The sequence below is a fragment of the Heptranchias perlo genome, chromosome 29 (genome assembly GCF_035084215.1).
Source record: "Heptranchias perlo isolate sHepPer1 chromosome 29, sHepPer1.hap1, whole genome shotgun sequence".
Classification (NCBI taxonomy): Eukaryota; Metazoa; Chordata; class Chondrichthyes; order Hexanchiformes; family Hexanchidae; genus Heptranchias; species Heptranchias perlo.
The window spans coordinates 24,342,151-24,486,329 of record NC_090353.1 but is presented as its reverse complement, the minus strand read 5'-3'; the positions used below and the strand labels follow the sequence as shown (position 1 = coordinate 24,486,329).

Sequence of the window (144,179 nt, the reverse complement as noted above, 5' to 3'; positions counted from 1 at the left end):
GTTCCATTTGGGTGCTGTGTACTCCAGGTGACCGCTTCATCTCCATACCCAGTCCACGCTGCCCAACTCAAACTACCCGACTGCTACACAGCTGTGTACTGAGAAAATACTGATTGTAATCAATTGCCTTTTCCCCTTGTTGGGTAGCTCAAGATGTGAAAAGTACACACACACTAGCAAACCTGCACAACCTTTTTTAAGACGTACAAATATTTTTTCAGTTCCCCTTTTTAAATCCCTAGTCCTTAACTTTATTAGCATCTGAAATGTAGCTGATTTTAATGATTGTGGTAAAGTTTGGATGGTGATCTTCATTCACCTTCATCTGTGCACCAATTGATCACTACTGTGCACAATTCTGATCTCCATATTATAAAAAGGAAATAGGGACATTGGAGAAGGTGCAAGAAAGATTCACAAGGACAATACCAGAACTGAGTGGTTATAACTACCAAAGAAGATTGAACACGCTAGGGTTCTTCTGGCTGAGGGGTGACCTGATAGAGGCCCTTAAGATTATAAAGGGGTTTGATAGGGTGGATGTCGAGATGATGGGGGATAAATTGGGTAGGGGCTGTCTTCACGCTCTGGTAGCGTGATGTGCTATTACCCCATGCCCAATGACCCCTATGCGGGCAGGACACAAGTTTCGGCCCACCCAAGGACTCGCCTGCAATCAGCGTTCCATTCCAGGCCTTGCACGTGGAATCTATGCAATTTGCACTTTCCACCACCAGGGGAGCTCAATCTCTTAAAGGGAGGATGTTTCTCAGCTATCTCTTAAAGGTAGCTGCTACCTGTTATTTGCTGAAAATAACAGTCCACTGTCTGAACGGAGATCAGACATTGCACACGTAAAACACAGATGCAGGTCCCATCCCTAAGTTTATACACTGGTGAGTTATGTTAAAACATTGAATAAAGGTTCCGCATTACTAAATCCCACATCCTCTAATCTGCATGCCACATCTCAACAATCTGCCGATCTTAGTTGAACCGGGCCTATGAGAGTGCATGAACCAAGTTTCTCTGCTGAAGCACTAGAGACCTTGGTGCAAGAGGTGGACAGAAGGAGGGACATCCTATATCGGTGGTGGCGGCGGCCGTGCACGAGGCCCACCCGATATATAGCCCACCGGCAGAGGGGGCTGCAGTCAATGCCAGGCGCACAGCATCATGACCATGGCTGCGGTGCAGGCAATCGCGCCTTGCTTCGACTTGAGTGGTCAAGGTGAGCGAGGTCAACTGTCAAGTGGCGTCTCCTACCAACTGCACCATGCACTACACCCCCCCCCGCCCCCCCCCATCACCCACATACCAACGAGCTCACTCTTTCCATCAGTACTCAACTCCTCCAACCAGATGCTGCCTCTCATCCTTACACATTACCACTGTTTTAAGCCACCCACCCACAACTCACAGGCCACACACACTGGCAGCTATTCAACCATGACAGGTACATCACCCAGACACACATACCACTTTCAGGAGAAGGTGGCGCATATCAGGAGGCAGCAAGTTGCAGTAGCATTTAGCTCCTTGAGCCTGTTCCACCATTCAATGAGATCATGGTGGACCTGTGACCTAACTCCATATACCTGCCTTAGGCCCGTATCCCTTAATACCCTTGGTTCACAGAAATCTATCGATGCTGTAGAAGCTGTCCTTTTATATTATGATATGGATTTTACACCTTCTGTAAATATTGTACATCTATTGTATTACAATCAGTAAATTCTTCAAAAGAAACTCTTAAATTTGTCGTGTGTGTCTATGTATGTTTGTATATAGATGATCTGGACTTGGCTGTAGGAACACACTCCAAATTTGCTGATGTAAAAGTAGTAGATTTGGCTAACTGGTGAGGAGGGGAATGGCAAACAGGTTGCAGGTGCAGTTAATTCTGGAGAAGTGTTGGTTAATACATTTTGGGAGGAAAAATCAGGAATCGCCGTATCCATTTAATGGAAAGACACTGTGTGGAAAAACTGAGACCAAGAGGTTCAAATAAATAATCCCTGAAAGTCTTAAGAGCAGGGAATGCTTAGCTGTAGGGAGTGGTTAAGGCAGAAACCATTGCATTTTTAAAGGGTAGTTGGATAAATATTTTGAAGCAAACAAAGATACAAGGCATGGGGAGAGATCCAGGCAGTGGGATTGGTTTTAGATTGCTCCAGCAAAGAACTGGTAAAGGCATGATGGGGCTGAATGGAGGCATTATTCCAGTTCTGATAAGCTCGCATCATTTAGGATGGACTGTGATCTTATAGTACAGATGACTTTGGTTAGATATTGCCTTTGGCATAATAAGAAATAGGAGTAGGCCATATGGCCCCTTGAGCCTGCTCTGCCATTCAGTCGGATCATGGCTGATCTTCTACCTCAACTCCACTCTTCTGCCTGATTTCCCTAGAGTCCAAATATCTATATCTATCAGCCTTGAATATACTCAACAACACAGCCCTCTGGGGGAGAGAATTTCAAAGATTCACAACCCTCTGAGTGAAGAAATTCCTCCTCATCTCAGTCTTAAATGGCTGACCCCTTATCCTGCAACTTTGCCCTCTAGTTCTAGATTCTCCAGCCGGGGGAAACAACCTTTCATCATCTACCCTGCCAAGCTCCCTCAGAATCTTATGTTTCAATGAGATCGCCTCTCATTCTTCTAAACTCGAGAGTATAGGCCCATTCTACTCAACCTCTCCTCTTAGGACAACCCTCTCATCCCAGGAATCAATCTAGTGAAGCTCCGTTGCACTGTCTCTAAAGCAAGTATATCCTTCCTTAGATAAGGAGACCAAAACTGTATGCAGTACTCCAGATGAGGTCTCAACAAAGACCACACAATGCCGTGTATTTCATCTCTGCTTAATGTCTGCTGTCTGCCTCCTTGGTGAAATTGAGCTCATTTACTGGCTCTCTCTCGCCTATACTGTCATTTTATTTCTTTTAATTGGCTTGGACCTGATGTGTCTCTTTTAATTACCATTCTGTTCCACTTTAAAAAAAAAAAATTCTCAAGATATATGCAACACTGACATGGTGCATTTATTGCCCATCTGTAGTTGACCTGAGAAGGTGGTGATGGGTCTTCTCTTTGAACAACTGCAGTCGTTGTGGTGATGTTGCTTGGTATGGAATTCCAGGAAAATGACCCATCGATCATAAAGGAATGTGATGGGTGTCCAAGTCAGGATGGTATGTGACTTGGGGGAAATGTTCATGCATGCACTTTGATCATATTTGTAGCAGTTTTAGGATGCCACAGGTGATATCAGCAACCTCAGCTAATCTGCACTCTATGCTTGTGATAAACATAGAAAGCTATGTAATAAGGACCTTTACTGTCTTTAGTTTATAATTCTGTGTGGAATGTATTCATGAGCAGATTTACCCTGCAATTTAACCAGTTGAAAATAATTGTTCTTCATGTCCCCAGGAAGAATAATACTGGCCTGTTGAATTCTCTAATCTAGGTGAATGCTGTTGGGCAAATGTTTTGGAATGTGCATCATTAGTTGGACTTCTTTATAGGAAATAGCAATTATCGGTTTGCTAGGCAGTGAAATTATCTTTCTCGCAGATACAATGAGTCACTTAATTGGATTGTGTTGCATTGTCACAATATGAAATGAAAAGAGTTGAAGAAAATTAATTTTAGTGTTGAATACCACTTATTCTTTGGACGCCTCATCCTCTCAAAAGGAACATTTACAGAATAGGAAAAAATTGGGTAACCAGAAAGCTAGCAGTGTATCAAAACTATTGGGTGTTTACTTAATAAAATACTTGCCCCAATGGAAGAAAACTGCAAATGTTGAAAATACAGTGCAGGTCGGTCAGTATCTATGAAGAGAATGGTAATAGTTAATGTTTCAGGTACACACATTTCTTCCATTCTAACTAAGATTATACACCTGATATGTTAACTTATCCTTCTGATCTGGTTCTTTCTGGCATTTTCTGTTTTTGTATTCGCTGTTCCTTAGTGACAAAGCACAAGGGTCAGCTATCAAATGTATGTTTCTACAATTTGTTACCTTGTTTTTACAAAGCAACTTTGTTTGTTTATCTACTATGGCATTTGTGGTAACGCCGTAGTAGCTGTTTAACTGGTTCAAAGAAGTAAGTATTTTCCCTCATTAGACATCGAAATTTCCCTCTGCACAAAATGTCTGATTTCTAAATGTGATTATATCTTGCACAGCCTCCAGTGAAAGAAGGGAAATTACACGGGGACTTCCTGAAACATTTCATGTCCAACATCAGCTATTCAGTATATAGTTGAAGTAGATATAGTGTGATCATCTGTTGCAAGTTCCTTCAGGAAGCGGTGGCTGATGTAACCCAGGCAATGCTTGAACGCTACCTAGTGAGTAGCTCATTAGCAGCTTGGGCATATACCAGGGAACAGGCCAGCAGCCTGTCCTTTATATTGGAAAATATGAGGGGGCGTTGGGTGGTGGTGGGCCTTGGCAGGGTTTTTAAATTGGGTGAGGAGTAAAGGGATGAGAACTTTGTTCTGGTTTCAGATAGGCTAAGTAGGATTTATTAGATTCCATACGTGCTGTTTTTGCAATCGCAACTTGTCATTTGCCAATCTCTTCTATTTTCCTCCTTTTCCTGCCCCCCCCCCCCCACCTTATTGTCCTAATTTGCATGGTTTGAATTTATCTTTTATATGCTTTTCTTGAAACTGGTAGAATCATGTTTCCTATTGTAATAGACTCTGACATCGACTTTGAGACTTCTGAACAGCCGTATCTGTAAGGAGCACCTCTGCACAATATGGTGCTACAGCAACAGCCCCAAACACCTTGGCTGTTTTATGAAAATGGGAATCTCCCCAGGTCTGAAAAGACTGTCTTATACAGCGTTACGATAATGCCACTATTGGCGATCGGACCTAAAATGCTGGTTTTCAAAGATTTTGGTGTTGGAAATGACCCCTGCCCTGTGCACCCTCTGGAATCTCCGTCGGGGACAAAGTGTCATCTGCCAAAAGGAAACTGTTACTACAGAAAAGGCTTATTAGAATATATGGTGACAGAAATTAGTGTAAGTTTTTAAAAATGAAGGAAGTGGAATATAGAATTCTCTACTGTGCCCACAGTGCATGATTTCCCTAACCCTAAGTGGGCAGAAATGTTATTGTGGACATTGTGGGATTGCTTGTGGATAACTCAACCTATAACCTAACACGGTTTCTGTAATGTCTGCAAGCTAGAAATTTTTGCCATTTAAAAGTTGTGTATTGCCCAGGACTTGAACCTGGTTGATGTTCAGCTGTCATTAGCACTTTCAAAGGGCCGGCACAAGCATGATGGACTGAATGGCCGCCTACTGTGCTGTATCATTCTACGATTAGTGGGCGGATCTTGTTTCTGTGGAACTTTCCAATTGAAAGCAGACGAATGTTGATTTTAAAATTGAGCCCGCCTTATTTGGGTTCCTTCAGAATTTCTTGGCTTATGCTCGAAAGTTAGGCATCTAGAAATCCATCTGTTCTTTCTGTTCTTTAACCTGACCACGTGACAACAGTTACCTCGCACAAACAACATGTCTCATCTTGTACATAGACTCCAATAGCATGTTTATTCTACCTGGTGATCTACTTTTGGAGGATTTATGAAGGTGTTCTTGACTCTTAGTTTGTCTGTCAGTCTTGAACAATCAAACTTCAAATCTGATTTAAATGGATCTTACTTTAATGGCAGATTTAAGATAAAACGCCTTCAAAAGTAGAGTTGCGATCTTTTGCCAAATCGAACACACACAATCTGCCCCATTGTGTTTGAGATTTGTTTTATTGACCATGGAAATTTATTGAAACTTTAATGAAGAAAAAGCTTGGGTTTGCATAGTGGCCTTCACACCCTCATGTCCCATAACCTCAATACCTAAAGCTTTCGTGTCATGAGATCCTCACTTTAAATGGGAGGGTAGGCTATTACTTCTAAAATCATACTGTATGTTAGAAATTTGTGCATAGGCTGCACAAAAACTAGTCTCTGATAACTATTTATTTAAGGAACAGTTCTTCTAGTATTTTGTCAAGATACTAATGCTGTAGAAGCTGCCCTACTTTATATTATGGTATGGATTTCACAACACACCACCTATAAATTATATATGTACATCTATTTTATTACAATCTGTCAATTCTCCAAAAGAAACTCTTAAATTTGTGTGGGTATGTACATGGATGATCTGGACTTGGCTATGGGAACACAATCTCCAAATTTGCTGACTACATAAAAGTAGTAGGTTTGCCTAACTAGCGGGGAGGGGAATGGGCATACAGGCTGCAGGTGCAATGTATTTTGGAAAAGTGTTGGGTAATACATTTTGGGAGGGGAAAAATCAGGAATTGCAGTATCCATTTAATGGAAAGGCACTGGTGTGTGGAAAAACCAAGACCAAGAGGTTCAAATAAATCCCTGAAAGTGTTTTTAAGAGCATGGAATGCTTAGCTGTAGGGAGTGGTTAAGGTAGAAACCGTTGCATCTTATAAAGGATAGTTTGATTAAATATTTGAAGCAAAAAAAAATACAAGGAATGGGGAGAGATCCAGGCAGTGGGATTGGTTTTATCTTGCTCCAGGCAAGATGAGGCTGAATGGAGGAATTATTCCAGTTCTGATGAGATTGCATCATTTAGGATGGTCTGTGATCTTATAATACAGATGACTTTGGTTAGATATTGCCTTTTGGCATAATGCTGTGTATTTCATCTCTGCTTATTGTCTGCTGTCTGCCTCCTTGGTGAAATTGAGCTCGTTTACTGCCTTTGTCTCTCTTCCCTATACTGTTGTTTTATTTCTTTTAATTGGCTTCCCATGCCTTTGATCTGATGTGTCTCTCTTAATTGCCATTCTCTTCCACTTTGTAAAAAAAAAAATTCTCAAGATATGTACAACACTGACATGGTGCATTTATTGCCCACCCGTAGTTGACCTGAGAAGGTGGTGATGGGTCTTCTCCTTGAACCACTGCAGTCCTTGTGGTGATGATGCTCGGTATGGAATTCCAGGAAAATGACCCATCGACCATAAAGGAATGGTGTCGGATGTCCAAGTCAGGATGGTATGTGACTTGGGGGTAATGTTCATGCATGTACTTTGATCATATTTGTAGCAGTTTTAGGATGCTACAGGGGACATCAGCAACCTTGGCTAATCTGCACTCTATGCTTGTGTTAAACGGAGAAAGCTACTTAATAAGGACCTTTACAATTGATAATGCCATTACTGTCTTTAATTTATAATTCTGTGTGGAATGTATTCATGAGCAGATTTACCCTGCAATTTAACCAGTTGAAAATAATTTGTGGTTGTGACCCCAGGAAGAATAAGCTGTGCATAATACTGGCCTGTTGAAATATCTAATCTTGGTGAATGCTTTTGGGCAAATGTTTTGGAATGTGCAGCATGTGTTGGACTTTTTTTAAGGACGTGACAATTACCGGTTTGCTAGGCAGTGAAATTTATCTCTCTCTCGGAAACGCTGAGTCATTTGTGTTGCATTGTCACAATATGATATGAAAAGAGTTGAAGAAAATTAATTTTAGTGTTGAGTACCACTCATTCTTCGGGCACCTCATCCATCTATCTATCTATCTATCTATCTATCTATCTATCTACTCCACGAGTGCTAATATATTGCCCTTCACCCCTTCCTGTTCTGCTTAATCATTACTGGTTTCCCCCTCCCCCCAGTACCTTGCTTCCTTCTACTTGCAATTAAATGGGCATTTACAGAGCCATAGGGATTAGTGTCATGAATTATGTCATGTCAGGTCTTCCCTCTAATGAGCAATAGCTGGAACCAAACAGTAAATGTCTGTCCAAAAAGACTGGATAGTATATCTGAACACACTATCTACAGAGATGGGGAAGAGAATCATGCTCCTGGAACAGCACAGATGTATATTTTAAGGGTGTGCCTATACTGTATTTGTAGTTCAGGTAAAATGGAATTCAACATTCATAGCCATGATTTTAGCTAAACTCCAGTAATGTACTCTTGAAGTTGCCCCATTATAAGGATTATTTTAACCTTCTCTTTTATTTTAACAGGGAGCATCTGTGTCATCCTATCCTTTCCGTTCATTTTTAACCCTCCCGTGGGCAGCGGTGAAGGCATTCCGCAGTGGGTTGAGCTCATTTACTTCATTCCATTCATTGTTATATTCCAGTTTGGGTGGGCTGCGATACAGATCTCCCACCTGTCCTTGATACCGGAGCTCGTCACCAATAACCATGAGAGGGTTGAACTCACCGCTTTTAGGTAAAGGTGTCTTGCTTGCTTGTACGACTTGCATCGTCAGAATTCTCATGTGAACAATAGTCCAAGGTAGCCACATTCACTGATAGCCCAATCCTACTTTGGATGCTGACTACAAAGTTACAGTTGGAAATGAGTGAGCTATTCTTGTTTACCAGGCAGTTGCAGTAGAAGTGAAAAGATGAGAACACAGTTTTTTTACTAGTTGGCATTTACCAGAAATCAAAGCAGGGTGGCCCACACATCCTTGTGTAAGACTCCATAGATCTGATTGCAAATTCTTCTGTTCCTATCTCAGGAGCTCTGGGAAGGTTGCACCATGACGGGTGCCGATCAATTGGACAGCCTTCCCATAGCTGCTATGAGATGGATCTATGGGGGAACATTAGAGTTATGTATGATTCTATGAGGAGAGTATTCTGAATGGGAACTTGTCCCTGAGCTGCAAATTTGAATTGGCTCTGTGACACATTTTTTGGACTTCAATACTTTTAGGGATAATTTATTCACCACTTTGAAAAATCTTTTTAATGGAAATTGTAGATTATGGCCAGTCACCACCTAGAGGGAAGAGCAAGCTGCAGGGTGTGATGGTGGTGTTAATGATGTACTGCCTCCATGAAGAAGTGTTCAGCAATTCACTTTTTATTTTGTTTTGTAGAAAAGGACATATATTCTGTCCTTTATGTAATTTATTTTTATTTATTTATATAGTTGAATACCAAAACATATGACCATTTAGGAAATAGAGGGGTTTCTCTGCAGTACAAGCTTATGGAGCTATAGTGCCACCATTGCTGAGGGGGTGTAATTACAGTGACAAGTTTACATAGCAATTTCTATTATAAATGTGGACGTCGGAATTTATAATTGGAGGGGGGGCGTTGACAGGAAGTGTGTGCCGACATAAGATTTTTAATATATCACGGGTGACTTTCAAAGTGATTTCAGTGTGCTGTATGTTGGTTTTGGAATTAGCATTGTGGTTTTTTTCTTAAATGTATACAGCACACCAGACTTTTTGATAGTTTGTCTTTCCAAATTGTTGTAATTTAGGGTTTGAGTAATTCTGACAGCTTATCGAATGGGAATATTAAGACTTACAACCACCCCATTATCCCCCTGACTGCCCTCCCAAAGCTCTCCATCTATATTGCATGCTATCAGCTGCAAAATCTCTTAATGTTGGGGAGAAGAGGATGAGTGTGCCTGATGTAGACAGTTGACTGGTATGACTGCAAACTGCTCATTTAGATACAAGAAAATAACTTGATCTGTATGCAAATTAAGTGTTCTAGTATTTATCTCTTGCTGGCAAACCACTTCAGGTTTCTTTACAGCAGGAAATCTGAAATAATTTTACATGCCCTTCCAAAAGGCTTTTGATAAAGTGCCGCATAATAGGCTTGTTATCAAAGTTGAAGCCCATGGAATAAAAGGGGCAGTGGCAGCATGGATACGAAATTGGCTAAGTAACAGGAAACAATACTAGTGAACAGTTGTCTTTCAGACTGGAGAGAGGTGTACAGTGGTGTTCCCCAGGGGTCGGTACTAGGACCATTGTGCTATGTATATATATGACTTAGGTGTACAGGACACAATTTCAAAATTTGCAGATGACACAAAACTCACGGTGTAGTGAACAATGAGGAGGATAGCGATAGACTTCGAGGACGTAGGCTGGTGGCATGGGCAGACACGTGGCAGATGAAATTTAATGCAGAAGTGTGAAGTGATACATTTTGGTAAGAAGAATGAGGAGAGGCAATATAAACTAAAGGGTATAATTCTAAAAGGGGTGCAGGAACAGAGATCTGGGGGTATATGTGCACAAATTGTTGAAGGTGGCAGGGCAGGTTAAGAAAGCATACGGGATCCTGGGCTTTCAGTAAAGGCACAGAGTACAAAAGCAAGGAAGTCATGATGAATCTTTATAAAACACTGGTTTGGCTGCAACTGGAGTATTGTGAGCAGTTCTGGGCACCTCACTTTAGGAAGGGTGAAGGCCTTAGAGAGGGTGCAGAAGAGATTTACTAGAATGATTCCAGGGATGAGGGACTTCAGTTATGTGGATAGACTGGAGAAGCTGGGGTTGTTTTCCTTTAGAGCAGAGGAAGTTGAGAGGAGATTTGATAGAGGTATTCAAAATCATGAAGGGTGTAGACAGAAGATAGAGGAAAAACTGTTCCCATTGGCGGAAGGGTCAAGAACCAGAGGACATAGATTTAAGGTGATTGGCAAAAGAACCAAAGGTGACATGAGAAAAAACTTTTTTTTTTACACAGTGAGTGGTTATGATCTGGCATGCACTGCCTGAGGGGGTGGTGGAGGCAGATTCAATCGTGGCCTTCAAAAGGGAATTTGATAAGTACTTGAAGGGGGAGAAAATTTGCAGGGCTATGGGGGATAGGGCGGGGGAGTGGGACTAGCTGGATTGCTGTTGCATGGAGCTGGCACTGACTCAATGGGCCGAATGGCCTCCTTCTGTGCTGTATCCATTCTATGATTTGGCAAATTTTGCAGAAGGAATTTTTTTTAAAGTTAGCTGTTATGAGTGTGCCTTTTAACCATTTTAGAACTAAAATGCATTCAACTTGGAACCTGTGTTTCTTTATTTCACTCTGCTTGAATAATTTCCACAAGAAGCTTCTTGACACTTTTTAGTCATTTCTTGTGAACACTGCTCACATTTTAAGTTTGCTTTACTGCAGAAGTGCTCCTGGAATGTTCTGATAAAAGGCTGTGCAGGAGGACAATTCAAGTCTTTACTCTGTAATGACCCTCTAATCTGTAGCAGTTATTTTTGTTTCCCTCCCCAGGTATGCTTTTACTGTTGTAGCCAATATTGCCGTATATGGGATTGCGTGGCTGCTGTTTCACTTTCAAGCTAGACAGTCAGAGGATCCAGACACCAATAACAATCTTGGCAGACAGGACATTCCGCTGTTCAGGGTGAGCAACCAATTAAATTGTCCTGCTTTCTCTGTCAACTAACTGTTGACCAGCTTATCACCCCTTTCTCTTCTCCCCACCCCACCCCATCTTTTCAGGTTTTCTCCCCTTCTTCCAAAGACATTGACTCAACAGCAACTTGCATTTATATAGCACCTTTTTTAATGTAGGAAAACATCCCTAGGCACTTCATAGCATTATCAGTCAAAATTTGACACTGAGCCCCACAAGGAGATATTAGGACAGGTGAGCAAAAGTTTGGTCAAAGAGGTAGGTTTTGAGGAGTGTCTTAAAGGAGGAGAGAGAGGCGGAGAGGTTTAGGGAGGGAATTCCATGGCTTAGGGCCTAAACAACTGAAGGCATGGCCAATGGAGGGGCGAAGGAAATCTGGCATCCGCAAGGAATGGAGAGTTCTCTGAGGGTTGTAGAGCTTGCAGAGATCGGGCGGCGAGGCCATGGAGTGATTTGAACACGAGGACTCCACTGGGATATGTTTCCACAAACTGCTACTGCCTTCTGATCAATTCTCCAATTGTGCAATTTTGAAGTGTTGGTTCCTGCTTTGTGGCTTATGGGTGTTGAGGGCAATTGTGATAACCCTACTGCTGTTCTGATCTCTATGGCATCGTGTTAGATCAAGTGATGCATTTGGACAGTCTTCTCCCCCTCAGTGTCTGCAAAACTTTTTTTTAAAAAAAAAGTCTTCCTCTTTCTATAATTTTATCACCAAGAAGTACATGCAAGTTATAAATCATATTTTCAGACTTTGAGTGGAAAAAGCTGCAGTGTTTTCAAAGTCAGGGTTAGTGGCAGTCTACTGGAAACTTTGTGATATCTAAGAGAAATTTCGCCCACTCCCAGTAACCATATGTTTTGAATAATTAGCAGAAGGAAGCAGTAATATTAAGAGTAAATAGGCAGACTGTTGCTATGAGTGGATTTGATCAGTGAAAATAGCCTTTCTAAGTGTAGCAGCAAACACTGTTAGAGGATAAAATGGTCGATATTAGCCTGAGTGCTAAACTGCTCAACACCTTTTAATTCATGATGTGGAGATGCTGGTGATGGACTGGGGTGTACAAATGTAAGGAATCTTACACCACCAGGTTATAGTCCAACAGTTAATTCAGACATTAAGACTGACATTTTGTTTTGATTTGTGCTGGCAGTTTGTTCCCAAACTGAATTTGTTTCTGATATCAGTGTTATAAATTGCTTTACTTTTTACAGCACTTAAATTTCTTGGGAGGGGGAATTCCGTATTCTCTGGGCTGGTCATTTTTATTTAGAATTACAAGGCTCAAGATACAAATTAGGAAGGCCATTTGTCTTGCCTTAGCTCATCTGTCAAGATCAAACCTATAGTCTTTACCCCCTTCCCCCATCAATTTCTGTCTCTTAAATGATCCCAAGGTTCCAGATTTACATTCCTGTTTCAAGACTGAAAAGGCCAAGACGAAATCCGAATATTGTTTCTACATGCTTCCTGCCACGAGAAAAACCCTAGTAGTGGAGAGCTTCAGGAACCATGGGTCCAAAGTCACCTCTTTCCTCCCGTTCCTCCATCCTAATCACTAAAAATCTAACTCTGATTTGCTGACAAAACACATTACAAAGGTTGTTTTAAAGCCACTGATCAACCTAATCATGTCATTAGTGACCAGTTCAAATGTCTGATGTTTCTCAGGCTGATACAGGAAGTGCAACGTGTTAATGATCTGACTCGATAATCCAAGCATCAAAATTAGTTTTTGTTTTGTGATCATGGTATGAGACCATCAGTGCTTTGAAAATGGAACGTACTCCTATTCCATGCACCTGGCGATGTCTGACCTGGGACTGCTCATAGTATAGTTACATATAAGACAAAGACGGCCTCTAGCTCTACCTCAGCACTAGGCTCAAACTTCAACTTCGGAAGAGCAAAACCCTGCTGCATCAGTGTGGTCTTTTCTATTTCTGACACCAGTTCTCCTGTGGCTTTTCTGAGATTAATTAGTGCTGTGTTGGGGATAGTTTTGCACAGTGGCCCCAGCTCACTCGGAACTTGCGCTGAGACTGCCAAACTCAATTAACACCCAACCAGGAAACGAGAGACTTTCATGTCGCCAATTTAGCCTGGATATAAACAAGTTGCCTGAGATGAAAGACAAGCATCTAACCCAATGTCTTTCACCCCCCCCCCCCCCACCCCACAAATCTCCAGAGAAGTGATTTTTCAGGTCATTAGTGGTCCGAACAGTAAGAAGGGGTGAACCAGCACCTTGAAATGTGTTGTGATTCAAAAAAAATTGCTCTCAATTTGGTAGACTTCAAATGGGGATGTTTGCAATTTCTGTGTTTTCCGTAGAAAATCTAACTGTCTGCCTCATTACTAGTCATGATTAATTTCAGCCCAACCTCATTCTCAAAATACACAATCTTTTCTTTTTAAAAACCCTCTTCAGTCCTATAAATATTTCTGCTCAATAATCTCCTCCTACACTATGCAGTAATGGTGAATGCTGAGGACCTAGTCAGTGGATTAAGGCTGAGAGGAATTGCTGAGCCTAGTGCTGTGAGGGAATTCAACAAACACAAAAGCAGCCATTAACCACACTCATAAATTCAGCTTCCTCACAACATCAAGCTCAGTAACCTCTACGTTAAAATAAAAAATTCAAAAGTAAAAAGATGCAAAAAAGACCACAATTTATTTAAATTAGGTTTTGATGTTAAAACTCCAATATTAAATTTCCAAGTTTGGAAATTTTAAATTTGTTTCTTCTCCTCACACCCCTCCTCCTCTTTCTTTTCTCTCTTCCCCCCCCCCCCCCCCTCACCCCCAAGCAGGCACCTTTCCCCCATATTCCCTTTTCCACCTGGAGGATAAAGTAGGATTGCTACAGATCTTCCATATAAATGGCGATTGATGGAATCAGGGATCAAACTGATCAAGAGGATGGGTATCCATTTTTTTGAATTTTCAAATATAGTGGATTTAACTATCATTTAACAACATTTTTACTAAACTTTATTTTGACCCTTCACTTGCTATCTGTGGATTTCTGTTTCCTGTTCCTTTGGAATTTTTCAGTGGACAGTAGGTTAAGATGCTGTTGGCTGAAAAATTGTTTTTTATATATAATTGTTTGCAGACCCTGGCTCTTGTTGTTGTTGGAATTGGCTCGGTCTCTTCAGTGCTGTTCCATATTGGAACACAGGAGAAGCTAAGAAATGAAGAAGGACACATTATCACTGAACGGACAGCACTCATCGAAGATTCAGAGAAATGCCCCAGCCAGCCGTTGCTGCAGTGGAAACATTGGCTGAAGGAATTGTCTTTCTATCATGTAAGTTATCCTGTGGTGTTGCAGACTGCTTTTCCTTGGAGAGGCGAGGGATATAATAGCATGGATTAAAAAGTTGATTGATGGACAGGAAACTAAAGGATTAGGGTTAATGGATGTCTCTTAGATTGGAGAAGGGTTGAAAGTGCTGACCCCAGAGGTTAGTGCTAGAATTACATTGGATCTTCAGCACAGAAACCAGCTGTTGAACCCAACTGGTCTATGCCAGTGTGTATATTCCACATGAGCCTCCTGCCACTCTGATTACTTCTTCCCACCCTGCCCCCATAACTCTCTACCCTTCTCTCTCATGTATGCATCAAGCCTCCTCTTAAAGCGTCAATGCTATCTGCTTCGACCACTCCATGTGGCCGGAAGTTCCACATTTTCACCAGCATTGCGCCTTTTTAAGAAAAAATTGGATAAATATTTAAAGAGGAGGATGATATGGGGCAGTGGGATTGTTCTAGCAACAGGCCTCCTTTTGTGCTGTAAACTTCCATTGTTCTACATCGCTTATGCTGATGGTGTTTTTATTTTAATTGCGGGTCATGTATCTTGGTTATTGAGCTGTGGTTCAATGTTTAAGTATGAATTTTTATTTTTTGCTAATTCTAGTACAGTAAAAAGCTGAGTATACAAGGATCTAAAAGTTGAGATTTTGTCTCCTTCAGAAGAACAAATTGGTCAGATTCAGGAAGATTTCAGTACTGAATTTCAAGAAAAATCTGCTCACAGCTAGGGTGACATTTAATGTCCAGAATGAAGCCACTGCCTATTGGGAAGGGTTACATAAATCAAGTTAATTTTGATTGGACAGAACAATTCAAATAATTGACGTTCATATTTAAATAGTGAATAATGGGCTGTTCAGTACATAGTTTCATTGAGCAGCAGCTGCAGAAAGTCTGTCAGGAACTGGAGTTTAAATCCAGTGCACGGAGTGTGTGTCATACTCCCAAGGTACTGAATCAAAATGGCCAACTCCCAGAACCCTGCAGAGGACGGTTCCCTGAAGAGTGTTCTCCCCAGTTCACGGAGTTTCTGATCTAAGTATCTTGACTTGGGATAATGCTGGGTGAGGGCCAACATGAAATGAGTCCTCCCCTCTGGTGCCACCAGACAGATTGACACTTTGCACAGAACTACACAATGTCTGCGCAGCTTAAAGTGATTGAAGTGTTATAAATCCAAGCCCTAAACACTTTGTGTTGCCCATGTTTGAAGACTGCATCAGCAGTGAAGCTCTTCCAAGAATATAGAAACAGGAGTAGGCCCCTCGAGCCTGTCCCACCATTTAGTTGGATCATGGCTGATCTGTACCTTAACTCCATTTATCGGCCTTTGCTCCATGTCCCTTGGTATCGTTGCCTCACAAAAACTTGTCCACCTGCGTCTTGAAAAATTTCAATTGTCCCAGCATCCACTTTGGGTTATGGTTTATTTTCATGTTGGCAGAATGAAAAATTGGAGCTGACTAGTCTTTAAACTTCACTAAAAAGAAGCATAAGGACATTTTTGCAACAACTTTTTTGGAATGGATCTGTTACATTTTGTTAGGGGGGAGGCAGAGAAAGGGGGGAGGCAGAGAAAGGGTTAGGTTTTCTCGTTTTCCAAAAATTGGCAGAATTTTCCAGTCAATTCAACTCCAGCACCAGTGCAAATCTATATGCTGGACTTGAACAAAGTCCTCCTGTATGGTATCTGTATGCTTGCCCTGCAATATCCTTCCTTTTAACCCAGTAAAACGCATTCAGCTTTGTGCAATTCCCTAAACCAAATATAGTTTTGGAAATCACTGCAACTGGCCACTGTTACCACCAAAACTTTGCACAATCAAAAAACATTTCCATGTAATAAAATCAAAGTTTTGTACAATCGGCTGGTGGTGATGTCAATTCAATGAATAAAAATGTCTGCTTGCAGATACTAATCTGTAATTTGTGAAGGATTCAAAACTTTTCTAAATCGCACAGGTGTCCCCCCTTGTCATTTGATGAGAATCTGTTTTAATTATGTGGGCAGAATCTTCACCATTTGGGATCACAGATCAGGCCTCATCCACTTGCACTCTATGGAGCAGCACCAGGATAATCTCAACTTTTGTTAGGACAATCCAGCTGTGTACTTTTTTTAAACAAACTGGGCTGTGGTGTTAGATTATACCTGGATTGCTAATAGCTTGGCCTTAGTTTATTACGGTGAATAAGTGATGTATTAATCAATCTCCTGCAGTTCTATTTTTAAAGGGTGAGATACACACAAACAATTGTGGAATTTCCCTTCCTCATTGGCAACAAGCAGCTCAAAATTCCATGTTGGCAACAGACTGAATACTTTATCACCAAACCTCTCCATTCTTTCCACAGTGCCATTTAATTTTTTTCACGTTCCAGGGTTCTTGATCTACATGCCCTAGTCATACGATAATTTGTACTTGACTCTACTGATGTTTGAAAATCTCTCATTTTTTTTTTGTCTCTGTCATGAGTGAAAATGTGTCTGAATTATTCCATACACCATGGCAATGGATCCCAAAGTATCTTATTTTTGAGCTATTGTTTGGCACCCAGGTTGCCTGCCGGCTATCCAGTATTTTTTTTAACTGGACTCTTCTTTTGACAGGTGGCCTTTTTGTATATGTGCACTCGGCTGATAATCAACCTCTCGCAGACTTACATTGCCATGTACATAAGCTACACTCTGAAGCTACCAAAGGTATGTGCTGGTGAAAAAATGCAACTGTTTATCAGTGCCTGATTACTTGAAAAATGTCCTGAACAGATGGTTTCTCTCTAGCATCTGTGATGTGTGAAGTAGCATTTGTTTAGCTGATCAAAATAGCAGGAATTTAATGTTGATGACTGAGTGGCCTGGATGCATGTGTTGGTAGACGTCACATGACTCTGTATTTGAGACAGCACAGGCTGTTTAAATCAGTGCAGCAGGAAGTTCTTGTGGTGTCCCAGCCAATATCCCTCCCTCAACCAATCACACCCAAAACAGCTTTAGCTAGTCATTTATCTCATTTGCAGTTTGTGGGACCTTGCTGAGTGTGAAATAACTATGTTGGCCTATGTAACAGTCACTGCATTTTAGAGGAACTCATTCTATGTGAAACACTTTAAAACCTTTCAGAGAGCTGTGATGAGACACAATATAAGTGCATATCTTTAATCTTTTAAGTGTTGAGGCCAATCTGTCACAACTGTGATTTTAAAAAATTGGGAGATGGACAGTACTTTGCCAACCTTCGACCAAGTTCTAACCCCTCAGTAAAGTGTCAATTCCAGTGTTAAACATATTTATATTTTTGACTTGTTTAAGGTAGCCGAGTGGAGTGACACCAATTGATATTTGGTGCCACCCTGTGGCCAAAGAAAGGTGCTACGCTTACGTAAAAGTCTGCGTTCCCTCTGGGCCTTCCCACATCGTCACTTGATGGCGCTCCTGCAAGGCCCAACTTTGATCATGGTATAAGTGGGGAGTTGCAGAGAAAAACATGTGCCCGACAATACTTCAAGGCTTCAGAACCATGTTAAATAGTTGATAAATGTATAAAATCTTGGTTATCGTCATTAATGTTCACTTCCTAGCATCTTCCTCCAGTGGAAGATGGAGGGACATGATGAGACTTCGGACTTGTGCACCTTAACCATTGCCAGTGTTTCCAGTAGACCTGGTGCACTTTGACCATTGCCAGTGTTTCTCGCAGAACTGCAGGTGCACTTTGACCATTGCTAGTGTTTCCAGTAGATCTACTGGCCTCAAAGGACCATTTCTTTGCAGTATATTAAATGTTGGTCTTACTGAATGCACAGACCATTTAAAGTTCTCCTCTTTTTGACAGAACTACATTGCCACGATTCCTCTAGTGATGTACGTCAGTGGGTTTCTGTCCTCATTCCTCATGAAACCAGTGAATAAATATATCGGTAGGAATGTGAGTACTGTTAGGTTTGGAAATGATTAGAAATGTGAATATCTTCCTCCCAAAGATTGGATTTATTTGAAGTGTTCATGTCATGTAGACTGTTAGATCTTTCCCACAAGTGAAATAGTTACTCAGTTTTTAATGCCTTGTTTTCCACAAATTTGTATTCATTTATTTGGATGTCATAGTGTATACATATCAAGAATTTCTGTTGCATGATTTTTAAAATATATACTTTTGGAAATTACTTCATTGCAAGTTTAAACTTCTCAATGTACTTTGGAAAGAATGTTGAACTGGTCAGAAATTGGATTGTGAAACACCTGGATGAGCTTTTAAAAGTCTCCACAGAATTTTACAGCACAGAAGAGACCACTTGGCCCATTACACCAATGCCAAGTGCTAGCCACAAAATACCTTTCTTCCTACCCCTTTTTAAATATTTATCCATTTCTCTTTTTAATGTGGATTCTGCTTTCACAGCTATTTCTTGTAGGGCATTCAATTTTCTAGCAATCCTCTGTATAAAAATAAATAGATTTTCTCCTAACCACACCCATTTTTCTTTTGATAAATTTATACCCTCTAGTTACCAACTCGCCAAGTCATGGAGTTTAAAGAAAAAATGCAGTACTTTCATGGCTTAGTGTTTGAAATTTGTAACTTCGAGGCTTGAATGCTCTTGTGAATTTAAAGCTAAATTGATCCTGGCCTATTATCTTAAAAAGCAGCTAATTATCTCTGGAGTGAGTACATCAGTTGCTAACATGACCAAGTAGAGAGTATTAAATGGCTCTCTGCTAATTGCCCCAGTTTTAAAACACATGATCCTCGATGCTGCATCCAATTTTTTAAAATGTGCCATGTGATAAATGTCAACTTCCACGAGTTAGATGACTATAACTAATGAGTCATTTTGTTCGCGGAACCTGTAGAAAAAAAGTACATGATGACATCATGCACAAGCCACATGATATTGAGTCAGCTCCTAAATATATTTAAAATTATTTAGGGTTAACAGAGAGAATTATCACCAGCACAAAAGTGTCCACGTCCTTCAGCTTTGGCACATTTGATTCTATTCCATAAAATAACTTGAGTAGATGCAGTTTGGAAGATCAACCCTATAAAACACAATTGAATTGTTCCAGATTGGCAATATGGAAATGGGCCTAAAGAGGAACTCTAAGCTGTTTGCCAATAAAGCATAAATTTATTGCACCTAATTGTTTATTCAGAAACTGATCCCTCGGCCAAGTGCTCTCAGCCATGAGTAAAGCAGTCGGAAAGGAGTTCTTTGTTATCGATGTGTTCTACAGTTGACCATAATGCTCTGCTGAATTATTGTTGCACAATTTTTTTTAAAACTATTTTTTACTTGAGGTAAAGTTCTGTCGAGAACTGATGTGAGCAGCAGCAGTGAGTTTCTGTAAGGGACTTGTATATTTCATGAGTTGATAATCTTATGAGGCTCTCGAACTTCATTCCCTGTAGGCCTCAGATTCAAACTTCTTTGAATCTTGGTCTGGTTCAGATTTCGTGTGACCCAATAGATATTTATGAAACTATATATCTTTGCCCTTCACAACGTATAATAGTTCAGGAACTTTACAGAAGGTCATCTGGCATACTAAGAGAAAGATGGATGTTTCTAGTTTCTGGCATTTATAGCTTTTCCTTTTCTCTTGCTCCACAATTGTTTGGATCAGTTCAGCTTAACCTGATGTGATCCAAGAAGGAAAGAGGCATAAAGAGATTTAGGAACAGGAGATTAGGACTACTGCTCATGTGGAGGATCAACACCAACATGGATTGGTTGGGTCAAACCGCCTGTTTCTGTGTGATTGTTTAGATAAAGTTGTGGAGAGGACAACTTCCTGTTTGAGCTTGTCTTTCCAGCTGAGAGTGAATCTGGGGATGTGTCCATTTATAAATTTTGCTGTCTTCTGTCCCTTCTAGCAACTGGGAACTTAACATTTCTGTTTCTCCTTTTTCTTAGATGACCTACTTTTTGGGGCTGGTGATGATCCTCGCATTCGCTTATTGGGTCTGGTTTTTTCAGATGGGGAAGAGAATATTTGGTGCAGCAGTCCTTCTCGGCACCGGCTCTGCCACTATTTTGGTGACCTCACTTTCCATGACTGCCGATCTCATAGGAGAAAACACTGTAAGAAATTAGAAAGCATAATGCTTGCTCTTTTTTTAAAAAAAAAATCTTTGTGAAGCCTGTATGGGCTCAATTGTTTTGACCGAGACAACAAAACTTCTTATTGTACAAAAATGTAATATTCTGTAGGAAACACACACTTACTGTTTGGGGAAAATAGATTTTCTGGATCAGTGGGTTGGGTCTTTGTTTTCTCCCCATCTCTCCTGAAAGCTCTGATTCTTGCTGGGGTTCTGTCAGTGCCAGCAGTCTTCTGCAAATGACCATTCTAAAGATGAGAATCTAGAAAGCGAGCATTGGCTACCTTTTCAACCACCACAACTAGAGTACTTGATTTATCACTGCTTAGAAACCAGCATCTTCACTGCCTCCTGGACTTTTATGTTAAGATACAAATTGCTGCCCAATTAATGTAAAAGAAGCAGCAAGTGTGGAGATTTGTGGATGATGTACTGTGCCAAATCCTAGCCAAGCCCAGCCCTCTCCTCGCCTGATTTCTCCGCATGTGTTTTTTCCAGTAGGGGTAACTGAATCGTGATCAGGAGAGGAAGCCTTGACTTTGTTTTTATTTAATCCTCTTCTCTTTTTCCTGCTTCTTGTAGTCCATCAAAGGAACGATGTTGCTGGGGAAAAAGAACATTTTTCTCAATAAGGACGCATCAAAGTCAGAGTAAAACTCCCTCTACTCTGTCCTAACAGGAAAACGCCCCCTAATGCATCACTGCAGCACTTCCATTTCTCACACTGACCATCCTTATGGTCCTTCTGATTAAGCTGCCAGCTGTGGGCAGATTTGTGGTGTAGGCAGGTGCCCACTAGGAACTGTTAATACTACCCAAACTCATTGCACACAACACCTTTACAAACAGCCAAGTGAAGAGACAACTTTCCAATCTTGTCTAGGTTGTCTGGTCGAAGGGGTGAAAGTGCATTGTTAACCCACTGACACCCAGTTCCCCACTAATGTCTTTTGAAGTGAAATATAAAATGGGGGTTATTATCTTAATATTGGGGAAAGGGAAGAAGAAAGAAATGGACAAATTCACTTTAAATTTAAGGCACTTAAAGGAGTGCGGTTGATGAATGAGCAGTTCCCACGTTGTTGACTACACTCCTTTAGTACATGAATTACAGGGAACTAACAGCAGTGTATACCCACGAGACAGTGGGACTATAAATCTGTTATCGGATTAAGGTTGGCTATTTCATCAGAGTAAATATGGGGACCTAACCCTGCACTTTGTTTTATTCTGTATTCCAGGTCAAATATTCACATCTTTGCTAATCTGTTAATTGTGGGAATTCTTTGCTTAATTTGGCCTCTTTTTCCTTTACTAAAAGGATCGATAGATCTATAAGCCTCCAATGAAAGTCCACTGAATACACCTCTGGAGAAGGACGAGCTATCAAACTACTTGTGCGCTGGACACCCAGCAGGGCCAAGCGCGCTTTGTAGATCCTGGCACCTGCCACCAAATGCAACAGAGGGAGTCTGACACTGATCTCTCTGCCCAAATAACAACAATTAAATGTAAAAGTGAATACCTGGCCTTCATATTTGTATCTCCTTTTAAAATGGGGTCATTCACAAAATCGCATGCAGTCTAGAATATAACGCAAAAAAGTATTGTGCATTTTTTTGTTTGGACTATTTAAAGATTTTTTATTAAATAATATTTGTTGTTTAGCCAATCTAACAAGCAATTGTTAAAGTGCATTAATCAGTTGATTTTAAGTATGTGAAGTTGATCTGGTCCCAGTACAGGAAATAGCTGTAATGTAAAGTTATTAACCTTCCATCAGTACATCTACAGAAGAATCCACTCCCTCTTCTGCTCTTGAGGGCACTAATTTTGCCGGGGGTGGTTAAACAGCCCTTCAGTACCTCGCACAAGTCGCAGTTCTTCATGCGAGAGCCCGGTGTGCGCGTGTCGACAGGCTATTCGATAGCTGAGCCCAGTTCTGCGCTCTCCTGACAGCCACGCTTTCTAGCAGGGGTCACTTGGGTAGTAATTAGTAGCAGGAACCTAGCTGATTTTTCACCTCTTTGGCGATGGCTGAGAGCTTTCGCTGCTTGGGGATCAAACCTGGATCTTTTTGCTAGGCTTTTTCTCTCACTGCTTATTGCTGTAACATCTGATGCCTTTACCCATTGGTGGAGCTGTTAAAATTCTCCAAGTTGAGCTGAATAGTCACTTTAAATTATAATTTGTTTTTTCTTCCAGCAAAGTGGCGCCTTTGTCTATGGCTCCATGAGTTTCACAGATAAAGTAGCCAATGGTCTTGGCGTGATCATCATCCAGGGTCTTCACCCCTGCAAGTGAGTGCTTTCATTTGAACTTCAGGTTTCTCAAGCCTGGAGACATGTTCAGTCACCCAGATGTTATTTGGAATAGGACGCTGTTGATGCTAATTATCATGTACTTCGAACCTCTGTACTTCAATGGCTCTTCCACTGTTTTTAGTGGATTTCAAATGTAAATTAATTGCGAAGGGGTATAAGGACAATCTCATCGCTTTAAAATGGATCTCGAGAATTTTTTCCTTTTGAATGAAAATGTCAAATGTAAATTTTGTTTGGAGGAAGTAGAAAGAAAGTCATTCAGCGTCAATGCAGAGCTTGACTTAACATCCCTGGAAACATTTGACCGTGTGTTGTCTGTCTTGAGTCTTAAGTGTCCCTCTTTTAAATGTTGTGATTTTTGTTGGCAATTTTTTTTTTAAAAATGAAACACAGCTGAATGCACCCTTCCCGTGTGAAATTGGTTTGTTTGCCTAAATGTGCAATCATTCATAAACTGGCTGATATCAGTAAATAAATGAAATAGTTGTAACCAAGAGGACTTGATTCTTTTTTAAATTACAACTATAGAACTACTTGCTCTTGGTATAACCTTGCACTAAGGAAGGAATGTTAGGCTGTGAACAATTTTGTTCTTGTGCAACAAAAATGCACATCTTCTAGTTGCCTTTTTAGGGCTGATTTACTTGCCTGGATGTCCGCCAGGCACAGTGCTCTTCTGTTATGATGCACTGGCGGAGAGGCAATTGCGTGCACTTTACCTCCACCCGGCCTATCTGCATGGCTCATGGGAGCTCCAGGCATAGGACAACCCCTTGACTGGACCTTGTACCTGCAGAATGGGAGTCTCTCTGACCTGCACCTGCCGTTCGGACCCCAAGATCGGGGCCCTTAGCTGCAAGATCAGCTGTCAGAAGACCACGATTGCATCCAAAGATCCTTTTGGTTTTGTGGGGTGGGGGGGGGGGGGGGGAAGGGAAATGAGGAGGAAAGAGGGTAAAGGAACAAAAATAGACTGCATATTTGCCATTCTGTCTCCAGCTTGCCCCCAGAACCCTGTGGAACCTCCAGTCGGCTGGGGTCTGCTTTCACTGGGCACCACAGCACAGGGATGCCCAGTAAGTGTTGGTGGAGCAAATTAATGCAGGAGACTGTGAACCCCTCCCTTGCCACTGCACTACAATAACTATTCAGGGCCTGTGCCTGTTACAAGTGCACTTCCAGATTCATTCCCTGGGGAAGCCCTTGGAAATCTTGACAAGATGCACTGGGGGCACGAGTCTGATGTTATGAATCTCCATCCCTTCTCCCTAAGTTCAGCATCTGAGGAATGCCCAGGTGGGGTGAGGGGGGGGGTGTTGTGTGTGTCTTTCTCCACATCTTAATATGATTTGTATTTAATCCAATATTTGGGGATTTTCCTCCTTTTGTTTTCTCTGTCTAGGACCCAAAGCTGCTGTGCAAATTGTGATCCATTCTACCACTTGGTGATGGTGTTAGTGACTGGTGGCATTGCCTGTGTGGCACTTGTTTCTTTAGGAGCTACCCAAATTTGGCCAATCAAGATTAGGAGTCGTAAGTAATAACTAAGACACTCCCTTTCATTCTATGTGTTTTGAGCAGCTTATGATTTGTTGCATAGCAGTAGATATCGCCATTGAGGTGCTCGCAGTATTCATCACGAGCAAGAAGAGCAGTTAGGGGGATTGCAACACAGACCTAGGAGGTAGTACAGTCTGATTCAATGGGAACTGGAGAAAGATGTGAGGCCTGACTTGAAGCAGGGGTGGAGTGGGGCCAGTTACTTGGCAACTGGTAGCAGCAAAGCCTGTGACCTGGAATGGATGGATGGAGTTCATTGAGGCTGGGAGTGGAACTGTTCCTGAGGTTGAAGTCTGAATGGAAGCTTAAGGCTGAGGAGAGTGATCGGGTCAGTTCTGCATAACACCTAACATGTTTGTACTATTACATTACAAACCCTTGTGTACAGTTAAATTGTTCTTGTTTCAAAGTTGCCACTGATATTAAAACATTTGTGCTTCACTCTGTTTTTATGCAAAAACTGATCACTGTCTTCAAAGTAATGACTTCCCTGGGTTTTAAGCACTGTCTGCAATGTTTTGAGGCCCATTTCTAATGCTGAACACGGTGGACCTAACAAACAGGAAATCCTGGGGTAATCTCCTGGCCTGTTTTTTTTATTCAAAAAAAAATCCTGGTGATTTATATACTCCCCCCCCCCCCCCCCCCCCCCCCCCCCCAAAAATGTCATTCAGAGCGCACCATAACTTCCTGTTTGTTATCCCTGCCCCCACCACATAAGCCTCCAGGGAAGCCCGAGATACACAATGCAAGCTCTGGGACTAGAGCAGAACAGAAGGCCTCGGCTCCGGAAGAGGAGGCAGGTCTACTTGCAATGGCAACTTTATGGATAGATTAAAATTTTTTTTGTGTGTGTGTGTAGTAGGTTAGAAGTTTTTTGTTTTGGAAATATGTCCAACGGTCAGTGGAAAAACTTAAGATGGCCACTGAAAACAGTATTTTAAGTGACTTTTGGTTTTCCGGTACTAGATTGGCAAAAAGCTAACAAACAATCAGGATTTTCTTGTCCCACACTTAGCACGTGGGTCGGACACTTTCCCAAGTGTTAGATGTAAAACTGTTAATTAAATAGGTTGTGTATGACTTCACTTCCTCAGTGCTTAAAGGGTGAATTTTTAATAAATCCAACTGATCCTACTACAGGGACAAATGATGTGTGTTTTAGGTTGCTAGCTTCATAATGTTGCAGTGAGGTTGGTTGGGAAGCTCTGAAAATTAGTTTCACTTACAATTGGTGTCATTCCACATTATAACTTGCTTTCAAGCTCAGAATCCCAGCACTTTTCAGTCACTCCGAACATTTAGAAATGCTAATTCAAGATAATCATTAGAGCCACAGTGCTCCTAAAATGTTCCCCAGTCGATGGTGTTTTAAATGTGCAGCCTAATGTCACCAGTCCAGTGCATTAGTTTGTACACTCACTGCCTCCTTCCCTTCCTTGCATGTGCTGCTTTTTTTTTCAAATTCAAAAATCCCAGGCTAGTTCTGGCTGCGGAGTGATAAAGCACATAAATGGGCTGAATTAAACTCTTCTATATTCTCTGATTTGCAAAACCAGAAAATGAAAGTAGCTGCAAGTGTAGCAGAGATTACTTTTTTTTTGTGCTGCTTTTTATAGATGGAAAGTGTCTGACTAGGTGAAAGTGCTTAGGAAAAGCCATTGGATATCCAGTGGGGAAATGTTGCATTCTCCGTTAGTCTTGTCAACGAGTGTAAAAAGGCTAAAGGTGTTCCCTTGAGGAAAGCGGCTGTCTTGGTGGAGTGGTTGCAGAGTTACTGGCTTTAAACTAAACTGACTGCTGAGCTGCTAATTCTGCCCTGTTTGAGCCATGGATGATGTGTCAGTGAGTGCATTTCGCTGGGCAAAATATGCTTTAATTGGTGTGATTTTTATACACTCTTTCTAGTTACCAAAAAAGTTTCCATTGTCTGTATTTCAGAGCAAGAAGAGGATGGTAAAAAATTTTGAAAGCCAGAATCGGATTGACTTCACCTACATTTCTTGAATAGAAAACTGAAATTTACTTAATGAAACAACTCGTACAATTCAGTAAACAGAAAAAGCTACAAACATAGAAGCTCAGAGATAAACCTAACTTTAAAATAATTATCAAATCTGCTCAAAATTCAGGTTTTTTTTTAAACTGGAAAACAAGCTGCTATTTTTAAACTGTAATCGAAGCATTAACCTTGTTGCTATCTGCTCTAGCACCAACCTTAAAAAAAGAACTTGCATTTATACGTCAGGTCTTCCCAAAGTGTTTCACAGCTGATAATTACTTCTGAGCTGTCATCACTGTTGTAATGTAGGCAAACATGGCAGCCAATTTACACATAGCACTGAAATAAATGACCAGATAATCTGTGTGTGATGTTGGCTAGGCCACTGGGAGAACGTCCTTTGCTCTTCAAATAATGCTATGGAATATTTTATGTCTACCTATGGGGCAGACCTTGGTTTAATGTCTCATCTAAAAGACGGCCCCTCTGATGATTCAGCACTCCCCACAATGTCAGCCTAGATTATGTGCTCAAGTCTCTGGAGTGGTGTTGAAACCAGGACCTTCTGACTGAGGCAAGAGTGCTACCATTGAGCCAGGGCTGATGCTCTAAAGTACTACAGTTGTCATATGCTACTTAGCTGTGTACTACAGTATGACTCTAACTGAGACCTAACTCATTCTTGTAGTAAGAAGTGGTTCAGTGATGTCTGCTTTATAGGGACGACCCACTAGGATGCAATATCCCTTAATATATTCCTATGGACTGACTCGCTGGATGTCTAAGTTCTATCCGCCTGATTAGGCTACATGACAGCTGTTGAGTCTGTGCTAGTTTTTGTTCCAGTAGAACTAAGCCTCACAGCTGACTGCACCTCCCAGATTTAATGATCTTCTCCATCTATTCTATGGGAGCAGTGCCAAAGGACTGAAGGAATGCACCCCTGTTCAAAAAAGGGGAGAGGGATAAACCTGGCAACTACAGGCCAGTCAGCCTAACATCAGTGGTGGGGAAACATTTAGAGACAATAATCTGAGACTCAATGAATTGTTACTTGGAAAAATATAGGTTAATAAATGAGAGCCAGCACGGATTTGTTAAAGGCAAATCGTGTTTGACTAACTTGATCTTTGATGAAGTAACGGAGAGAGTTGATGAAGGTAGTGCAGTTGATGTTTATATGGACTATCAAAAAGCATTTGATAAAGTATCACATAATAGACTTGTTAGCAAAATTAAAGCCCATGGGATTAATGGGACAGTGGCAACGTGGATCTGAAATTGGCTGAGACAGAAAGCAGGCTGTAGTGGTGAATGGTTGTTTTTCAGACTGGGACGGGGGGGGGGGGGGAAACTGTGAAATGACATGAAATGTAGTAAACAGTGAGGAGGATAGTAACAGACTTCAGGAGGACACAGACTGGTGATATGGGCAGATGCAATTTAATACAGAGAAGTGTGAAGCATTTTGGTAGGAAGAATGAGGAGAGACCATATAAACTAAATGGTACAATTTTAAAGGGGGTGCAGGAACAGAGACGTGGAGGTGGCAGGACAAGTTGAGACGGCTGTTATAAAAGCATATGGGATCCTTGGCTTTATGAACAAGAGACATGGAGTACAAATGCAAGGAAGTTATACTAAACCTTTTATCGATCACTGTTTAGGCCCCAGCTGGAATATTGTGTTCAATTCTGGGCACCACACTTTAGGAAGGATGTCAAGGCCTTGAGAGGGTGCAGAAGAGATTTACTGGAATGGTACAAGGAATGTGGGTCTTCAGTTAAGTGGAGAAGCTGGGGTTGTTCTCCTTTTTGAGCCAAGAAGGTTATGGAGAGATTTAATAGAGGTGTTCAAAATCATGAACGGTTTTGATAGTTAATAAGGACAAACTGTTTCTAGTGGCAGAAGGGTCGGTAACCAGAGGACACAGATTTAAGGTAATTGGCAAAAGAACCAGAGACGTGATTAGATTTTTTTTTTTATATACAGAGTTGTTACGATCTGGAATGCACTGCCTGAAAGGGTGGTGGAAGCAGATTAAATAATAACTTTCAAAGGGGATTTGGATAAATACTTGAAGGGGGGAGGGATGGAAATTGCAGGGCTGTGGGGGAAGGGTACGGGAATGGAACTAATTGGATAGCTCTTCCAAAGTGCCAGCCCAGGCACGATGGGCTGAATGGCCTCCTGTGCTATAACATTCTACGATACTCCCATTTCAGTCCCATAGCTTAACGAAATGTCGGCAAACTTGAGAGATTGTTCCGGGAGATCTGCAAACACCAGTCAACTGTTTTACCAGAGCTCTGAGCAATGGTTGATCTGTTTTATTTGCCTACTTGACTTGATCTCCCAACCTACTGACATTTCACTCGGTTGTACAGCCAGCTAAGGGCATACTGCACTGTTGGGGAGGTGCTGTCTTTCAGATGAGTGATAAACCAAGTCTATCCCCTCAAAGAAAAGCAGAAGAGTTCTCCTGGTATCCTGGCCAATATTTGTTGCTCAACCAAGTCACTTTTTAAAAAAGAACAGATTATTTGGCCATTTATCCCCTGGCAGTTTGTGGGATCTGGCTGTGTACAAATTGGCTACTGAGTTTCTCTACATAAGTGACTACACTTCAAGAAAAACAATTTGTTGTCTGTGAAATGTTTTGGGACATTGAGATTTTGATAGGTACTATGTAAATTTAAAATTCTTTCCTCCTTGCCTTGCTCAGTTTATTCTAGGAACAGTATAATCTTGGAATTCAAAGAACCTCACTTGTCATTTACCTCAGTTTAAAATATACCAGTATGTTGCCAGGGGCAATGATTTATACAACTGCAAGGTGAACTGTAAAGGAAAAACTGCATGTTTTGGCGTCACAGTTGGCCTGGATAGTTATTTGAAATGGAAAGGATGTGCCTTGCTAAAATTATTGCTTTATTTTGTCATTAAATGTGTGTAATCTTTTCATATGGTGGTGTCTACCTGCCATTTTTTTTAAAAAGGCATCACCTTGTATTGGCATTTAAAAACTTGTGATGGCCTTAATTAACTGATTTTAGTCCATTTTCACAACCAGCTGCTCTCGATATCTTCACATCCAGTTAATGCAATTGGCCTTGTTTTCATTGACTGGATACTCCACAGTTACAGCCATGGATCCAATGAATAGTGGTCATTTATGTAGCAATATACATGAGTGATGCTAATTTTTGGCCTTTTTCCTTGCTCATTTCAGTCCAAATAATAAAACACCCATTTCATTCTAGCATAAGTATTCAGTTGTCACTTTATTCCCATTGAATTTGAGCATAAGAAATAGCAGCAGGAGTTGGCCATACGGCCCCTCGAGCCTGCTCCGCCATTCAATCAGATCATGGCTGTCCTTTGACCTCAACTCCACTTTCCCGCCCGATCCCCGTATCTCTTGATTCCCCTAGAGTCCAAAAATCTATCGATCTCAGCCTTGAATATATTCAATGACTCAGCATCCACAGCCCTTTGGGGTAGAGAATTCCAAAGATTCACAATCCTCTGCGTGAAGAAATTCCTCCTTGTCTCAGTCTTAAATGGCCGACCCCCGTATCCTGCGATTATGCCCCCCCTGGATCTAGACTCTGTAGGCAGGGGAAACAATCTTTCAGCCATGCAACCATTTGGCCAGGATACGCTATCTTTGGATCAAATGCATTTGTAAGGATTTACTCTTTTTATGTGAATATATACTAGTTATAAAATTGCTGCTAAATATTTAATGTGGAAAGTTGTAAAATCTCATTGCAGATATGTATCAATATAGAAAAATAATTGTTCTTATGAGGTTATTAAATACTATTGAGACAATCTGGAGAGTCCAGGAGGGTGTTGCCTACCTAGTGCAAGGGTCAAGGATATCGAGGAGCAGCTGGAGAGGGAGTTGGAAAGGGAGGGGGGCAATCCAGTTGTTGTGGTCCATGCTGGGACCCTTGGCATGGGGAAGAAAAGTAAAAAGGTCCTGATAAGAGAATATCAGAAGTTAGGAACTAAATTTAAAAAGCAGGACCTCGCAGGTGGTAATCTTGGGATTACGAGCAGAGCCACATGCTAATTGGCATGGAGATGGACAGATCAGAAAGGTGAACACGTGGCTGAAAGACTGGTGTGGGAAGGAGGGGTTCCATTTCATGGAACACTGGCACCAGTACTGGGACAGGAAGGAGCTGTACCATTGGGACGGGCTCTACTTGAACCGGAATGGGACCAATATCCTAGCGGAAAGGATAATTAGGGCTGTTAATAGGACTTTAAACTACCAAGACGGGAGGAGGGATCTGGAGGAGATAACAAGACTGAAGAAAAAAGAAATAGGAAATGTGAGTAAAAGTCACACCAAGATAAGGAACAAGGGTAACGCAAACGGTCAGGAAACAAATACAGTTATAGAACATTAGTACAAAATGACTGTTAAAATTAAAGGGAGGGGAACAATTACTAAAAACAAATTAAATCACCTACACAGCATCCAAAACAAAACAGGGGACCTGGAGGCAGCAATTCATAATGAGGAGCCAGATGTGGTGAGGATAACTGAAACATGGCTACATAAGGAACAGGACTGGCAGTTAAATATTGTATTTAGAATGGGTTGGTGGAGGGTTGCTGTACTAATTAGAGACAACATAATGGCAATAAAAAAAAGGGACATAAGTAACATTTAAGATAGAAACAGAATCCATATAGATTGAGACAAAGGATCGATCATATTAATAGGTATATTCTACAGACCACCTAATAGTGGAAGGGAAGTGGAGGATGAAATATATAGAAAAATCTCTGAAATTAGTTTTAAAAAATATTGAATAATAATCACGGGTGATTTTAACTACCCCCAAATAAACTGGCAAAAAGAGGTAGGGGAAGAAGAAGAGAATGGAGTTTATACAATGTGTACAGGACTTCTTTCTTACCCGGTACGTGAGAAGCCCAACAAGAGAGGAATCACTGCTGGATCTAGTAATGGGAAATGAACCAGAAGAGAAGTAAATGTAGGGGAACATTTAGGCAGTAACAATCATAACATAATAAGATTTAAAATAATTGGTTTTTGTCTTCCTTATTCTTTCTCAAAGTAATAGATTGGGGGGAACAAAAGCTAATTTTATGGGATGAGATTGGAACTAGGGCAGGTAAACTCGGGGTGGGGGGGGGAAATTGATCGACAGAACAGCAGTGGGAAATATTTAAAACAGTAATCAATAGAGGTTCAGGAGAAATATATTCCCCTCAAAAGCAAGACCAAACTATTCATCCATGGTGTTTGATTGTTGGCTAAAGAGATGAGGTAAAATTGAAACTAAAGTAAAAGACATACTGTAAGCACAGACAATAAAGGAGAGGATGACAAAAGGAAATACAAAGCAGTTAGGAAAGAAGTCAAAAAAAACAATTAGGGAAGCAAAGAGGATCTAGGAGATTAAATTATCAGGGACTATAAAGACATAGTAAAGTATTCTACAGACAAATCAATAATAAAAGAAAAATCAGGATAGGGCCACTAAGGGATGCCCACGATAAACTCTCAGGTAACAACAGCGAAATGGCAGAAAAATTGAATAGTTACTTCTGTATTTATCAGGGAGACGAACAAGGTGGACAGGACATTAGAAGAGATCGAAAAAGATTTAAGATAGAAAAGTGGGGGGAGATAATTGATAAATTAATCAAACAGTGAAGATAAGACCCCTGGGCTGGATGGATTGCATCTGTGAATATTTAAAGAAGTTAGGGAGGAGATATCAGAAGCACTATTACATATAAGTAAAAATTCATTAGAATAGGGAATAGTTTGAGGACTGGCGGACAGCTAATGTTCCTAGAACAAGTTCAACTATAGGCCAGTTAGCTTAACATCGGTAGTAGGAAAGATAATATCTTTACTCAAAGATGTAATAGAAAGACATCAAGAGTACAAAAATATAATGAATCGTCAGCATGGATTTCAGAAGGGAAAGTCCTGCTTGACCAACCTTATGGCTAAGGTCAGTGCATATGAAGTCAAGGGACAGGTAGCAGAATGGATAGCAAGTTGGCTACAAAATAGAAAACAGAGTGGGGGCTAATGGTAGTTACTCAGACTGGCAAAAGGTGGGAAGTGGTGTTCCACAGGGATCAGTACTAGGACCACGGTTCACAATTTACGTTAACTATTTGGAATCGGAAATATGATTTCAAAATTTGCAGATGACCCCAAGTTGGGGGAGTGTAGTTAATGTAAAGGAAGGATGCGTCAAAATGCAAGAGGACATCAATAAACTTGCAGAATGGGCGTGTAATTGGCAAATTAATTTCAGTATAGATAAGCGTGAGGTGGTGCATTTTGGCAGGAAGAATGAGGCCACGTACTGATTGGATAATAGTCTAAATAGGAGCAAAGGGATCATGGGGTGCAGATACACAAATCATGTAAAGTAGTGATGCAGGTTAATAAGGCCATTTTGGAAAAAAATAGGCAAATCAAGCACGAGGGTTCATTTCTAGGTGGATACAATTGAAAAGTAGAGAAGTTATGTTAAAGTTATATAGAACCTTGGTTAGACCACACTTGGAGTATTATGTACAGTTCTGGTCTCTATTATAGAAAGGATACAGAGGCATTGGAAAGGGTGCAAAAAAGATTCACAAGGATGATACCAGACATGAGAAGATATCTTCATCAGGAAAGGCTGAACAGGCAGGGGTTCTTTTCTCTAGAAGAGCGAAGGCTCAGGTGACCTGATAGAGGTCTTTTAAGGTAATGGGTTTTGATAGGGTAAACATTGAGAAAATTGTGGGGTGAGTCCAAAACTAGAGGTCATAAATATAAAATAGTTGCTAACAAATCCAATAGGGAATTCAAGAGAAACTTCTTTACTCAGAGTGGTTAGAATGTGGAACTCGCTACCACAAGGAGTAGTTGAGGCGACTAGCATAGATGCATTTAAGGGGAAGTTAGATAAGCACATGAAGGAGGAAGGAATAGAAGGGTATCCTGATGAGGAGGCTCGAGTGGAGCATAAAAGCCGGCATAGACCAGTTGCGTCGAATGGCCTGTTTCTGTGCTGTAGTCTCTAACCTGAAATCTCTAGCAATGTACGCAAGATAAATTTACACCATTGATGCATACTCATTACATTTATTATTAGGAATGGAAATCTGTATTTGAATATATTTCCTGTATTGTGTAATGCCACATTGATGCAAATTTAAATATGTTCACTCCAGCTGTTGTATCAGTTTTCTGTCGATGCCTACAATGTAAACATTCAGTGAAAAATACAGATTAAGTCAGAAACATCAATTTTTAAAGCTTATTTGGGCTACTTTGTTAAATAGCATACTAAAATTCACCTCATGAAGCAACTTTTAGAATGTGTAGATACTTTTCAAATGCACATTTACCATTAAACACATTGCTGGTTTAATGCTCTATTAAAACCTGCATAATTTATTACAAAACATTTAAGACAATTGTTTTTTTTAATATTCTTAATTGAATAAAGAGAAATTATCTGAACATTGCCATATCTGTGAAGTGTTAAAAGCTACTAATCTGATCCATGTAAAACAGATTTTTGATTTATTTTTAATATATGGTACGTTATGGCAGTTCAAACGGACATTTTAAAATGAGGAAACTCGAACCAACCTCAACAACCTGCATTTATATACCACGTTTAACATAGTAAAATGTCATGCTTCACGTGAGCGTTATCAAAAGAAATTTGATTCACGTTATTCAAATCAAGAATGCAGTCACTTTCTCTTCTGAAATATTTGAATGATTTGTGGCCAAACATCAGATTAGATTTTAAACAGGTTCACCTTCAGTAATCCCATCAAACAGTAAATGAATGGAGGAGTAAGAAACATTTTACCTGACGTCCTGTTTGTTGTTCTCATCTTTTCTTGTTCTTTAAATCATTTTCTACAATTCAAACTTTTTTTATAAAGTTTAAAATGTTCCTTTTTTAAAAAAAAACTTTCTTGTTCTAACTGTGTATTTTGGAGGCGAGAGCAATTCTAATTTTAAAGGGTTTTTCATTGGTTGAACAGGCTTTTTTCAGCCAATGAAGAGCCCTATAGCAGCCACTTAAGTAGTGGTTCATTGGTTACAATGCTTCAGTATTTTGTACTCCTTGTCACAAATTCAAATCTCTAACATTTGCATTGTTTTGCCCCTAGAGGGCAAGTGTTTACCACATTATTACTGGTTCTTCCATACAACTGCAACTTTTTCATTGGTTATTCAAGTTTTCTCTTGACCTGGTAGCCAGGTAACTTACTGAGGTCAGGTAGGTCAGAGGAAGATGTAAAAAAATATTTTTTTTAAAAATCCAAAACAAAATGGTATTTTGATAACTACAAATGATCAATTTTGGTATTTAACTTGTTTAAATGTTTTAAATTTTAAATATGAAAGTGTACTTTTCTCTACAAATTCCTTCCCCAGGTCTGTTATACATTTCAGTTGAAGACTAATGAGTAGGTGCAAATTGGTGTTGCCGTTTTAATTTTTAACATGTCTTTTGTGTGGTTCACATTTTTAGAGCAGATTCCTATATGTTGCAGAATTTGGGCTTTCTTTGTCCGGTTCACTGTTCAGGTCATCTGCATGGTAAAGTTTTAATATCCATTCCATCAACAGTGGTGAATCAACCGCAGAATTAACTGATATTTCCCTCATCCAAGTACATTCAGTGATCCATTTGTTTTTTTTTTCCCATTTCAGTATTAAACAGAATATTCTTGCACAATAATATGGCTCTCTACAATACACAGAATTAACCGAGCTGCTATTAGATGTATTTTCAAGAGTTTACACGCACATATTTATGAAGTCATTATACAATTGGCGTTGCTTGCAGGAGGAATACATCGTTACATTAAGATTTCACGAGTGGCATGGGTTGAAGTAATTTGTGTGGTCTTGGAAGGTGATTGGTGGGGGTGTGTGGAGGGGGAGCGGTGATGTGCTGAGTCAGCCTACAAGTTTAGGACCCAGGCTGCTTGGTCTGTCAATCTCTGGATTTCTTCTTGAGGATTTGTTTTTGATTTGAATTTCTTTGTCGAGTCTCTTCTGTTATAGCAGACGTTCACCTGGAGGGGGAAGGAGCCAGCTGTGGTCTTCCAGTGTGTTGTAGCTCCACAGCCTCAAATGATATAAGAGCTAGGGTCTACACTAAAATGCATTAATAATCCTAAAGGAAATGGGGCTTGTAAGAACAGCCCATTTAATCTTGTGTATTGCAGAGAACCTTAAATTGTGTAAAAATGTTCTTGATGCCTGAAATGGTTCCCCTTAAGATTAATCGGTCCCATATGACTCCACTTTGGCTTTATTTGCCCTTATATTAAACTGTAATGGAAGAGTCTCAGTACATTTGTTCCTCTAGAGTTTAAGCATCTTATCCTTTTTAGGGGTGGGGATGCTGGCTCTTGACTACTGCAGATAATTTTTAATGAAATTCTAGTTTTGTTTTTAACAGTTTGGCATTTTCATAATGGAGCATGTGATACCATCTTAAAGTGCTTATGGTCTGTCTTAATTTTAAATGTGATGTAAAGATCGCCAGGAGATTGGTCTCTTTCCATCTTTAACAATGTGTTTTAGGGTGGGGGGGAATGGTAAGAAACATTGTAACAGGAGTAGGCCATTTAGCCCCTTGGGCCTGTTCTGCCGTTCAGTGAGATCATGGCTGATCTGTGTCCTAACTCCATATACCCGCCTTAGCCCCATATCCCTTTAATACCTTTTGGTTAACAAATCCATCCATCTCAGATTTTAAATCTAACAATTGAGCTAGCGTCAACTGCAGTTTGCAGAAGAGAGTTTCAAACATCTACCACCCTTTGCGTGTAGAAGTGTTTTCTAACTTCGCTCCTGAAAGTCCTAGTTCTAATTTTTAGGCTATGTCCCCTAATCCTAGACACCCCAACCAGTGGAAATAGTTCCTCTCTACCCTATCAGTTCCCCTTTAATATCTTGAACTTCAATCAATCACCCCTTAATCTTCTAAAGTCTAGGGAATACAACCCTAGTTTGTGTAATCTCTCCTCATAATTTAACCTTGGAGTCCAGGCATCATTCTAGTAAACCTATGCTGCACTCCCTCTAAGGCCAATAGATCCTTCCTAAGGTGTGGTGCCCAGAACTGAATGCAGTACTCCAGGTGTAGTCTAACCAGAGCTGTGTATTGCTGTAGCATAAATTCTACCCCTTGTATTCTAGTTCCCTGGATATAAAGGCCAGCATTCCATTAGCCTTTTTGATTATTTTCTGTACCTGTCCATGACATTTTAACGATCTATGTACATGGACCCCGAAGTCTCTTCGGACCTCCACTGTTTTGAACTTTTCATCATTTGGAAAGTATTCTGATCTATCCTTTTTAGGTCCAGAATGAATGACCTCACGTGCCTACGTTGAAATCCATTTGCCACAGTTTTGCGCATTTATTTCTCTGTAATTTTATGCTTCCATCTACACTGCTTACAATGCTGCTTATCTTTTGTGTCATCAGCAAACTTGGATATGTGGCGCTCTATCCTGTCATCTAAGTCGTTAATAAATAGTGAATAGTTGCATCCCCAACACAGATCCCTGTGGGACACCACTGGTCATATCTAGCCAATTTGAGTACCTACCCATTACCCCTACTCAATCTCCTGTCACTCAGCCAGTTTCCTAACCAGGTCAATAATTTTCCCTCAATTCCACGAGCTTCAACTTTAGCTAACAGTCTCTTATGAGGGACTTTATATAGACTTCCGGAAGGCATTTGATAAACAACATCCATAGACATTCCCCTGTCCACTACTTTAGTCACCTTTTTAAAAAAAAAATTCTATCAGGTTTGTCAGGCATGACCTACCCTTTACAAATCCATGCTGGCTCTGATCAGCTGAAAATTTTCAAGGTGTTTCAGTCACTATCCTTAGTGGTAGACTCTAGTAATTTCCTGACTACAGATGTTAGGCTAACTGGTCTATAATTCCCTGGTTTTCCCCCTCTCGCCTTTCTTAAATAGCGGAGTGACATGCAGTTTTCCAATCTAATGGAACAGTTCCTGAATCGAGAGAACTTTGCAAGTTTACAGTTAGGGCCTCAGCAATGTTCTCACCTACTTCCATTAAAACCCTGAGATGAAAACCATCTGGTCCTGGGGATTTGTCACTCTTTAGGGCCATTATATTCTTCATTACTGTTAATAACTAAATCTGGCTCATTACTCCATATTAAATCTAATATGGCCTGCCCCCTTGGTTCTAGGACATATTGTTGCAGAAAGTTGTCCTGAACACACTCAAGAAATTCGTTAGCTTTCTGACATGTATTTCTGCTTATCCCAATCAATATGAAAGTTAAAATCCCCCATGAAAACCACTCTGCCTTTACTATGTGCTTGTCTAATCTCTGCATTTATACATTCTGCCACTTCATAGCTGCTACCGGGAGGCCTTTACACAATTCCCACTACAGTCATAAATCCTTTTCTATTTCTTAATTGTACCTTTAAAGTTTCCCCTGCCTGCTTATCTCTCATCATATCCTCTCATCATTGAAGTAATTTCCTCCTTAATCACTAAGGCTACTCCTCCCCCTCTACCAGTTTCCCTATCCTTCCTACAGACCTTATAACCTGGTATATTCAATTCCCAGTCTTCACCGTCTTGCAGCAATGACTCAGTAATGGCTACCATGTCGTACCCTCTAAGTTGAATTTGCGTCTGCAGTTCATTCAATTTGTTCCTTATACTCCGTGCATTTGTATAAAGAACGCTTGTTTGGGCCACACACCCTAACCTCTCCTACTCTAATGTTTTTTTCTTTCTCATTTCTCTCTCCTGATTTAATTACTTTACATCTTTTAGTTTTCCCTTTTACCTGTAGTGCCTAAAACATAATTTCTGACTATATTACCCCATTCTCTTTGTTTGTTTTAGAATTATTATTCATACTACCTTTTCCACCTGAGCCCTTTTTTCTCTTTTTTTTTCTCCCCCCCCCCCCCCCCCCCCCCCCCCCCCCCCACAAATTTACTAGTTTAAAGTCCTTGCAACCACCTTTAGTTATCCTTTTCACTACAACCCTGGTCCCAGCCCAGTATAGGTGGAGCCTAGCCCCACAGTACCATTCCTTCCTGTCCCAGTACTGGTGCCAGTGTCCCATGAAATGGAACCCCTCTTCCCCATGCCACCCCTTCAGCCACATGTTGACCCCCCTCTAATCTGCTTATCCCTATGCCAATTTGCACATGGCTCTGGTAATCAGAGATTATAACACTTGAGGTCCTGTTTTAATTTAGTTCTAAGCTTTGAACAGGACCTCTTGCCTACTCTTTCCTATGTTGGTGGTCCCAACATGGACCACAACAACTGGATCCTCCCCCCTCCCTCTCCAATATCCTTTCAAGCCGGTTCGAGATGCCAGGGGGCGGGCGTTGTTCGGTTCAGATCCATTTTCCTGTGTCTTTAAGCAAATGCTGTTTAGTCGTCTTTTTATAATGTGGCTGAGTGCTACACACTAACTCTCTCATGCCTCCCTCCTTAATGGTACTCATTTTAAAAACCATAAGAGGATAGCAGGTCTAGTGGACCTTGAGGCAAGCTCCAACCCATAAATGTTAGGTCACAAACTCAGCTCCTTTTTTATATTTACAAAGACTGTTGCCAACTTGACTCATTCAGTCAGGGCGGCTTTGTTTTGGGTTGGGCTCAGATTTCTTATAAATTTAATGAAGGGAAAATCACTTGCAGTTTCTGCCCTAGTTTGTGATGAGCATTTATGCCCTACCAAGCTCTTGTGCCAGGAGTTAAAGATCAAAAAACACCACTCCAGCCTTGCTTCCATTTTCAATTTCAAACTTGTTAGTATGTTATTTTTAGGAACATTGGTCTACTCCTGTTCCTATATTCCTTTCAGCCCCTCGAGCCTGCTCTGCCATTTGATAAGATCATGGCTGATCTGTGATCTAACTCCATATACCTGCCTTTGGTCCATATCCCTTAATACCTTTGGTTGCCAAAAAGCTATCTATCTCAGATTTAAATTTAGCAATTGAGCTAGCATCAATTGCCGTTTGCAGAAGAGAGTTCCAAACTTCTACAACCCTTTGTGTGTAGAAATGTTTTCCAATCTCGCTCCTGAAAGGTCTGGCTCTAATTTTTAGACTGTGCCCCCTACTCCTAGAATCCCCAACCAGCGGAAATAGTTTCTCTCTATCCACCCTATCCGTTCCCCTCAATATCTTATAAACTTCGATCAGGTCACCCTTTAACCTTCGAAACTCCAGAGAATACAACCCCAATTTGTGTAATCTCTCCTCGTAACTTAACCGTTGAAGTCCGGGTATCATTCTAGTAAACCTACGCTGCACTCCCTCCAAGGCTAGTATGACCTTCCGAAGGTGCGGTGCCCAGAACTGCTCACAGTACTCCAAGTGCAGTCTAACGAGGGTTTTGTATAGCTGCAGCATAACTTCTGCCCCCTTGTACTCCAGTCCTCTAGATATAAAGGCCAGCATTCCATTAGCCTTATTGATTATTTTCTGCACCTGTACATGACACTTCAATGATCTATGTATCTGAACCCCTAGGTCCCTTTGGACATCCACTGTTTTTAACTTTTTACTATTTAGAAAGTGGATGACCTCACATTTGTCTACATTGAATTCCATTTGCCACAGTTTTGCCCATTCACCTAATCTATCAATATCCCTTTGTAATTTTATGTTTTCATCTACACTGCTTACAATGCCACCAATCTTTGTGTCATCGGCAAACTTAGATGAGATTTTCTGTGCCTTTATCTAAGTCGTTAATAAATATTGTGAATAATTGAGGCCCCAAGACAGATCCCTGTGGGACTCTACTAGTCACATCCTGCCAATGTGAGTACCTACCCATTATCCCTACTCTCTGTCGCCTTTCGCTCAGCCAACTTCCGAACCAAGTCCGTACTTTTCCCTCGATTCCATGGGCTTCTATTTTAGCTAACAGTCTCTTATGTGGGACTTTATCAAATGCCTTCTGGAAGTCCATATAAATAACATCCATTGACATTCCCCTGTCCACTACTTTAGTCACCGCTTCAAAAAATTCAGTCAGGTTTGTCAGGTACGAACTACCTTTCACAAATCCATGCTGGCTCTCTCTGATTAATTGAAAATTCTCGGTGTTCAGTCACGCTATCCTTAATTATAGACTCCAGCATTTTCCCCATGACAGATGTTAGGCTAACTGGTCTATAATTCCCTGGTTTCTTTCCATCTGGTCCTGGGGATTTGTTACTCTTTAGTGCTATTTATTTGCTAATCTGTCTCTCTTTTTGCACATGTAGGTCTTAATGCTGGACTAATAAGATCGTCTGCAACTGAGAAGAGTATTGATTCCGGTGACTACGGAGCAATTAATTGATGGAACTACCTCTGTGCCAGACACAGTAAAATATAAACGAGTGAACAAGAATGAGACGCCAATAACCTTGTACAACACACTTAGTCTAAAAATCATTGCTTTAGGCCAATGATACTTCATGTTTGGAGCTGGTTTAGCATCTACCTCCTTCAGTCAGCTGTGGAACAACATGGTGTGTACCAGTACAGGATTGATTTTAAATACACTAATGACCGTCTTGAACGTAGAAATCCTCAAATGCACTGAAAGTCTGTTACTTTTCTTGTGTAATCACTTTAATTTCTTTGTAAAAGGTAAACCAGCTGATTATAGAATTTAGCAGTAATAACGTATTCTGACTGTAATATTTTAATGCCTTTTGCACTAAATAACCAGTCAATTGGTGGCGATTTCATGCACTTTTTTTATTGGGAAACTGTTTGTCATCTTCTCTTGTATGACGCAGCATATTTCAAAATCTGCTTTAAGGTGGAGTAAATTCATAAGCATATGTGAGCTCACTTTGTGCAGCAGAGGTTGCACAGTGACAACAGACCTGTGAACTACAGCAATCGGTGAAAAAAAGGGAATTTACTTTGCACAAACACCAATGGAGCATGGTCTGATCAAATCTCTATTTTTGAACATCCAAATATCTCCAAAAGTGACTCATTCATTGTACACCCCATAGTCCAACAGCCTTTAAGAGCTGCACTTTTTTTATAAAAAAGAAATTGACTTTGCTGGAATACTGATGTACTCTGTAGTGTCATGCATGCGATTTATTAATCCTTGATCAAAACTATGGTAAAACTCCTTGAATAATGTGTATTTTGTTGGCCTTCAGTTCAGTACGTACTGAATCATCCACAATTTTAATGCTCTTTTACGAGAGTATACCTGTGAGGGTGGCACATGTATACTATACTTTTGGACCAAGAACAAATTTTGTTTGTAAATGTAATTGTTTTATATTCACAATAATATGATTAGTGTGGACTGGTGATTTGTTTAAATTCCGATGTATATATTAGCTGAGCTCTAACTAATAAATGACAGATTTGCATTACTGAGTTGCAGACTACCAATTACTATACAACAGAAAATTTATTAAGGAATTAACTGAAAAGGGCTTCTCTAAAAATTACTATAGGGCTTAGCAATAAACAAGTCATGTCTGATGTAATTGTGGGCAAGTGGACCAGTTTTTCTCTTCATGAAACCCAATAGCTTTTGCTAGATTTTTGCCACGACAGAAGAAATAATAATGACAAAATGCATTCTTTTTTTCTTTAAAAGGTGACAAAGATTCTTTTAAGAATGCTGCACATTATTCCAAGGATTGTGCTTATACAATTTGCTGGGTTTAAGTTTGGGGAGACTTATTTTAAAACTGAATCTTCCCAGTTGCAGCCTTGGCAAATCTGCGAACTATGCAGTTGTTCTTGGCTTTGCAAGACCTGCACATCAGGAGTTCCTAGCTGCTATATCAATATAAAAAGCTTTCGTAGGTCAGGCTAGGAGCAAATAGTGGTATTGAGAGACCAACAAGTAAGTTAACTCTTGGCCGTGACATTGCACTTCTGAACTGAGATGAGCCAGCCCTAGCATGTCTCCTTCAGCTTCTGAGAAATAGCAGATGGATGTGGAACTTTTGGGGCATTGAACACATTTCTGTGGCAGTATGGACAGGAGCAGGCAATTAAAGTCACTGGATTCAAATTTCTGCACCTCGGGATATCATGGTCACTGATAGGATGGCTCCCTGAAGCTCAGGAGATTTGAATCAGTTGACTGAACTAGCTGGCTGTAAATGTGATTTATGTGGCCTGATTGCACTCAGTACAGACTGAGGTTTGGGACTTTATATTTTTTGAGCCCAGTGTGCTTAAAGTTTTACTAAATAATCATGGAAAAGTAACACTTCAATTAACCGCAGCTAAATTCTGACTGAAGTCTACATTGCAATTGTTAAAGCAGGGCTGTCCTTGCGTCATTGCGAGATGCTATAGGTACAGTCCAAAAAGCCTGTAACAAGACCTGACTTCTGTGTTTCCTATACAAAACTTGATTCAAAATTCATAGTGAGGAAAGCACCATTGCTAGCTTGACATTTTATATTTACTGCTAGTGTTTAAGCTAGATACATGCCAGTCTAGAGAACAATCAAAAGTTGGCCAACACTTTGTTAAAAAGTTGACAACTCAAGAACAGCCTTGATTTTAAGCCTATGATGTGAAAACAAGTTATTTCATGGACTTTGTAACTGAAGCTGTAGGTAAACCCAACATTCCCCCAATTGTATATTGGGGGAGGAAATGTAAGTATGTAAAAATCTGACGAGAGCAACCAAAGGCACAGAATTGGTGCATTTCTAGTGAGGTTGGAGAAATGTTTCCTGTCGAAAATACTGATTTTTTTTTTTAATGTTAAAAATTATTTGACTAATGGTTAATTTTATAGTTCACAATTGATAGATTTAATTTTAAAAGAAGAAAACCAAAGTGACATTTGGATTTTCAACAGCCCAGCTAAACTATCATTTCCCTCAAAATTATCTTAACAATCACTCTTCTACATCCAACCTCTTTCCCCAGTTTGCAGAGATGCTATATGCCTTTCACAGGGACACTCTCCTACAACCCTCTTAGTTCATACTGACATTATTTACCCTCAACTAGACCTGGCCGCCTCCATCTTGCAGCAGATTCCTGGAAATTAATTTCTGAAGACTCCAGGACAATCATGTAGCCATTTAATTAATGATTTGAGCTCAAACTGGCCTACTAATGATGCACCATGTTTAAACCACTCCTATTATTGAACAGGTAAAATGAAATAAATTAAAGTCTAAATATAGTTAAATGTGAAAATATTAGTACATATGCCCCAATCACTTCTGCTTAGGCTAAACTCCATACCTCCTGGCCTGTTGCACTTTCACTGGCCTCTTGCAGCTCAAGCACATCATCCTGAACTAGCACTGTATACTCTAAATCTACATGGAAATTAAAACCATAAAGATTTTTTTTGCATTGCTTGTAAGAAAAGCATTGTACAAGCTTTCTGCATAATGCTTTACCCTACCAAGGTTTACAATATTGTCAGTTTTCCCTCTAGACAAAGGCTTTCTGTCTATCCAAAACAAGCTTTTTATGACCTTGTGCAACAGAGGGCCTCTTTGAGTAATGAGCATTTGATGTCATGCTCATCTGTTCATAACATGGTTAGAGGGAGTTATCCATACTTTGGTAGTAGTGTGAATTGCTTTAGACAGAGAAGAGTTATTGACATCTTGGAGGTAACGAATCACAAGGAAGGTGGTAAAGTCAAATGTGTGTATAAGGGAGTAGGACTGAGAGCAGCTCCATGGGACAGGGAGGATGATTGATGGGAGACCCATACAGAGCTAATTGTCTCTCAAACATATAAAGGTGGGAGCTTTTTAGTATTGATCAGAACGTTCTCTGAACGAGGCTGGACCGCTCGATTAATCAAGACCTTCGAAAGTGTGCTTTGAAGTCTTCGACAGTGATCAACTTTGTGCCAGGTTGTATCCTTACGAGCATATTTAATTGTACTCTTGTATTTTAACATTGTTACTTAACTTCCCAATATAGCCATTGTACTTTGGAACAAACCACCTTGTAGCCTTTTTGATTTACAAACTCTTAACAGTAAAATATATTACTTACATTGCTCATTTAGTTTTTAATTTTCTCAATGTTCTGCTTCATACTGCCCTATATTTCTTTGGAGTGGAGCAGACCAGACACAATCTCGTGACCCCATCCAAAGGAGTCCCCCTAGAGTATGCTGATTTCCTGTCCTTGAAGTTTCTGTTTGTGCTGACTGTTGTTAAAATGATTGTGTTTTCATTTTAGTATAAATTGCAATATGCTAAATATTTTTGGTGACTACTTTATTATCTAATCTGTGTAATTGAAATACATGCAAATCTGGTGAGTTTCAAGATGCTGATGGCACGATGCCAGCAATATACCACGTCGGTGAAATACTACAATTACTGGTAGTCCTTTCCCAATAAGCTTTTACAAGCATTTGTATCACCTGTTTAGTTAATAGTTAACTAATTTCAGCAAGCATCTGTTTCTGAAGTCTTGACCTAGAAAACCAGTAGCTATGCTCACAGTGGTAAAACACAGTTCCACTTGTGTTTGGTCATTGCTTTGCTATTTTTCTTGTGTTGGGATGTTCATGGTTTCCATTTGGTAATGTGCCTAGCTTAGCATTCATTAAAAGAAAATAGTCTGAAAGCTTGTAAATTTAGTTGAAGTGCAGTGAGCAAGTGAGCAGAGTTAAGCAATACCTCTTGCTTTATTTGACTCTAGTGTAGGCAATGCAGGATGGGTGTGGTGGTATTTCCAGGGATGGGGTGGGTCCCTTTATCGGAACATACGCCAGCAAGGTCATCTGCATCCTTGCTATGCACCCGCCTTTTACTTTCACTTTTGCTAGTTTTTTTGTGTTTCCCTTTCTACCTACCTCATGTTCTGTCTCTTGTATGTTTTCTAGTTTGTCTCATCTTGCCTCTTACTGTCTCATTCTAATTTCTGCCATTTAATCATCTCCTATTTTCCACTTGAGCACTTTACAGGCCATTCTATTCCTTCACCTGTTTTTTTTTTTCTCCTCTCTTCTCTCTTTCCCCCCCCCCCCCCCCCGCCTTCCCTTTGTTCTGTCCCTTTTTTAAAATGCTGTTCATCAATAATTTCTTCCATTTTTGACTGGATCTGAACCTGAAGCATCGACCTGTCTGTACTCTGCCTGATCTGCTGAGTTTTGCCAGAATTTTCTGTCTTTGTTTCAAACTTTGAGCATCTATAGTATTAGCTTTTTGTTTATAGTGCTTCAATTCATATTTTTATTTGAAAAATTTTCATTATTAACAAAGCATGGATAATTACAACTATATAAGGGTGGAGTTTGTAAAATGCTGTAAATCACTAGTGGCATTTTTGATGTACCAGCAGATATCACGTAACATTGCCAGCTGATGATCTGGCGTATCACTGGTGTTTAGCTGCTAAACTGATTGTCTCTTTAAACTCACTGTTCAAGTACTCTGTTGGATTCAGGTAATGGTAGGTACTTGTAAATTCCGAGGGCAAATTAGAGGTCAGTGAATTGTAAGTTTAAAGCTTCAGATCAGAACCTAAAATGAATGAAATGTCTGGCATTTTAAAACAAAAAGGTTGTTTTGCATCTCAAATGACAAACATATGCTAGACCCAAGATTTGATAGTCTAAATGCTGTTAAGTAAACACTGGGTGAGCTGAGAGCTTAATTGCTGTTTAAGCCAATGATCATAACCCTGGCTTGTTTTCTCTGAACAAATTATATTTAAAAAGTCATTCAGAAATTAAACATTCTGGTTCCTGTGTTAAATGACTGTCTTTATTCCTTTGTTTTTTTCTTGGAGTGATGGGTAGAAAATTCATTCTATACATAGCATGTGTAAAATATATAACATACGTAATTTTCAAAACATAATAGGAGTTGAACATAATGGACCTTTTTTAATTTTGGAGCAAGTTGCACTATGGGGGAGTGGGTCAGCTGGAAATGAAATAAATAAATGCTGCCTGCAACAATTCCATCAGGCTTTAGGACTTCAGGAAGAAGGAAATAAATAGATGCGGCTTTCAAAAAATTCCAGCAGGTTTCTGAAGAAGCACAACAGGAAAGGCTCTATGCAGATTGTATATAATTAGCCGGACATGGCACTCCTCTCCCAAAGTGAAGGGGGGAGGGGGAGGCCATCAGAGATCCGTTAATCTTAATTAGACACGGCGGCAGCGTGCAGAAATAAGATCCGAGCAACAAAAAGTGACCCAAATCTGAAAGCCCACAGACTCCCGAATAAATATTCATGATCCATCCTTCCCAACACCTTCTCCTGATCTAGGGAAAGAAAGGTGCTCAGCAGACCAGTCCTCTGGGAAAGGTAGATCAAACATCATGGATGGTTTCCGCTGATCTTCCACTGAAGTTATGGCAGGAGATCAGTCGAACTGCCAATTCAGGGAGAGGATCTCTGATACCCAAATCCATTTCTGTCGATAGTCAAATGAACACTTTCATTTTCCCAACTTTAGCTATTTACTTAAGCTTCTCTGCTTATGCTTACCTTTTGATTTGGTGCCAGGAAATTAACAATAGTGGCCTACATTAGCTCGCCTTCTGCTTTTGTTACATATGCCCCAATCACTTCTGCTTAGGCTAAACTCCATACCTCCTGGCCTGTTGCACTTTCACTGGCCTCTTGCAGCTCAAGCACATCATCCTGAACTAGCACTGTATACTCTAAATCTACATGGAAATTAAAACCATAAAGATTTTTTTTGCATTGCTTGTAAGAAAAGCATTGTACAAGCTTTCTGCATAATGCTTTACCCTACCAAGGTTTACAATATTGTCAGTTTTCCCTCTAGACAAAGGCTTTCTGTCTATCCAAAACAAGCTTTTTATGACCTTGTGCAACAGAGGGCCTCTTTGAGTAATGAGCATTTGATGTCATGCTCATCTGTTCATAACATGGTTAGAGGGAGTTATCCATACTTTGGTAGTAGTGTGAATTGCTTTAGACAGAGAAGAGTTATTGACATCTTGGAGGTAACGAATCACAAGGAAGGTGGTAAAGTCAAATGTGTGTATAAGGGAGTAGGACTGAGAGCAGCTCCATGGGACAGGGAGGATGATTGATGGGAGACCCATACAGAGCTAATTGTCTCTCAAACATATAAAGGTGGGAGCTTTTTAGTATTGATCAGAACGTTCTCTGAACGAGGCTGGACCGCTCGATTAATCAAGACCTTCGAAAGTGTGCTTTGAAGTCTTCGACAGTGATCAACTTTGTGCCAGGTTGTATCCTTACGAGCATATTTAATTGTACTCTTGTATTTTAACATTGTTACTTAACTTCCCAATATAGCCATTGTACTTTGGAACAAACCACCTTGTAGCCTTTTTGATTTACAAACTCTTAACAGTAAAATATATTACTTACATTGCTCATTTAGTTTTTAATTTTCTCAATGTTCTGCTTCATACTGCCCTATATTTCTTTGGAGTGGAGCAGACCAGACACAATCTCGTGACCCCATCCAAAGGAGTCCCCCTAGAGTATGCTGATTTCCTGTCCTTGAAGTTTCTGTTTGTGCTGACTGTTGTTAAAATGATTGTGTTTTCATTTTAGTATAAATTGCAATATGCTAAATATTTTTGGTGACTACTTTATTATCTAATCTGTGTAATTGAAATACATGCAAATCTGGTGAGTTTCAAGATGCTGATGGCACGATGCCAGCAATATACCACGTCGGTGAAATACTACAATTACTGGTAGTCCTTTCCCAATAAGCTTTTACAAGCATTTGTATCACCTGTTTAGTTAATAGTTAACTAATTTCAGCAAGCATCTGTTTCTGAAGTCTTGACCTAGAAAACCAGTAGCTATGCTCACAGTGGTAAAACACAGTTCCACTTGTGTTTGGTCATTGCTTTGCTATTTTTCTTGTGTTGGGATGTTCATGGTTTCCATTTGGTAATGTGCCTAGCTTAGCATTCATTAAAAGAAAATAGTCTGAAAGCTTGTAAATTTAGTTGAAGTGCAGTGAGCAAGTGAGCAGAGTTAAGCAATACCTCTTGCTTTATTTGACTCTAGTGTAGGCAATGCAGGATGGGTGTGGTGGTATTTCCAGGGATGGGGTGGGTCCCTTTATCGGAACATACGCCAGCAAGGTCATCTGCATCCTTGCTATGCACCCGCCTTTTACTTTCACTTTTGCTAGTTTTTTTGTGTTTCCCTTTCTACCTACCTCATGTTCTGTCTCTTGTATGTTTTCTAGTTTGTCTCATCTTGCCTCTTACTGTCTCATTCTAATTTCTGCCATTTAACCATCTCCTATTTTCCACTTGAGCACTTTACAGGCCATTCTATTCCTTCACCTGTTTTTTTTTTTCTCCTCTCTTCTCTCTTTCCCCCCCCCCCCCCCCCCCGCCTTCCCTTTGTTCTGTCCCTTTTTTAAAATGCTGTTCATCAATAATTTCTTCCATTTTTGACTGGATCTGAACCTGAAGCATCGACCTGTCTGTACTCTGCCTGATCTGCTGAGTTTTGCCAGAATTTTCTGTCTTTGTTTCAAACTTTGAGCATCTATAGTATTAGCTTTTTGTTTATAGTGCTTCAATTCATATTTTTATTTGAAAAATTTTCATTATTAACAAAGCATGGATAATTACAACTATATAAGGGTGGAGTTTGTAAAATGCTGTAAATCACTAGTGGCATTTTTGATGTACCAGCAGATATCACGTAACATTGCCAGCTGATGATCTGGCGTATCACTGGTGTTTAGCTGCTAAACTGATTGTCTCTTTAAACTCACTGTTCAAGTACTCTGTTGGATTCAGGTAATGGTAGGTACTTGTAAATTCCGAGGGCAAATTAGAGGTCAGTGAATTGTAAGTTTAAAGCTTCAGATCAGAACCTAAAATGAATGAAATGTCTGGCATTTTAAAACAAAAAGGTTGTTTTGCATCTCAAATGACAAACATATGCTAGACCCAAGATTTGATAGTCTAAATGCTGTTAAGTAAACACTGGGTGAGCTGAGAGCTTAATTGCTGTTTAAGCCAATGATCATAACCCTGGCTTGTTTTCTCTGAACAAATTATATTTAAAAAGTCATTCAGAAATTAAACATTCTGGTTCCTGTGTTAAATGACTGTCTTTATTCCTTTGTTTTTTTCTTGGAGTGATGGGTAGAAAATTCATTCTATACATAGCATGTGTAAAATATATAACATACGTAATTTTCAAAACATAATAAGAGTTGAACATAATGGACCTTTTTTAATTTTGGAGCAAGTTGCACTATGGGGGAGTGGGTCAGCTGGAAATGAAATAAATAAATGCTGCCTGCAACAATTCCATCAGGCTTTAGGACTTCAGGAAGAAGGAAATAAATAGATGCGGCTTTCAAAAAATTCCAGCAGGTTTCTGAAGAAGCACAACAGGAAAGGCTCTATGCAGATTGTATATAATTAGCCGGACATGGCACTCCTCTCCCAAAGTGAAGGGGGGAGGGGGAGGCCATCAGAGATCCGTTAATCTTAATTAGACACGGCGGCAGCGTGCAGAAATAAGATCCGAGCAACAAAAAGTGACCCAAATCTGAAAGCCCACAGACTCCCGAATAAATATTCATGATCCATCCTTCCCAACACCTTCTCCTGATCTAGGGAAAGAAAGGTGCTCAGCAGACCAGTCCTCTGGGAAAGGTAGATCAAACATCATGGATGGTTTCCGCTGATCTTCCACTGAAGTTATGGCAGGAGATCAGTCGAACTGCCAATTCAGGGAGAGGATCTCTGATACCCAAATCCATTTCTGTCGATAGTCAAATGAACACTTTCATTTTCCCAACTTTAGCTATTTACTTAAGCTTCTCTGCTTATGCTTACCTTTTGATTTGGTGCCAGGAAATTAACAATAGTGGCCTACATTAGCTCGCCTTCTGCTTTTGTTTCCCTTTCCCGGGTGGCTCAGCTGCTTTCACGAGCTCTATCATAACATTTGGCCCAAGAAGCCCTTTTCTTCCATAGAACATAAAAACACAAGAAATAGGAGCAGGAGTAGGCCAGACGGCCCCTCGAGTCTGCTCCACCATTTAATAAGATCATGGCTGATCATCTACCTCAACTCCATTTTCCCACCATATCTCTTGATTCCCTTAGACTCCAAATATCTATTGCTCTCAGCCTTGAATGTACTCAACGATTGAGCATCCACAACCCTCTGGATGAAGAAATTCCCCCTCATCTCAGCATTAAATGGCCGACCCCTTATCCTGCGACAATGCCCCCGAGTTCTAGACTCTCCAGCCGGGGAAGCTGCCTCTCAGGATCTACCCTGTTAAGCCCCCTCTAAATCTTATATACTCCAGAGAGTATAGGCCCATTCTACTCAATCTCTCCTCATAGTACAACCCTCTCATCCCAGGAATCAATCTAGTAAAAAGCAGAATACTGTGGATGCTGGAAATCTGAAATAAAAACAGAAAATGCTGGAGTAGCTCAGCAAGTCGGGCAGCATCTGTGGAGAAAGAAACAGTTATCATTTCAGGTCGAAGACCTTTTGTCAGATCTGACCAATCTAGTGAACCTTCGTTGCACCCGCTCTAAGGCAAGTATATCCTTCCTAGATAAGGAGACCAAAACTGTACACAGTACTCCAGTGTGGTCTCACTAAGGCCCTAAACAATTGTAGCAGGACTTCCTTACTCTTGTACTCCAACCCCCTTGCAATTAAGGCCAACATACCATTTGCCTTCCTAATTGCTGCTGTACCTGCATGTTAACTTTCTGTGTTTCGTGTACGAGGACACCCAAATCTCTCTGAACACCAACATTTAATAGTTTCTCACGATTTTAAAAAAAAAGTTTTTCTGTTCTTCCTACCAAAGCGAATAACCTCACATTTCCCCACATTGTATTCCATCTGCCACCTTTATGCCCACTCACTTAACCTGTCTATATCCCTTTGCAGACTCTCTGTCCTCACAGCTTACTTTCCCACCCAGCTTTGTATCGTCAGCAAACTTGAATACATTACACTCGGTCCCTTTGTCTAAGTGATCAATATAGATTGTAAATGCTGAGGCCCAAGCACTGATCCTTGTGGCACTCCACTCATTACAGACTACCAACCTGAAAATGACCTGTTTATTCCTGCTCTCTGTTTTCTGTCCATTAGCCAATGGTTTTCCATGCTAACATATTACCCCAACCCCATGAACCCTTATCTTGTGTAACAACCTTTTATGTGGCACCTTATCGAATGCCTTTTGAATATCCAAATATACTACATCCAATGGTTCCCCTTAATCTAGCCTGCTAGTCACATTCTCAAAAGACTCTAATAGATTTGTCAAAACACGATTTCCCTTTCATAAAACCATGCTGACTCTGCATAATCACGTTATAATTTCCTAAGTGCCCTGTTACTACTTCCTTAATAACGTATTCCAGCGTTTTCCCGATGACCGATTTTTAAAATTTGTTCATGGGATGTGGGCACCCCTGGCAAGGCCAGCATTTATTGCCCATACCTAATTGCCCTTGAGAAGGTGGTGGTGAGCCATCTTCTTGAACTGTTGCAGTCCGTGTGGTGATGGTTCTCCCACAATCCTGTTAGGTAGGGAGTTCCAGGATTTTGACCCAGCGACGATGAAGGAACGACGATATACTTCCAAGTCGGGATGGTGTGTGACTTGTAGGGGAACATGCTGGTGGTGGTGTTCCCATGTGCGTGCTGCCCTTGTCCTTCTAGGTGGTAGAGGTTGTGAGTTTGGGAGGAACTGTCGAAGAAGCCTTGGCGAGTTGCTGCAGTGCATCCTGTGGATGGTACACATTGCAGCCACTGTGCGCTGGCGGCGAAGGGAGTGAATGTTTAGGGTGGTGAATGGGGTGCCAATCAAGCAGGCTGCTTTGTCGTGGATGGTGTCGAGCTTCTTGAGTGTTGTTGGAGCTGCACTCATCCAGGCAAGTGGAGAGTATTCCATTACACTCCTGACTTGTGCCTTTTAGATGGTGGAAAGGCCTTGGGGAGTCAGGAGATGAGTCACTCGTCACAGAATACCCAGCCTCTGGCCTGCTCTTGTAGCCTCGGTATTTATGTGGCTGGTCCAGTTAAGTTTCTGGTCAATAGTGACCCCCAGGATGTTGATGGTGGGGGAGTCGGCAATGGTAATGCCATTGAATGTCAAGGGGAGCTAGTTAGACTCTCTCTTGTTGGAGATGGTCATTGCCTGGCACTTGTCTGGCGCAAATGTTACTTGCCACTTATGAGCCCAAGCCTGGATGTTGTCCAGGTCTCGCTGCATGCAGGCATGGACTGCTTCATTATCTGAGGGGTTGCTGGAACTGAACACTGTGCAATCATCAGCGAACATCCCCATTTCTGACCTTATGATGGAGGGAAGGTCATTGATGAAGCAGCTGAAGATGGTTGGGCCTAGGAAACTGCCTTGAGGAATTCCTGCAGCAATGTCCTGGGGCTGAGATGATTGGACTCCAACAACCGCTACCATCTTCCTTTGTGCTAGGTATGACTCCAGCCACTGGAGAGTTTTTCCCCTGATTCCCATTGACTTCAATATTACTAGGGGTCCTTGGTGCCACACTCGGTCAAAAGCTGCCTTGATGTCAAGGGCAGTCACTCTCACCTCACCCCTGGAATTCAGCTCTTTTGTTCATGTTTGGACCAAGGCTGTAATGAGGTGTGGAGCCGAGTGGTCCTGGCGGAACCCAAACTGAGCATTGGCGAGCAGGTTATTGGTGAGTAAGTGCTGCGTGATAGCACTGTCGTCGACACCTTCCATCACTTTGCTGATGATTGAGAGTAGACTAATGGGGCGGTAATTGGCCGGATTGGATGTCAGGCGAACTGGCCTGTAAATCTTTGTTTTCTCTCTCCCTTCTTTCTTGAATAGTGGTGTTACATTTGCTACCTTCCAATCTACTGGGACCATTCTAGAATCTAGGGAATTTTGGAAGATCACAACCAATGCATCCACTATCTCTGTAGCCCCTGCTTTTATTACCCTAGGATGTAGGCTATCGGGTCCAGAGGAATCTGTTGGCTTTTAGTTCCATTAATTTCTCTAGTACTTTTTCTTTTGTAATCTTAATTACTTTAACTTCCTCACTCCCATTAGCCACTTGGTTCCCCACTATTACTGGTATGTTTTTTGTGTCTTCTACTGTGAAGACAGATGCAAAATATTTGTTTAACGTCTCAGCCATTTCCTTTTTCCCTATTATAATTTCTCCTGTCTCAGCCTCTTAGGGATCCATGTTTACTTTTGCTGCTACTCTTCCTTTTTACATACTTGTGGAAGTTCTAATAATCTGGTTTTTATTTCTTGCTAGCTTATTCTCATTCTATTTTCTCCCATTTTATCAATTTTTTTTGACAAACCACCCTTTGCTGGTTTCTAAAACTTTCCCAATCCTCAGGCTTACTACTCTTGGCACCATTATAGGCCTCTTCTTTTAATCTAATACTATACTTAACTTCTCTAGTTAGCCATGGTTGGATCACTTTTCCCGTGGAGTTTTTATTTCTCTAAGGAATGTATATTGTTGAGAATATTGAAATATTTCTTTAAATGTTTGCCATTGCTTATCTATCGTCATGCCTTTTAATCTAATTTCCCAATCTACCTTAGCTAACTCGCCGCTCATACCTATGTAATTGGCCTTTATAATAGTTTATAATAAGTTTAAGACTAGTTTCAGACTTAATTGTGTCACTCTCGAACTCAACGTGAAAATCCATCATATTATGATCACTCTTATCAAGATGATCCTTTACTATGAGATAACTAATTAACCCTGTCTCATTACACAAGACAAGATCTGAAATAACCTGTTCCCTGGTTGATTCCATGACGTATTGTTCTAGGAAACTGTCTCAAAAGCATTCCAAGAACTCGTCCTCCAAACTACTTTTGCCGATTTGGTTTGTCCAGTCTATATGAAGATTAAAGTCCCCCATCATTATTGCATTATCTTTGTCACAAGCTCCTAGTATTTCTTGATTAATACTTTGTCCAACAGTATAGCTACTATTAGGGGACCTATAAACTACTCCCATCAGTATTTTCTGCCCCATGTTATTTCTTATCTCCACCCATATTGATTCTATTTCCTTATCTCCCGAGCCAAGATTCTTTCTCACTACTGTCCTTATGTCATCCTTTATTATCAGGGCTACCACTACCCCACCCCCCCAACACTCCTTTTCCATTTTGTCTGTCTTTTCAAAAAGTCAAGTACCCTGGAATATTTAGTTCCTAACCTTGGTCACCTTGCAACTACATCTCTGTAATGGCTATTAGATCAAACCCATTTATCTCTACTTGTGCCATTAATTCATCTATCTTGTTACAAATATTTGTACATTCAGATAAAGCGGCTTTAATTTTAACTTTTTACCATCTTTCCCTGCTTTGACCTTATTCACTGATGCACTATTACCGTTAAACTCTCTGTCCCTTCCTGTCACACTCTGCTTATCTTTACCCAAATCGCTACACTGCTCTGTCGCGTGACTTTTCTCTTTAGATTTATAAATTTTCCCTCCTCCCCCTTTTTTGGTTTAAAGTCCTACCTACAGCCCGAGTAATTTAATTCGCCAGGCCACTGGTCCCAGCCTGGTTTAAGTGGAGCCTGTCCAACGGAACAGCTCCCTCTTTTCCCCAGTACTGGTGCCAGTATCCCGTGAATCGAAACCCCTGTCTCCCACACCACTCTTTGAGCCATGCATTTAACTCTCTGATCTGTTTGACCCTATGCCAATTTGTTGATACGTGTACAATCCATTCTAATTTAGATTCGACCTAATCTATTATTCTGATGAAAGATCTATAAACTTTTTAATTGCTCTCGTTGGTAAATAAAGTGCACTATCAGAATATGGATCGAATCTTGCATTCTTTATACATCCTAAACTAATTACTTTCTTTGCATGACCTTTTGCCATGGAAATAGCTCAGGAAACCATCCCAATCTACACTGTATTATGGAGAATGGAGGGTGTAAATGCATGTCCTAATCCCTTGTGACATTACCACACCTGTGCACTGTGCCCTGGGACTGCAAAATAGTACGGGTGGAAGCCAGAGTTTCATATTATACCATAAGTAGCCCAGTTTTATCTGTAGAAGAAATGAAACCATGTGGGGGCCTCAGATGCCGGTATCCTGGATCTGACAGCGGGGCTCTGCAGTACTGTTTTAGCCTCTGGGGAGTGTCTAGTGCTAATGTTTAATTCCTAAAACCTATGATGGTTTTACCATCCACCGCTTATAGCAGGCAAATCGTGTTTACTCCCAGCTGTAAGCGGTGGGGACTGTATATCTGTGTACTCTGGTCCAATTATCCTCTGCTCTCTAACGCCTTTTCACCTGAAGACTACACTTAGTCTCTGCTCTGCCATGGGAGAAAAACTAAGGATTCTAAAAAGGCTAGTATAATTCTAAAAATAATAGTATAATTTTCTCTTAAAAATGTGTAAGACAATGGTTTCTTTTTTAAAAATAGGTAGTTTATTTTAGATATAAAAATTTATGTTTGCACAGTTAAGGAGGCAAAAGTTCACAAGGTCTAAATGATGTATTTAGTTAACGCATCCAGGCACCAAGTACCCTCAATTTCTATTCTAATGGTTCACCATCTTGAGGCATTCATGCTACAATCAAGTCCTTTTTCAACCCTTTTCAATGAATCTTAGTTTGGTTCAGGAAACCAAACGGTTTTGTAGTCCTAGAGTAAAAGATTTGTTCATTCATTCATTCATTCATTCATTCATTCATTCAGAGCAGTCCCAGGGCACAGTGCACAGGTGTGGTAATGTCACAAGGGATTAGGACATGCATTTACACCCTCCATTCTCCATAATACAGTGTAGATTGGGATGGTTTCCTGAGCTATTTCCATGGCAAAAGGTCATGCAAAGAAAGTAATTAGTTTAGGATGTATAAAGAATGCAAGATTCGATCCATATTCTGATAGTGCACTTTATTTACCAACGAGAGCAATTAAAAAGTTTATAGATCTTTCATCAGAATAATAGATTAGGTCGAATCTAAATTAGAATGGATTGTACACGTATCAACAAATTGGCATAGGGTCAAACAGATCAGAGAGTTAAATGCATGGCTCAAAGAGTGGTGTGGGAGACAGGGGTTTCGATTCACGGGATACTGGCACCAGTACTGGGGAAAAGAGGGAGCTGTTCCGTTGGACAGGCTCCACTTAAACCAGGCTGGGACCAGTGGCCTGGCGAATTAAATTACTCGGGCTGTAGGTAGGACTTTAAACTAAAAAAGGGGGAGGAGGGAAAATTTATAAAGCTTCAGTACTTGGATCCATCACATCCCGAAACCGACTGGGGATTTTTGCATGAATGACATCTGTGTATCAGTGTGACTTTAGAAAATGTAAAAGGGCTTCTTTGCTGAGATGTAAGGAAAAAGAAGTTTGTTACTGCGTCGGCATGTACAAGGGATTAAACTGCCCGAAATAGCCGGAGCAATTAATGGTGCGACTATAGGTGGCTGCCCATGATAAGTGAGGAAAGTGGGGACTGTGTTTCAGTTTCCATTTTAAAGTCACAAATTTTATGTTTGAGAGTTAAATAGTAAAACTATGGCAATTTGGGAAGCAGAGGAGCAAAAAGCTGGTTGTATAGAGGTTTCTCTGATGTACAGGCTGAGAAGCTGCAGGACACAAAACTGAGGCTACAGCACCACCACCAAGAAGGAGGGGGTCATTACAATATGACAAGTTTACATAAGCGGTAACATAAGAAATTATAATGGTTGACAAAAACATGACAATGGGAAGTAAGGTTTTGCAGATGAAGTGAATACAGACATGACATTTTTAATACATTATAGATAGATTTGTATGTGGTCCAGTGTAGCACCATCCAGCTTCACCTACCTCCCATCAGATCAGTGAGAGTGACATACAACAGTGATTGCCTGTCACTGCTGCTATCAGCCTGGGAAATGTCATCAGGCTGCAAGTGGGTGAGAATTTATCGTGAGTCTGCTTGTCAATGACTGAAAGCCTTTTCACAAATTTAAAATGTGTTTTTATTTGGCACAGTTGATAGCAAAATTTCAATTTTAATGATTCTATTAAAACAATCAAACACACACCATTTGTTTTCTTAAGAAAACTTTCTTTAAAATGTCACTTGTTCTAGAATCCATAATTTGAGATAAAATTAGTAAGCATTTCAAGATATATGGGGTCATCAAGGACAGCCAGCATAGATTTGTTAAAGGAAAAACCTATTTGACATTTAAAAGTTTCTTTTGAAGAAGTGAGTCATTGGAGATATAAAAGGAATGCAGTAAATGTAGTGTACATGAATTTTCAGAAGGTTTTCAATAAGGTGAATCACAAGAGGATTGTTATGAAGTGTAAGGAAAGGGTTAATTAATCAGACTAACTTGAAGTGTGCTAATGTAATAGTTATTGATCTGTTTTTATATTGTAGTAGTAGCTTTTAACCTTTGTTAAATAGGGAAGTATGATTCTTAAGTTGTAATATCTTAAGAGCTACAAGTGGACAGCTACACTGCAATTCTAAGATGGTGACCAGTGAACTTTTGCACTGAGACTGACCCTATCAGCACCAACAGATTTTAATATGAAGTTACCACCTGCTTAATGAGAGAAGTTAATTGGAGAGGTGCCATTTCATGCTTTCAAGTTTCAGGGCAATTGTAAGCACTGATATCGGTGCAAGGACAAAGCTTCGCGGTTCTCTTGGGTCCAACTGACCCACATTCAACTGCTGTTCACATGGAACCCTTTGCAAAAGGAAAACATTTGAGAAAAACATTCTTTTTAATTAAGGATGCTGTAAAATGAGGTAATTAGCCAGTGCTGACTGGTACAGAATCAAAGGAAGACTTGTAGTTAAAAGTTTCACATGGTGGAATAGCAATTATATGTAACGAGAGAAAGTTTCAATAAGTTAACAAAATCTCATTAGCCCAACGGATATGGCCCGTTAGTAAGGAAATCAGCTTAGTAACTGAAGTTATTGATAAGGTATAGGTAAAATTTAGTTTCTCCTTTTATGGAGTGGTTCTTACCTTCTGATGTAACTATGTAATGTAGAAACCTGTGAATTGTCATGTCGTAGGGGTAAGAGAAAAATATAAAAGTGGCAAATTGTTAAGAGGATTTGGATTTGAAGGGTTTGATCAACCTGAATACTGAGGTCAGAACTGCAACATGTTTGTGGGGTTTGGTTAAGTACTATTGCATGTACCATATGCTTCACCTCAACATTTCAAGAACCTTTTTGATTTTGAGGAGTAGATCGAACATTTAAATCATAAATAAAATCCATGCTCTAACACAAGCATAAGTTTGAAGAGGAAATGTATCAGCCTGGATAGAAAGTTGGTTAATGGACAGGAAAAAGAGTTATGAAGGAAGCTCATGAAATGTTGACCTTTTTCCTTTCTCTGTAAATGCTGTATGACCTGCTGAGTGTTTCCAATGTTGTCTGTTTTTATTTCAGATTGCCAGCATCTGCAGTATTTTGCTTTTTGTTTTAAAGGGTTAAAGGGTGTGGCTCAGATTGGCACAGGGGGGAAGTAGTGTAACCCAGAAGGATTAGTGCTGGAGCCACTTTTATTCTCAGTAAACATAGATGACTTGGACATGGGTCTAGGGAACACGATCTTGAAATTTACTTATGATTCAAACAGAGGGGGTTTGGAAAACAATGAGGAGGACTGTAAATGACTCGAGGAAGACTTAGTTCGTGAAAGGGTAGATAGGTGGCAATTTAATGTGGAAAATTGTGAGATAATACATTTTAGGAGAAAAAAGAAGGAATGGGAATATACACTCAATGGAAAGATGCTGAAGGGTGTGAATGAACAGAGAAAACTATTTCCTGAAAGTGAGAGCCTTTTAACCTGCACTAACAACATTTTGGGTTTTATGAATAGCAAGATCGAATACAGGAATCAGAAAGTCCTCATAAAACATTACTTATACCACAGTTGGAGTAGTGTGTTCAGAGTTCGATGTTCCATTATAGAAAGGACTTTAAAGCCATAGAGAGTGTACAGTGGAGATTCATCAGGATTATGCAAGAGATGGAAATTTGAATTATATTTCAATTCCTTTGTGGTCTCGCCCCCTTCCTAAATTTGGAACCTCCTCCAACTTTCCATTCCTCTAACTCTGGCCTCTTGTGCATCTCCCCTCCCCCACTTTGCCCCATCATTGGCAGCTATGCCTTCAGCCACCTTAGCTTTTGGTTACCCCTCCTAATATAGTCTTTGACTTGTCATCCATTTTGTTTTGACTACGCCTCTGTGAAGCACTTTGGCAATGTTTTTCTCCATTAAAGACGCCAAATAAATGCAAGTTATTGTTAAGAGGAGAGATTTAAGAGACTGACACCGGCTGAAATCATGGAGTGCTTTGCCATGAGGGAGAGACCATTGCATAAGATAAATATTTGAAGCAGAACAAGATACAAGGCTATAGGGAGCAAGATTAGTTTTTGTTTGCTCCAGCAATGAGCTGGCACAGATACAATCTCCCTCCTTTTGTGCTGTAAATCGTGAATTTATTGGGAAAATAAAGGTGAGTTTAATGCACACGCCATTATTAGTGAGTAAATAACTCAGCAATTTGTGGCGAGGAAGAAACACTCAGTGAGTTGCCAAGGGGCACAAATTGCTGGTAGATTTAGCCTCGCAAAAACGGGAGCTGTCAACCTCCCCGTGAGTTTCAAGAAATTGCTGCATTTGCGCTGTTAAAACGAATACAATCTGCAACTGAAACCATTGATGGAGACGATGAGAAAATGCTGGAAACACTCAGCAGCTCTGATGAACGGTCATCGACCTGAAACATTAACGAATTTCTCTCTCCACTAATGCTGCCTGACCGGCTGAGTGTTTCCAACATTTTCTGGTTTTATTTCTAGCATCTGCAGTATTTTTCTTTTGTCAGAAAATATCACGGTGTGTACACAACTTTACCAAGAAAAATCAGATTGCATATTAAGTCGATTGCATTGTTAGTTTTAATGCTAGTTTGGTTAAATTATTTCACACATCCTTCCCCCCCGCCCCTATTGTAAATGCGTTTAATAGTTGGTGCTGTGCTAAACCAAGTGATTTACTTGTGACAGCAACCTGTAAATGGGCTGAAATTTGCATGGTCAGGGATTGTGCCAAGGAGACTGATTTCCCTCATTGGTCAAACTCGTTAAAGGGTTCCCTCCCACACATAAACGTGAATCCAGCCGGAAGCAGAGCCAAATGAAACAGATGATTTAAATTGAAATGGTTGAGATGTTTGAGAGCAGCAAATATTCACGTAAAACAGTTTTTTGGAAACGGAATCAAAACAAGAGGTAAGACGATGCGTTCCTTCATACACCAAAAGTAAGATTTGAAAGGTTGGTCTTTTTTCAAATGAATTGAAATGATTAATGATGAATGACGCTGTAGTACATTCAGAGGTGCAATCGAGTTTATAATGTCAGCAGATGAATGGAAGAGGAGGGGAATCATTCATCAATTTTGTTGTTGAGTTCTAATAACGAATTTTAACCTAATAATTGAAACTGTGCATAACATCCGATACGCGTTGTGTGCTGTGTTGTTTAATATCACAGCCGAACTTTATACAACTCTACCTCTGTATCTGGGCGAACGCTATAATTTCAGTGAAGTGACCTCCCCCTCCCCAATTTTATTGCTCGTTATCCACAGTAACAGATTGACTGGATTCAGACAATGTCATGAAATTGCACTTTTCTTCAACATTATAACAAGAAAAGGTTTATTTTTCTAATAAGCGATCCTTCACTTATCCCTAGCCTCAAACTCCTATCCCCATCGGAGCCTTTCTTGACTCTTGCTATTTTATCACTGCTGCTCTGATCACTGCACTTCTGAACTGCCTTTTTTGACTGGACAGGATTCAAGAAAAAGCTGAGCAATTATCCTATTCTCATCTGTAGCCTCCAACCTCCCCCCCCCCCTCCCCCGCCCCCATCAGAACCTTTCTTGGCTTTCTCTATTTCATAGCTACTACTGTGGTCAGTTCTCCTTTGAACACTCTCCTTGTGTTTCTTGCACCTGCACCTGCCCCTGCCAGGTGCTTCCAAGCTCTTTCATGCTCGTCTCAATGTGTTGAAATTAAGATGTGGAGATGCCGGTGATGGACTGGGGTGGACAAATGTAAGGAATCTTACAACACCAGGTTATAGTCCAACAGTTTTATTTGAAAATCACAAGCTTTCGGAGCTTACCTCCTTCGTCACTCACCTGACGAAGGACGTAAGCTCCGAAAGCTTGTGATTTTCAAATAAAACTGTTGGACTATAACCTGGTGTTGTAAGATTCCTTACATTTGAAATTAAGAGACAGCACACCATCATCTTCCCTAACTTGCTCTTTCCCAAGACTTCAAAACCATACCACTTTTTTTTCCCTTTGTAATGCTACCTGTTGACTTTTAACATCCAAGTGTGGTGTCACTTCACCACTATTTCTTGATTTACCAATTCTTTTCTTCTATATCCTGCCATCTATGTTTTGTGATTTAAAAAAAAAAAAAAATTCTTAACAAAAATTGGTCAGTTTCTAAGAATATAGGAAAAGTCATAGATGTGAAAAGACTATTTGGCCCATCAAAGCTCATCTCCTGTATGTTTAGTCATGTAAATGGTAATACTCTGCTGGTTCAAGACTATAAGAGAAAACAAGGTATTGAGGGGAGAAAAAAGGTATAAATTAGAACAAGAACAAAAAGTTGAGATTCTTGGGTAGAGGAATTTTCCTTTTCCCTGGTATTGAACATCCCGAGTGTCTAAGGGTGTATTTACACTACAGAAGTAGTGTTGATTGCAATGGTTTTGCTTGGCACCAAAGCTGAAGTTCTTGAGGTCCAACCTGACTTGAATGAAGTAGGATCCAATTCCCTCCTCTAGGTTGGGTCTGAACTCTGGACTTGCACTACTATTGCAGTGTAATTGCACCCCAAGTGTTCATTTTCTCTAGTCAGTTATACCCATAGTCAGTGCTGCTTTATAAATCCAGTTTTATTGAGCTAGAAACAAGATCATATGCTCTTGATTATTGTAACTATAAACCCCTCTGCAAGGAAGTTGAATCTGTAGTTACAGTCAGAGTTTCAAGGTTAAAGTTATTTCAGTCAACTCTGAGGAAAGTATGAAGTCTAATCACCAATATTGATGTATATTTAGGATTCCCGTGTGATTTGTACAGTTGCATCTGAGCAACTGTTTTCCAGAGGGTGAACGGTAATGCCCAGTAAGGGGGGGGGGGATTTTCAGATCACTGTATTTTTTCATTAACTGAAATAACAAAATATTCCATTGATAGAATGTTAGTTAAAGAAGCAATGACATCAAATGTATACAATGAGGTAGAATCTTTTAATTGCCAGCTAGTTATAGCACTTACTTTTGAGCTTTGATGTAATCTGAAGGAAAAATAAAAACTCACCAGGTTGCAAGTAATACTGGTCTATTTATTCCTCCATTTTTAATTTCTCTGATTCATGTATCTGGTCCTATTGTGCTGTTCCCTGCCTCTACTGATATTTGAAAATTGTAGATGTTTTCATTAGGGCAATTACCTCTGGCTAAAGTCAACTAACAGTTTTTGTAAAGTGCAAAACTGAGATGTTAGCAACAGATAACAAAATCCTTTCATCCCAGTGCAGGTGTGTGCCCGATTTATAGAATTGTTAAAACCATACACTCCTTTTTCAGTGTAGGGCTGGTTTAAGTGTGGAGAAAGAGTGACTTTAATTAACTGTTTTTTTTTATTCAATGTTTTTTCTGCAGTCAGATGTTTGTTACTTTTATCAGAATACAAATGCATGATGACTGAAGCAAGAGGGATTGCAAAGGCTGAAAAGCAATCATATGGTTCAGATGATGTCCTAACTCATGAATCGAAAACTCCAGCAATCACCATGGTTTATCTGAACCTAACTTTGTGCTATATGTTTAATATTTAGATGTTAAAGAATGTTATGACTAAGTATAAAATTGCCTTTATTTAATGTTACAGGTAAATGGACACTATCCAGATAAACAGAATATTTACAGTGCTGACAAATTTTATTACTCTCCTCAATGTCCAATCAACAAAGATGCTTCTCCTGCACTAACCCTCGACATATAATTGATCCTTGAAATGGGATTGTTCATTTTTTTTATTTGGCAAATACTAGCATGGAGCTTCTGAATAGTCTTGTATCTGCAGTGGCTTCAGATTGACTGGACTAGGAGAAAGTCAGCCTCCATTGTATCATTGAAGTCAAAGCAGGGTAAAATGTTCAAAATTAAAGGCTCTTTACGAATGCTATGTGCATTCAGATAATAAGATAGAGAAATTAGTTGCACAAATAGCGATAAATGAGTTTGATCTAATAGCCATTACAGAGACATGGTTGCAAGGTGGCCAAGGTTGGGAACTAAATATTCCAGGGTACTTATAGAATCATAGAATCATAGAAGTTACAACATGGAAACAGGCCCTTCGGCCCAACATGTCCATGTCGCCCAGTTTATACCACGAAGCTAGTCCCAATTGCCTATAGAATCATAGAAATTGCCTATAGAATCATAGAATTGCCTATAGAATCATAGATTCTGAAAAGATAGGCAGAGTGGAAAAGGAGGTGTCGTAGTCCTGATAACAAAGGATGACATAAGGACAGTGGTGAGAAATGATCTTGACTCGGAAGATCAGGAAGTAGAATTATTATGGGTGGAGATAAGAAATAATAAGGGACAGAAAACACTGGTGGGAGTAGTTTATAGGCCACCTAATAGAACCTATACTGTTGGACAGAGTATTAATCAAGAAATAATAGGATCTTGTGACAAAGGTAATGCAATAATCGTGGGGGACTTTAATCTTCATATAGATGAGACAAATCAAATTGGCAAAGGTAGTCTGGAAGATGAGTTCATTGAATGCATTCAAGACAGTTTCCTAGAACAATACGTCATGGAACCAACCAAGGAACAGGCTATTTTAGATCTTGTCTTGTGTAATGAGACAAGGTTAATTAGTAATCTCTCAGTAAAGGATCCCCTAGGGAAGAGTGATCATAACATGATAGAATTTCACTGAGTTTGAGAGTGAGTTACTTAAGTCAGAAGCTAGAGTTTTAAACTTAAAGCCAGTTACATTGGTATGAGGGGTGTGTTGGCAAAAGTAGATTGGGAAATTAGATTAAAGGGCATGACGGTAGATAAGCAATGGCAAACATTTAAAGAAATATTTCAATATTCTCAATGAATATACATTCTATTGAGAAATAAAAACTCCACGGGAAAAGTGATTCATCCGTGGCTAACTTAAAAAAAAAAGTATAGTATTAGATTAAAAGAAGAGGCCCAAAATGTTGCCATGAAATGTAGTAAGCCTGAGGACTGGGAGCATTTTAGAAATCAGCAAAGGATGATCAAAAAATTGATAAGGGAGAAAATAGAATATGCAAGTAAACTAGCAAGAAATATAAAAAGATTGTAGGAGCTTCTACAAGTGCGTATATTTTTTTTTAAAAGTAGCAAAAGTTAATGTTGGTCCCTTTAGAGGCTGAGACAGGAGAAATTATAATGGGGAATAAGGAAATGGCAGACGTTAAACAAATTTTGTATCTCTCGTCACAGTAGAAGACACAAAAAGCTTACCAGAAATAATGGGGAAACAAGTGAGGAACTAAAAGTAATTATAATCAGTAGAGGAAGAAGTACTGGAGAAGCTAATGGACTAAAAGCTGATAGTCTACATCCTAAGGTTCTAAAAGAGGTGGCTGCAGATAGTGGGTGCATTGGTTATGATCTTCCAAAATTCCTTAGATTCTAGAATGGTCCCAGCAGATTGGAAGGTAGCAAATGTAACCCTGCTATTCAAGAAAGGAGGAAGAGAGAAAACAGGGAACTACAGGCCAGTTAGCCTGACATCAGTCGTCTGGAAAATGCTGGAGTGCATTACTAAGGAAGTGGTAACAGGGCACTTCGAAAATCATAATATGATTAGGTAGTGTCAACATGGTTTTATGAAAGAGATATCGTGTTTGACATCTATTAGTTTTTTGAGGATGTAACTAGCAGGGTAGATAAAGGGGAACCAGTGGATGTAGTATATTTGGATTTGCAAAAGGCATTTGATAAGATGCCACGTAAAAGGTTGTTACACAAGGTAAGGGCTCATGGGGTTGGTATAAATATATTGGCATGGGTAGTGGATTGGCTAATGGACAGAAAACAGAGTAGGGATAAACGGGTCATTTTCAGGTTGGCAGGCTGAAACTAATGGGGTGCCGTAAGGATCAGTGCTTGGGCCTCGGCTATTTACAATCTAAATTAATGACTTAGATGGAGGGACTGAGTGTAATGTATCTGTTTGCTGACGATACAAAACTAGGTGGGAAAGTAAGCTGTGAGGTGGACACAGTCTGCGAAGGGATATAGACAGGTTAAATGAGTGGGCAAAAAGGTGGCAGATGGAGATTAATGTGAGGTTATTCACTTTGGTGGGAAGAATAGAAAAACAGAATATTTTTTTAAATGGTGAGAAACTATTAAATATTGATGTCCAGAGGAATTTGGGTGTCCTCGTATAAGAAACACAAAGTTGTTATGTAGGTATATATCCATAATTTAATAGGACAAAGTCAGCATAGCTTTATGAAGGGGAAGTCATGTCTGACAAATTTGCTTGAGTTCTTTGAAGACATAACGTACAGGGTGGATAAAGGGGAACCAGTGGACATAGTGTATTTAGACTTCCAGAAGGCATTCGACAAGGTGCCACATAAAAGATTATTGCTCAAGATAAAGAATCACTGGATTGGGGGTAATATTCTGGCATGGGTGGAGGATTGGTTATCTAACAGGAAGCAGAGAGTTGGGATAAATGGTTCATTCTCGGACTGGCAACCAGTAGCCAGTGGTGTTCCGCAGGGGTCGGTGCTGGGTCCCAACTCTTTACAATCTATATTAACGATTTGGAGGAGGGGACCGAGTGTAACATATCAAAGTTTGCAGATGATACAAAGATGGGAGGGAAAGTAGAGAGTGAGGAGGACATAAAAAACCTACAAGGGGATATAGACAGGCTGGGTGAGTGGGCGGAGATTTGGCAGATGCAATACAATATTGGAAAATGCGAAGTTATGCACTTTGGCAGGAAAAATCAGAGAGCAAGTTATTATCTTAATGGCGAGAAACTGGAAAGTACTGCAGTACAAAGGGATCTGGGGGTCCTAGTGCAAGAAGATCAAAAAGTTAGTATGCAGGTGCAGCAGGTGATCAAGAAGGCCAACGGAATGTTGGCTTTTATTGCTAGGGGGATAGAATATAAAAACAGGGAGGTATTGCTGCAGTTATATAAGGTATTGGTGAGACCGCACCTGGAATACTGCATACAGTTTTGGTCTCCATACTTAAGAAAAGACATACTTGCTCTCGAGGCAGCACAAAGAAGGTTCACTTGGCTAATCCCGGGGATGAGGGGGTGGACATATGAGGAGAGGTTGAGTAGATTGGGACTCTACTCATTGGAGTTCAGAAGAATGAGAAGCGATCTTATTGAAACATATAAGATTGTGAAGGGGCTTGATCGGGTGGATGCGGTAAGGATGTTCCCAAGGATGGGTGAAACTAGAACTAGGGGACATAATCTTAGAATAAGGGGCTGCTCTTTCAAAACTGAGATGAGGAGAAACTTCTTCACTCAGACAGTAGTAGGTCTGTGGAATTTGCTGCCCCAGGAAACTGTGGAAGCTACATCATTAAATAAATTTAAAACAGAAATACAGTTTCCTAGAAGTAAAGGGAATTAGGGGTTACGGGGAGCGGGCAGGAAATTGGACATGAATTTAGATTTGAGGTTAGGATCAGATCACCCAAGATCTTATTGAATGGCGGAGCAGGCTCGATGGGCCTACTCCTGCTCCTATTTCTTGTGTACAGCAAGCAATTAGGAAGGCAAATGGCATGTTGGCCTTTATCGCAAGGCGTTGGAGTACGAGAGTAAGGAAGTCCTGCTGGAATTGTATAGGGCCTTAGTGAGATCACACCTGGGGTACTGCGTACAGTTTTGGTCTCCTTTTTATCTAAGGCAGGATATACTTGCCTTGGAGGCTGTGCAATGAGTGTTCACTAGATTGATTCCTGGGATGAGAGGGTTGTCCTGTGAGGAGAGATTGAGTAGAATGGGCCTTTACTCTCATGTTTAGAAGAATGAGTGGTGATCTCATTGAAACATATAAGATTCTGAAGGGGCTTAACAGGGTAGATGCTGCGAGGCTGCTTCCCCTGGCTGGAGAGTCTAGAATTAGGGGACATAGTCTTAGGATAAGGGTTTGACTATTTAAGACTGAGATGAGGAATTTCTTCACTCAGAGGGTTGTGAATCTTTGGAATCCTCTACCACAGAGGGCTATGGATGCTCAGTTGAGTATATTCAAGGCTGAGATAGATGGGTAGGTGGGTGAACTCCAGGGATATGGGGATTTGGTGGGAAAGTGGAGTTGAGGCCAAAGATCAGTGATGATCTTGAATGGTGTGGAGCAGGCTTGAGGGGCCAAATAGCCTGTTCCTATTTCTTGTGTTCGGTGCAGCTCTCATAACTACATTAGATGGTCTGTTTTCACAGGTTGAGTCATACAGGATGTTTGAATTGAATGGAAGGCTTGACTCATTAATCTGTGCCAAACACTTTGACCTATCCGATGAATCCCTATCCAAGTACAATAACAGCAATCACAACATGCATACCAAGACCCTCTGAACTAGCATGTCTCTGCCTGAGTGGAGTAAATCAGCCAGACTGTAATATGACTCAGTAACTGCTTTTAACCCTGTGTGCTGTGACCAGCAAGAAAAAAATCCAGTAAATAAATCAACTTAGATAAAAGTGCTGCACCCTCCCCTTTCTCCACTACATGCTGGCTTTCAGTGACACCATCTGCAGGCACGTGGTCAGTGTCCATGTGTATGCTGATGAGACCCAATTCTACCTCACAACCATTCCCTTCAAACTCGTGACCAGCTCTGCTGTCAGGCTGCCTGTTTGCATCAAGTCATGAAATTAGTCAAAATTTTCTTCAACTGTGTGTCGGGAAGACCAAAGCTATCATTTTTGACCCTGCCTTTTGCCCCACCATTGGTGCCAGAGCCTTTAGCTGCATTTTACAGTACTCTTGAGGAATTTCCTCCCTAAACAATTCTACCTCTCCGCTTGCTGGTTCACCATCAAATGAATAACTTATCTTTAGCAAGTTGAAAAGCAAAGCCTATAAGCAATGTCAATGTTTTGCATTTCATTTCTTATGTTGCCTTGCTACTTTGCCTGCTTTCCTGCAGCTGTGTGTGTACCTACTCATTTTCATCAGGCTAGCAAGGGTGCATTCACATCCATTCCCAACCATCCACATGTTCAGACACTAAAGCAGGGAACCATACCCTTCACCCTGCTGGAAGGATGTTTGTAACCAACCCCCCCCCCCCCCACCTGGCTTGTGTGTGACTTTTTTTAAACAAAAGGTAAGCTTTTGAACTGAGTAGATTGGGCTCATTTTCCAATTTGCAATCTAACTTGCACAGTTTTTAAATTTTGATATTTAATTCCCATTTGGTTGAGATTTAAATCTGTTACTTTTTGGCATTTTGACTTTTTAAAAAAAAATTCAAATAGACAAGGCCTCCTTGTGGTAAGCATGAGAAACAAAGCTTCAACTGCTTGCCTGGGAATTCTCCCTAGAACTTCCAGTATTATGAAGCATCATTCCACTAGTAAAGTGTCAAAAGACTGGAGGCACTTATAACTAGCATCATATTTTTATATCAATTTTATAGTGTTTGATTTAATAGTATTAACCATCATTTGGCACAAGTTTTTGCCTGTTTCCTGTTATTAACCTTGGTCTTGTTGACCGTGAACAAAGGTTTGAGAACTGACCTTGAAAATGTCATGATATGTATTGTAAAAGTAGATATGAGCTGACTTTAGTATGCATCATAAGTTGCTGATTACACCACCCCTTGTAACTTGACAGTAGCACAGGACCCATTCTAACTTGCACTGCTAACCCTTTGCTGATAAAAGCTGATGCTTTTCCAAAAATGTTACATTCAACCTTTGTATTCCTAAGCTTTCAATTTGTTTTCTGTTTATATTTGAAGTCTGTGCTTAAGAGTACAGATCAATTATGACCAATTGTATGGCACTTCAGTGTGTGGAACAAGCACAAGAAAATGATAATGAATCTATGGGGAAATTTTAGCTGTTTACAGGAAAATGATTTCACAAGATGGGAGACCTGAGCATAAGATACTAAAAATAACTCAATTTCTGTAGGGCTACGGTATTCCTACAGCAACCCAACCATGTAAGCTTCATGTTAGCCATCTGAGGGCACTCAAACTCAACCTAGACATTGGACCCATTAACTGCAATTGATTGTTTTCAGGACAGAGCAAGCAGAGTGGTTGCTTTGCAATCAGAACATATTTGCTCAGGAATAATTTGAAGTGGCATGACGCATACCAGACAGTAATTTATATTCTGTTCAATATATGGAAAACAAGTTCAGAGAGACACAAGCAAAGGAAGATTCCTTCCAAGCATGCAGTAACCAAATTTAAAGTGAACAGCCACATTTTTTTTTTAATTAAAAATTAGACCTTATCATTTGAATTGTGACAATCCCTATCCATCGTATTTGCATCCTTTCATTTTGTGATTGCTATCTGCATTAAATGACCTGCTTATATCTACATTACTTGTGCCTTTTTTAGCATTAATAACCTGGACTGTGACATTTCAGTCTTTTTCCAATGAAAACAAATTAAATTCTTTCAGATTCTGGTTACATCCTGCATTAATTCTTGGATGTTCTTCAGGAAGATTTCTCCAATCATTCATATCCTTTTGAAGGCAGGACAGCTAAAATGCACGCAATATAGCCTTTCTAATGAATTGTTAAAATAGCTTGTAGTGTCACACTGAATCCTTTCAGTGAGTTATTGATAATTGTACTCAAATCTTTTTCTTTTCCCAATCTACCAAAAATAAACTCACTATAGAAGTGAACCATTCTATGTATCCAATACCAGGTGCATTGCCCTAAATTTCTTATGGTGCTCTTGCGACATTGGGGGCAATTTTCAAAATCTGGCTACCTGTTTTCTCGCCAGAGAAATGGGCGACCAGTAATTGAAAATCGGGGAGGGGAGGCTGCTGCCCCCTTCCCCCAGGTCACCACTTTGATGCCCAAGGCTCATCTACACAGGTTATAGGACCCCAATTGTGATTTTTCATATACATATGGGCAGAGAGTCTGCTGTGCATGCTCCGCCTGGTTGTAACAGGCAAAAAGCGGCCTAACCAGTGATCCTAATAGGGAAGGAGGCCATTCACCAAAAAAAAATCAGCTCAGGAAGCTTTCAATTTTTTTTGGTGGGCCCACTGTAGGCTCTTGATGTTTTATACAAGTTAGTACCAGATTGACTGCAGAAAGTTTTAAAATTATAAAATACTTTGATGCAATTTCAAAGCTAGTTAATATTGGCTTCATTATTTCAAGAATCAGCATGTGATTCTTGAGTCAAACGTGTAGAGTCAATTTCTGTTGACACGTACCTGAGAAACATTCAAGAAATCTTACCAGGAACCTATGTCTGTGACCAGGTTTTTAATTGCAATGTTGGCAGTTGTTACAGAACAGAACAAAACATTGACTGCTTATTCTGTAAAGCAGACAATTCCTGCAAGGATGGAGTAACTATAGTCATGATTAACACAAGTAGGACTGCAGCATTCTGTTGACTTATTCATAGGAGTGCAAATCCTTGGTACTTCAAGAGTGTAGCCATTTCTCTCTCAATTATTTCAGCCAGTGAAACTCATGGATGGGCAAGGTTACTTTTAAGTTTTTTTTTAAAAGTGCTTCATGCCCGTTTATAATATGAAGCTCTGTTGAAGGGATTTATTTTGATCAGATTATTGTGCATCTCCAGCAAATGGCTTCTCTCAGATCAAAAACAGATACATTACTTGGTGTGGTCTAATTCTGCTATTTTAAAGTCATCCTGTAATAATAAATATGACTGACTGACTATACAAATAAAGGTCTAGGCACCCCCGACTGGAGGATATTTCTGTTAGGGTGGGACTTCTGCCCGGCCTTGAGATTTCCTCCCCCACCCCCAATTCCAGCTGGATTTCTGGCCCCAGGATCGTTTACAAGTCGGAAGAGGGCTGCCTAGCCTCTTGTCAGAGAGTTAGACCAGTACAGACTAAGTGGTAGCTGCCCAAGACAATTTTTTGACCTCAATTTAAGTTTTGATGATGGGGCTTATGCATGGTCACCCTCTGAGAACATTTGCACAGGACCCTCTTTAAGCCTCATGGTCAGGTGATCATTGAACACTGGGTGCTAGGCCTTAACGTGGCCCTGCACGACAAGTTATGCGTCAAAATACTTTCCACCTGCTGACGTATGGGCAGGAGTATTCTACCCTGAAAGGATCTACCCTCAAAACAGTGAGGTAGCTCCTGCACCTAGGGAGAACATACCTGAGTAGCTTGCGTGTCTCCAACTCTTCCCAGATCTGCCAAAATAAAATCAGCAAGTTGCTACCTGTTGATAGTGACAAATTGGTGATTTAATCTTTGGAAAATTACAAAGTCTCAAAGTTACGTACATACGATGCATGATTATCCTCCGATTTCCCCAAGATGTTGGTATTTTTCAAGTTCACAGTACAGGCTTTGAGGCCAGTTTTTTTTTTACAGAATTCTTGATGATTTTACCAGTAAATACTGAACCTAGGTTGGCACTAAACCAACAATCATCTGTCAAACACTAAAATCTAATCAATACACCTTTTTCAATGAATTTAATGAACTAATCAGCATGACAAGTACATCCAAAATCCATCTATTGTTTCACAAAAGGAATAATTGTACAGAAATTTCTATATTAATGTAATGCGGATGGGGATGCGGGTCATGCTCGACTCTGACACTCCAAGTAGATCCTAGCTCTCTTTCATTATCAATTTGAGATGGCATGAAGGGCACTGTTGGATGAAACAAAAGGGGTTGAGTTGCAGGTTAATCAGTAATGCTGGGCAGCATGCCAACTGGGAGTATTCTCAAAAGTACACAACGTAATTGCAGGCTGCACTCCGCAATGTTCCAAGTAAAGCAACGTGGCTCAAACAAACCATTCTGTTTCGTGCACAGTGACTCATCATAGAATCATAGACAGTTACGGCACAGAAGGAGGCCATTCGGCCCATTGTGTCTGTGCCGGTCCAAAAAAGAAGAGGTATCCAGCTTAATCCCACTTTCCAGCACTTGGTCTGTAGCCCTATAGGTTACAGCACTTCAAATGCTCATCCAAGTACTTTTTAAATGAGTTGAGGGTTTCTGCCTGTACCACCCTTTCAGGCAGTGAGCTCCAGGACCCCACCTCTTTTTGAAATAGTGCCGTGGGATCCTCCACGCCTACCCAAGAGGGCAGATGCGGCCTCAGCCCAAACGTCCCATCCAAAAGACGGTACCTCTGACAGTGCAGCACTATACTGGAAGTAGGGATTAGAGTTGGGAATATTAAAGAAATAAACCAACTCAACTAAAGTTGCCAATTTAAAACTTCAAGTTTGCTCTTCCAAACTTGGTAACTTCCTGCTATTTTTCTGAAAGGTCTTCACCTTGGTAGTGGAGCAAGGGAGTTCAGAAAAAAGCTATTGCTAGCAGTAACTCTAATGTCTCAACTTCAGGTGATGCTGATGCCTCTGGAAGCTCAGATCCAGTTATAGAGATACTGGCATCTATGGCAGCAATATGAACTGGCCATTGACAGGCTAAGTGACTCAGGCTGTCCATATGCTTGGAAGTGTAGTTCTTTGCTTGCTGATAGTTATGGGCCCCAGTCATTGGGACTGCCAAATCTGGAGACCCCTGGATGATAAGGAGAATACAGGGTAAGATAAGGGAAGCTTAAATCAGACACCGAGAGCTTAATGATGCAGAAAGCCTAGAGGAGTATAGAAAGTGCAGGGGTGAAATTAAAAAGGAAATTAGGAGGGCATGAAAAATTATATAAAAGATCTTTGGGTTTTCCTTAAAGAGCAAGAGGCTAAGGAAAGAGTAGGCCCTATTAGAGACCAAAAAGGTAATCTATGTGTGGAGGCGGAAGATGTGGGTATGGTTCTTGATGAATACTTTGCGTCTGTCCTCACAAAGGAGGGGGACGATGCAGAGATTGTAGTTAAGGAGGAGTGTAAAATATTGGATGGGATAAACATATATAAAGAATCTTACAACACCAGGTTATAGTCCAACAATTTTATTTGAAAATCACAAGCTTTCAGAGGCTTTCTCCTTCGTCAGGTGAATGTGGGAATCCTTGAATGTTTCACATTTATATTCAGAGAACAATACCTGGTGATTACAGATCATCTTTCCAACTGCCCGTTGTCAAGGCAATCAAAGTGTTCAGACAGAGAGGTGTTACCTACAGGACCACCGAATATACAAACGGCCAGAACACAAAACAGAGAGAGAGAGGGAGAAACATCCGAAAGGAAGAGAAAGACAGAGAATGACCCGTTGTATTAAAAACAGATAACTTTTATTCGCTGGTGGGGTTTCGTGTAGCGTGACATGAACCCAAGATCCCGGTTGAGGCCGTCCTCATGGGTGCGGAACTTGGCTATCAATTTCTGCTCGACGATTTTGCGTTGTCGTGTGTCTCGAAGGCCGCCTTGGAGAACGCTTACCCGAACGCTTACATTGGCGAGACCATGCAGACACTGCGACAACGGATGAACGGACACCGCGCAACAATCGCCAGACAGGAGGGTTCCCTCCCAGTCGGGGAACACTTCAGCAGTCAAGGACATTCAGCCACCAATCTTCGGGTAAGCGTTCTCCAAGGCGGCCTTCGAGACACACGACAACGCAAAATCGTCGAGCAGAAATTGATAGCCAAGTTCCGCACCCATGAGGACGGCCTCAACCGGGATCTTGGGTTCATGTCACGCTACACGTAACCCCACCAGCGAATAAAAGTTATCTGTTTTTAATACAACGGGTCATTCTCTGTCTTTCTCTTCCTTTCGGATGTTTCTCCCTCTCTCTCTCTCTCTCTCTGTTTTGTGTTCTGGCCGTTTGTATATTCGGTGGTCCTGTAGGTAACACCTCTCTGTCTGAACACTTTGATTGCCTTGACAACGGGCAGTTGGAAAGATTATCTGTAATCACCAGGTATTGTTCTCTGAATATAAATGTGAAACGTTCAAGGATTCCCACATTCACCTGACGAAGGAGAAAGCCTCCGAAAGCTTGTGATTTTCAAATAAAATTGTTGGACTATAACCTGGTGTTGTAAGATTCTTTACATTTGTCAACCCCAGTCCATCACCGGCATCTCCACATCAGGGATAAACATAGTGAGAGAGGAAGTATTAAGGGGATTAGCATCTTTGAAAGTAGATAAATCGCCAGGCCTGGATGAAATGTATCCCAGGATGTTAAGAGAAGCAAGGGAGGAAATAGCATTTTCTGAATCTCCCTGGCTATAGGCTGGAGGATTGGAAGACTGCTAACGTTGTACCGTTTTTTTAAAAAGGGAGAAAGAGAGAGACCGAGTAATTATAGGGCAGTCAGTCTAACCTCGGTGGGCAAATTATTGGAATCAATTCTGAGGGGCAACATAAATCGTCATTTAGAAAGGCAAGGATTAATCATGGATTTGTTAAGGGTAGGTTGCATCTGACTAACTTGATTGAATTTTTTTGAGGCGGTCGATGCGGGTACGCGTTTGATGTAGGGTACCTGGATTTTAGTAAGGCTTTTGACAAGGTCCCATGTGGCAGACTAGTCAAAAAAGTAAAAGCCCATGGGATCCAAGGAAAAGTGGCTAGTTGGATCCAAAATTGGCTCAGTGGCAGGAAGCAAAGGGTAATGGTTGACGGGTGTTTTTGCGACTGGATGGCTGTTTTCAGTGGGGTTCCGCAAAGCTTGGTACTAGGTCCCTTGCTTTTTGTGTATATATTAATGATTTGGACTTGAGTGTGGGGGGGCTTGATGATACAAAAATTGGCCGTACGATTGGTAGTGAGGAGGAAAGCTGTAGACTTCTGCCCACCTGACCAGTCTATTGATATCTACCTGCAAAGTGGCAAATGGAATTAAAACTGGAGAAGTGTGAGGTAATGCATTTGGAGAGGGCAAACAAGGCAAGAGATTACACAATAAATGGGAGGATACTGAGGTGTAGAGGAAGTGAGGGACCTTGGACTGCACGTCCACAGATCCCTGAAGGTAGCAGGACAAGTAGATAAAGTGGTTAAAAAGACATATGGAATACTTTGCTTTATTAGCCAAGGCACAGAATATAAGAGCAGGGAGGTCATGCTAGAACTGTATAAAACATTGGTTAGGCCACTGTTTGAGTACTGTGTACCGTACTGGCCACCACAGTACAGGAAAGATGTGATTGCACTTGAGGGTACAGAGGTGATTTATGAGGATGTTGCGAGGGCTGGAGAATTTTAACTGAGAAAAGATTGGATAGGCTGGGGTTGTTTTCTTTGGAACAAAGGAGGCACGGGAGATTTAATTGAGGTATATAAAATTATGACACGACTAGATAGGTCCTCCCTATTCACTCTATTCCCTTAGCAGAGGGGCCAGTGACCAGGGGGCATAGATTTAAAGTAATTGGTAGAAGGATTAGAGGGAGCTGAGGAGAAATGTTTTCACCGAGGGTGGTGGGGGTCTGGAACTCACTGCCTGAAAGGGTGGTAGAGGCAGAAACCCTCAACTCATTTTTAAAAATACTTGAATGTGTACTTGACGTGCTGTAACCTACAGGACTATGGACCAAGTGCTGGAAAGTGGGATTAAGCTGGATATCTCATTTTTGGCTGGCATGGGCACGTGGGCCGAATGGCCTCCTTCTGTGCTGCAACTTTATATGATTTAGGTAATGACTGATAGCCAGAAAACACATTGCAAGTTGTGGCTTAATAACAACTGGGTAAGGGGAAGCTTTTGTGTGCCTTTTTTTGCTGCTTTTGTTCCAGTGCTGGGAAATCTGTGCCTCAATCTAAGCGAGGCAGTTTTCACAAGTCCTTAGGACAGTATTGTAGAACCACTGCCATATTGGTTTCTGAGCCTTGTTTTCAGCTGCAGGACATCTGTTTCATGTGGGTAAACTGTTGAGAATTACGTGTCTGCCAAAGGACTAATTAAGAGTTGCCTGGCACCAACTGGTTTTGCATGTGTAATTAAGTCACATTGCTGGTTTCTTCAGTTAATAACAATAGATCAGCTTTCTGACCACAGACTTGCTTGTGATCAACTAATTGGATTTTTTTTTGCATATGATTTGCTTGTAGAAATACTTAGCTTTTTCAGCTAGTGTGTAGTACTTTGATCCTGCAACTTGTGGACTGTTTGTTTAAATTCTTAAGTCTAGTTGACTGTTAGTCTATAGTCATTCTTGGCCACAAATACCTGGATATTTTTTGTTGGGCAGTAAGGGCTCCTTATTGATGAACTGATACATTTACTTTAGTTTCTACTATAAATATTTTCCATTGCCAGTGATAAGCCCCTGTTTTTAAAGTTTTGTTACATGTACTCTGGGTTTATAATAAATAATGAATAGGAATGTCAAGGAAGGCATGCCTACTCCATTGATGTTTCCATTTGGCTGCAACTACAATCTTTAAAGAAATTCTTCCCCTATTCCTCACTCTCTTAATATCTCATAAGGGACAGCTGACACGCAGAGGACATCATTTATATGGTAAATGTTTTTTTTCTCTGACTAGCATCCTGAGTTCTCAAAAAAGATGGAAATTGGACATGGATCAATGCTCAATATTCAAAATTAACAGATGCTGCGTGACAGAAACTATATAATATTTGAAAAATTACTAAATATTCAGTGCTGAGATGTTTAGCTGGAAGAGCAGGCATCGGTCTGTAAAGTTAATTTGAGTTTTTTTCCCTTCCCCTGCAGAACAAATTTTGGCTCATGAATATATTTAATAGTATTTGAACACCTCATTTCATTATTTCTTTTTTACTGATTGACTTTCCTGCAGTCAGTCTTAATTGCTGACACGAGAGCTTTCTTTTAAGAACATAAGAAATAAGAGCAGGAGTAGGCCATACCGCCCCTCGAGCTTGCTGGGCCATTCAATAAGATCATGGCAGATATTCTACCTCAGCTCCATTTCCCTTGATTCCCTTAGTGTCCAAAAATCTATTGATCTCAGTCTTGAATATACTCAATGACTGAGCATCCACAGCCGTCTGAGTGAAGACATTTTTCTGATCTCGGTCCTAAATAGCCAACTCCTTTTATCTTGAGACTATGACCCCTAGTTCTAGCCAGGGGAAACAGCCTCTCAGCATTTATCCTGTCAAGCCCTCTAAGAATTTTATGTTTCACTGAGATCACCTCTCATTCTTCTAAACTCCAGAAAATATAGGCCCATTCTACGCAATCTCTCCTCATAGGATAACCCTCTCATCCTAGGAATCAATCTAGAGTACCTTCGTTGCACCCCCTCCTAGGTAAGGAGACCAAAACTGTACACAGTACTACAGGTGTGGTTTCTCCAGAGCTCTCTAATTGCAGCAAGACTTCCTTACTCTTAAACTCCAATCCCCTTGCAATAAAGGGTAATGTACAATTTGCCTCTTTAATTGCTTGGTGTACCTGCATGTTAACTTTCTGTGATTCATGTACAAGGACACCCAAATCCCTCTGAATACCAACATTTCTTGACTCTCTCTCTCCTTTTTAAAAAAAAATATTCTGCTTTTCTATTCTTCTTACTAAAGTGGATAATTTTACATTTCCCCCACATTATGCTCCACCTTCTCGCCCACTCACTTAACCTGTCTATAATCTCTTTGCATCCTCCTTACAGCTTACTTTTTCCACCTAGCTTTGTATCATCAGCAAACTTGAATATATTACGCTCGGTCCCCTCATCTAAGTCACTGATAAATTAAACAGCTGAAGCCCAAGCACTGATCCTTGTGGCACTCCAATAGTTACAACCTGCCAACCCGAAAATGACCTGTTTGTTCCCACTTTCTGTTTTCTGTCTGTTAACCAATCCTCAATCCATGCTAATATATTACCTGCGATCCCATGAGCCCTAATCTTGTGTAACAACCTCTTGAGTGGCAGCTTACCAAATGCTTTTAGAGAATCCAAATATACTGCATCCACTGGTTTCCCCTTCTCTACCCTGCTCGTTACACCCTCAACAAACTAATAGGGAAATAGTGTTTGACAAATCTTTCATAAAACCGTGTTGACTCTGCCTAATCATATTATGATTTTCTAAGTGCCCTGTTACTACGTCCTTAGTAATAGATTCTAGTATTTTCCCTACCACTGATGTCCGGTTAACTGGCCTATAGTTCCCTGTTTTCTCTCTCTCCTTTTTCTTTATAATCACAATAATATTTGGGTTTTTTTTTTAAAAAAGCTATGTCTGTGATGCGAAGAATATGCCTTTGGCAATTTCTGTTGTAATTGGACTGCCATAAAGTGGAGAAACCAGTTAATGTTTACACTGTATGTTCATAATCTTGACTCTCTGAATTTTTAAAAGGGGAGGTAACTCAAGATGTGTCTTGGGTATTTAATTTTAAATTTCTTCTAAAGGAGAAGGTAGGGTGGAGGAAGAGAAGAAAGTACTTTCAGTTGAAGGACTGGTCCCTTCCCCACCCTAAGGTTCCTTTCAATGTTTTCGCTCCCCTCATTCAGGATTTGCCATTTCAGAACCTGCACTCGGCACAAAGCTGTTTTGTTGACTTGATGTGAGCGAGCGACACCCTTTCTGATCAGGACATATCCTAGCCAGGAAATTACAATGCTGCATTGGTGCTACACTGGCCATGAAGATTCCATTGGAATGCATGTGCTTGCTAATGTTGTCAGTGTGATCGGCCTAAGTCACCTTTTCTCCTCCCTCATGGGCAACCATGTTGGGGCAATGGCAGAAAAATAAAACAAAACGTGTGTGTCTTCCTTCCTTCCTTCCCGTTCTCCAATCTATGCCTTCCAATTGTGATGTGAAGCAGGGGACTGAAGCTGTGTTCCATCCATCGCTCTTTGTCAAAGCACATTAGGTTATCATGCCATCCGTTTTGAAGTGATTTGCCTCTCTGGATCAGATACCATTCTTTGAATTGGACCACAGTCAATCAGTTATAGTGCAGGAGCCTCACTTTCTCTCACTAATCTTCAATCCCATCAGTCTGCTCCACTTTCATTTCCACTTCAAAGGTTCTTTTATCTGGTTAGCCATCTTAAATTAGCTGGGTAGCTGAGCTACTGAGCAATTCGACATCCACAAAAGAAAGAAGGACATGCATTTGTATAGTGCCTTTCACAACCTTAGGATGTCCCAAAGCGCTGTACAGCCAATGAAGTACCTTTTGAAGTGTAGTCACTCCTTTTTAACTTTCCCAGTTGCCCTCTCAGACTAAATCTTGAAATGATCAACTTCAATGTCTCGTTCGACCCCAAATTGCATTTCTTGCCCCACATCCAACCTGTTGCCGACCCTGCTTTCTTTCATCCTTGAAACGTTCCCTGCTTACATTCCTACCGTTCTCAAATGCTGAAAACCTGATTCATGTCCTCCTCATGTTGACTTCTGCAATGATTTTCTTGCGACCCTCAACCCTTCTCAGACTTCAGTTAATTCGGAATTCCATGGCCTACGTCCTTCTTTCTCTCTTTTCTCTCTCTTACCCCCCCCCCCCCCCACCTCCCAACAAAATTTGACATGCCCATCATCCTAGTCATTGTTAAGCTTCATTGGCTCCCTGTGACTAAGGGAATTGACTTCAAATGCAATGATAGCCATGCTGCATTCTGTCTGAGATTTTTATCCGCTTCATTCACCCACTGCTCCTCTGACATTGAACTACTGGTTGTTCCAACTCCCTACACTCCATCAGTAGTTTAAACTTTCTCTCATTGTATCATCCTTCCCTCTGGAATTCTTTCCCACTTCCCTGCCTGGAAAAGCCTCCTAAAAACCCTTTCCTTTGACTCTGCTTTTAATCTTTTCCCTTCCCTTCCAAGTGTTTTTTCCCCCCTTTCACTGAGTGCTCTAAGTCATTTTCTTTGTATATCAATCAACCAACAACTTGTTCTCTCTTCAAAGATCCAATTGTTGAGTTACATTAGCAGTTTAGAGTCTGATCTCCTAAAGCTTAGAGTCCCTTTACCAATGATATTTGTTTTAAATCAGTTTCATATGTACTGTGTAACCAACCAATAATTTCTGTACTTTTTTTTGATCTATGCAGAACCACAATTAAACAAACTGCAGTGAAATTTGAAAGTAAAAGATTAATTCAATTGTCAGTGACAGAAGATATGTTTTTATTGCCTCTCCCATATATGTATTTGTGAAGCAGAAGCTCGGGTTACTTCAATCATCTGTTCAAACCCAAGTTTGCCACATCTAGTTTGAACCTGATACTGTTTGGACAATATAAACTTTTGTTTCAGTTTGTGCAACACTAGAGAAAACTGCATACAATCAATTAAATACTGCAATTGTGTCACGAGCAGTCTGGATGCAGTAGCTATTCAGTCCTCGACTCCTGTATGGTGGGCTGTGGCATTTTGAGATTTTTGCTTTGGTGTCCTACAATGGATTTCTGGTTTGTTATAATGTGTTACTTCCCAAAGGTCCAGCACACTATTTATTTAACTTTTTAAAAACAAAGGATGGCTAGGAATTTTGATGAATTTGACCAAAAGAAACAGGTTAGCCATTAAAGCTATTATCAATATCCGTTTGAGACAGAGTAGCTAATACATTCTGGAGAGGAACTGGATGTAATGTTAGAATGGCTTCCATTTATTGAGAACAGTGGCAATCCTAGCTGACCAGACTATGTGTTACCATGACTACACACCAAGGGAGGGTGGGATGTCGTAGTTTTGAGTGTGATTCAATGAGCCAATCCTCAAGAGCTGAGGGAGGGTCAAAAGTCAAGTTTATGTCTTCCAGTCTGGCTGGAAAAGATGTCGGGCTGCTCAATGTTGGATTTGAAATATTGAGAGGGCCAGTGAGTTCAGCAAATATTGACTTTTAAAGCCGAGTTAGCCTATATAAAGGGCTAAGTTTGCATAATTTATTATTTGATATTTTCAGGAGTTATAAAGAAATAGATTGAACAGAATACAGTTTTCAGTGAAATTCAGTCATGTGTTTTGTGTAAAATAAGCCAGTTTCTTGGTTTACAATTGACCTTGTCTCACTAGAGTGCTTATCAGTCCTTCTTCTGGAAGATGGGGGAAATGCATGTGGAGCACAAGCGAGATCCAAATATAGTGTACACAACTAGGAGTCTCACTATTACGGCTTCCAGGTCATGCTATCACATGACTAGATATTGGACAGTAAAGGTAAACTCTTAATTGTAGGGACACGAAGTCCACTTCCGGGAGTGTCTAGTGATGTTGAGCCAAGGAGAATATCTAGTGCAGACCCAAAACTTATAACTAAAACCTTTCAATCTTAGCCTCAGCTGTCTTTCAGGCCTGACTGTCTCCAATAAATGACCATTACTCATTCTTGTTGCTAACTGTGGTATAAGATCACTGGATCTTTTCCTTGTATCGCAGTTTTTTGGAATGATTTTCAATGTGGGTTTATGGTTGTAACTTCCCACCAAGGGGAAAATTCAGTCTTGACTGACCGGTTGCGAAAGACATCAAGCAGAGAATAGGTATTTCTCCATATTGGTAGAAAATTGGAGGCAAGTTAATGTGGGCAGTCACCCCAGAAGATTCATTGGAGGGTTCGGTCTATCTTCGCAGTTGGAGAATGGTATGTGGCATAAAAGTAATCGAAGGGGAGCAAAATGCATTTACATATGGAAGGGGAAGCCCAAGGTTATGGGGCTCACCACAAAATATCAAATAATTTCATGTGCAACTGGCCCCATAATTAATTTTCTCAAGTGAGTTATCTGCAATTGGTTCAGATACACACTGACACAGGTCCTTTTTGAAGAAACTGAAGCACTATGTCCCTTTTGATGGAGGAGGAGCAGCATTTAAGTCAGGGATCAAGACCTTGGAATTAATGGCATTTTAGAAAATGCTACTTGTCAGTTGAATGCTCCTATTTCCATGTTCCTTCCAACTTATGAAGGGTTAGGATTGGTCTGCTATCATTTGACCTGTAGACACCTTTTTATTTTATAGGTTTCTTTTTTCTGTTCTTCATCTAGAGATTGAGTCCACCATTGCCCAGATCTCATTCTTTAGTGGAGATGATACTCTATCTGAGTTCCGTTTCTTAGTCCCCTTTATCACACATCTCGGAAATATCTCTCAACACTTCACGTACAAGAAATATTTTGAAGTGCCTAATATTATGGCAGCCATTTTACAAACAGCAAGATCCCACAAAAGCAATTATACAAATAAGCAGTTAATCTGCTTTAATGAGGTTAGTTGAGGGAACAGTTTTGGCCAGGATAATGAAGAGTGCTCTGCTCTTTATGGAATAATGGATGAGAGTTTTAATATCCACTAGAACAGACAAATGAGCCTTCAGGTTTGTCTTATGCAAAGGATGCCATTTCCATAAATGAAATGTTCCCTCCATAGATGAGCCATTCATCATTGTAAGGCAGATTTCATAAATTCTAAATGCTGTTCTCCGTAATTCATTGTAAATAACGGGTCTGATTTTTAACTGTGGTCAGGTTATCGTGACTGGCTGTCCTGTCACTTTTTGTATAATGAAATATAGTTAAACATTTCACCAATCCAATGTGGTCAAAAAGCAACTTAATCTGCTGGTATCCTGATCAGTTTAATTATTGAGGTTGGCCAATGCATTAAGAGTGACCAATTTATCAGTCAAGGATCAGATGTACCACTGAACTAAGCTGATCTGCAATATTACAGAATGTTGTAAAATGCATGAAAGGTAAGAGCTGATATGGAATTGGTGGATGTAAAAGAGGACCAACAAATTGAGTTTTGTATTTTATAAAACGAGAACAGTAGCTCCATTTTCTTGCGCTGCTGGCTATGTGAAAAATAGGTTTAGAAAATGCTCTTCCCCCCCCCCCCCACCAATTGCAGTTTTTTTTGGCAATATGTATCCTCTTTCTGTTGAAGTCGAGGCTGGGTGGGATAAAAGAGGATAGGATGACCTGGTCTGCAGACATCTCCATTATTGGTGGTTGTATCGCATTATAATCAGCCAGCAGCAAGTGTCAAGCCAGGTGAGCAGGGCAGTGGTGTAAAGAGAACCTGGAAATCTGAAATATAAATAGAAAATGTTGGAAAAGCACAACAGGTTGGTCACTATTTGCAAGAGAAAGCTGTGTGTTTAAATCAGTGCTGATATACAGCTAACCTTAATAATTAAACTGGTTAACATGATCAGGATCCCAGAGGCTTTTTGCTTTCAGATGCTGATTAATCTACTGTGTATATCGAGCACATTGGGGTATATATTCATCTTGGGCAGCATCGCATAGGTGGCCTATTTTATGCCCAGCCTTATATTGGGTTCCAATGATGCGATCCTGGCCATGTTGCTGTACCGGCCAAGACGGATTTCTACCCCATTGTGTTTTATTTGAGGTGTGCAAATGGCCTCTGTGTCAAACAAAATAGTTTTAGACCAGACTGTGGTATCTGAAATGATTGCAATAATTACAGAGGGCTTCAAATGATGTACATAACTTTCACTTGTGTTTTGTTCTGGTGATGCCTTTTTATAATGCAATAGAAAGGCTGAGGACTGCATGTTTCCATCTCTATGCCAAGGGATGTCGATCAAAGCAGAAAGAACATCACAAACACTGATCGATCGTGACATTTGATTATTTTAGGGATTGAGTCACACATTGATTATCTTATGGATTAAGTTGTACATTGTATTGACTCAATGCCTAAAATAATGAATGTACAACTTAATCCCTAAAATAAGCGGGACTCTAAACCTGCTCAAAGTAATGCAATGAAGCCCTGCACTTACTGCTAGCTGTTAAGGGTCCAATGGGAAATTGAGTTGGAACAGTTTCAACTCAGTTCCTAGTGGGTATGAGTCCATGAGCAGAAATTGGCAGTCTGATTCAGATAGGTGATGAGGATGACTTGTGTAAGAAATCAAAAATTCACACTGGTGCATTAATGGGTGGCAAAAATAGAAATGTTTTCCATTTTTTTTTAACCATGACGTCTTTCACGAACAAAACAAAGACTTTCGTTGTTTTACAACTATTGATGTTTTTCAGATTGAGATGCATTACAATAAATAATGGAATAAACATTACAGCCTAGTCAAAAGGTGAACAAGATTCACACTATATAACCCCTTAGTAACAGTGTTCTTAACCCTCTGGTTCAGCAGCTGTACTTTTATTTTCTCCTTGTTAAGTGTTTTTAAAAACACTTATTCATTGGATGTGGGCATCATTAAGGCCATCATTTATTGCCCGTTCTGAGAAGGTCCGGCCCCTTTTTGAAACGCTGCAGTCCATGTGCTGAAGGCACTCCACTTTGTAACAGTTTGCTAGACCACTTCAAAGGGCATTGCATCAACTGTGTTGGTGTGGGAGTGGAGTCACATATAGGCCGAATGGGTAAGGACAGTTGATTTCCTTCCCTAAAAACAAAAAGGTAGTGAACCAGTTGGTAGAGGTAACATTGGTGAAGTATCACCTGCAAGGTGAAAGGTTGACTTAAGTCATCTATTTCCTCCAACGTGTCTTGTTTGCTCACTCAAGCTTCCACTGACTGAGGTTTATGGACTCAATGGCAAAACAAATGGGTGAAAATTTGGGGAGGGGAAAATGTGTGAGTTTTTTTTCACATCTAATAATCCCCCTCTATTTTCAGTTGGGAGAGCTGGGCATTCCAGGCTGCAGACATTTCTATAAATGTCTACCAAACAATGTTGTAGAAATAACAGTTTTTTTTTGCTCCATCCCCACAGATGGTCTGGATAACTTGCATAATATTAGCGTCTGGTTTTATTGTGACCATTTGAACTTGTGTAAAGTCAAACTTCACATACTTATCGCTCTACTTTGGCACACAATATGTTCACACCACTACGTGTCAATTAATGATTGCAACTCTATTTTTGGTATCCAGTTTTTTTTACAATGTTGAAAGTGGTGAAGCACATTTTCAAAACCGCCTGTAATATTGTTGAAGTATTGAATATTGCAGTATTAAAAGTTTCCTCACTTAATGTTTGTTCGAACACTAAAACAGATATCTATGTACTTATTTACATGCCAGATTACAGGGTTCTGATATCTGATTTTGCCGAACTTTAATTTCTAGTGGTAAATTCGGCATTAAACTTTATCACAAGCTGCAGAGAAAATCCAGTGGTTGCAATGGGGTTGTGAGAATCATCAAGATTTAATGATCCTTCCTGAACATCTGACCTTGGTATAGCAAGTCTTGGAGAAAGGGTTTTAAAAAATAATGATGGAATAAATTACCTATTGTAGTTGATAAGCTTTTGCTGAGCACTGTACTATTGTTTTCTATCGCTGAGGTAATGTGCACAGCAGGTGTGACTTTTGAACTGCTTAGCTGCTGTACAGTGTAATAGCTGTTGAACTGTTCCGTGCCTCCCAAGCCCTCAGTCAGTGTTAGTCTGCTGGGTGTATAGCACCGAACAAAGCACAACGGAGATCCTGGCTCTTACTGTTGATGGGAGAAGAATAAATGAGACTGCAGCCAAAAGGTAAGACTAGTTCCCAAGACATTTTAAACGTAGAAGCATACGTGATGCAAGGGTGCAGCCTCGAAAAGCAACAGTTCCCCGTCTGTTGTCCTAAATAGATTACTTAAGAACTACCACATTGAAAGGGAATATTCTTTATCGATCTTTATATATAAAAAAACAAACTTCGAGAATATTTTCATTAACTTTGTCAAAAAAAAAGTTTATGGTGCGTCATAGACTAGGCTTCTATTTCCTTGAATATAGAAGATTAAAGGGTGATCTAATTGAGGTGTTTAAAGGGTTAGATAGGGAGAAACTCTTTCCTCTAGTAGGGGACTTCAGAATAAGGGGCATAACCCTAAAATTAGAGCTAGGCCGTTCAAGAGTGATGTAAGAAAGCACTTCGTCACACAAAGGGTAGTGAAAATATGGAAACTCTCTTCCCCCAAAAAGCTGCTGAAGCTAGGTCAATTAAAAATTTCAAAACTGAAATTGATAGATTTTTGTTAGGCAAGGGTATTAGGAACATGGAACCAAGGCGGGTAAATGGAGTTAAGATACAGATCAGCCATGATGTAATTGAATGGCGAAACAGGCTCAAGGGACTGAATGGCCTACTTGTATATTCCTAAGGCTGATTATTGTGTACCTACATTTTGTACTATGAGAAGCTGTCGTGTAAAATTTAGATCCCTCAAGTGGCTGACACAATTTAGTAGTGATAGTTTCTCTCCCATAGTAATTACCATGTAGGCTGTATATTTATAGATGTATAAACATTGTTAATTTTATGTACAAACTATATTGATGTGTGGATTATGGAGTAACTTAGTGATGTCATCGGCAAGCCATTTTTTTTCATGAGGAAAGAAACTTACCCTGTACAATACCTTTTTCTGAAATGTCTGCTTCACAAACTATGAAATACTTTGAAGTGACTATTGTTATGTAGGCAAAAACGACACCCATTTTCTGTGCATGGCAGGATCCTACATACAGCAATTAGATGAAAAACCAGCGAATTGTGTTTTTTATGGTAGTTGAAGGAATGCCGGTCAACTATATGCTGTTCTTATAATAATGCCATGAGATCTTTGTCCGCCTGTTCACGAGCATAGTAGAGTCGCAGTTTAACGTCATTCAAAGGACAAAATGTCCACCAATGCAGTCGTCCCTTGGTTCTCCGCTGGAGAATTAGCCTAGATGCACTGAAGCCCTGGAGTGGGGCATTGTTTTTTTTTCAATTGTGATGATGCCACCACAAAAAAAAATAGCTGATTATTACATGTGGTATAAAATGAAATCGATTGCAGCATTCTGAAACTGCAGGTAATTTATTTTTCAAGCCTGCAGCTGTGGGCTGTTAATGACGCTGTCATAGTTCTCCCCCAAGTGCTGACAAACATACAAGTGAATCCATTTGAAGCGATTTGATGACAGACAAATTTGAACTGCGGGCTCATTTACCCATTTTAAAAGGGATCATAATCCATAACGGCTTTACTATGTTAAAGCTGCACACCAATAAATGTAAACTTATTTGCCTAGAAACATGCATGGAAGTAATGCTATTTATTTTGTAGCTTTGAACAGCCGGTAATTTGGACTTGATTGTGCTATGCAAAGTTTAGTGAAAATACTCCAGCTGCCTAGGCCCTAAGCTCTGGGAATTCCCTCCCTTAAGTCGTTCCTTAAAACCTACCTCTTTGACCAAGCTTTTGGTCACCTGTCCTGATATCTCCTTGTCTAATAATGCTCCTGTGAGGCACCTTGGGACATCTTTACTATGTTGAAGGTGCTATATAAATGCAAGTTGTTGTGGCTGATAGCAATGAAATGGCTTGAGGGGATAAATAGTGAGAGGTTATTTCCAGTGTCCAATAAATGGGTAGAAACAGAGCCTAGACTTAAGGACCCGTTTTAACTCTCAGCTGGGAATTGTGCAGGGAATGGGGGCTCTCCGGCCTTCCACAGTGTGAGGCCTGGGAGATTTTAACTCTCTGCATCCTGGCACTTCATAACGTCCCACACTGGGAAGGCAGGAAATGTTTTAATCTAATTTTTGGGTCTTTTGCCAATGCCACACCTGCCAACCAGTGACAATAACTATGGTGGACTAGTGACTAACACAATCATGGCAAGGTTATCAACAGCCAATTAGTAAACAGTGATCTTTCATTGTCTTGTCTCTTCCAACAGCCCATCCACTATGAGCACCTACAATATCTGCTTACTCTTCGATGCTCAAGTTTTGGAGTTTGTCCTGTGTCCTTAGTTGTTTACAGTTCAGTAATAGTCATTGCGTTTAAAAACAGCCACTTGCTCAAGGATTAAACATATCTGGAGTCGAAGTTCAAATTTATTTATCACTTAATTTCATAGTACACCTGCTATTGGTGCTCTTGTGGTTTGATCATTGTTGTCATGCCCTGTAGGTCTTCATTAAAGTTGCTTCAAAATCTCTAATGTTTTCAAGAGAATCAAATATCTCACCCCTACAGGTCGTGTTGCTTCATACAAGGAAATGGTGGCTATCAGCAAACTGTCCTACTCATGTTGTGGAGCTATACTTATGGCACCAGTTAATGTCAGTAATTCTTCAAATATAACCTTGCTCGTTTTGCATGTTTGCAGCAAGTTAACCCATTGAAGTGTTAGTGTTACAAATTTAGGTCTGTTGTGGATACCTTCTCTGGTTCAGTAGCATTAATCGCTCCCTTATGTGATCTGAGCATCTTACTTTTATGGAACTTGACTCCTGTTGCCCTATACCTACTTCTATGATGGTGTAACCCAAAGGCATATTAATAGTAATCCCTTCGTGATCTGAAATGGATATTTTTATCTTTGACACATGTACTTGTTCAATCTCTCTGAACGTGGAGTAAATGAGGTTGATAATAGCTCATGTCAATCATTTTCCTTGTCTGTACAGTTCTTGTTGCTTACTACAAGATATTTGAGTCTCTGCTTGATACGCTGCTTTATTTCATAGTAAAATGAACATTCAGAACAGCAGTAATGATCATGCTCACTTAATGCTATCAGTATGACTTTATGTAATATAAAATAAAGAATATACCACCTTTCCCCACATTGGTGTCATAACATGGCTTTTCTCTGCTATGCTTCATCCTTTGCTGCCTTACTGACTCTCAGCATTCTGTCTGTTTTATCTTCACCATTCCCAGGCAGAAAAGGCTTTGACAACACAATGGTTTTGAGGTTTTTCCGAATGCTGGAAAAGTCCAAAGAGGAGGCAGGAAGCATAGGATTTGTTTTCTGTGGCTGTTCTGACATATTGGTGGCGTTACTTAATCCTTGCAGTGAATCCTCCCTTTGCTCTAAAGAGGCAGTTTGCTTCTTGGCTGAGGAAGACCTAGTCTGGCATTACATCTGTCGAGACTGTTTAAGGCCATGCGAAGAAAGGCTTCTTGGGATTTGCTGATGCTTTTTTAAAGTTCTCTGGGGTCACTATGACCTGGTCTCTCTAAAGCTTTTTAAAAAAAAAATAATAGGACAAGCTGCAACAGCTTTTTGGTAGGTCTGGCAAAAATTCTGAGATCCTCAGCCACTTCAAGCAAAAAAGGCCATTGTCTTGGACAGATGTCCCACCTGCAGACACCCAAAGCAAATTGCTGCTACAGATTAACCGTCCATCCACTGTTACCTTTTACAGAATAAGTCAGACCTAAATAGTTAATCTAACATCAAATAGTTTTTTAAAAAACTATTGTTCATACATTATGGCTGTTCCTATCACATTTATGTCACCAAAGTAGGTTGTGTTCCTTTTAAACTGTGAAAGTTACATATTTTTTCAGGGTTGGGTAACTCTAGATATGAATGAACTTCATTGGCATTTTGTTTCACTTTTTGAATGTTGTTCAACCTGAATGTTCAGGTGGAAAGGAATTTTTACTTTTGTTACTTCTGAAAAGATTATCTAGACTCTGTGCCAGTACTGGCACCAACTGTTTTTTTGTACATAGTCCACAATGTATTCTCTTGCTATTGTTAAGTGTTTTTACAGGAACTTGATTAATGTTTAAATTTTCTTCAAACTATGCTTTTAACAGTAGCATTAATTTAGTTAATTTTGGGCTAGCACAGTGTCGTCCATTAGAAATTGTTGACAACATTTTAGGCACGTGCACTAACTTTAGTTGACCGTGCATAGACTCTCAGAATTCAGCCACATGTACTTATACTTGTATATTTACTTAACATATACCACCATTCAGTAACCAAGGAGGTAAAGCATTGAAAATGATCAAAAAACACTCGTACACTTTGCTTTTCGTCTTACAATTTTACCAACAAACATATAACAGGTTAATGAGTATTGAGATCACATGACCAATAGTATCTTCATTTATATCTACTAATCAGAAATGCAATTAGCCACATCTGGATTCCCAATTAGCCAAATATGGTTAGTGGCTAACTCATTGGACAACGCTGGGCTAGCATGCCAGAAAGGAATGGCCAGAAAGGTTTTCTGAGCCAAAAATTCCATTAAATGGATTATGCCAGCCTACTGTGAAATGGGATTAATTATGTGACTTGAAATACATAGAAGTTACAGCACAGAAACATTCGGCCCAATGAGTCCATGTCGATATTTACCCTCTACATGAGCAAATACTCCATAACCCTTCATCCCCTTCTCTTTTTGCCCATCTATCCAATCAAATCTTGAATGTTGACATAGTTTTTGTCTCAACCATTAACCTTGGAAGCGAATTCCACAGCTTCAGAACTCGTGTAAAGAAGTTTCTCTTACTCTCTATTCTATATCTCTTGCATTTAATCTTGTATCTAAGATCCCTCATCCTAGACCCCTCAACTACTAGAAACAGTTTTCTTCTACCCTGCCCCATACTTCCACAATTTTAAACACTTCGATCAGATCACCCCATAATCTATGTTGTTCTAATGAAAAAAGCTCCATGTCTTTGCATTGTATTTCCTCAAAACCAGGCAGCATCCTTCTCTCTCTCTAGCCACCCAATTACTGTAACAAGTCTTATTATGGTTTTAAATAGGCTTGTGATAAAACCTAGAATTCTATTAGATATTTACAGCCTTATTAACCTGAGGTGCAGCCTTTAATGTCCTGTGATCCTCTCCTCTTCCACAGCACCAAGCTTACTTTCATTGAGTAAAATAACTTTTTTTTTAAACCATAATGGATCACCTCACACTGAATGTGTCCTTTAGTCCATTCCCCCATCTTGTCAATAGCCCTTTGCAGCTTCCTTTAGTCTTCTAAAGTTACTAAAATAGGAATTATAGTTAATTCATCTGCTAATTTTGACACCACTCCCTCTAGGCCTATATCCAAATGATTTGTAAACAGAGGTGGCCCCAGAACTGAACCCTGTGGCACACAATTACTCACATCCAACCATTCTGAGAACTGTTCTTAACTCCTACTTGTTTTCTTTCTAATCAGTTTGCTATTCTGCCAACTATCCACCCCACCACCCCCCTAATTCCATACTCTTTACTCTTCTCTAGTAAGTCTCCTGCATGGTACCTTGTCAAAGGCTTTCCTGAAGTCCATACACTATATCCACTGAATTTCCCTCATCTACCATGTATATGTCTATCACCTCCTCAAAGAATTCTGTGATTTTTGTCGAAGACTATCATCAGTTTTGACATCTGTGCTGGCGACGTCTAACTATTTTCTCCTCTTCTAAAAATGTGGTAATTTCATCTTTAAGTAGAGACTCTTACATATTCCCTATCTCAGATGTTGGGCTAACTGGGCTATAATTAACTAGATCAGCTCTTTTTTTAAAATCTTGAGTATATTCAATGTAATGTCTAGGTCAAACTAAACATAGCTTATCCTCTGTGGACAAGACTTTTCTTTGGAAAGTTTGGAAAAATAACACAAGTACAGACAAATAACAATTAATATTTTGGGGTCTGACTGGGATCATCCAGTCCAGGTGGTGCTTATACATTTTATATTACCAGCCTGTTCACTTGCATTCTATTTTATTCCTGCCTGGGACTGTTATGGTTATACACAATCTATAAAAGGGGGAATTGTGTTCATATATAAAAAAAAATCTAAGCATCTTTTCATGAATTTCTAAGTTTATTGGTGTGGGAATGTTCTGCTTTTGTTTCTTGGAGCATTCATTTCTTGCATTATTAACACTGACGTTCTTGTATGTCAGTTTTCTGCTGGGAGCAATCTTTTACCACTTCGGCAATAGCTTTAACACTGGAAATCTCAAAATGAACAGCTGTTGTACAGGAAAAGAGCTTTGAATTGGTCAGACCACAACCCCTACCATCCCTTTTTGAAAAGCCCTATATTTATATAACTTGCTTTATTATTACATCAATACTACTTTATGTGAATTACTTTCAAAGTGCAGTCATGTTGTTATGTAGTCAAATGCAGCAGTTGCTTTACACACTAGTTCCTGCTAACAGTAACTGAACAATGGTCAATTAATCAATTTTGTGGTGCTGGTTGAGAGTAATGTTAAGGACACTGGGAGAACTTGACCAGGTAGGCACTCTTTCTGTTCCACATCTCATCTGAAGGATGGCCGCTCCAAGATTGCAGCACTCCCTCGACCTAGATCATGTTCTAGAGTGGTGTTAGAAGTCGAAAGAAAACAGCAACAATTCATGTCATGAGACATTAATTGCAATAAAGGGCTTGTTAAACAGTGAACATTCAATTAAATTATTTTTCAAAGAGCAGCAAACTTGGAATAGCGCTAAATTTGCCAGAAGATGCTACTAGTGCTTGTTTCTACTTCTTTTAATGCCAATCTCTGGGAATTAGCAACAGGAAACATGCCGGATGTACCCACTGGAGACTTATTAACTGTTAAGGTTTCAACATCATATCACACTGGGAATAATGTGGCATCTTTATCACTTATGTTTTACCTATCTGAAGATAAGTGTTGGTCAAAATGAACAGCTGTTGTACAGGGAATGAGCTTTGAATTGGTCAGACCACAACCCCTACCATCCCTTTTTTCATTTAGCAGCTGAAAAAGAATGTGGGGTCAGGAGGCAGACTGGGTCTAGCCTCAGAATATGGCTGACATTAGTTGTGTGTAAAAAATCTCAGGATGCATTTTTAAGGAGCTCAGAATAAACACAATACTGAGATTTTTGGGAATATGTGTCTGCTCCTGTTTGCTTCCCTCCTCTCATTAAAATGGCAACCTATGCTGGGGTATAGTTCCTCAGGTGCCACCAACCATTTGGTGTCTTCCCTGAGTGGCCATTGTTTATAGATGTGCCGTGACAGTTAGTTTCAGCAGGCTATTTGACTGCAGGCACACCACAGCCTATCCTAAAACTGTATCCACCTCTGACCTCCATCTTGGCACTTTCATCAGGGCCTACCCAAAGGTTAAGGGGAGATTTAGTAGAGGTGCTCAAAATAATGAGGGGTTTTGAGTGGATAGGAAGAAACTGTTCCCACTGGCAGGAGGGTCAGTAACCAGAGGACACAGATTGAAGATAAATGGCAAAAAAATCCAGGGGGGAAATGAGGAGAAATATATTTATGTAGTTTAGTTGTTACAATCTGGAATGCACTACCTGAGAGTGGTGGAAGCAGATTCAATAGTCCCTTTTTAAAAGGGAATTGGATAAATACTTGAAAAAGAGAAATTTGCCAGGCTATGGGGAAAGAGCAGGGCAGTGGGGCTAATTGGATAGCTCTTTCAAAGCAGTGGTACAGAGATTGGCCTCCTTCTGTGCTGTATGATTCTATGATACTGGATGGTAATTAAGTGCAGGAATCCTGGCTTTTTTAAATTTCAAAATATACTTCATAGAATTTAAAGGTACTCACAGTTCAAAGTAAATATCTCAATTCCAAACCAGTACATTTCAAACCAAGAACACCACAAATCGTGCACAAAGCAATCTCATTATTACAATTCAAACAGTGTTTCTTATGACTCATATATTGTACAATACAAGGTGGGGTGGCCTTTCCCCATAGAGCCTTTGCGTAGGTCGCACCTCTCCTCAGTGCGCCCCGCAGCACGTACTCCTGGACCTTGGAATGTGCCAGTCGGCAACATTCGTTGGTGGACAGCTCTTTCAGCTGGAAGACCAGCATGTTTCAGGCAGACCAAAGGGCCTCCTTCACTGAGTTGATGGTCTTCCAGCCGCATCTGTCTCGGTGTGTGTCCCGGGGGAACAGCACTGTGTTAGCGAACTGTTCGGGATGAACTGGGACAGATACCAATGCATCTCTCTCCACACCCTCTGTGCAAAGGGGTAGCCCATCAGGAGGTGGAAGACAGTCTTCTCCCTACCACAGCCTCAAGGGCAGCTCGCAGTGGCGCTGAGGTTCCATGTGTGTTGGAAGGACTGCACTGGGAGGGCCTTTCTCGCCACCATCCAGGCTACATCCTGGTGCCTGTTGGTCAGTTCCAGCGATGAGTCATTCTGCTAAATGGCATCAACCATCTGGTCGGGGAAGAAACCGATTGAGTAAACCCTCTCAGTTCCTTGCAGGACTCTTAGAATGTTTTGTGTCGACCACAGTCTGACGGCCTTGTGGTCGAAGGGGTTCCTCCTCAGAACTTCTCCTCCTGGGACAGGTGGGGGCAATGGTCCAGCTGGACGGTGCGTCCTGCACCTGTTCGGCCAGCGTAGCCAGACCTAGCCTTCAGTGTGATGGACAGGTAGAAATCCAGCACGTGGTGACACTTGGTGTTTGCGTACTAGGACTCTACACACGTCCTGAGGCAGCCACACACAAAGGTGGCCATCAGGATCAGAGCGGTGTTGGGGACGCTCTCTTTTCTTCCCCCCCCCACCGCCCCCCCCCCCCCCCCCCCCACCCCATTTTGTCTGGGGTCTTGTACATGGTGGCCCTGTGGATGCATTCTACCTTGGGACTCCAGACGAAGTGGAATACGGTGGAGTTGTGGGGAATGGGCCAGACCTTGGCCATGTATAGCAACACTGCGAATACCTCGCACCTTATCACCAGGTTACGGAGAGGGATCGCCCCACTCACATACCAAGCTTTTGCTTGGCCTTAGCGATCAGCTGCTGCCTGTTCTTTGTGCAGGCCAGGTGCCCCCCCGAACCAGATCCCCTGCACCTTCAGGTAGTCGGACCTGATGAAGGGGACAAGGGACCAGGTCTCCCACCTGCCATAGAACATGGCCTCGCTTTTATTTCAGTTCACTCTGGCCCAAGGCCAGCTCGAAACGATCACAGATGCCCATCAGTGTGTGGACCGACTGTTAGTCGGAGCAGAAGACTGTGACATTGCCCATTTAAAGGGAGGCCTTAACTTGAGAGCCTGCGCTGCCTGGGATCGTCATCCACCGCACCCCCCCCCCCCCCCCACCCCTGACATCTGCATCCTTCCTGATTGACACAGCAAACAGCTTGATACAACATACATACAAGACCGTGGAGAGAGGACAGCCCTGCCTGACTCCAGATCTGATCGGAAAGCTCTCTGACTCCCAACCGTTGATTAGGACTGCGCTACGGATGCCTGCATAGAGCAGTTGGAACCAATCGCGGATTCCCTCCCCAAAACCTCTTTTGGAGAGCACATCCATTGTGTACATGTGGACTATTTCACCCTTCCTGTCCTGCACGTAGGCGATCATAGCCTTGATCTGCTCAGGGATATCAGAGATCTTCGTGCCGAGTACAGTACAAGTCTAATCCAGGTGGATCACCTGCTCCAGAGCAGACTTGAGCCCATTGGCGATGGCCTTAGACAGAATCTTGTCGACATTTAGCAAGGAAATGGGTCACCAATTTTTGTGGTTTTTTTTTCAAACCTGCTAACTCAAAACACACTAGGGAATGGTGAGGACCTTTTATGGTTTGTGCAGCTCAAAAATACACTGCACAGTACCTTTTTCCACTGAGCCATTGGAGGGACCTCCATATGGCTAGTTTTTAAATATTAAAAAAATTACATTGTGAGCAAAGAGATTATTATGAACTAAAATTGCCTTTGATTGGAATCTGATTGCTTCAGTAGCATGTGATATTACAAGATGGAAGTAGTTGTTTGCTGGTGTGAATTGGGAGTTCAAAATTAGCTGAGTTCATTTTACAACACTTTTTTTCTGTCTGGTGCATGATATACTGCAGTGCTGGCTCATTTGCATCCACTTGATGAAGTTAGTGATGCTGGGCCAAATGTCAATCACTTATGCATACCTAAGACACCTGTGAGATTCAAACCTTTGATGACCTCTTGTACTTTTCATAGCTTCCTGATTCAAAATGTTTTTAGTGCAGGTTCAAAAGTACGACTGTTAGTAACCGGGAAACAATTTTGCTTTTCTTTCTGCAAGGTAACACATCTTGCATAATCTAGCATTCTAATTTAATTGAACTATCCAAGTCGCATTTCATATCAAGTATGGCACCTCAACCCATCTGTCCTCTCTGACAACTCCCCACCTCCTAAACATTATTTCCTCTCTAAAAGATGAGTTGCATCTCCCAGTTTGAATCCCTCCAGTGTGGCATCCTCCCTGCTCACAGTAGTGAGACCATCCTGGCCAAAGTCACACATACATCCTCTGACTGTGGTATGTTATTCCTATCTACAACGTTTGAAGTTGACCACACCATCCTCCTCCATCGCCGATTGTCCTCGTGTGGTTTCACTCCTACCTGTCCAAACGAAGCCAATACATCTCTAGCACCATCACCTCCAGAGTCCCAGTTTATATCCTTAGCCCACTTCTCTTCCTCATTTACATGCTGATCGTTGGTGATGATAACCGCAGACACGGGGCCAGCTTCCACACGTATGCTGATGAACCCAGCTCTAACTCTCAACCAAATTCCTTGACCCCATGACTTCAGTACTGTCAAATTGTCTGTCTGACATGGTCATGGATGAGTCAAATATTTCTTACAATTCACATTAGGAAGATTGAATCCATTTTTTTCAGTTTCTCTGTTCCTTTGCTATTGACTCCATCCTTTCCCTGGTTACTTCCTCAGGCTGAATTGGACTATGGAAACTTTGATGTACTGTTTGATTCAGGGATGAGCTCAAACTCCACATTCTAGCCATCACCAAGACTGCTTAATTCTACCTCTGCAACATTACCCACCTATGCCTGCACCACACCTCCACTGCCACTGAAATAGTCATCCACAATTATATTATACCTAGATATAATCCTTGTCAGCTTCCCATCCACCACCTGCCATTAACTCTAACTTGTTCAAAGCGTAGCTGCCTTATCCTGTTCTGCTTGCCCTTCACTCCTCCCATCCTCGCTGATTGAGGAACAGAAAGCCAATGAATTTACAATCCTCATTCTTGTCTTAATCGTTCCATGGCCTTGTCCCACCCAATCTCTGCAACCTCCTACCACAAACTTCCGTCCTTTTGAACCTGGCCTTTTGTGCATCATCTTCCTTATCCACTCATCTCACCATTAGTGGCACAGTCATCAGTCACCTTCGTCTTGCACTCTAAAATTCCCTCCCAAACACCATGCCTGTCCACTTCTCTTCACCTTCAAGACACTTCTCCCAAATCTTTTTGACCAAGCTTTTGATCCCCTCTCCTAACTTTCATGGCTCAACATCCATTCTCTTGTTTCGTTTTTTCTTTCCTTTCTTGGTTCAGTGGTCGCACTCGCCTCTGAGTCAGAAAGTCATGGGTTTGAGTCCCACTTCAGGCCTTGAGCACAGAATATAAGCTGACACTGTAGTACAGTACTGAGCGAGTGCATTGTTAGAGGTTTCATCTTTTGGATGAGACGTTTTACTGAACAGGCAGTTAAGGCCTCTTTTTAAGATTCAATGGCACTTGAAGAGCAGAGCCAACATTCATCCTTCAACCAGCACCACCAAAGCAGATTAATTATTGTTCACTTCATTGCTGTTTGTAGAACCTTGTGTACACAAATTGGCTGCTACGTTTGCCTACATAACAAAAATGATTCATTAGCTGTGAAGCCTGAGGACATGAAAGGTGCTACACAAATGCAAGCTCGTTCGTTCTTTAAAGCATTGTGGGATGTTTTGTACATTAAAGGTGCTATATAGATGCAAGATATATATAGTATTTCATCAGTTTGGTATTGTCTGAAGTCCTAAATAATGGTGGTTGTGCTAATAATCCAGAAAATGTGATATCAAATCTCACCATAGCAGTTTGAGAATTTGAATTTAGTCTTAAAGTAAAAGCTGGTATCAGTAAAAGTGACCATGAAGCTGTCTGTCGTTAAAAATTCAACTGGTTCACTAATGTCCTTTAGGGAAGGAAAACTGCCATCCTTTCCTGGTCTGTCCTTTGTGACTTCATCCCACATAGGGTTGCCAACTCTAGTTGGTGGTATTCCTGGAGGTCTGGCCACATCTGCAAATGTTATTGCATTTACCTTTTTTTAATATAAAGGTTGAGTATCTTTGCTTGTGGTTTTGTGCCAGCAGCTGTTGTATGAGAAATTCCGAGAACCAGGAGGCCACCAGTGAGCAGGTAAAGGGGGGCAACCTAAGGTGGGGGAGCAACTCGCAAAGGGAAAACCAGAGGTGGGAAGAACTTTGATTCCACCAGTAACTAATAGTGAATCACTGAAGTTACGCCAATAACTAATAATAAAATTGGTAGCACTCTGATTTTCCTCATAACCAACAATAATACAATAACTCCTTGATAATGTATATGTAACTTTTGTAACACCCCAATATCATACCTATAACCGACTGATATTCACCCTGAAACTACAGCCAGAATCTCCCAGTCAATGCCACTTGTAATGGAATTGCAGAGCTTACGGCCTAGGCAGCTGAAGGCATGGCCGCCATTGGAGTGAAGAAAATCGGGGATGCGCAAGAGGCCAGAATTGGAGGAGCGCAAGGATCTGAGGGTTGTAGGGCTAGGCAAAATTAATGAACAGACATATATCTATCTCTATATTTTAGTTCATGAGAGGAATACCATTCTTAGTACCTGCAGGAGGGCAGTTAAAATCAGCCAGGAAACTTGCCCGCCGACATCCTGCTCTGTTCCTGCTGTCTTCTATTTTACCCCCCCCGAGTGTTCTCCAGTCTTTCCAGAACAATGCTAGAACCTGACCGTGGCCTTTTTTGAGACTTATCATAGAATGGTTGCAGCACAGAAGGAGGCTATTTGGCCCATCGAGTCCGTGCTGTCTCTTTGTAAGAGCAATCCAGTTAATCCCATTCCCCCGTTCTTTCCTCATAGCACTGCAAATTTTTTCCCTTCAAATATTTATTCAGTTCCTTTTTTGGAAAGCCACGATTGAATCTGCTTCCACTACCCTTTCAGGCAGCACATTCTAGATCATAACTACTTGCTGCGTTTTTAAAAAAAAAGTTTTTCCCGATGGCAAAAGAACCTAAGGCGACAATCACCTTAAATCTGTGTCCTCTGGTTCTCGACCCTTCCACCAATGGGAACAGTTTCTCTTTATTTACTTTATCTAAACCCTTCATGATTTTGAACACTTCTATCAAATCTCTGCTCTAAGGAGAACAACTCCAGCTTCTCCAGTCTATCCATGTAACTGAAATCCTTCATCCGTGGAAGCATTCTAGTAAATCTTTTCTGCACCCTCTCTAAGGCCTACAAATCCTTCCTAAGGTGTGGTGCCCAGAATTGAACACAATACTCCAGTTGTGGCCGAACCGGTGTTTTATAAAGGTTTATCATGACTTCCTTGCTTTTGTACTCCATGCCTCTATAAAGCCCAGGATCCCATATGCATTTTTTAAACTGCTTTCTAAACCTGTCCTGCCACCTTAAAGGCAAATATACCCCCAGGTCTCTCTGTTCCTGCACCCCCATTAAAGTTGTACCATTTAGTTTATATTGCCTCCTCATCCTGCCAATATGTGTCACTTTGCACTTCTCTGTGTTAAATTTTATCTGCCATATGTCCGCCCATTCCACCAGCCTGTCTATATCCTCTTGAAGTCAATTACTATCCTCCTCACTGTTTACTACAAGTCCAAGTTTTGTCATCTTCAAATTTTAAAATTGTGCCCTGTACGTACAAGTCATTAATATATCAATATTTATTTTACTTCTGTATAAGTGCATCTCGCTTGCATCAAACTTGCAGTCTGGATTGTTAAACAGAAGTGTTGTATTTATCTTTACTAAATGTAAATCTAGGGCTAACTACAAGTGACATGGGGATGCAACATGCTGGAGCTCTGCAAGACGTTGGTTCGCATCCACGTTAATTGAGTTTCCCATCTGTACCATGTCACCATGGGGAAGTACATTAAAGAAAGGGACAGAAATTGGAGGGCCATCTCTTAACGACTGGCTTTCGAGTGGCCATGGAGCAGCTCACTGGCCTTGTTGTTCATTCCACTGGAGGATACTATAGCAGGAAAGTGGTCAGAGGAATAAACTGCCCCTCCCAACAAAGGGTTAATTTTTTAAAAAACTGTTCTGACTGTGCTTGATTTCTAATGTTTTGCAAATTGCAGTTACTTATGCGTGTGTGAACTGTATTACAGTGCATTATCAAGTGTTAGTCTCTAGATAATGAACTATATATAGTGCAATTCATAACCTAATCTGCAATAACTAATGATTCAGCATTTTGAGGAAAATATTCTGGGAAGGTTAACAATGCTGTTGTACACGTAGATTGGAGATAACTGCTTTTACATTTTCCAGATATTGCTATCTACAGCAAGGTTTTTCCTTAAACAAAGTGGATTTTTACTCCAGACATGCCTTAGAATGAGGTGGCAATCTAGTGAGGTACTTTGGGATGTCTTGAGGTGTATATAGTGCCTTTCATAGCATGCAAGTTCCTTCTAGGGATGGGCAATAAATGCTTCCTGAGAACAAACTGGGGGAAAAAAACCATTTGAAGAGTGACACCAGCAAATGTTTATTGAATTTTTAAAAGAATATCCTGAAGTTGAATTTTTAATTTTAAAACCTCTTTCACATTGGAGAGAAAAATACTGCACTTCTGGATGGGAAGGGGAATGGTAAGAGTTTGAGGAAATGCCATTTTCTTTCACATTCTTTTCTCTCCCACATATACTCTGCACGTTGAGTTATTCAACTATGCAATGTTTTGAAAGGGTGAATTGAAGTCGGTGTTTTGGACTTTTTTGTAGAGCTGGCAAATTGGCTGATTTTTTTTTGCTGGTCTGGGAATTCTGCAACATTGGGGGTACCACAATATTAAACAATCAAGTGGGACATTTGAGAAATATGTATATTTGTGTGATCTCTATTTATAAGCACATTTCAAAATACTACAGCAATAAACTGATACCAAACCTAAAATTAGTATGAAAATCTTCAGTATTGATTTATTTGGAGGAAGCAGTTCAACTTCAAGGGCACTGGGCCAATTCCACTTAGCTCCTGTGTATAGAGCCTGTTCTGAGTACAGTTGTGGGCATGTGCTGTCTCATTTCTGAGGATTGTGATTTTACAGGAAAACATTTTAAAGCAGCCATTTAGTTTGGAAAAGATTAACGATAACTCACTGGCTAAAACAAGTATGTGAAGATTCAACTTTGTGAAATGGAAAAAAAATGGTTAAGCTATGAATAAAAACACCCTAACCCTAATGCAGCCAATATCGTGTAAAATGGATGCTTCAATTAACAGAGCGCCACAGCACCGGAAAGCAGAAATACCTCAATTCATTGACAAATAATTGATAGCTGGGATAAATTTTTAAAAATTGTTTGTCCAGGGATTCAATGGGTTATGTCATTTTGAAACTTTGTACAAAGAAATATCAAACATGTGACTGCACCTAGGGTATTTGTTTGATGAAAAATGCTTCAGTACTTTTCTTCCCCCTAAGTGCAATTTTAAACAGTCATTCACTTGCCCGTAAATGCATCAGGTAGAACATTAGCCATATGGACAAGATTTCAGGTTTGATTCTGTTTTCGTGGTAATCTGATCTCAGCCATTTGGGCACCTGGACACGTCACAGCAACCAAGGGAAGAGGCAGGAAAATCAACCAGGGTTTCTGCTTGTGGTCACTATTCATGTCTGTACATGATGTGGAGATGCCGGTGATGAAGGAGAAAGCCTCCGAAAGCTTGTGATTTTAAATAAAGCTGTTGGCCTATAACCTGGTGTTGTAAGACTCCTTACACATGTCTGTACAGGTGCAGGTACAGAACAAGTATGGATAGGACTGGGCTCTCCATGGTCAAATAGCTTCACTCTCTAAGCTCCTGTTTAAAAAAAAAATAGCCAATTAAGCAATCTACCCAAGGGTACTGAACACTTCAATCATACCCCACTAAAGATCTGTACCTTTTTAAGCGAGGAGGGGGAAAATTGCAGTGGGGGCAGGGGTCACTATAGCATTTTCACCTTTTTGGCTATCTTTTGATCCATGTAACATGTGAGACCGGGCACTGAATGGGGCTGTTTCTTTCCTCCCGAACCTCTCACTCCAAACAAACTGCTTTGAATAAAGCTGCAGGGAAAACTGGGAATCAATCGTGTGTTTGATGGGGGAGAAAGGGAGGGAGAAAAATATTCTGTAGTCACACTGGGAGACTACATTGAAAATAGGAGCACCCTTGATAAGGAGCTCAGCCACCATAAGAGTCAGCAGGAAGGTTTCTCCCCTCTCCCTGCTGTCAGAAATATATGGGGTAAAAGTTCACCTTGGGCAGTAAAGCAAAATGGTTGCATCGGCACGTGCCCCCCCCCCCCCTCCCCTCCTGGTTATTCTCCCGCCCTGATATTTGGTTCCACTTCAATGGAACTGAATAACAGGTGAGGCCTTTCACAGGTGGCCGATGCGATTGTTTCTCTTGAATTTCTACCCCTATATCCTTCATGTGCAGTCTGACCTGTACACTCCCTTTCCATTTATATTATAGTTTACGTTTCATTTTCAGTAAAATGAAAGCAATTTAATCACAATTAAATTTAGTGCTGCGAGCTGATCTGTGTCGAACAAACCAAGAATTAGACAAGTTATGCAGTTTAGAAACAAAATCAACAGGCTAGTAACACGTCGCATAATCAGGCTAATGCGACAGTATATAATTGAGCTAAAGCATCTTACCAGGTATACTTTATAAATCTCACTGCCTAGACAGTCACATTTGTGGTATAAACTCAAATACAGCTCATGCTATTGTGGGGAACCCTCCACACTGCTGGACAGTTAAGGTTGCATCATCTAAAGTTCAGTCAGTTTAGCTAAGCTACCAGGCCAGCAAATTGCACAAAAAGCAAACTGTGTATCATTGGTGACTGAAATAGCTTTCTTGTCACAGTTAACTGATTACAACAATTAGTTCTGGATTGTTGTCCTACAGGTTGAATAGAAATAGACGTGGGAGTGTTTCCTGGCAGTCTAACTTCCATTTCTCAAATCCAGCTTTTGGAAATGAAACTTTGAACAATGTCATTTTACAGTGGAGAGGAGCTTAAAGTCAGCAGCCTTGTGACCAGAGCCAGAGTTACAACTACAGGAAAATGTTGGGTCATACACACCTGCCTTTTAGAATGTTCCTGTATAATATCTCACATTAAACACTGTCCATCACTCCAGCGCTAACCAACAATGCGAGGAGCTATGCTCGTGTCACCCCAATGAATTAAGAACTTAATTTAAAAAAAATACCCCCCACCTGTCCCTGCTCGACTGATAAACGATGGACCAGAGTTAGTTACTTAACCTTCTGTGTAGAGGTGTGGTACGGTTGTTTTTCCTCGGGCAGATGGACACGGACTTGCTCCTGCTTTGCTGTGGGGTTTCTGCCGCATTCCCGGCAAAGTTACGGTGGCAGAGAAGCAGCAGCTGTGAGCAGGAATTTCCCAGACATTAACTTCCGGAAAACAAAACAATGTGAAAGGCCTGCGCTAGAGTGGTCAAGAGTTGGGGGATTAAGCTGTTAATCTTCTGCTTCCTCTCTTTTGGAATGAATTAAAATACTGCTTCCCTAAGTTTAGTATGAGGCTGAAGGGGATTCGGGAACCATTGATGGGGTGCAGGGGGCACACGGGAAATTTCCCGATAGCCAGTCCGCCTCTGCTGACAACCTAAAATCTGCAATTCTGTTCCGCTCTGCAGCAATGGCAGATAGGGACTTCTCCCTACACTGGGCACTTGCATCCCTGACCTTGTTGGAAGTTTCTATGGGCAGGTAATTAGAATAAAGTGGATGGGTGCTCATGGCTGTACTGGATTAGCTGGGGCACCTGTGGCTTTTGCCAGCTGCTGTGCTTCAGTGTCAGCAAGTCCAGCTGAAGAATGATGCTTGGATGAAAAATGGGCCATTTTCAAGAAAGGCCACTTTTGTTGCAGCAGCCGACTTGCTACGAAACCTACCGCTGTAAGGAAACTTTGCTTTTCCCACTTTGCTGGGCCTCCCTTTTGCCAGATTACAGTACTGTTGATCTGCTTCATACAGGCATTGGGGGCACCAGAGGGAGGACTGGCAGGAATTCTGATGGGTGATGTTGTCCTATCAGTCTTGCCTCCTTTTGACATCCTCTGGTTTCTGCAATGCATAAAGAGACCCCTGGTGCAGGCCAAACGGACAGAGACCTGGCATTACTGGGTTCCGTCCTCGCCCGACTCGATAAGGTCCCCAGTTCGCCAGGCACCCTAAGGAAATTTGGGGTCTTTGATTCCCAATTACTTGATCAGATCAGGAAAATCAAATAGTGAATGCGCCAAGGCTGATAACTTGGTTGTATTGGACGGGATATTGGACCGGTTTTGTAAAGGAGAAATGATGACTGAAAGAGACATAAAGGCAGGGAGGAACGGAGTGCGAATGGCAAAATTACTAAAAAACCTTGCTTATCTTTTAATGGCAGACTGGAATTGCAGTATTAGTGATTTTACAACTGACCTTGCATGCTCAGCGCACACTGGGTGAAAGGGAGGCACACGTCAGGCCTGCAGTCAGGCTCTTGCTCTCTCACATCTTTTCCTCCTCCAGAGTATGGATTGCGTGGAGGGTATGTTGCTTCCATTTCAGTCAAAATGTTAATAGAATAAGCATTGTAATGTTTGTATGAGTATGATACTATATTGTAAAGTGCCACAAAGAATCTCAACAATGTACCACAAGCACATGCATTGAATGTTAAAGAACACTCTGTCCATATGGAAATGTGCATAGAAAACCCACTTCATTGATGTTACACAATGACAGTGCTAATATTGCTTAGCTCTTTTCATTTGCTTTCATAGACTCCATAGTTGTTGGTATGATGTACTACTCATGGAGCCCAACTAATGTATGCCAATCATCACGTGTGTGTTATTCAGTTTTGTATATAAATATTCAAGAGCTCTTGATGTAGAGGAAATAGTAAGTTATTTATGTTCAACAGTTGTAAATATTGCAAAACCCATCAGAAAATGTGTATTTTCTACATAGAATGATTGACTTCAAAATGGGCTCTTTTTAAGCCAAAAGGAATGATTGCCACACCTAGTGAGTCGCAACCAGTAGACGTTATGGCATCATTTATGGGACATCATTTCACAGTTGGCAGTCTATGTGGACCAAACCATCTACACTTCATCTTAGATGACTCTCTGTTTCAGGTTCTTCGTTTTTCTTTTTGCACCATTTTTCTCCTCTCCTGACATCTATCTTGCTGGGTACAGTTCCAAAGGGACCAATCACCCTCTGGTATCTCACCCAAGTGGCCACTCTTTAAGCATGAGCCTAGACAATAAGTGTAACTCCTAGACCTTGAAGCAACGTAACTACTTTGTGTGCTGCACACACAAGCAAAAGAATAATGCAGCCTTATAGTTATGCTGAGGATTACTTGTGCCTTTTTGAAGAGGTTGTATTGTTTTAATAGTCTGAACCTCATAAAATCACAAGCTAGCTTTGGATAATTAAGCCCCTTTGGCTCCTTGGTTTTCATTCTTCTAGAATACCAATCCCACCAAATTTTCCCATTACAGTATCTGTTTCTTCAATGAGTCTAGTGTCTTGGTCTCAACTACCTTCCTTGACCATCTGTTCCAGGTTTTGATCACGGTCAGTGGTAGGAAATCTTTCCTCATGTCTGTCATAAACTTGTCTTCACCTTGAACTTGTAGGGGCTGATTTTTCCTTGGTTGGAGAACTGGACAGGCGTAACATCCCCAAAGTGCATTGCATCTGTCCGGGCCTCCCTGTGCCCTAATTTTGTGGGCTGGGTTATTTCTATGGCCTGGTTGCACCCCCTCTACAGGCCTAACCCCCGCCAGGGAATGGCACCTGGCAGTGAGGCAAGAAAGTTGGCCACTGCTGCAGGCCTGAGAGGCCAGCTGTAGTGGTATTGGCTGCTGTGGTCGGACCCTCCATTAGTGCCTGGGGGAATAGAACTTCTGCTTCATCAATTTCAAAGTCCAGGATCGGAGGCATTTGTATATTGCAGGTGGGTAGCATGTCGTCAACAGTGCAGCTGCAGTGCCCATCTCCAGTGGGGAGGGGAGGAATGTAAGAGAAGCTTGGTCACTTTGATTGCTTTTGGGGAAACTGGCTGTTAAAGTTTAAATCCACTCTCATGCCCTTAGCAGCACGGGCATGGCATCATACTACGTTTGCCCATTTGTGAGTGGGTTTATGTGCCCGCCCCAAATCCATAAGAATTTGTGATAGGTGGAGCAAGGGGTATAATTCGATCCTGTCCCATATTCTTCCCCTACTTGCTCAGATTGTGAATTATTTACCCTCCTCCCCACCCAGAGGAATTTTGGGACCTCTGTTTTAATGTTTGATGGTAAATTGCTAGTATCCTCCCTTTTTAAAAAAAAAACTCTAACTAATAGTAATTAAGCATCTTCACTCTCTCCTATTCATCCTCATTTTCAACTCATCCAGTTCCCTAGAGGTTTCAAGTTTCTTCCTGACCATCTTTTGTTCAAATTTTGGCAGGATTTTTGGTGTAATGTTTTGTATTATCTCTTTTTTTCAGTTATTTCTTGGCAAAAAGAATCTTTTTAACCTATTTTCATATAGTCTTGTACTTGGTGCAGTGGACATCCTCTCCTTACAAACTTGATAAATCTTACATATATCTTCCTTAATCTTCATTTGAATATTTCTGTTCCATTTTGGAGCAGTTTAAGTCTCTTTGCATCAGCTGCACTTAAGAAGCCCTGATTCCATTCCTCGTCCTGGCTGCTTGCTTGGGCTGAACTGAATAATGTCCTGTTTAACTCTGAACTGAGCTTCAAACCCATGGCCCATCACCAAGACTGCTTATTTCCACCTCCATAATATTGTTCACCTCCATCCCTATGTCATCCCAATCAGTACTGAAACCCTCGTCCGTTCTTTTGTCACCACCAGACTGATCTTCTCCAACACTTTCCTCATGAACTCTTTAAATTCTGCCCTAAACTCCAACTTATCCAGAATGTGATTTAACTGTATGCTATCCAGTACTAAGTCTTTCTCGCCCATCATTCCTTTCCTTGCCGATTCCCCCAATGGCTCCCTATCTCCCAGCGCATTGACTTAAAAGTTATAGATTTTTGTTTACAAAATTTTCCATGTCCTCGCTCCACTTTATGCAACCACTTCCTACTCTACAACCCAGCTCATACCCTCTGTGCTTCTGATCTACTGTGCATCCCACATAACTGCCTGCTGCACCATTAATGACAGACTTGTCAACATTATAATCTTGCATTTTGGAATTTTTACTAAATCACTCTGCCTTGTTATATCTACATTGAAATGTCAGCCTGGCTCACTGTAAGCACCCACGCCTTTTGCTCCACTTCAGAGACCTGAACATATAATTTAGGCTGACACTCCAGTGCAGTACTGAGGGAGTGAGATTACAGTGCTGAGGGATGAGATTAAGCTGAGGCCCCATCTGCCCTTTCAGGTGTATGTAAAAGATCCAATTGCTCTTTTGGGAAAAGAGCAAGAGTTCTTCTGGTTCCTGCTAACATTTATCCCTCAACCAGTACCAATTTTTTTTCAAAAAAAAAAAGATCTGATCATTGGAAAGGAGAAGGCTGTTTAGCCCCTCAAGACTGTTCCGCCATTCAATTAGATGATGGCCGATTTGCACCTCAACTCCATTTAATCTGCCTTTACTCCATATCCCTTGACACCCTTACCTAACAAAAATCTATCGATTGCAGTCTTGAAAATTTCAATTGAACCAACATCCACTGCCTTTTGGAAGAGACAGTTGCAGGTTTCCACTACCCTTTTGTGTTAAGTGCTTCCTTATTTCATTTCTACATAGTCGAGTTCTAATTTTACGATTGTGCCCCCTTGTTATGGACTTCCCCATTCTCGGGTTCTCTAAAATGGTTTTCGTTCTGTTAGTCACGAACAAAAAGGTGAGTAACAGCTGTTTATGACATGCAGAATAATCACCTCACATAAGTATTGCTACATTGCCTCATTTCTGTGTGCAAATTGGCTGCCAAGTTTCTTTACATTACAGCAGTGACTACGTTTCAAAAGTACTTCATTGGCTATGACGTGCTTTGGGATGTCTTGAAGTGAAAGGCACTATATAAATACGAGTTTGTTCTTTTCCTGGTTTTCAAAAATTACCACTTTGACCATGTTTACAGTCACTTACTTCAACTCTCCTACTCTGACTTCTCCCTGTCCTTGTGAAGCATCCAGGGACTGTTTGCTACACTTGGAGCTGCCATATAACTTCAAGTTGTTGTTAGTTGTAAATACCCACGTAATCTTGTTTGAAGGATGACATTTTCAAAAAAAAAATATATCTACAATTGCTGCTCCCAGTCTAAATGATCAAGCTTGGCCGTCGTACTCCTGAAGTTGTATTCTAGGGTTTGGTTCTGAGCATTGTATGATAGAATATTCCAGTACAAAAACAAGCCCATCAAATCTGTGGTGGTTCCCTTGAGCCACCTAGTTTATTCCTACTTTCCTGCTTACTGACATTTTTTCCTAATCTGTTTTCATTATCATGCACTTCAACTATTTCTAATCCCAGGATATCATCTGGGTTACTTTCAAAAACATCAATGGGGGTAATTTTAAGCTAACCCACCCGATGAGATCAGATCAGCTGCCATTTTGCATCCCGTCCTAATGTTACCTTCCATTGAAGTCCAGTCTAAAACTTGGGATCCCATCAGTTTCTAACTGGGCTGGCTAAATTAAAATTACCAACCACAACAACAATAACTTGCATTTATACAGTGCCTTTTAACGTAGAAAAATGTCCCACGGTAGGATGAGGACACATAAAAGGCCAGAGTTGGAGGAAAGGAGAGTTTGGGGGGCATGGAGTTATAGGGCTAGAGGAGGTTATATGGCAGGGATGTGCTAGACCATGAAGGGATTTAAACACTAGGGATGAGAATTTTAAATTGGGGGACTGGGAGTTAATGTAGGTCATCAAGGACTGGGGTAATGGGTCAATGGGATCTGATGTGGGATAGGATACGAGCAGCAATTTTGATGGGCTGAAGTTTATGTACGGAGGAGGATGGGAGGCTGGCCAGCGGAACATTGAAATAGTCGAATCTGGTGGTGACAAAAGGCACTCGTGAGGGTTTCAATGGCAGGTGGGCTGAAGCGGGGCGTAGGACAGGTGCAATGTTATGGAGGTGGAAATAAGCAGTCTTTGTGATGAGAATATATGGCATCAGAAGCTCAGCTCTGGCCAAGATTGCAAACTGTGTGGTTCAGCCTAAGATAATGGGAAGAGTATGGGATTCAAGCCTGGGATGGTGATGGGGGGGCGGGGGGAGGGAAAAAAAGAAAGCAGAGCCATAGTGAAGGGTTGGTGTAGGGATTGGGGGTGAGGGGGGGGTGCAAAGTAACCAAGAGGGGAGAAATGAAAGGTGGCATGACTGGCAACGGGAAGGGAAGGGGAGGAGACAGGAGAGAAGGGCCAAGATTTTTTTTAAAAATCAAAGTAATGAGCTTGGGTCTAGAGCAGCTGCCAAAATGCGCACGTGAATGGACACAGGGAATTTCAGTTATCTCGGCAAGGTAGAGATTAGAAGAGACATAGCCTGGTCGTAAACATAGGACCTTTCCCCTTATTCCAGGTGTCTTGTATCGAATGAATGGAAAATTGTTACACTCTGTACCTTGGATATTGTAACATTTTATTGCAACATTAACTAACCAACTGTCAGCCCACAGGTGCAAAACTTCATTAGATCATCAACCTCACCAAATGTTAATAATGTGGAGATGCCGGTGATGGAATGGGGTGGACAAATGTAAGGAATCTTACAACACCAGGTTATAGTCCAACAAATTTATTTTAAAATCACAAGCTTTCGGAGATTATCCCCTTCGTCAGGTGAAATGACGAAGGGGATAATCTCCGAAAGCTTGTGATTTTAAAATAAATTTGTTGGACTATAACCAAATATTAAAGCATTCCACAAAGCAATGCTCACAAATTATTTAGTGAGTCTCCCTCTACAGATCCAGTGGGCAAAGGCATTTATCTCATCTTTATTGGTGTATAGCGCTCACTCTCGGTCAGTTGTTGCACTTTCTCGGTCGGTGTGTACTTCTAGGAGAGAACCACCTCCCATTGACTCCCTGACACACTGGGGCTGATTTTTGGGTGATGGAGCGGGTGCGTTGGGGACGGGGGGGCTCCGAAAATCGCTGAAATGCCGAGTGGGTTCGGAGCCCGGCTCCAACCCACTGACTTCTGGGTTCCCCAGTGACTCATCCGGGTGCGCGCGTGCCTCCCGCATGCGGGAGTCCCACCGGCAATTAAAGCCAGCAGGATGGTAATTTGCATAGTTTGTCCGATAGTTGAGGTACTTGAACTACTTGATTGACTGGACATTTTGGCAGGAGTGCGATTTTGAAGCATGCTCAGCATGTTTCCCGTGCTGTGGGAAACACTCCCTGTTGCAACAGACGTGTTTCAGCCAGTGGGAGACGCAAATGCTAATTTGACAGGTGGGGAGAAAATGTCATTTGTTGCAGCAGGGCACACTGTCACTTCAGACACAGTTTTGGCTGCAAGACCTTTTGTATTTTCACTCAAAATTCTTACTTTCCACCCAAAACTCTGCTGTGCAAACATATTTAACTACTTTGCATACCTCCTCAAACTCTGTCAGGATTGGGGGGGCACCATGGCTGCATTCACCACTATGTCAGAGGACAAGCAACATCATCAGCCTCGCCAGGCAGGGTGTCCACCTGCACCACGTGGAGCTCTACAACACAGTGCTGCGCCATAGGCACCTGCACAAGAACACAAAGGGCAACATCAGAGAGAGTGCCATCGCAGGAGGCACTACCCTCGCAACAGGGTCTACAGACGGAGGCTCAGCTTCCTGGACCTCTCTGGGGAGCAGTGCATACGGAGGCTCAGTTAGTCGCCAGGTAGTCGCAGACATCTACAGCCTCCTTCATACCGAGCTGCTCCGGGCTGGGCCGAGCAGCATCTCCTTACCTGTCGCTGTCAAAGTCACCACTGCCCTCAACTTCTTTGCCTCTGGATCATTCCAGGGTGCCACCGGGCACATTGCCGGGGTGTCTCAGTTGTCGGCACACAAGTGCTTAAGGCAGGTCACCGACAGCTTGTTTTGCAGGGCCTTGCACTACGTCAACTTCCCTTTGGACGACCTCAGCCAGACAGAGGGCAGTGGGATTCCACGCTGTGGCTGGCTTCCCACAGGTGCAGGGTGTAATAGATGACACCCATATAGCAATACGAGCACCTCCACACGAGCCAGGACTGTTCATCAACAGAAAGAGGTATCACTCCATCAACACTCAGCTCATTTGTGACCAACGCAAGAGATTCCTTCACGTGTACGCCAGATACCCTAGCAGCTGCCACAATTCCTTCATCCTCCAGGAATCCAACATCCCACCCCTCTTCCATGCACTGAACATCTGTAAGGGCTGGCTCCTTGGGGACAAGGGATAGCCCCTGCACATGTGGCTCATGACATCTGAGGAACCCCATCACCGACCAACAGCGTCGATATAACGACAGCCACATCGCTACCAGGTCTACAATTTGAGCATGCTTTGGGCCGCTCAAGATGCGCTTCAGGTGCCTTGATCGTTCTGGGGGAGTGCTTCAATACGCACCAGACAGAGTGGGACGCGTTATAGTCGTGCCTGCACAACAGAGAGGGATGCCGCTTGAGGATGCCCCATCCACATCTGCCACCCACATTGAGGAGGAGGAGCAACCCATGAGCTCAGTGGCTCACCTGGCTGCTCGTGGGGCCAGGGAGTCACTGATATGTGAACGGTTCTCCTAACGTCAGACAGTGTGAAGAGTCGAGTCCTCGTACCACCTGCATAGAGCAGCGTCCACGCCAGCCGCCCTGCCCCCTCCCCCCCGACCCCGCACAAAACAGTCCTGCAATTACACATACACCCACCGTAGAGTGACCCAATGGGTGGCAACAAGTGTTAGCGTTCATGGTGAACCTCATGAAAGGGCCCCTTTTAAATAGAGCTCCTCCAGCTGATAGCCTGTGCAGTGAGTGCGCAGTCTGCCCACTGTACAGCTTTTGGACAGCAAACCCGGCCTGTTTCTGTGCTGTAAATTCTATGTAATTACACTGCAAAACTTAATACTTTAAAAACTGAACTCTGACTTCCAGCTGCTATTTGGTGGCCCCATGTTTAAAAACATCAAGGAATATGGGGAAAAGGTAGGTAAATACAGTTGAGGTACAGATCAACCATGGCCTAATAAAATGGTGGAACAGGCTCAAGGGGCCTACTCCTGTTTCCATGATCCTATTCCTGACCTACTGTCAGCAACGCCAGGGGAGATCCACTCACCTCATTTAAATGATACACAATCACTTCCCATAAATAAAAACAGAATCAGAAAAGTTTATTGTCCCAGACACCATTCAGCAAGGAGTTACTGCTTACTTTTCGTAAAGAGAATCCTGTCTGACCAGTTTTCAGGTGGGGAGGAGGGTACAGTTTGACTGGCTTTGATACATTCTGGCCCTGACCTGATTGGATTAGCGTAAAGCAGGTTGATGTTGCATGACTTGTGACAGTGGGATCTTATTTAAGCTCTTCTCTGGTGGATAAACAGAACACTCCAATTCACTTTGCCTACCTTGATCAAAGGATTTCTGCAGCTATGCTAAAAGACAGCTTTCCTTCAGCAGGCAGGTGTATGAAGCTAATTGGGAAAAAAGTCCATCTACCAGAGCTTCTGAGGTAAAACCACTAGTTTATAAAGATTGAGATATATTGTGTTTCGCAAAGTGCTATTGTGTGTTCTAGCAGTATCAATGTTTATTCTTACAGATGTAATTAACGGGATTGTATCTCTTTCCCTTTATAATGTAGGCAAGACCATTTTCCCTACATTACTAAGGTAAATCAGCATAAACCAGATACTTACAGTGCAATAAACTATGTGGCATGTTAAATGTTAGATGAATATTATAAGTAATTCAGAACAATCCAGAAGTATTTGGCTGCTCCCCAGTGATTCTTTAAAAATGGTTAGCAATACCATCCACACATTCCTATGATGGCTCAGCAATTTTAACCTGCCGACCAGGAAGGACACAGGTACAGTCCTTGGTCTGTGCCAAGTTAGTTCATCAGCCAGGGCAGCAGTGGGTGTGCTACAGTTGGCCTAACATCCCAGGTTAACTGCTGACCAGTGTCACCTGCTTGAAGTACACGTGTAAGTAGGTTGCCCACTGTTCTTGTGGTTTATGACAACCCTTGAATCTCTCAATTGTTATTACCTTATTACGCTCTCCTTATGCAATTTGTGTTACTTTTTTCTATATTACTATTCAAAACAGAGCAGGGGAGTTCTCCCCGGTGTCCTGGCCAATATTTATCCCTCAACCAACACCTAAAAAAACAGGTTATCTGGTTATTATCACATTGCTGTTTGTGGTACCATGTTGTACGCAAATTGGCTGCCACGTTTCCTGCATTATAACAGTGACTATGCTTCATTGACTCAAGCGCTTTGGGACATCCCGAGGTCATGAAAGGCACCTTTATAAATGCAGCCTTTTTTTCTTTTTATTTCTTTCTTGGGACACCACCTTCTGTACACCATCCCCTTTTGTTACATTTATTGCCTCAGGTGCAGGTCTCCATAGACGTGCTGCACCGAGATCTGTCCTGCCCCATGACCAGTCTTGGTTGTGTAAGATAACGTTTGATGGTTTAACTTTTTAAACTCCCTGATGCAACCTTTTTGGGGATATTGCCCAACTTAGCGAACACAAGTATGAAAAAGCACCCATGGTTGAGCTTGTGTTTGCTTTGCAACTTTGTGCCAACACCATTTTCCAAATGAATTGTGAAAGTAGGCATAAGGCATCAGTCATTTGCAGTAACAAAGAAGCCAGCATTTGTTCATTATCTCAAAACCAAGACTATTTTAAAGTAAATTTTATGATTTGAATCCTGCTCTGAAAAAGCAGAGCTATTTGCATGAAGTTGAGAGGCCAGATTATTTTTGTCAACAAATCTTTCATTTGTGAACAATGTAGAAGAAATAATTACGTACCCCTGTTTCCATGTAGTCGCTAGGTTATTGAAAAATTTTGAATTGAAAAACAATTTGGCAGTACATTTCAACATAAATTTAGGTTTTGTGGATTCATTTTGAATTTCTGGGGTTTCCAAATTAGTCCTTATTTTGCCCATTCGAAGAGTCCTATTCTGTGAGGCCTGATTGATTTCTACAGGTAAGTATGATTCTAAAAGCTACTTCAAGCAGATAAAATGAAATCTTGCCATTTGGCAATTGAAGGCAAGAAATTTCAGTTTGTAATTCTTGCGTATAAATGCTTAACAGGTTCCATGACATTCCTTAATCTGCTTTTTTTAACGGTTAGTTCCTCCATTAAATTTTCAGAAAAAGGAATGTCAATAACACATTAAGTGTTTGTATGCTAATTGCCAACAGTAATTTCTAGCGTTAAATTTACATTGTTCCCTATATAATTGTTCACTAACTAGGACAAAAATAGAATAGCCAGAGTTTTCAACAGAGAAACTGCTGTAACTGCCCAGTGAAAGAAAAGAACAGCTCGTATCGGCAATTAAGCAAAAAAAAAATGAAAATGACCAAACTACATAGAAAGTTGACAAGATTATAACACCGATTTCCTGAATTCCCACTGGCAGCAGGAAGCCTGGCCCACTGGTCTCACATGAGGAAATTGCCGGATTGCTGCCTACAATTTTCTGTCTATGGATGGAAAATATAGGGTAGCGCAACTGGCTTTTCCTGATTATGTGCAGCCAGCAGGCTAGACTTCCATTATAATCACCTTGCCAACTTTCTGGCTATATAAACCTGATGTGTCCGGAGGAACATTTTCACACTGTTTCAAGCATGCAAGCTTTACCTAGAATTTCTGAGCCAAATCTAAAAAGTTGTATTTCTGGAAAAAGAGTACAAACACAGGGGACCAGCTTCCTGCGTTTAATTTGCTTTATAGTTGGCCATGATCCAATGGCAGATTGAAGGGTCTACTGCATCTATTACGTAGAATCATTTTGCATAGGGGAAAGCAGAATCCATACCATGCGTGATGCTTGTGATTAAGAGACCACAGGTTTGCATGCACCATTAAAGGACATTATACTGCCTATAGGCATCTGGCACAAAGTGAAGGACAAGTCGCAATGTCACTCTTCAAATCCTCATCTATTTAGATAAACATTATCAGGAGATGGTTAACTCATTTGGTTAGTGTGTGTAATGTTTGAATCAAATCAGTAATGTTTTAACATGTCTGTGCATGCTTTTCAAAATGTGTTCAGTTAGAGATTGCTACAAATAAGCACATTGTTGAGTACCATTTTATATAAAAGCATCTGATTAGTCTATAGAACTTTCAGGGGATAGCATTAACCTCCTATCTGCTGCAGTCAAATGTACTTTAAAACAACCTGCGTTACATTCCTGCTAACATCAGCAAATGGAGGAAGACAAACACTTTTCACTGTAACCTATGGAATTGTTCCACTGCAATTGTACACTGTATAAGGTGAGCAGTATAAATGTAATTGCAGTTGGTGCAAAGCTCAATTTTGAAAAATTAATGGTACAGCAGGCGGCCTGAAATTCTTTAAAATTTTAAGTTTGTAAAGATAGGAAAGGACTGACACAATAGCCTTTTTTATCTCCCTTGCAGTTTAAGTACGCTTGCCTAGATGTCTGCTTTCCCTGATTTGAGAGGCGTGGAGATCGATATTTTACCATTGTAAATTTTTTTTTGATGGTTCCGATTCTTGGCTGACAACTGTGGGAAGTAATGAGATCAAAAAGATAAATGACGTGCAGTAGTTACTACCTTTTTTAGAAGGGCAAAACTGCGTATTTACATTCCATTATTTTGTTCTGAATGCCGCTTCATAAAGATTCTGCCTGTTGCTGATATGTCTAACTATGAATGTGAGTGTGATGATTAGAGATTATAGGTTATTTGACCTTGGCTAGAAAAATGTTTCTGATATGAATTCTGGTTCGGGACCTTAAGGATCAATTCACAAAGACACCGCCTCCTTCGGGTTTTTTAAAACATGAGCCATCTTCTCCAGCCATGTGTCTCAGGCAGCATCTTCTATTCCCCTGGACTACTGCTCATCCCCTGCTCTCATCACTCCAGAGGCTGATTGCTGGGTTAGTACTCTCTCCCTCCTCCCTCTCTGCCTTTGGCACTACCTCCCAAAACCACTTTGCCTTGATACCACTCTTCCTTCAAGAGCCTCTTAAGAATTTGACCACACTTACAACCTCCTTCTCTCCCCGCCCCCCCCCCCCCCCATGTATCTAACCTTTAATTCAACATCTTCATCCTACCTCCCTCCTGTCCTTGTAAAGTGAAAAGAAGAAAGAACTTGCATTTATCTCGCGCCTTTCACGACCTCGGGATGTCCCAAAATGCTTTACAGCCAATGAAGTACTTTTTGAAGTGTCATCACTGTTGCAGGAATGTTGTAAAGTGCTCTGAGATGTCCGTTTACATGAGAGGTGTTTTGCTCATTTTTCTTCTGATCAATTCTGGATAAAGTCTTTCCATCCAGTAAAGTTTAGGGAATGTTAGTGAGCAAACTTCACTGAGACTCTAGGAAAGGGCCCATGGAACAACAAAGGCAAAGATCAAAATGGTACCATTTATGTACCCAACTAAATCTGGGAGTTGGCTGAAGTAAATCTATCATAGAAAGATTGTTCTTATGTTGCATATTTGTTTTACAAACCCACCACAGACTGCAGGTAATGTTGGTAACACTCTGGAGACAGTTGTCTCTATTTACTGATCTGAGGTTTTGTTATTTTGCAGCAACTGTCCCAGTGAGATTGGACTGATGGCTGAAAAAAAGAAGAGCAAGAAGAAGCTGCAAGCGCAATCAAAGGTATCCAGCTTGGAAGCCGATTCCGCGTTGCTTGAGATCCAGCAGAGAGAGAGAGCATCGACACTCATAAGGTGAGGTGCAAGGTTTCAATTGCCTCTGTGTATATTTTTTAAAAATTACAAATTGAATGTTGCTTATGTTGCACATTTTATAAACTTTTGTTGGAAATATAAGACTAATAATTTGCTTGTGAATGTTTTAAATGCTTTTAACTGAATTTCATGATCTTCAGTATAAATATGCAGGACTGCTCTTTGTGAACAAGTCAGACACATTGCAGGACATTTTACCATTTTATCTTTTGCTGTAACATGATTGGAGATGCAATTCCATGTATTAACAAATGTGTATGTCACTAAGTTCTGCCAACTTGTTGGAAAAATCATATTGCAAATGCATGCAATAGTCCCCACTGGAGCCAACATTTTTAAATTTTTTTTATTCGTTCACGGGATGTGGGCGTCGCTGGCAAGGCCGGCATTTATTGCCCATCCCTAATTGCCCTCGAAGGTGGTGGTGAGCCGCCTTCTTGAACCGCTGCAGTCCGTGTGGTGACGGTTCTCCCACAGTGCTGTTAGGAAGGGAGTTCCAGGATTTTGACCCAGCGACAATGAAGGAACGGCGATATATTTCCAAGTCAGGATGGTGTGTGACTTGGAGGGGAACGTGCAGGTGGTGTTGTTCCCATGCGCCTGCTTCCCTTGTCCTTCTAGGTGGTAGAGGTCGCGGGTTTGGGAGGTGCTGTCGAAGAAGCCTTGGCGAGTTGCTGAGTGCATCCTGTGGATGGTGCACACTGCAGCCACAATGCGCCGGTGGTGAAGGGAGTGAATGTTTAGGGTGGTGGATGGGGTGCCAATCAAGCGGGCTGCTTTATCTTGGATGGTGTCGAGCATTTATTGCCCATCCCTAATTGCCCTCGAGAAGGTGGTGGTGAGCCGCCTTCTTGAACCGCTGCAGTCCGTGTGGTGATGGTTCTCCCACAGTGCTGTTGGCAACAAGCTATGATGATCTGGAATGCACTGCCTGAAAGGGTGGTGTAAGCAGATTCAGTAGTAACTTTCAAAAGGGAATTGGATATATATTTGAAAAGGAAAAATTTGCAAGGCTATGGGGAAAGAGCAGCGGAGTGGGACTAATTGGATAGCTCTTTCAAAGAGCCGGCACAGTGGGCCAAATGGTCGCCTCCTGTCTAGATGATTCTATTTGAATGCAGATTTCGGAATAGTACTCTTCAGGAACTAAGCTGAGTCCAAAACTCCCTCGTGGCAGCAAAAGCCCTTTAATTCTGAACATTATAAAATGGAATAAGGCCACCAACCTGGTCTACAGTGTGCACTGAGCAAAGCACCACTATATGACTTTGTTACAAATTTTACTCTTGGTGGCAAAGCGCTGTTATAATACAGTGCAGTAATGAGAAAAAAATATTTAAAATGTCTGCAATTCATTGGGAGCTAAAGACTTGCATATCTAGTCTAGTTAACAGCAATTTTTTTTCTTACTGATTTTTGCATATAAACAGTTGCCCAATGAATGGGCTTGTGGCACTCATGGGTACATTCAAATGTTCCAGATGACTGTGTACCTGCCATAGTTTGAGTCTCTCTCTTCACCCCTCTCCAACCCCAACCATTATATTTGCCTTTTAAGGAAACCAGTCAATACTTAGGAGTCAAGTTCTGCTATGTAAGTCCCTTTTATAGAAGTTAATTTGATGCTAGAGGGTAAATGCAGAGCTCTTAGCCCTGGCCAATCTCAAAAGGGAGCCCAGGCCAGAGAATTAGGGTTACAGTGTTCTAGTCCGCCCTTCCTTTTAAGCGTAGCTCAGTGCTAGCAATGTGGGGGATGTTGAATTTAGCTGTAACAGAAATGAAGACTGTCTGCTGAAGACGGCGTGTTCATGCGAGTGAGTGAGGTGAAGCCCTCTTACAGGAACTCCATCACCATCCCCTATAAAGCCTGGTCCAAGTTCGGCAGCGCCTTCAGCAAGTACGCCGAGGAGATGAAGGAGATCCAGGACAGACATCGGGATAAAAAGGAAAAAGCAGAAACTAAGTGTCACAAAACATATTTGAAAGTTCTTTATCTGAATGCACGTAGCATTCGTAACAAAATGGACGAGTTAACGGCACAAATAACTACGTATGGTATGATCTTGTGGCCATTACAGAAACATGGCTGCAGGGTGACAACGACTGGGAATTAAATATGCCAGGGTATTTAACAATCAGGAAGGACAGGCAGGAAGGAAGGGGAGGTGGGGTGGCTATGTTAATAAAGGAAGGAATCACTAATACAGAGAAATGATATTGGGACAAAGGATCAGGATAATGAAACAGTTTGGGTAGAGATAAGGAATAATAAGGGGAAAAAAACACTAGTGGGCGTAGTATATAGGCCTCCTAATAGTTGCAACTCTGCGGGAAGAAGTATTAATCAGAAAATAGTCGGGGCATGTAATAAGGGAACAGCTATAATTATGGGGGATTTTAACTACCATATTAACTGGACAAATCAAATTGGGCAGGGCAGCCTTGAGGAAGAGTTTATTGAGTGTATTAGGGATGGATTTCTTGAGCAGTATGTAACTGATCCTACAAGGGGGCAAGCAACCTTGGACCTGGTCCCGTGTAATGAGCCAGGATTAATTAATAATGTCCTAGTTAAGGATCCCCTTGGAATGAGTGACCATAACATGGTTACATTCCATATCCAATTAGAGGGTGAGAAGGTTGGTTCTCAAACAAGCGTACTGAGCTTGAATAAAGGAGACTATGATGGTATGAGAGCGGAATTGATCAAAGTGGACTGGGAAAATAGATTAAAGGGTAAGACGGTACATGAGCAGTGGTGTTCATTCAAGGAGTTATTTTACAACTTTCAAAAAATATATATTCCACTGAGGAAAAAAGGGTGTAAAAGAAATGACAGCCATCCGTGGCTAAGTAAAGAAATTAAGGATAGTATCCGACTAAAAACAAGGACATATATGGTAGCCAAACTTAGTCGGAGGTTAGAAGATTGGGAAGTCTTCAAAAGACAGCAAAAAGTAACTAAAGGATTGATTAAGAAAGGGAAGATAGATTATGAAAATAAATTAGCAAAAAATATAAAAACAGATAGCAAGAGATTCTATAGTTATATAAAAAGAAAAAGGGTGGCTAAGGCAAACGTAGGTCCCTTAGAGGATGAGACCGGGAAATTAATGGTGGGAAACATGGAGATGGCAAAAATGCTGAACAAATATTTTGTTTCAGTCTTTACGGTAGAGGACACTAACAATATCCCAACACTGGACAAACAGGGGACTCTGGGGGGGGGGGGGGAGGGGAGGAGCTAAATACGATTAAAATCACTAAGGAATTGGTACTTAGTAAATTAATGGGACTCAAGGTGGATAAATCCCCTGGACCTGATTGCTTACATCCTAGGGTCTTGAGGGAAGTGGCAGTGGGGATTGTGGATGCTTTGGTAATAATTTTCCAAAATTCTCTGGACTCGGCAAAGGTCCCAGCAGATTGGAAAACTGCTAATGTAACACCCTTATTTAAAAAGGGTAGTAGGCAGAAGGCTGGAAATTATAGACCAGTTAGCCTAACATCTGTGGTGGGTAAAATTTTGGAGTCTATTATTAAGGAGACAGTAGCAGAACATTTGGATAAACATAATTTAATAGGACAAAGTCAGCATGGCTTTACGAAGGGGAAGTCATGTCTGAAAAATTTGCTTGAGTTCTTTGAGGACATAACGTACAGGGTGGATAAAGGGGAACCAGTGGACGTAGTGTATTTAGACTTCCAGAAGGCATTCGACAAGGTACCACATAAAAGATTATTGCTCAAGATAAAGAATCACTGGATTGGGGGTTAATATTCTGGCATGGGTGAAGAATTGGTTATCTAACAGGAAGCAGAGAGTTGGGATAAATGGTTCATTCTCAGACTGGCAACCAGTAGCCAGTGGTGTTCCGCAGGGGTCGGTGCTGGGTCCCAACTCTTTACAATCTATATTAACGATTTGGAGGAGGGGACTGAGTGTAACATATCAAAGTTTGCAGATGATACAAAGATGGGAGGGAAAGTAGAGAGTGAGGAGGACATAAAAAACCTACAAGGGGATATAGACAGGCTGGGTGAGTGGGCGGAGATTTGGCAGATGCAATGCAATATTGGAAAATGCGAAGTTATGCACTTTGGCAGGAAAAATCAGAGAGCAAGTTATTATCTTAATGGCGAGAAACTGGAAAGTACTGCAGTACAAAGGGATCTGGGGGTCCTAGTGCAAGAAAATCAAAACGTTAGTATGCAGGTGCAGCAGGTGATCAAGAAGGCCAACGGAATGTTGGCGTTTATTGCTAGGGGGATAGAATATAAAAACAGGGAGGTATTGCTGCAGGTATTGGTGAGACCGCACCTGGAATACTGCATACAGTTTTGGTGTCCATACTTAAGAAAAGACATACTTGCTCTCGAGGCAGTACAAAGAAGGTTCACTCGGTTAATCCCGGGGATGAGGGGGCGGATATATGAGGAGAGGTTGAGTAGATTGGGACTCTACTCATTGGAGTTCAGAAGAATGAGAGGCGATCTTATTGAAACATATAAGATTGTGAAGGGGCTTGATCGGGTGGATGCGGTGAGGATGTTCCCAAGGATGGGTGAAACTAGAACTAGGGGGCATAATCTTAGAATAAGGGGCTGCTTCTTCAAAACTGAGATGAGGGGAAACTTCTTCACTCAGAGGGTGATAGGTCTGTGGAATTTGCTGCCCCAGGAAGCTGTGGAAGCTACATCATTGAATAAATTTAAAACAGAAATAGACAGTTTCCTAGAAGTAAAGGGAATTAGGGGTTATGGGGAGCGGGCAGGAAATTGGACATGAATTTAGATTTGAGGTTAGGATCAGATCAGCCATGATCTTATTGAATGGCAGAGCAGGCTCGAAGGGCTGATTGGCCTACTCCTGCTCCTATTTCTCATGTTCTTATGTTCTTATGCTGATGTGATGTAATTGTTGCTTTATTCAGGTCACAGGCCTTTGATGAACCTGGTTTAAAAAATGAAGACGAGCCATACGTTGGAAGAAAAAGTTCCAGCTCTGCTTCTGTAAGGAACTAATTCATATTAAACCATGTTCCATATAATCACTTAGTGTACTTCTGTGAAAATAATGGAATTGATTGAATGGAACACATACACCGAGTTAGAGAGAGAAAACTGCAAATGCACAGAAGGATAGAAAGTGCACTTGGTTATTTACAGTCAAAAATGGACTTGTAAGTGCAAGATAAAATAAAATTTTGCCCCAACAAATTCAGGTATTTCCACCTCCTGTTAAAGAAGTCTAACCTCCTGGGTGACAGGCCTGTTGAAAAATGCCAATGTCACATTCAAACTGGAATCTAATAACATATAAAATAAATGTGTAAACCTTACATGGGATTTCTGTGTATATTTCTCATCTAAGAAAATGTTAGTTGTGGCTATTTCTTTGTTGTAACTGAAGTTCTCGTCATAAGTTAGTTTCAATAGTTTTGCCCACTTGATACAGCACAGAAGGAGGCCATTCAGCCTATCGTTGCACACATATAAAGGAGCTACAAAAATCTTCTTTAACCTTAGTTTGCATGTCTAACACCATCTTCACATTCCAGGTGTTAAACATTATTTATTTCAACTTTGTCAACAGATGGTTTTTCCTTCAGACAGCATTTTGAAATTTACCATTTTAAATTAAAGTAGCAGAAATTGGAGGGTTTTTGGGGCTGGAACTTCTGCCTGCTTCCCGCACGTGCTCCTGGACATCGCCCAATTACATGAGATGAAAGGCATTTACATATTTGAGGCAGGTGCCAGCACCATTTATGGTGCAACCAGGGCACCCACCTCAGGAAGGCATTGGGAATTCACTGAGGTACCATGTCACGGCATAAGATGGCCAGCTGAACCACACGATCAATTTGAAGTGCCCATTTTAAAACAGGCCAGTTTCCATACTGTAATTGATTGCTCTCCGTCCCCTGCACTCAGCATAGCTAGGGCATAATGCATAGAGGCAAATGAATCGTATTTATTATTTCCATGGCCTCATAATACATCTGCCCATATGTGGGCTGGAATATTGTGCATCTGCCCCCAAATGCCATGAAAATCCAGACTAGCAGAGATAGGGACAAGAATCTGGTGTAACTGGGTCCCACCCCAATTTCTTCCCCAGAATACACTTTTTTTACACCAAATTTGGGGCTATCTACTTTACACACACTCGGAATGTTTTATCCACAATTTACAATAGCTTTGCATTGTACTTCTAAACATCTGGTTCTGGGACATAGCAAATAAAATAATATCTCTGATCCAACTAAGATTTTCTTTTTTCAAAATTGATTTTTTAGATTTTCAAGTCAAATGCCACGTTCCACAAACAGTTTACAGACATTCCTGAGAATGAGAATGTGATTGACAGTAAGTTTCTATATCTGGGGTGGACAGGGGCTGGAGATTCCAAGGCTAATATGTGTCTGCGTGCTGTTAGTATTCTGTAACACTCCATGTCCTAGTTTTGTAGAAGATCATTAATGATGTGGAATGGAAAAGATTTTCTCGAACTGTCTATTTTTGAATTGTATAGACTTTGTTAAAATTGAGATGAAATTAAAGATAATGTTCTCAGATCTGGATGTAGCACCTATGATCATTGCACTCTAGATTTTGCAGGTGTTTATATGGCTTAGTTATGTAACCAGGTCTTATTTCCCAATAGGTTTCAAATGTGCCTTGCATAAGGAAGTCCCATACCATGGCAAGATGTATGTGTCGGATAATTACATCTGTTTCTACAGCAGCATTTTAAAAGAAACCAAGGTATGTCCGTTTTTAAAAGCCTTAAGTTTTACTATATGTGCCCTGAAATAAATTATGTCTGCAGCAATGGGTGATAGTTGGATCTGATGTCTACTTTTGTGTAATGTAATTCCCATTCTTAGTTAGGCTTTAAGGTCGATGCCTCATGGAACAAGAGCAATTGGCTTCTCTGGGAGAAGGGGAAGCTACTTGCTCCATCAGCGTTTGCTGAATTAGTAAATGAGGTATCCTGATCCCTTTATTCACCTTTCGTTGGAAGGAAGGGAACATGGAAGCAAGAGGTTATGCTAAAGAAGAATTACATCTGATGGAAAAGGGTGTAAAGTGGGTAAAGTAGCAGAATAAGGAGCATTAACACTTCCTTCTGTCTGTATGTTTAGCTTGTTGTTCCTGTCACTGAAGTGATTCTGTTGAAGAAGCAGAACACAGCTCTTCTTGTCCCCAATGCCCTGTGTATCAAGACCACAGAAGGAGATAAGGCAAGTTTCATTACTCAGATTCCATTCATTCGTACTCTTTGAGCAGAGGGAGTTATGTTGAAAAGAGTGATGTTTGCATGAAATTTCCAAGCTCTGAACCGAATCCTTGAAAATTATTTTTTCTAAGTATCAAATTTTATATAAAGGCAGGCTAGAGATGTGTTCTTTTGATCATTTTTCCCAGCTCAGAAGTTTGTTGATTAAGAGATTTTAAAAAGTAATTTAAAAACAGTCTGCATCTGAAAGAGAAAGACAGCTAAATGTTTCAGATTCTGATGAAAAGAACGGTCTGAAATATTAACCTGTCTTTCTGTTTTGGATATAGATGACTCCATAGTGCATTTCTAACATTTTGAAGATGCATTTACACTACAGCAGCAGCATCAGTGTGAAATGATTTGCTTCACACCAATACTGCAGCCTGAATCTGAAGTCAGAGTCTGACCTGATGTCAGAGTGAGTCTACCAATGTCCATTTTTTAAAAATATATTAATTCTCAGGATGTGGGTGTCACTGGCAAGGCCAGCATTTATTTCCCATTCCTAGTTGCCCTGAGAAGGTGGTGGTAGATCTTCTTGAACTGCTACAGTCTGTGTGGTGAAGATGCTCCCACAATGCTGTTTGGTAGGGTGTCAGCAGTTTGTTACAACTGAGTGGCTTGCTAGGCTCCTTCAGAGGGTAGTTAAAAGTCAACCACGTTGATGTGGGACTGGAGTCCCGTAAAGGCCAGACTAGGTAAGGACGGCAGGTTTCCTTCTCTAAAGGACATTAGTGAACATGAGTTTTTAATGAAAATCTGGCAGCTTCATGGCCACTTTTACTGATACCAGCTTTTTATTGAAACTGAATTCAAATTCTCAACGATCAATGATCCAGAATTAACAACCTACAGCTGTAGAATATGAGGGAGTATTGTACACTGACAAAACCATGTTTCTGTCATTATCTTGTTTATTTAGAACATGCTGTGACTTGAAATCTGTTTCACATTGCAAATTGTGTATTTCAAGTGGTTTTATTTAAATCCAAGCTAAAGTTGATATAGCAAACAACTGTCCTGAAAATTAATTTTGTTTTGACTTTTGCAGCATTTGTTTGCATCATTACGGTCAAGAGACATGACTTTGAAAGTTCTGAAGACCGTTTGTGCCCATCTCGAGGTAGTTTTTCAATCACTACTGATTTTATTATTAAAAATAACAATCTTGTGTTTTGGAGACCTACTGTATAAAACTCTATTCATTGCATGTGTTTAAACTATGGAATTGCCATTACCTTGTGAGCACTATAATAAGAACTAACTATTGAATTGCACTTGTGTTTTATTTATTTATGTTAATAATGAAATATGCTTTCCAGAATGGAAGTTCCTGCAATAGCCCTCAGGTTTCACCACTTGAAAACAGTTATAGTGCTGATTCCCAAAAATCGTTGGTAAGAAAGTTTACTGCAGCTACTTAATTAAAATGATTTCAGTAACACTGGTTTCCAGTCCTAGTTCTAGTATTAATGTATGATATAAAGCACCCAAATGCGATTATTTGCTTTACGTTTTGCAGTCTTGTACTGCTATTTAAGATTGACCGCAAAATGTTAAGTTTTAGACAAAACCAGATTCAATAATGAATTCCAATTAATAATACTAGGCTGATTATTAGAGATAATCTTTACTTATAATAAAGGCTTTTTTTTTTCAGCAGTTGAATCATTCCAGCTTGGAACAAAAAAGCCAAGATCTGGATGATGTTGACGCCACCGATTGCCGTCAAGATTCCCCAGAGTCAACGCCAAGCACAGGTTAGCAACCTTAAAATGTATTTGTAATGTAGGGACCAAATAACTGTCTGAAAAAGATGAAGATTTTGTGAAGTAGTTTAGATTTGAAGAAGTCTCTGTAAAGCACCGTATGATCTGGAGAGCTCGTCATCACTTCCATTTTAGATGCCACTCTGAGCTGCAGGAAATGTCCTGGTCAATCATTTACTTTTTCCTGTCTCTCCCTTCCTTCCCTAAATGTCTTATATCTGTACAGTAATCATCAGTCAGTCCAGCTACCGAAGCAAACTAGTTGCAGTTACAGGCAGCAATTGGAACTGGAATTCGTGGCCATCTGTTAACAAGCCCGATCCTTCCATTGCTTGAACTAGCCAGCTTCCAGTTCAAAAAACTCTGAACGTAACACTTCTGTGTGAAGGGTTCAGGGCACTTGAATGATGACAAGAAAGATGGCTTGAGCTTCTATGCATGGTTTCAGAAATGGCACCACATCTATCTGTTAAACAACTAGGTTTGATAAATTGAGTGTGCGTGCTCCCAGTGGGGACCTTTGCCAGCTGAGAATGCAAATCAGGAAATTGCACATGCTTCCTGTAATTTTTCATCCATTTATTTTAACTGCAGCATGCCCACCATTTCCCAAATGTCGTTCTAGTGGGTGAGGCTTCCTGGCAGGAGCATGTATTTGTAATACTAGCCCTTAATTGTGTTTATTGTATTGTAAGCTCCATCATAAAGTGCAATAAATTGTTACTTTCCTAATCTTGAAAGATTACACTATTAGATTGTTGTAAACCATCTGTGTAATGTGATCTTTGTTTAATGTTTAACACACAAGTGCTATCATGAGCCTTTGTGCCAATTGTTTCTTTGCTAGAGCAACATTATTGCCATCAATGAGTTTCCTAATAGGACTCCCCTGATGTGAGGTGCTAGGAAGAAAAGAAGGACCACCGAATGGAGGGCAGATAGTTTGGGATGTACAAGAGGTGCTCTGTGTCCATCCGTTGGTCCTCACCCAACTGTATCTGCAAACAGAGGTGGTCACACCTTGCTTTGCTCTACAATTACTGCATGCAGGGGTTCCACCTCTCAAGGTTGGCTGTGGCAGCAGGCAAAATGGCACAGATGAAGCGTGACGATCTTTGGAAGCACCCTAAACTTAGCCTTCATTCATGTAAAACTTGACATGCGACGATTAGGGTGCTTCCAAAGAACTGGTTAGTCAGATCATCTCGCTTCATCTGTACCATTTTGCCTGCTGCCACAACCAACCTTGAGTTGGAAACCCTCGCACGCACTAATTGTAAGGCAAAGCAAGGTGTGATCACCTCTGTCTGCAGACGCAAGTGGGCGGGGACCAGCAGATGGACACAGAGCACCTCGTGCCGTTTTCAGCCTCCCCACCTCCCTGTAAATATCCGGGCAAATATCATTGTTTATGAAATTGATTCACAAACCTCTTGTGATTACGTCTGACACGACAAAGGCACACCCAGCCCAGTCAACTCCTGTTCACCTAACCGCTGTACCCCCAGCTCATTCCTTCTCTTGCATGTATGTACGCTTTTTTTCTTCCCTTTTCCCTTGCTCTGTTCCTTCTTGTAAGCAGCTCATCTGTAATATTTTCCGATTCTGATGAAGTGCATGTCTGAAAAGTTAATATTTTCCCTTGACAGATGCTGCCTGTTTCCAGCATTTTCTGTGGGATTTTTTTTGTCAGTTACTCTGATGCTTATCAGGTTTTACAGTGAAATGCCTCTTGCCCAGCAGCAGTCCTTGACCATGTGCCTTTTCATTATGTGCCTCCCACAGATGCCGATCATACAACTAGAAATGGGACTGTTCTTTGTAAAGAGAACAAAGAGCAGGAAGGTCAGCTCGATGAGGGAACTTCATGCTACAATGGTAAGGATCATTTACCACATAACTGGCACGACGGTAGCAAATTGAGGTTCCTCCTTGTTATCATGCATTCAGGATGAAGTAAGCAGTTCTGTGTTTGTATGAGTGTAGCCATGATGTGGAGATGCCGGTGATGGACTGGGGTTGACAATTGTAAACAATTTTACAACACCAAGTTATAGTCCAGCAATTTTATTTTAAATTCACAAGCTTTCGGAGGCTTCCTCCTTCCTCCTTCGTTCACCTGAGGAAGGAGGAAACCTCCGAAAGCTTGTGAATTTAAAATAAAATTGCTGGACTATAACTTGGTGTTGTAAAATTGTTTACAATTGTATGAGTGTAGCCAGAGGTTCGGCAGCAAGCCATCTTGATTGTAGGCTAAAATCTGAGAAAGCGAAAATAATTAAATACTGAAACTGAATCAGTTGATTTCCAAACAGCTTTCACAGCTAATGTAGAGAAATAACTGCAATAGAAATGTCCTTACAACAATCCTGCCATCCCAGGAATCAATTTCAATATATGAGGAGAGATTGGGTCGACTAGGCCTGTATTCACTAGAGTTTAGATGAATGAGAGGGGATCTCATTGAAATGTATAAAATTCTGACAGAGCTAGACAGAGTGGATGCAGGGAGGCTGTTTCCCCTGGCTGGGGGGTCTAGAACGAGGGGGTCACAGTCTCAGGATACAGCGTAGGACATTTAGGACTGAGATGAGGAGAAATTTCTTCACTCAGGATGGTGAACCTGTGGAATTCTCTACCACAGAAGGCTGTGGAGGCCAAGTCACTGAATATATTTAAGAAGGAGAGAGAGAGATTTCTAGAAGGCATCAAGGGGTATGGGGAGAGAGTGGGAATATGGTATTGAGATAGAGGATCAGTCATGATCATATTAAATGGCGCAGCAGGCTCGAAGGGCTGAATGGCCTACTCCTGTTCCTATTTGCTATTGTTTCTACGAAATCTATTAAGTCTGCTAAATTCAATTGATTTTCACCTGTAGTGAAATACTGCTTAGCCAAACAATCTCTCCCCTCCTCCTCCACCCCCCTCCCCAATTCAGATAAATTTTAAAAACTTGGATAAGTGGTTCATATATGGTACTGTATTACTTCAGCACAGAGACTGCTATAAAATGAGCTTCCATTATGCGTGAATGAAAATACAAGGTATACTGGGATGTTGGACAGTTCGTGGATAAATGACATCCCATCTCTGTTTGAGAGACTGGCTTTTTCTCTTCAGTGACAATGGACACTGCTGCTGTTACATTTCCCACCAACATGACCGCTCCCCTGTTAATCCTGTCTAGCATTTTTAACTCAAAAAGGTATAATCATTTCTATTTGTGATTTTTTTTATATATATATAAACAGGGTGGTAGCACATATTGATGTCCTACTACACTGGATCACAGATTAGTAGGATGCAACTTCATGCCGAAGCTTCCCCACGTGGCAAACAATGGTGCCAAACAGGAGGGGCATTTTTGCATATGGATTGATAAAGGAAAAACCAGGAGAGCAAATTTAGCTGAGTGCACTTTCACTCCTTCTGGCACTTACAAAGGATTAGGAGCAGGCTGTCCTCTGAGGAAATCCTGTTGCATGCAAGAGAAAGCATAACGAAGGGTTAAAAAAAATTACATTTTGAGCAAAAAAAATTGTGAAAAGCTACAATAACTTTTTGGGTTTGAATTAGGACCCTCATGAAAGAGCCCTCCAATACAACATAAGAAATAGGAGTAGGCCATACGGCCCCTCAAGCCTGCTCTGCCATTTAATCAGATCATGGCTGATCTTTAGCCTCAACTCCACTTTCCTGCCTGATCCCCGTATTCCTTGATTCCCCTAGAGTCCAAAAAGCTATCAATCTCAGCCTTGAATATACTCAATGTCTCAGCATCCACAGCCCTCCTGAGGTAAAGAATTCCAAAGATTCACCACCCTCCGAGTGGAAAAAAATTCCTCCTCATCTCAGTCTTAAATGGCCGACTCCTTATCCTGACACTATGCCCTCTAGTTCTAGACTCTCCAGCCAGGGGAAACAACCTCTCGGCATCTACCCTGTCAATCCCCCTCAGAATCTTAACATTAAGTTGTCTTTTATCATTCAGCAACAAAAAGCTAAATGTGGTAAATTCTCATTTTCATGCCTTGTTTGGGAACCTTTGAAAGCTCATGTTTGAGGTATAAGCAACCTAGGTAAGTAAAATCTGAACTCTGATAGGATTCCATATCAAAATGGTGACAGTGTATGAAGCCATTGTGTACAGTTACAGAGCTGCATCACGCACTGCAGAAGAAGAAAAATACAGAGCTCAATACATTATAAACAAGCTCTCAGTATATGTGAAAGAATTGTAATGAGGATGTACTGTATTTTGAATAATTTTAAAAACATTTCTTGTCTTTGAGCATCGAGAGGATTAAATTGGTTTTCCATAAGCGGTCGATCCTTTTTAGGAAGAAGCACTATTTTCAAACTAAAACCCTGTTTCCAACCTAAACTGTGATAATGGAGATTTTTCTCCAAAAAAATACAATGAGATAAATTGCTACTTTGAGAAAATTGATAATTTTAGACGCACTTGCTCGCAGTAACCTTCACATTTTGTGTTGTCCTTTATCCCCCTTGCAGGTGCGTCCTGGTTCGGGAAAGTGACTCAGAAGGTGAAATCATTTGCTGCATTTCATGAATCGACCACCATTAACACACTCATCATCATCTATGTCCTGCTGTATGTATTGTACATCATTGTAAATAGAACCACTTAATAGGCTTTGTAAAGTTTAAGGGAACCTACAGCTGTTTTTTTTTGACAAAGAATACTCATTGGGTAATTATCACCAAGATTAAAAACCAGAAGAATCCATGGCTTAGATTTTAACTTGGGCTTCCCAGCATAAATAGGGGAGTAGCTGCTTGAAACTAGTCAGTGCTCCAGATGCTGCCATCTTCAAAAGGGAACTACCACTGGGGTGGCAGAAGCGCCCACCTGTTTCAGGCGCTAGGCCCTTTAATATGCAAATTGGGGCCCTCTGACCTTTATAGGACACCGATTGCCATTTTAGGGCATTTCAGAACTGGCAGTTAAGTTGAAGAGGGGCCCAAAGGTAAGTTGTTATTTATTTCTGTGGGGTCAGGAGGAGCAGGAATGTTCCAACAAGTGGCACAAAAATAACCTGAGCTATTGCTGCCTACCCCTACTGAACCTATCTCTTCCAGGCCGGGCTGCCCAATATTACACTGTCCTTCAGCTGGTGGGCTACTCCGGGGAGCCTATTTCCCCCAGCCCGCCAGGGTAATGGTAATGAGGCCTGGGCCTCATGTTGGCACTATTTGGCGGCTGGCCCGAGCATTCCGCCAGTCGGCTGCCTGATAGCCAGAAACTAGCTTCATATTCTAAATTTGACAAAACATTTTTTCAGGGAGCAATAAATTAAGACTGAATGCGTGAAAGTAATTTACAAATACAGGTGATGTGATAGAGCATAGATAAACCTCAAGTATTTTACAGCCATTGTCTAAACTGTGAGCTTAGACTATATACTTGAAATCATTATGTGGCATCTGTAACTATCACTACAGAATATACTGTGCAAGTAACACGTTCAATGTTTCTGATGTGGGATGATGCTTGCAAAAGAGGATTAATGATTTGTGATGTTTTTACTACAAGTTTTTCAATAAATGACCTGCGTTAAGTTATCAGGAATCTATCCTTTAATCTAGTCTTATTTTTCAATTGCAGAGTGCTACTGTTGCTGATTTCTTCAGGCTACATTGGCTTCAGAATTGTGGCTATCGAGGAGCAGCTGATGTCCATGGGAGCCTGGCCAGATCTTCATGCGCACAGCCAGTAAGTGCACTAACTGCTCCAATAAAACTGATGGTCTTTTAAAAGCCCTGTGCCATCTTGCCAGCTGCATGGAGTATTTGCGTGGCTGAAACATTCAAGGCTACTCCTAAAAGCAACAAATACCCAATGCAGTGCAACAGAGAATCTGCACACTCAGTAGAAGCAATAATCCCTTCATATCAGATTGTTTACCATCCACTTGTAACACTGCAGAGGTACTAACCCTCCCCAAATGCTTAAAGAAGAAATATATAAAGTACTTCAATTTATTTGCATAAAAAATAATCCTACCTGTTGGGAAATATCCTCATTTAACTTTAGCCCTGTGGAGAACTGTCCTTTGGGCACTCCCTTGCACTCACATTACACTGATACAGCATGTCAGGCAGGGGGTTTGTAAGGAATCCGATTGAAAGACCAAACCAGATACTGATTTGTGAAGTGCACAAACATCTTTCCCAATTTTATGTGATAGTCACTTTCAATTCTAGTCCATTATAATTGCATCATTTCAGAACTCTTGAGATACACTGAGTCAACAGCACAGAAACAGGCCATTCAGCTCAACTGGTCTATGCCGGGGTTTATGCTCCACACGAGCCGCCTCTCTCTCTACTTCATCTACTCCTATCAGCATACCCTTCTATTCCTTTCTCCTTTTGTGTGCTTATTTAACTTCCCCTTAAATGCATCTCTGCTATTTGCCTCAACTACTCCTTGTGGTAGGGCGTTCCACATTCTTACCACTCTTTGGGTAAAGATGTTTCTCCTGAATTTCTTATTGGATTTATTAGCGATTATCTTGTATTGATGACCTCTAGTTTTGGAAATATTTTCTCTACCTCTACTCTTTCAGGTCAGCCCCTCAGCCTTCTCTTTTCTAGGGAAAAGAGCCCCAGCCTGTTTAGTCTTTCATGATAAGGATATCTTCTCAGTCCTGGTATCTTCCTTGTGAATTTTTTTTTGTACCACCTTCACCTGTCCTTTTTATAATATGGAGACCAGAACTGTGCACAGTACTGCAAGTGTGCTCTAACCAAGGTTCTATTCAAGTTTAACATAACTTCTCTGCTTTTCAATTCAATCCCTTTAGAAATGAACTCCAGTGCTTGATTTGCCTTTTTTATGGCCTTATTAACATGTGTCGCTACTTTTAGTGATTTGTGTTTCTGCACCCCGAGATCCTTTGCTTCTCTACCCCGTTTAGACTCTTGTTATTGAAGCAATGTGATTCCATTTCGTTAATTACATAAGGCGAAAGGCTACTAGTCAAATGCAAAGCTGAGGGGAATTCAGGGTATACCTTGGGAATGGATAAGAAGTTGACTTTAAAAAAAAAGTTTTCAAGGTGGTGGGGGCTGAGGGGGAGGGAGTACTGAATGGGTGCCCCAGAGCTCAGTGTTGGCTCCACTACTATTTCTAATTTACACAGAAACTCTATGTAAACTGGTCCGATTTGCACATGATACCAAACTAGAGGCAGTGCAATCAGAGGAGGTAACTGAGAATTTACCGAATGAGTTGGACAAAATATATGAGGGCCGAACAATGGGAGCTGAAATTTAATACAGACTAATGTAAAGTACTACATGCAGGAAGGAAAAGTAGGCAGCTTACATGAATGGTGTTGAAATAGCTATGGATAAGAAGTTGAAAGAGATTTTAGTTTTAGTAGACTTGACACAACATGTCCAACCAATGCAGAGCATCATTCGACAAAGCCAATAGAATGTTGAGCTACAGAGTCAAAACAATGGCCCAGAATTTGCTGTCATCATAATGGTGAGGCTAACTGCACTCACCGTTATTTATGCGCAAATCGCACAGCAACTTCAAGCGAGGGCAGATGCGCAGTTAAACGTGAAAATCTGGAAGTTGCTGTTTGTGATGCACTGCTCTGCTGTTAGCTTCGCAATAACTGTATACTGCTATCTAACTCAATGTTCAGGTGCATTGAACGGCATAAAGTTCCTGTACTCGCATGGTGAATTTTTGTCACAGAGAAAATTAGGGCTTGTCCATTTCAGTCTAAGTACCCTTTTTAACAACATAAGTGTTTGGCAGTAATTAACAATCTTTCTGGCACTGAAAATTAACTATTACAAGTGTGGAGTCTCATTCTTTCAGGTTTTAATTGTTGGAGAATTTTTTTAAAAGATTAAATTAAAATTTTATTTTACTTTTTCTTTGTCTTTTTTCTCTCTTAATCCAATCATTCCTTCCTTTATTTCTTTTCCTATATCTAATTTGACATTGAATTCACTATTCTAACTTACACTTTCTTGTTCTGACTCTGCTGTTAATTTAACAATCCTTCAATCTGGTTAATGAGGTACACAGTTGCTTGACCTGTTTACTCAGGTCCCAGATGCCCTGTAGTGGGCGCTGCTCCATTTCCATCTTACACTTACAGTGCAAAATCTCATGGAAATTAAACGGGCAAGGACAAATCTAGCAAACAATTCATTCATTGACCAGTCACAGCAAATTCTAGGCCATTCAGTAAGTCAGAAGAACTTGTGAACAAACTGTACAGTACTCTGGTCAGATCGTACCAATGTACCGTGTCCATTTCTGGTCACAAAGACATACAAGCACTGGAGTCAATACAGAGAAGAGACACTCTCTGTGCCTTCTGCTGCCTAGGCCTTGAGCTCTGGAATTCCCTCCCTAAACCTCTTCGCCTCTCTATCCCTCTCTCCTTTTTTAAGATGCTGCTTCTTTGACCACGCTTTTGGTCACCTGTCCTAACATTGCCTTATGCGGCTCAATGTCAAATTTTGTTTGATAACACTCTTGTGAAGCGCCTTGGGACATTTTAAAGGCGCTTTGTTGTTGTTTGATGCGTAGTGTCAGAAGTCAGAGACTAATAAGACTAGAGAAACTTGGGCTTTTCAGCCTGGAAAGGAAACATGAGAAGTGATCTTAGAGTTATATAAGATAGTTAAGGGTATGGAAAAGGTAAATGTGGATTATTAAATTGTAGGAGTAGGACAAGGGGCACAGGTTCAAACTAATAAAAGGTAAATTCAGGATTGATACTATGAAATTCTTCACAAAAATTGTGATCAATGTATGGAATAGACTTCCAGGTAGAGGCAAAAGCCCCAGAATCATTTAAAAATGAATTGCATTCTGCAAGAAGGCTGATAGAATAGTTAAGCATGTCTTGTGATCTGTACATTAAACACTCATCTGTACTGAGCACTGTTATAAAGCAATGAAAATCTCTCATTGTGAAAGCCAAGGCAATTAGGTTTGAGGCTTTGATAGCATCATTCCTCTCTGCACAGAAGGGTAAAATAAGCTCCCATTGTCTGTTCAAAGATCAGTTTCGTTTTTCTTTAACTGCTGTACTTTGTGCCTTTTGAAAAAGCAGCAATTCAGTTGAGAGGTTCTGATGACCTTGTTTCACAAGAGCAAAGATTGTGTTTAACTACTATCACACCATTGTTCTTTTGGATAGTTACACCGTAAATCATATAAATGCCATGTAATATTTGGTTACATCGCCACGTCACATTCTAATTACAGGAACTTTTTTCCTTGGAAGATTAATATTGTATTCAAAATATAAATGATTTAGGCCTACAACATTGCAGTGCAATTACTAATTACCTTAATTAGTAATTGCACTGCATCCAAATTACACTCTGATTCAGATAGAATATGTGTGAGGTATAATGGTAACCCACTTATTGGCCCGTAAACTGCTCTGAGCGGCAGACCAGCAGTGCTCGCTGCTCATTAGATTTAAATTCACATATTGCCGCATTCTTTATGGCGGCAACTTCCTTGAATTGTGATTTCAAAAAACAGCAGCACTCTTTCCTGGGCTGTGTGAGCGGGGAAAGGATCTGTGTCCCCTCAACCAATCAGCTTGAAGCAAGCCAGGCTGTGAGAATCAGGAAGTGAAACTGATTGACAAACCGCACAGACTAAAAACCAGAAAGTGTCTGCTAAGGTTAATAAATGTACTATGATATGAGATTGAGAAAGTGAAAGAGAGAGTAGGATTAAAAGACTGAGATAAAAGAGAGAGAAAGAAAGTTTTAAAAATTGTAATTTTTAAAATTTCCAAAAGCTATTAAAATCAGGAGTAATGAGACTCCACATTTTTTAAAAGTTAGTTTTCAGTGCCAGAGAGGTTGTTTGGCAGTCATTAATACTCACCACGCCATTTAAAAATTAGTTTAGGCATTAAAAAAAACTTAGCGTACCTTTTTAGTGGCATGATTAGTTTGTTTCCAGGTGGGCAGGAGAGCACGTTCACGCTGGTCCATTGATTGGAACCGGTGAGGTCCCTTTAACGCGAAGCTTTTAGATTACCGGTGAACCAGGAAGAGCAAGTTCTGGATTTCCACGTTTGATGTGCATGTGCGGTCGCTGGAACTTGCTCTTCGATTTGCTGAATAACGGTGAGCGTTGTTCGGCTCACCGTTATTTTATGAGCAATTTCCGGTCCAATATATTGAAAAACCTCACTTGTAACTTTGCCACTCGTGAGTTATCAGGTCAGTCCACTCGAAGTACAATTCACAAATCTACTCTTTATTCAGAGTTCTATCTTTTAAAAAATTTTTTTGAATTATCAGTAATCTGAAATAAGTGGTGTAGTTAACATAGGAAAGTAGGAATTAGTTATAAAATAAAGTAAAATTATCAGATAATTTGAATTAAATAATTTTGGGCCATAATTTGCTGTGGCAGGTTAGACTTGCCCTTGCACATTTAGGTTTTTATATTTTTTTGTGTGGCAAGTTGCTGTAAGTGCGAGCAGATAACGTCGCAGCGAGGGAAACGGCATCTGGGACCTGAGTGAACAGAGTAAGCAACTATGTATCTCCTTAACTAATCAGATTGAAGGATTGTGAAACAACCAGCGCAAGGACTGAGAAGGAAGTGTAAATTAGTGGGTGAATTCAATGTCAAATCAGGTACAGAAAAAGAAATAGAGAAGGAAAGAAAGATTGGATTGAGGGGGAAAAAAAAGACAAAGGAAAAGTTTTTAAAAAAAACTTTACATTTTTTTAAATTTCCAACAACAATTAAAACCTGAGAGAATGAGACTCCATGCTTATAGTTAATTTTCAGTGCCAGAGAGGTTGGATGGCAGTAATTAACACTTATCACGTCATTAAAAGGGTACTTCAGATGGAATGGACAAGACTTAACTTTCTGTAGTGATTTTAGTTCATATCTACCGCGCAAATACTGCAACTTCTTGCCATTTGATGCGTTTCAATGGTGAGGCAGACAGTGAGATGACGTTTCTGCCGAGCGGCACATCTCGGACAGCAACGTTTGGATATTTGAGTTTAACCGCACATCTGCCCCTCAACTGAAGTAGCTGTAGCATTTGTGCATAAATAACGGCGATTGCCCATCCCTAATTGCCCTTCTCGAGGCAATTAGGGATGGGCAATAAATGCCAGCCTTGCCAGCGATGCCCACATCCCGTGAACGAATAAAAAAAAAGAGTGCCATTAGCCTCACTGTCATTTTGACACCAAAATCTGGCCCATAGAAAGAAAGAACTTGCATTTATATAGCACCTTTCATAACTTCAGAAGGTCCCAAAGTGTTTCACAGCCAATCAAGTACTTTTTTTTTGCAAGTGTAGCCACTGTCGTTATGTAGGGAAACACGGCAGCCAATTTGTGTACTGGTCCTGGAAAACAGCAATGGGATTAATGACCAGATAATCTGTTTTAATGGTGTTGGGTGAGGAATAAATGTTGGCAAGGATGCCACGAAATCCCACCCTCTTTTGGGAAAGATGGTGTGATGCAGGTGAAAGGGTAATAGTGTTCTAGAAGCTGAGAATATATAACGTCACATAGCTAGAAATCTAGTAATAGTAATTCTTCTTTCCCCTCCCCCTTTACTCGTTGCTATGCCAATTCTCAAGACCATAGCCAGAGCAGATTGAAATCTTTTGTATCCAGTTATATTGATCTTAACCAACACTTCTCCCAGTAATCTCTGATTCCATGTTTCATTTTAAGATATGGCCTTAATTACCAATTGGCCGGCTCACATACACACACACAAAAGAAGGGACTCTTGGAAATGGGGAATATTTCCAAACAATCTGCTATCCATTATGTGTTTTTTTTTGTGTGAATTCTGTATCTCCATAAAGAGTGCAAGTTGCTTTCTATTCTTTTCAAATAGATCTCTTCAGAGGCTCTTGCAGTGTGATTTTTCTCTGTGTAGTTAGCAATTAATCCTGTTCAAGATAAAACCAACACAGCATCAGTGAGCTGCCAGCTTTCCCATACTCGTTCTCTAATGTGAATAAAACACTTAGTTGCCTCAGGTGTTAACTATTCAGATACTGAATACCTTAGTGCCTCTCTAATATTTTGGTATTTTTGCAGATTTTTTGAAGAACCTGCCCCTTGCATACACAGACATCTATCTATCAATCTATAATATATTAAAGAAGATACATCTAGTGCCTGTAGACTTCACACATGCACAACAACTTCTGACCTGCAGTGTGAAACTTGCGAGCACGCACCAAAGTTTTCTGACCAAACAAAAATTAAAATCTTGACATGAACCTGTGTTTACTTAACAAAATTTGAACACTGTGTGACCTGAAAAAACATTCTACTATCTTAGTAAAATAATCTATTACATGGTTTAACGTTTCCTATCCTTATAAAACAACGTAGCTTCTGATGTACCATAAGTAATGCCACATGGGATCGGCTTAAAATATATTTAAAATAAATGTTATGTCTAGCGAGTAATTTGTACATCACATCTGTCTATATTCAAATTCCATTTTGTGTCATACTTTAAAAAAAATGCAAGCAAATTAATCCTTTGTAAGATAAAGAGAAACTTCCCCAGGAACAGAAAATACCTTATTGACATTAGGAGTAGTCTCTGATTGACCTTAGCAATCATAGTTTAATAAAAACAGGCATTTCACCCTAATTTCTGAAATTTGCAGCAACCTTCCAATCTGAAAATTTCCCATCACAGCGAAAGAGCAATTTTTTTTCTTTTTTCTTTTTCATTTTTGAGCAGTGGGTATCACTGGCAAAGCCCCAGCATTTATTGCCCATCCATAGTTGCCCTGAGAAGATAGTAGTTGGTTACCTTCTTGAACTGCTGTTAATAGTTTGATACAACTGAGCAGCTTGCTAAGACCACTTCAGAGGGCAGTTAAGAGTCAGCTACATTGGTATGAGACTGGAGTCACACATAGGCTAGACCGGGTAAGAACGGCAGGTTTCCTTCCTTTTTAAAGGACTTGTAGTGAACCAGTTGGGCTTTTACAACAACCCAGTAGCTTCATTGTCACTTCATGGTACAAGCTTTTTATTTAAAAGGAATTCAAATTTTCAAACTGTCATGGTGGGATTTGAACTCTGGTTCTTTCAATTATTAGTCCAGGCCTCAGGATTACTGATCTAGTAACATAACTATTACACTACCATATCTAATTAAATTCTGATTGACCTTACCTTGAATTTACTCAACAGCGGTTGGACTATGTGACCTTAAAAAGAAACAACTTTATTTTAGGAGCAGAATAATATATTGTACATTACATGTTATAATATTCCTGTCCTTATAAAACAGCATACCATCCAATTTACTGCTACTTATATAAAGCTATAATGTCTATACAATGCACCAAAAAGTAATTTCTAATGTGGTATTCGAAAGAAAGAAGGAACTTGCATTTATTTAACAACCTCAGGACGTCCCAAAGTTTATTACAGACAACAAAGTACTTTTGACATGTAGTCACTGTTAAAATGTAACAAGGTCCCATAAATAGCAGAGATATATGACCAGATAACCTTTTTTTTTAGTGATGTTGATTGAGGGATAAATATTGGCCAGGACACAGGTGACCATCCCTGCTCTTCTTCGAATAATGCCATGTGATCTCTTTCCATCCAATTGAGAGGGTAGATGGGGTCTTAGTTTAATGTCTCATCTGAAAGATGGCACCTCTGACAGTGCAGCACTCCCTCAGTACTGCAGCCAGGATTTTTGTACTCAAGTCTCTGAAGTGGGACTTGAACCCACAACCTTCTGACTCCGAGAGTGCTACCACCAAGCCATGGCTAATACTGACAAAAGCAGAGTTGGAGTAATTACACACAGCTTATTGCACTTATCAAAGGGTTAAAGAGAGCCAGTGTTGGATGCCATATTTCGTGGCCACTATCATGTATCGTTCTTTTGTGTTTTATGTAGGTACAAAAAAACGTGAAGATGGAACAATACTGTGCAAGGCACTATCCACGTGTCCAAGGACTGGTACGTGCCGGGTGACCCTGGAACACGATCACGCGGTGTCCACCGGTTCACATCAAGCGTTTGACTGGTGGGCACCGTTGGACACACTGATTTTCGTTAACTGTCAAAATAGAATAATATTCTAAACCCACAATTAGTTTGTAGCAAGCCGATTGTTTGTTTTTGTGGTGCCCTCCATGTAAAAGGAGACACTTGTCAAATATTGACTATTATTTTGTGGCAAATGCCACTCATTGTTTCTATTTTGTTTGAACCAATGTGGACAAGTTTCAGATGTGCCAGCCTGCTTGACAGGATTTGTAGCTGGTCAGAATGTTTTGCTGCTCAGGTGACTAGCTGCTAACTGTAAGATGATCTACTGTGAACTAGCAAGCACTGAAGATAACAGTGAATCTTGCGAGGAGCTCCCAATCACAACGACCTTGAAAATTTCATGCAGTGAAGGACTTTTAGACGTACCGTTGTATAATAACTATGCAAAGCAAATTAGTGCTGTTGAGGACAGACCTATGCCTCGTATGATTTGGTCTCGCAATACAAAGCAGGAGATAGTTTTGAATTTACATAAAAGCTTGGAATGCTATCAAGCTAAATTCATAGTTTAGTTATTATGCATTAGGCATTCTGTAAGTTCGTCATGAAGCTCGAAATAAACGACTGCAGAACTGTATTGGTTGGTAAGTGGAATTTATAGGCAGTAACGATAGCTGGATCAATTTTATTCCAATATGAAGTGATCGGGTTTTGACAGTGTAATCTACAGTGCAGTGCTCTACCTGAAAATAGAATGATGTAGAATAAAGTGAATAGCTGCAATAACTGGAGGCTAAAGGCTGTCGCAAAGACGTAAGCAAGCATCTGTTACTTTTCTCCACCACTTCCTACATGAGTGAGATTATATGTAGTACTGTCTTTAATCAGGAAATGATGTTCACAAAAATAATGTAACTTTTTTTGAGTTAAAAGCTTCAAATGGTTTGTTTCTTTGAAACATACCATTCAGTATTTTTTTATTTATCTTTTAAGGTGCACTGTATTATATCATATCTATACTATATTAAATTTGCTATTTATGGTACAAACTCCTTTTGGGGCATCACCATTCTACAGCACAGCCACTCCTCCTGTGGCTCTGCAGTTCTACCACTCCATGGAGCTTCTTAAGCTCCAAAAGCTGCAGATTTTCCATATCTGCAACCACAGCATCATTAATGCACTCTTGTGGGAAGTTCGCTTTATTCTGACTTTCCCTGGGCAAAGCCACAGGAGATTCACTAGCTATGAATCTGAAGTAGTTAGACATAGTACTCAGTTAATAACAGTGTAAACTGGGTTCACAATAAGTCCTCCTCCTTGTGAGGTGACAATATAATAATAGTCATAGAGTGGAACTTATAACTTCAGCTGGGGAGTTAAACGAATGGCTGATCCGCTACCAGCTGTTTTATGCGCCTACAAAAGTTGAATGTTCCATCCCGAGTCTCTACGTTGTTTAAATACTTAAACACTCCCTGTCACACCAATTCCCTGAATCCCTGACACGCATGATTGCCCACTATCATGGTAATCAAAACATTTGACTATAGAAGATCTAAATCTGTAGTAGGATCCAAGCAGAAAGTTCAAGTAGTACAAAGCAAAGCTATAAAAACCTGGAATTAGTGGCAATATACAGCAGGTCAATCCTTATCAAAGAGTATGGGTTAACATTTTAGTAGTGACTCATCATCTGATGAAGACTAACCTATCTTTTTCAAGATTCAGGCTAACTTGTATACTTTGAATGCAGAAAATCTGTAATAAAAACACTTCTTTACCAAAAACGAAACAGTACCTGAGATGGGGTTCAGGGGAGTGACACAGTCAAACAATGTTTTAGTTCCAATCTACAGCAATCAGGTGATGTCATCTGAACCTCTCGTGTGTTTATATCCCTGTAACTTACTCCCACACATCATTTCATCTTTCTACATTCTCCCCCCACCCACTGACTAGAAGCAGGAAAAATATATTCGGTAGACAGATGGCTTTTGGAACTGCCTCAGCATTAATTTCAGTGGAGGGAAAGTGGTAATATGAGCTGACTTGTGGCATAATCATTTTTACAAAATTAAATGAAAGTTTGTGAATATTTATATATTCATAGCATGTTTTATAAAAACACAACTATGCTGCTTTGCTACCTCAGTGAGTTTGCAAAAGGACCACATTGTGCTTGTTCCTTATAGTGACTATTTGTCCTTGGTGCTAAAAGTACCACAGCCAATAAATCCCTGCGACCTGATTTTAACATTTTAATATATATGCCAAAGATTCAAAAGGAGACCAAGTGTAAAGAACACAACTCAAAGAAGATTCCATGTTCAGGAGTAATGGGCACAATTTACCACTCCCGGTCACCAATAATCTGGTGACCTGAGGAGTATAGTTTTTTGCATGGAGGATGAGGTATATTTCTGGCCTTATCTGAGTCATAGCCTTGACTCTGTTCCCTGCATATCTCCAAACAATAAGGCAGTCTTGTCCATCTAGACCATTTCCACCAGCTGTTTGTGGTTCTCACTGGCCAGAGTGACCCAAATCAAAAAAGATAAAAATTGAACAGTACCATCAAATTTCACCCTAATTGATTTGGCCTGGTTTCAAAAATGTAATGATATGCAAACTCTATTCTGATCATTACAATAACTGCCCTGTGAGATGTTGGGGATAATTTGCACTTTGGAAAACTGGCGCCCGTTACACTCCAATCCCCATTTTTGAAACATCCCAAAGTGAAAATGACCCCAGTTATATCTGTGTTTATGCTGATATGGTAAACTATATGTTAATACAATATTGAATAATGAGACTATTCTTTGAATGTTTATGTGTAGGTTTATAAAGAATGTAACTATTATATCAAATCTGCACTGATTTACAGCCCATTTCTGTGAAATGGCCTTTTGTTAACTAAAATATGAACAATAAAACAATAAATTGTTCGCTGTTGTTTGAATTGTCTTTTCTACATTGTCTGAAATTCAATGCATTATATGCCAATGCTAGAGTGCCCAATGGATACAATCTGTATAACTACTCAATAACCATGCTGTACTATAGTGACCACTACCTGCCCAGTGGAAAACTGAGCTGGGCTGGGCAGGTAAAGATGGATTTCCTCATGCTCAGGATGCACAGATCAAGTATGCATAAAATGGTCAGTGCTTTGGCTGCACAGTACAAGCAGAAGGT

The 144,179-nt window shown here is 40.7% G+C and overlaps 2 protein-coding genes across 3 annotated transcripts in view; both read left to right on the top strand.

Moving 5' to 3' along the window:
• Positions 1-42,048, top strand: part of LOC137299515 (major facilitator superfamily domain-containing protein 12-like) — a 49,645-nt gene extending 7,597 nt beyond the window's left edge. The window contains exons 2-10 of one of the 2 annotated variants that reach the window (XM_067968314.1): positions 8,078-8,288; positions 11,105-11,237; positions 14,375-14,569; positions 17,192-17,284; positions 18,417-18,509; positions 20,500-20,667; positions 22,893-22,987; positions 24,414-24,544; positions 40,924-42,048. In XM_067968314.1, the coding sequence (XP_067824415.1) occupies positions 8,078-8,288; positions 11,105-11,237; positions 14,375-14,569; positions 17,192-17,284; positions 18,417-18,509; positions 20,500-20,667; positions 22,893-22,987; positions 24,414-24,544; positions 40,924-41,000 (1,196 nt within the window). In that variant the 3' untranslated portion in view covers positions 41,001-42,048. Of the gene's footprint in view, positions 1-8,077; positions 8,289-11,104; positions 11,238-14,374; positions 14,570-17,191; positions 17,285-18,416; positions 18,510-20,499; positions 20,668-22,892; positions 22,988-24,413; positions 24,545-40,923 lie in introns of those variants that run through there. The other variant, XR_010957910.1, reaches the window with a different exon arrangement.
• A 17,214-nt stretch (positions 42,049-59,262) lies between these two features.
• Positions 59,263-143,915, top strand: si:zfos-943e10.1 (GRAM domain-containing protein 2B). The gene is made up of 18 exons (XM_067968625.1): positions 59,263-59,338; positions 62,214-62,339; positions 63,446-63,599; positions 65,288-65,439; positions 82,938-83,158; positions 86,307-86,434; positions 117,692-117,835; positions 122,791-122,869; positions 124,159-124,228; positions 124,527-124,627; positions 125,008-125,106; positions 126,196-126,267; positions 126,467-126,541; positions 126,805-126,904; positions 128,699-128,791; positions 131,432-131,531; positions 132,546-132,653; positions 140,883-143,915. Exons 1-18 carry the CDS (start codon positions 59,263-59,265, stop codon positions 140,896-140,898), a joined length of 1,914 nt encoding a protein of 637 aa, XP_067824726.1. The 3' UTR covers positions 140,899-143,915.
• Positions 143,916-144,179: the final 264 nt, after the last annotated feature.

Coding starts and splice junctions, on each gene's coding strand:
- si:zfos-943e10.1 (XM_067968625.1), top strand. CDS start 59,263: ATGGGTCTAGGGAACACGATCTTGAAATTTACTTATGATTCAAACAGA. Junction 83,159..86,306: donor AGTTAATCTGCTTTAATGAG/GTTAGTTGAGGG, acceptor AATAGCTGTTGA/ACTGTTCCGTGCCTCCCAAG. Junction 131,532..132,545: donor ATCATCATCTATGTCCTGCT/GTATGTATTGTA, acceptor TTTCAATTGCAG/AGTGCTACTGTTGCTGATTT.